Source organism: Sciurus vulgaris (assembly GCF_902686455.1).
Source record: "Sciurus vulgaris genome assembly, chromosome: 9".
Classification (NCBI taxonomy): Eukaryota; Metazoa; Chordata; class Mammalia; order Rodentia; family Sciuridae; genus Sciurus; species Sciurus vulgaris.
This window is the reverse complement of record NC_136469.1, coordinates 104946020-105090198: the sequence shown is the minus strand read 5'-3', so window position 1 is coordinate 105090198 and position 144179 is coordinate 104946020. Positions and strand designations below refer to the sequence as shown.

The 144179-nt window shown below is 39.5% G+C and overlaps 3 protein-coding genes across 4 annotated transcripts; 1 reads left to right on the top strand and 2 right to left on the bottom strand.

Moving 5' to 3' along the window:
- Positions 1 to 28834: 28834 nt before the first annotated feature.
- Positions 28835 to 79175, bottom strand: LRRC66 (leucine rich repeat containing 66). Its single transcript, XM_079154031.1, is given in 8 exon segments — positions 28835 to 29039; positions 29042 to 29122; positions 29125 to 29160; positions 29163 to 30911; positions 32380 to 32569; positions 46340 to 46509; positions 74086 to 74583; positions 77080 to 79175. Coding segments are annotated over 7 exon segments (2799 nt in total). The 5' UTR covers positions 74579 to 74583; positions 77080 to 79175; the 3' UTR covers positions 28835 to 28959.
- Positions 79176 to 79316: 141 nt separating this feature from the next.
- On the bottom strand, positions 79317 to 93700 carry SGCB (sarcoglycan beta). Its single transcript, XM_079154077.1, has 6 exons — positions 93576 to 93700; positions 89159 to 89368; positions 85432 to 85617; positions 84550 to 84741; positions 84115 to 84246; positions 79317 to 80572 (listed from the first exon to the last, which is right to left on the bottom strand). Exons 1-6 carry the CDS (start codon positions 93609 to 93611, stop codon positions 80369 to 80371), a joined length of 960 nt encoding a protein of 319 aa, XP_079010203.1. The 5' UTR covers positions 93612 to 93700; the 3' UTR covers positions 79317 to 80368.
- An 11231-nt stretch (positions 93701 to 104931) lies between these two features.
- On the top strand, positions 104932 to 142839 carry SPATA18 (spermatogenesis associated 18). Of its 2 annotated transcripts, XM_079154072.1 has the most exons (13): positions 104932 to 105291; positions 119826 to 119931; positions 120059 to 120174; positions 121519 to 121625; positions 125684 to 125779; positions 127496 to 127807; positions 129605 to 129953; positions 131522 to 131680; positions 132526 to 132701; positions 135786 to 135909; positions 137830 to 137913; positions 140175 to 140220; positions 140510 to 142839. In XM_079154072.1, the coding sequence occupies exons 1-13, from the start codon at positions 105205 to 105207 to the stop codon at positions 140515 to 140517; spliced, it is 1770 nt and encodes a 589-aa protein (XP_079010198.1). In that variant the 5' UTR covers positions 104932 to 105204; the 3' UTR covers positions 140518 to 142839. The 2 variants fall into 2 exon arrangements, with proteins under 2 accessions (XP_079010198.1, XP_079010199.1); XM_079154073.1 differs by lacking the exon at positions 125684 to 125779.
- The last annotated feature ends 1340 nt before the right edge of the window (positions 142840 to 144179 follow it).

Genomic DNA, 144179 nt, shown 5'->3' with positions numbered 1-144179 from the left:
AAAAAAAAAAAAAAAAGACAACAGATAGATCTCAAATTGACCCAGAACAAACTTGTGCATTATGCACTCCTATATAAACCTTCAACTGCTTCTTCTTCTTCTTTTTTTTAATAATGTCCCAGTTTTACTCACTTTTGGGAGGACTGACACTAATGTTCATGTCTAGTTACATTAAAAGAACCATTGTATTTTCTCTTAAATGTCCATGTAGGACTGTACTTTAGTTACACTTCTCCTGCCAGGTATTTAAGACCAAGCTGGTTAAAATTGACCTTGTTCCTTCCCATCTATTACTAAGAGTCAGCCGAGATTCCTTAGGAGGTCATTCTGGGGAATTTGTGAGAAGCTTCTTAGCTTCTCTACAGCCGTCTGCCAGATCAGGTTAGGGTCTTGCTGACCACATGTGGAAGCATCAGGGACATTTCCCTCTCCAATGACCCTCCTCTTTGCAAAATGTTTGCTGGTTGGTTTCCTATTCTCCAGGGTCCCTTCCATTCCCCTGATTGGGAGGTCATGTGACCCAGAGTTGCAAAGCCCTTAGAGAATTCCTGTTGTTCCCTGGGTCCTAGCTGACTCAAAGGGCAAGAGGCAGATATTGGCTATTTTTTCTTTTAGCCCTTTAATTTCCTTGCCTTTGTCTCAGTTTTAAACATCCAATAGGCCAGTTTCACCAGTCTTAAAGTGGGAGTACTGGGTTTTAACTTTAATGTCTATAACTTTGCAGTTATTTATCCCTTTCATTTAATTGGAGTTAGTATTAGTACTGGAAGTCAGCCTTATATTTCATCTGTCCTGTAGGTGATGGCTTAGTTCAAAATTAACTCAAGTTTCCTGTAAGAGGGAATATTTCTTCAAAACACTAACAGGCAAAAGTTATAAAGTTCTATAAGAAAAATACAAAATGAAGTTAACAAAACCGAACATATTTAGTTTGTATAATAGCTTTGAACCAAGAAACATAATTTCTTCTTTCAAAAAAAAAATCTGTAAATGGACACAATACTTTATTTTACTTATTTATTTTTATGTTGTGCTGAGGATTGAACCCAGTGCCTCACATGTGCTAAGCAAGCACTCTACCACTGAGCTACAACCACAGCCTTGAAACATAGTTTCTATAATAACATTAATATGTCTTTGGCATCTACATTGCCTGCACAAAGACATATAAATTTATCAACTCATCACACATAAGACCCTTTACAAATATTTCTTTTAAGACTCTTATAATTTTATATGTCTATTATAATTTACACAAACCTTTACGTAGTTTTGTATTATATCCCTTGGGATATAATTTGGGGACTGCAGTAATCTTTACAACAAAAACCTATCCTTTGAACAAAACTTTAAATAAGCTTAAGTCTCACCAACTTTGGAGCCATCCTAACATGGAGTAGGGTGAGAGGCAGAGACTTATGTCAGGTAAGGTGGGGGTGGTTCTTGACAACATAATACAAGATTACATCTGAAACATGAATCAAACAAAAACCGAGAGCTCTTAACTTTCTTTTCATGGAAAAGTTTTAAAAGTGGCGAAATGCTTCCATATTCCATATTGTTAATCTTTAAACAAGTTAGGCTCTCCTTATTGCCCTCCAAAAATACATTTAAATTCCTATTTCAGTGTAGAGAGTAACACAAAATTTTATACATATCACTTATTGATGACAGGTAGTTTTAATCAATTACTAAATATTAAATGACATAAATAAATCCCCAATTATATTTGTTATTTATATAGGTCTGAAAGATACTAACACTACAGACAAAATTAGTTTGAGAACACTAGCTTGGTAAAGTGCTCTCCTAAGGAACATGAATACATATAATATACAAAGAAGCCAGTAATAGCATCACAATTCTACTGATGTCCTTCTATTAAGCAAGTATAAACTTTAAAGAAAATTTAGAATCCATAGTGTAGGGAATTAACTTAAAATAACAGTTGTTTGTTTAACCAGAGTTGTACAAACTCTAATTCCTTTACACCTTAGCTCCCCTAAGTAATAAAACCTAACAGACCCAAGAAAATGCTTGATAGATAAAAGCAGATCAATGTTCAGACTTTACTTCCTATCAGTATATTAAAATCCAACTAACTTTAACTGATGATGCTAATTATAGCCAATTTCTTAAATTTATATTTTGAAATGATCCTTATGAATGTTATCTGTGCATTTAATTTACATAATAAATTTCCTCCCAGGAGAGGGATTGGACAATCTGGCATACACATAAACTGTGTACGCAGAGGCTCCTTTTGGGCCTTTTTCTTACACTAGGCATATTGATATTCAATGGAGGAGGCCCTTTTTATCTTCATTTTTTATTTTTTACTTTTTAGGCTTCCTTGAAGGCCCCTTTGCAGAGGCTGCCAACAAAAGACAGGTTGGCCATGGTTTCTATTTTGTTCTTTTCTAGGTATAGTTATTTATCCTGTTAGTCTGCTCATGCATTTGGTTCGACTGGATACTGTCATAGCAGAATTGCTTTCCCCCACTGTTGGCTAGCCCCTAAAAGAGGTGTCCCTCCAGACCAAGTCTCCTGCAGACAGCAGCTTCTATCTACACCCCCCACCATAAGACAGTCTAGCTGATTGTCAGGTGCTCAGGGTAATGGGTCCCAGTCAAGGTTCTTTTCAAATGTAAAGGCCGTCCCTGGAGGCCGAACACTTCAGTCAATTTTCCTATCCTGGTAGTGGAAAATGGAGGTGGGGGTGGACTCAAAAAGAAGCTACAGAAAAGTTTAGATTTAAGGACTAACAGGGCATAGTCAATTAGAAGATGATGGCCAAGTCAATAACTTTGGTGTCTTCCCAATACCTGTGCAACAGAGACTCCCATCATTAGCCCCACACTTTTTTAGTGTTTGTTTACAATGGACTCTGCTCAATGCCTTTATCCAGGAGCTATAAGTCCCCTGACTAATAAATCCAAGTGGAAAAGCCTTCTTTAATTTCCCCCTCCCATCATGAGAGTTCTATCTTTTTTAATTTAAACAAATTTTACTCCTTTAATAGAATGAAATATTTTACAGTAATTTAATAAAAATACAATTGAAATTTTTTGTATGCATAGAGAATTCCACCTGTTAGAATTTCAATTCTTAGTAACCATGCTTTTCAGTTAAGACCCCAGAAATGAGCAATCTTAAGTTTGTCTCTTTTTTATATGTATTTTTTTAGTTGTAGATGAACACAATACCTTTATTTTATTTATTTATTCTCATGAGGTGCTGAAGATTGAACCCAGTGCCTCACATGTGCTAGGCAAGCACTCTATCTCTATAAACTTGTCTTTTTTAATTCACCAATTTATAAAAACACATTTAATAGACCCAAATATGTTATCTTATGGAATTTAAGAAGCCAAGAGTATTTAAACTTATACTTAGTTGACATTTCAGTATTTTAACTTTGCAAATTAATTAATGTCTCCTCTAACAAATACATTTATGAAGATTAATCCCATTTATGTTAAAACTAATAATCCATTTCTGACTTAGGTTATTCATGAAAGCCAGCGTATCAAACAAGTCTAATTAACATTTTAAGTTAGTTATTCCTGCCAAAGAGAAATCCTTAAAAGCAACTTTAAATATTTCATAGAAATTAACATTCTGGGTTTATTTTAAAATTGACACATTTTTTTTTCTTCTTCCTCTTTTTCCCCTCCCCAACCTCGGGCAGGGAATAGGACCACCCCTTTCTCACCCTAGGCTTTGCCCTTGGTCCCTGAGTGCATACCCAAAGAAATGGTTATCTCCCAACTTTAACAAATGAATCACGGTCCCCCTACAGGGAACAACCTGGAATGGAAACCTTGAATAGCTTCTTTAAAAACTTTTGTTTTGGGGCATGGTGGCTCACACATGTAATCCTAGCAGCTTGAGAGGCGTGAGGCAGGAGGATTGCAAGTTCAAATCCAGCCTCAGTATTTTAGCCAGGACCTAAGCAGCTTAGCAAGACTCTGTTTCAAAATAAAAAATAAAAACCTTTTGTTCTCCCTGAACGTAGAATTACAGCCTGAGCCTGGACTCTCCTGTGTTCTCCCTGCCCCACAGCAAAGCAAACAAATCTTTTTCCTTCTTCCCCAAATGGTGTCCCTGCTGTTGTTAATTAGAATTGAGCAAGTCCAAGCTTTAGGGAATTTGACCTAGAAAAACACGTGGGTTAGTCATTTCAAAGGCATCTTTACTCTAACCAATTTAGATGAACCCTTTTGTTAAAGTTTTATTTAAATCATGTGAACTGAAAAATGTTTGGATCCATTCATTAAATTTGTGAGTACTCCTTTATCTATAAGCCAATTTTGGTACCGTGTACATGGTATAGACACAAGCACATATATAGACATACAACATACAATACACAGACTTAAATACAGTATGACCCAGACATGAAGAGGACCTGTGCAGTTGGGAACATTAGGGATAGTGTCTGCCAGTTATGGTGGATGCTGTAATCAAAGGTTCAAGTGGTTATTCGTCCTCCTTTGGGCAGATCTACTCCCACTGTTACTATTGTTTATTTCCCTGCTCAGGAGTCTTTAAAGGAAAAGATTTGTACATGTGGGCTCTTTCCATTGTTCTTCCCAGTCCCTAGCCCTACTTTGGTAGGTTCCTGTTACTAAGTTTCCCCTGGTGCATTTAACCTTTTGCTCCCTCTCCCCCATGTGCTCAGTCCTTATTGGGGATTTTTTTTTAAAAGCAATCAAGAAATCTGTTTATTGCCAAAGGACAGAGATGCAGCGATAGATTTCTACCAAGAGAAGGGGCCCCAGAGCTGGGAATCCCTTATTGGGGATATTTTTACACACTGAGACTCCACAGTGTGTTCAATTCCCTTTATTGGGGAATTCTTGAATCCCCCATCCCGTTTCTGTTCACACTAACATAATCCTGGGATGGCCACCAAAGAAGTACTTCTCCCTCAAGCCTGAGAGTAGATTTTCCTACCTTGGTCTCTGCATAGAATGACTTAATCCCGCCAATACTTGCTTGGACCCTTTTCCCGTCTTGCCGATCTGCTTTCCATCCCCTTCGGATTTGGGGTCCTTTGTCAGCCTAACGGATGGCAGTTTCCTCCCCTGCTCCAAGGTCACCTCAACAAGGCAGCAGGACTCCCCTTCTCTGAGGAAGGGGGTCCACACAACCCCTAAGGCAAGGTATGGATCCTCAGGCCAGGGCCAAAGCCGTTAGGAATGAGGAGGTGCTGCAAGAACACAAACTCCAGCTCGGAAGTCGGGGGCAAGGCCAACCTTTATTTCTGACAGAGGGGCGAGCCACAGAACCTGGCTAGTAAGGGCACCTGAGCGTGCCGGCAGCCTGTCTATATACCTAACGGCAGTGCTGCTCTTCGCCCTGATTGGCGGGCTCAGGGGCACAATCTACGTGATTGGTTAATTTTAGAATTAGGGCGGGCAAAAGGGAAGGGCTACTATAGTTGGATCCAATTGAGGCTGAATACTATATTTTGAAAATGGATCGTCAGACTTTCTATTTTTCACAGTATGTACCCCAAGAATTAAAAGGGATGCAAACAGATATGTTTACATGCACATTCACAGTATAATAGCATTATTCACAATAGAGAAAATGTGGAAGCAATTAAGTGATCATGGACAGACGAACAGATAAGCAAATCAAGGTATACAAATATGATGGAAAATTATTCAACCTTAAAAAGGAAGAGAATTCTTGCATGGATGAATGAACCATGAGAATATTATGCTAAGTCAACTAAACTAGTCACAAGGTGACAAATACTGTGTGATTCCCCTCATATGATGTCCCTGGAATAGTTGGGTTCATAAAGACGGAGTAGAATTGTGGTTGCCAGGGGCTGGGGGAGGGGAGAATGACAAGTGGGCCTACAGTGGGTGCGAAGTTTCAGTTTTGCAAGATGGCAAAAAATTCCACAGATCCGTTACACAACAATGTGGTTATAGTTAACAGTAGTAAACTCTTAACAATGATTATGATGGAAAATTAAGGTAAGATGTTATGTTTATTTCACCACAATTAAAATAATTAAAATAAAATAAACCCTGTATGAGTGTATTTCTTGTATCACTCACATCTTAGCAGACTGGTAAAACCTTCACCAGAGACAGGCACTATCCTCAACAACTGGGAACCACTGGGCCAAGAGACTTTCATGCCCATGTTTTAGGGTAGAAAGAGAAGCTTGCCTGGACCAGCAGGGAAGTTTACCTGTGGCAGGGCGGTTCTGCAGGGAGAACCTGGGTGCCCCTCCCCACCCCCCCCCACCCCCCCCCGCAGTGGAAACACGCAAGTCTATCCATCCTTAACTTCTGTTGGGAGTCAGAATCTGGAACCTGTAATTCTATTTATTCCCAATAATACAAGGTGATATTCAGTTGTTTTATTCAACACGCTTGCTGAATGCTAGGAAAGATGGAGAGTTACTTGCCAATGTACCAGGTGCGCCATTTTTGATGAGAACCCGTCAGGAGGAGGGGAGGCTGAGGAACACCAGTGGTCACAGAAGTGTCTCAATATCTTCACAACTAGTAGTAGTAGTACACTGGTGATCAGGCTAGCTCAATATCAGCTGTGTTTTAGGTTCTTAATTAAGCTCTTTCTGAACATTTCCAAACCCTGCTGCATTGAACCAAGGAGGCAGGAGCTCAGTCTGTACCAGAGCAAGTTAATTAGGGCAAGCAAAGTGGTCCAGGTCAAGTGGAGAGGGTGGGGAAGGAGTTGGGAGAGCCAGCCGGCTGGAAAATCAGGCAAGAGTGGGTAATATGGTAAGCAGGCTGGCAGAGAGAAATTGGAAAGAGTAAGTGGAAAAATACCTCTCCCTTCCCCTTTTCCAAGGGCACATGTACAAAACAGCATAAATAACCCTGGTAGTTTTAAAAGTAAGAACAGTTCATAGTTTCCTCCTCCTCCTACCACTCCGTTGGAGCTTGTACCAAATCACAAGGCAGATTTTCTGAAGTCAGCAAGTCAATAAATAGCTGGTTAGTTTGGGGAGAAGTTAGTGTCTGTACACATTGACAAAAACTGAATGACAGGCACAGCACCTTCCATGACACCTTAAACCTTAGAAATGTCCCTGCATAGGATGGGTGAGCGGGTGCACCATGCACACCTGCCCTCAGGCACATAGGTGCAGCTGCTCATATCTCACTGATGGAGAAGCAGGTACATAGTAAACGTAGTGAATGTCACACTTCCAGGACAACAAAGAATTAGTGAAGAGGCCAGGAAGAAGATCTAGTCCCCTAGGTGGTAAAGTCATTCCTTACTGCTACATTTAGTCTGTTTCTCTTCCTCTCATGCATGGTCCCTCTCCTCTCCTCCCTTGCCCTTGATCACAGAATCTATGATTCAGATTAGAGCTGCAGTATATTTGGGAGTGGGGGAAGTATCATAGTCAGTAGGAAGGTGTAGGAAGATTGACGTAAGGAGATTTCCCAGGAGAATGGCAAAGCCAAATATATGTTTGCTGAATGAATGAATGCTGGGATAGAGTGGAGACAGGTTGGATGTTGGGTTTGTCTGTTGGTGCTGCTGTAACAAAACACCTTAGACTGGATAATTTATAAACAATAGAAATGTATTGCTCATAGTTCTAGAGACTGGAAAGTCCAAGATCAAGGTTCCAGCAGATTCCATGTTGGGTGAGGGCCATGCTCTGCTTCCATGTGTTTTCACAAGGCTGAAGGAACAACTGGATTCCTTTGAACCTTTTTTATAAGAGCACTCATCCCATTCATGATGAAGGGCTCTCATGATCTAATCACCTCCCAAAGGTCCCACCTCCTAATACTATCGCATTGGGGGTTAAATTTCATCATATGAATGGGGGGGGATGCAAACATTCAGACCACAGCAGAGGTGCTAGTCTCATTAAGAGGTGAATAATAATGGCAGGACATGGACCATTCTGTGCCAGATGCTTCCTGGGCATTGCACTTATGTCTTCTCATTTAATTCTCACAACAACCCTGTGGGGTAGGCACTATTGTCATCCCCACTATGTGGATGGTAACTACGGCTTAGAGGAAGTGAAGTGCTGGTAAATATCTAACAACCAATTGGGGGAGGGAAAGGATACTGATTTGTGGTTATGCCAATTTCCATGGTGTAAAGCATCACTATTGTGATTTATTAAGTGAGATTTAAGTTAGGGTAGTTGCAGTCAGGTGCAGCGCAGTGAGTAATAGATATGGAAAATGAAAAAATTCCCCAAGATAATGTGACTTGGAAAAGGGAGAAAAAGAAGGTAAGGAACTATCAGACTTCATCTCCCAAGACAAATGTTTCCCAAGTACAGCTACAGACAGGGAGGAGGTGTTTCATCACCCCTAAAGTAACAGTCTCCTTCAAAGTAAATCCACTCCAGACACTGTCCATAGACCCCTGACCCCCAAAATTTCAAATTCCTAAGTGCCTAAGGAAACTGATATGCTCACTAGGACACCCCTCAAAATAACCTATATAAACCCAGTCCCTTTCTTTGTTCAGTGGCTCATTTTCCACCAGGAAAGTGGGTCTACTGATGCCATTTCATCCCTGCAGTCCCTGTTCCTATGTGAAACTTTGTTCCTGAATAAACAGCTGAGATGATTCGTGAGGTTTGCATCCCGCCCAGTTTTTTTCTGCTAACAGTGAGGGATATTTAGACCAGAATGGTGAAAAGATTAGTCTGTATTACTCCTAGATCCCAGAGTTAGTTGGACAACATGCCTTTCAGGGTCAAATGGGAAGAGGGGGTCACCTGGGACATTTGTCTCCAACCAGTAGATGGAGGAGCAAGAGAGAGAGAGAGAGAGTGAAGGATCCAGGGGACAAAGACTTTACTGGAGTTCAAGTCATTGCAGAGGTGAGTTTCTGGCCATAGGAGTGAATTTGTTATTTTTAAAGGGAGGGAAAGGCTAAACTTGGGAGCTCAGGAGTTGCATTATTGGGTTCACCAGGCTCAAAGCAGAAGGAGGGAGGTCAAGTGGTTCAGGGTATGGCCTTGGCTATCTAGAACATGAGACTAAGAACTGGGTGGGGACTGTCTCAGGCCAGGCAGGTCAAAAGTGACAAGCAAGGGACAGGACAAGAAGATGGATGCTGAGACACATTAATATGCGTGAGATATGACAATCTACACTAGTCTCAAGTTTCCAACCCATGTCACTGAACACAGAGTTGGAAAGAAATGCATAATTTGCTTCCATGTGCTGGTTAGAGCTGGTTCCTCTCTGCCTAGACAAGTTAAGTGACTTCCTGAAAAACTCATCCTTGCCCATTAGTGGCAGAACCAGGGCTCAAACCAAGACCTCACCCCTGCCATTCTTTCATCCAAGGCACTAGAGCACCTGTTTTTGTCAACTGTTTCCTTGCTGTGACCAAAAGACCTGACAAGAACAATTCTAGAGGAGGAAAGTGTATTTGGGGCTCATGGTTTCAGAGGCCTCAGTCCACAGATGGCCAACTCCATTCCTTGAGGCCCAGGTGAGGTAGAAAAGAATGTGGTCCAGGAAAGGGCCTCAGGACATGGCCATCAAGAAGCAGGGAAAGCTCTTCTCAAGAAGGACAAAACATATACCCCAAAGGCATTCCCCCAGGGACCCACCTCTTCCAGCTATACCCTACCTGCCTATAGTTACCACACAGTTACTCCCTATCAGGGGATTAATGCACGGATTGGGTTAAGGCTCTCATAACCCAATAATTTCACCTCTGAACCCTCTTACATTGTTTTACGTATGAACACCTCACATCTAAATCATAATTACTTCTGTGTTAAATCTTCCAGGATGTGAAAAGTATCCCCTTTGGGGCAGAGGCTATGTGACAAAGGAGGAAAGGAATGGATGAGAGACAGTTTTGGGGTTGGCTTGTTTGTTTTACAAGAGTGCCCTGTTCTTTCATTTTTCTCAGTCTGAAAAAAAAAAAAAAAAAGCAGAGTTCAAAGATTAATGACCAATTAACATTCAACGGCCCAAAGAAAACAGTCTCTGGGTTCAGCAGAAGGTGGCAAGTACTCTTCCTGGGCAAGAGCCTTCCTAGGGTAATTGGAGTCCTAACCAAGTTCACAGGGGAAGAGCTGGGAGACTTCCCTGTGTCATTCATAGAATTCCGTGGAAGCTGTGAAGGGTGGAGCCCAGAGAGGGGATGGATGACATTTTTTGACATAATGATTGGAGAATATCATGCTAAGTGAAATAAGCCAAGCCCAAAAAACCAAAGGCCGAATGTTTTACCTGATAAGTGGAGGATGACATATAATGGGGGTGGGGGTGGGGAATTAGAGAATAATGGGGGAACTTTAGAATATGTAGAAGAAAATGAGAGGGAGGAGGATATGAAAAATGGTGGAATGAGACAGACATCATTACTCTACATACATGTATGATTACACAAATGGTATGAATCTGCATCGTGTATGTACAACCATAGAAACAAAATGATGTACCCCATTTGTGTACAATGAATCAAAATGCAGTCTGTAAAAGATTAAAAGCTAAATTTAAAAAAAAAAATAAAATTGTGTTTCCCTAAGTGCTCTAAAGCCCAACCTAGAGGGATCAGTGGTGGTGTTGGAGCTGACTTACAGATCTTTCCATTCGCTTCGGTCTTGCCTTTTCTTCCAAGCCTGATCTTTGCAGTAAAAGCCCTAGCTTTCCCGGGCAAGCTGGCACTTTCCCAGGGTCACCTGGGTACTTGGTCTGATATGCATGTAGTAGAGGATGGTCCTGGATTCTAGCTTGAGCCCTGCCATACTGGACTGCCTGATTTGGGACACAATACTCAGAGCTGGTTTTTGTCATTTGTAACAAAAAACATTGGACTAAATTGATTTTTAAAATCCATTCTGACTCTAAAATGCTATGATAAAAATGACTATTTCCTAGTGGTGTGCTGTTAGTAGAAAATGTGATGAGGTGAAACTAACTTGGAAATAAAATACCAATAACAAGAAATATTTTTATGATGCTTGTTGGTGCCAGACACTGTTTCAAAGTGCTTTATATATGTTGATCTTTACAGCAATCCTTTGAAGTAATTAATATTATTATGTCTATATTACAGATGAAGAAACTGAGGCACAAAGTAGTGAGGTAAGGGCTGTTCTTATCCCTATTACATGGATGAAGAAACTAAGGCTGTGGTCAGTGGTGCGGCTAGCTTGTGGCAGAAAAGGAAAGGGTCTCCTATTATAGGCAGAAGCTCCATGTGTGGGCCCAGAAGCATCTGACCAAAGAAAACTGGAAAGGTAAATAAATTAGGGCCAGGCCACCTCACTTCTGGGTCATTGCAGGATTTTCTGGATCTCAGCCACACCACGGTGGAGAAAGAGCAGCTCAGGACAGCTCATTTCGGACTTTCCACCTCCCTGGTCATGGGCACTGCTGAAGCTCCTCAGCTGGGAAGACCAGGCTGGTCTGAGGAAATTGCTCTCTCAGGGTCCTCACTGCGGCCTCAAGCATTTCCCTGGCTTCTCTAATGCAAGTCCCCACCTCTGTATCCAGGAAAATCATGTCACTCCTCTCCTGCTTCCTTTCTTATCACCTCCCACAAACCCTCAAGGAACAAGAGGCAGGTTCTCAACTTTTCACTCTCAATATTTCACGTCCTCCTGTCCTCAAGAACAAGCCTATGGCCAGGGCACCAGGGTAAGAAAGGGGTCTTCCAAGTCCATGGAAGAGATTCTCTAAGCCAAGTTCTCAGAGACTGACTCTGGACCTTATGGGGAGAGGTAACTGTCATGGGGCACGCTGTAAGTTCTTGCGGGGTGTTCCCAGAAAGCAAAGCTCTCATCCTTATCTCAGGTCACTTCTCAGGGTAGTGTTTGCAGGGAGGAGCCTGAGGGATGAGATGACGTCTTCCCCCAGAGGGCAGGCATGCTGCAGAGGAAGTGGACTCCCTCAGCTCAGGGCTCCTGGGGCATGGCACAAACCACGCCCAACCTCCACATGAATACCTGCTGAGGGTTAGTGAAAAACTCAGACAGGGGCTAACTTGTTGCCACTCTTCCTACCATAGGCAGTTAGGTGGCTAATGTCCCCAGAGACAACCAGCCATTTATTAGTTTCCTGGCTCAGAGAATCTGATTTGTGATTTGATATGTGTTCCAACAGGATTGTGGGAAGAAAGTGAAACTCTTAACTCTCCTCACTTCTAAAGTTTACAAGATTATTTATTCCTTCAGGATTATGCACACTCCCTTCAAAAGATTTCTCAAGATAAATGGTCACACATTAGCGTAAGGAGGCCTTCAGCACCGATTGTACTCCAAGTCCCCATTTTGTAGGCTGAGGCAGTGTACCAAGAGAATGACAGAGACTGCCCCATGCCCTTGAAGAGTGCTCAACTCCACACAGGCTTACTGATGAGGCCACAGAGGATTAAAACAAAGCTTCCATCGATGTACGACTGGGCCCAGAATGTGCTTCGTGCAGAACACAGGGAGGTGTCCATGTGTGGGGGAAAAGCCCAGGCAGGTGCTTTGGTGGAAGCCCAGGAAAGGCAAAGGAAAGCATGCAGACTCCAGGGACCAAAGTGAAGCCAAGGGTGAGTATGGGTGCCATTTCTGGAATCCTTTCCAGAAATCCTTACCCAACTCCTTTCTAAATTACCACTGTAACTGTGCTTCCTTTCTCCAAAGCATGTAGAAGTTGGGGCAAGGAATTTTCTTGCAGTGATGAGAACTGTCAGAGAGGTGGTGCTTCGTGGCCCTTTCTGTTGATATTTTATGAAAATGAAGTAAAGGAAAAGTTAGATTGAGAGTCAGGAATTGCAAACATTCTCCTAATTTTCCAGTTTTCCAGAACATGGGGATGCTTCCAAGAAATCACACAAAGTCATTACAATAGGAGATTGAATGGCATTTTTCTCTAGTCATTTCTGAAATTAATCAGTCTTGGACTTTGTTCTGCAGTGAATAGGAGTGTCCTTTCTAATACAAGTAGTTGAAAATACTGTTACCATTTGGTTTATCTGGAGTCATAATTTCTTTGTCCAATCAATGCATGTTTGTTGAGCACTAACTGAGTGCCAGGCACTGTCCCCAACCCAGGGGATGCTTCACTACTCAAGGCATAAGATTCTTGCCCTTGTTGGGATTATAGACAATTCACAAGGAAATACTTCAATAAATAATTTTGTAGATCATTTTAGGAGGCATGGAGATAAGAAATGTCAAAATGTGATAGACAATCTTTCAGTGGGGTGTGCTCTATCTAAATGAGAAAGATAAGATGGCCCACATGAGGAGGTAAGATCCAAGCTTTTTATTACAATAAGAAACCAGAGTAAGAGCCGGGTGCAATGGTGCCTGTAATCCCAGCAGCTCAGGAGGCTGAGGCAGGAGGATCCCAAGTTCAAGGGCAGTCTCACCAACTGAATGAGGCCGTAAGCAACTTAGCAGATATTTTAGTCAGCTTTTTCGCTGCTGTAGCTAAGTGATTTGACCAGCACAATTATAGAAGAGGAAAGGTTTATTTGAGGGCTCATGGTTTCAGAGGTCTTAGTCCATAGAAGGTCAGCTCTATTCCTTGGGGCTTGAGGTGAGGCAGAACATCATGGCGGAAGAGTGTGGCTGAGGGAAGCAGCTCACATTTTCAGGAAAAAGACTCCACTCTCCAGATACCAAATATATACCCCATAGCCATACCCAAATTCCCACTTCCTCCAGCCACACCCTACCACTTCAATTAATCCCATTAGGGATTAATTCATGGATTGGGTTAAGACTCTTACAACCCAATTGTTTCTCCTTTGAACCTTCCTGCATTGTTTCACATCTGAGCTTTTGGGGTACACCTCACATTCAAACCATAACACCAGACAAATAAAAAGTATTTTAAATAAAGGACTGGGCCTGAGAGGTGGGTGTTGGGGTTGTGGCTCAGTGGTTAAGTGCCCCTCGGTTGAATTCCCAAAATCCCACCTCCCCGCCCTCCTCAAAAAAGAAACATGGCACATTCCAGTGCTGAGGAAACAACAAATAACGAACATAAAGACCAGCGGATGTGTTGCAGGAGCAGAGAGAAGCCAGCACGGCTGACCTGGTGCAACAAGGAGACTAGCTGGTACCAAGCTCAGTGTGGAGACTGATGGAGTAGGCAAGCCAGGGGTGTTGTGGGCAAAGGGGAGCCGAGCGGGAAGGTGTTCTACAGGGCGGCCACGTGATCTGGCTAACTGGTGGGAAGTGTGCTTGTCCCAGCTGTGTTTTAGTGGAGAAAACAAAGAGCAATCTCTGCATCCATTTCTGGGTAAGGATTCACACATTTTTAAAGGAAATATTTCGCATGTTGGTTAATGGTAGTCTTATTCATATACGAATAATGTACATTTGCATTTCCTCCATTGTGCTGTGTTTTGCTCACATGTTGCCATTTATAACATTACCTACCAGAAGATAAAATTTCCATGTGCTTCCATCTGTAGATTTAGATTGTTCTAAGTGGTTGGGGTTTCATAACTAAATGTAAATAGAATCTTGTTCATGAATTTGCAAATTGATTTTTCCTCTACTGACCCATGTATGGCTGTAGCCCATCACATTTTGAATGTAATTTAACAGCTATTATTTAGATATGTGGTCTAAACAATACATTGGCATTCCTTCTGCATAAATCCATAAATCACATTAAAATATGGACCAAAGTCTGGCTTGAATACTTCCCCTCTCCCTCACCTCTCAGTCCTAAGCTTTCCCTTCTCCACCCTTTCCTTCCTAAATATGGACTTGATTTCCCTGGAGAGCAGGGGTTTGTGCTTCTGGTGGAGGAATTTGGCCTTGGTGAGTCTCTCCCACTGGATTCTAAGCTCTGTGATGGCGGGACTGCCTTGGTCCAGCTCCTGCATGCAGCCTCCCTCATCCCGTGATGGGTGCAGCTCTCTGCACGTTGGAGGTGATCAGTGGAATTGAATGGTGAGTACAAGAGCATTTCCCTGCGCGTGCATGCCCAATCTAGCAAACCAAAGCAGTGCTTATGGTCCTTTTAAATGTGCCATAGAGTTGATGGAAGGTCATTCCTCCCAGGCTGGTCAGGCTAAGTCAGAGCTGATGCATTTTTGAAACCGTCGTTTCAAAATGAGGTTGTTGGGGAGGCTGAGGGTGAATGAGGGAGGATTGGAGCCACTTGTTGTAGAATTAACAGAATGAAAGGCTCTGAAAAAGGCTCTTCTTTTTGAAAGTGTGCAAGCTTTTACCTAATACACTCTCCCGACAAATAATTCTGCTTCTGTGCAATAAAACACTTTTTTTTTTGCAAGTGTTTTGTTTTGTTCAATTTTATTTGGTTTTTCCTTGGCAACTGCAGGCAGGACTTGATGTTCTGGAATTTCTTCCCTCTGGATCTGGTGTGAGTGAATTTCCATTTATACCTTTTTGTAAATCATTGCCTTGGCTTTGACAGAGGCACTTTTGCAAGCATGGGTGGTATGTGCTCAATGCCTCATGCAGAACATACCAAATAGCTAATCATTTCTTTACTGCAGCAAATGTCATTCAGCAATATCCTCCTCCCTTGTTGAAACTGCTGAACCTTTCTGTACACTGTGTAGAAGATTTTTAGTTTATTTGAATATTAAAATAGGGTTGCCAAGTAAAATGTAAGTAAGATTACCCAGCTGAATCTGTACTGCAGATAAACAACAAATAATATTTTAAGTATAAATAGGTGCCAAATATTGCATGGGGCATACTTAAATGCTAAGAAAGTATTTGTTGTTTATCTAAAATGCAGGCTTGACTATGCATCCTGTATTTTTATTTGCAGAATCTGGCGGTCCTAATTGAAATCACAGTTGCAGTCAGTTATGCCGGCTGCTTTTCTCCCTCAGGAAACTGGGAGTTATTTGATGGAGCATTTCTCTTTTCTTCAACATCTTCTGCACTGTGCAGTCTTTCCTTGAGGGCAAGGAGGCCTACAGGGTACAGTCTTCAGTGGCATGTTGGAGGAAGTCTGGGTGAGGAGGCAGGGAGGCTGGTCTTAGAGTATAAGGGGCCATGCCAGCTGGGTTGAGGCTGTCTTTTATTTATTTATTTTTTTATCTTCTAGTTTTTTACAGACTGCATTTTGATTCCTTGTAGACAAATGGGGTACATCATTTTGTTTCTATGGTTGTACACGATGTAGATTTCACACCATTCGTGTAATCATACATGTACATAGGGTAATGATGTCTGTCTCTTTCCACCATTTTTCATACCCCCTCCCTCTCATTTCCTCTACATAATCTAAAGTTCCCCCATTCTTCTTTCACTCCCCAGAGGCTGTCTTTAACTGAAACAATTTCAGAACAAATAGTCCAGCTGCTAAAATAGTAGAAGGCAGGTGAGGGTCATTGTCATTGTTACTGCTCTTGTGGCCATAGAGATACCCTGCTGCCTGGTACAGAAGGTGCCCAGGTAGACCTAAGGGAAAGAGGGTACAGTAAAGGTGTGGGGCTCCTGGGATCTGGAGGCAGTGGGAGCCTTGACATTTGAAGCTGGCTCTTAGGGCCCGCTCAGATGACAGGAAGATGAAGGTTCAGGCTGGAACTGTGAAAAGCACAGGACTAAATCCAACTGTGAGACACACCGGCCTCCTCAGCGAGGGAGCGGCAGGGTGCCAGGCATGACATGTGCTGCAACAAGTACCTGATTCTTCTGGGAAGGAGTGAGGCCTCCTCAGAGGAATGCTTCCTAAATCTCCTGTATGCCAGGGCTTCCCTATCAAGCCACCCAACCAGCAGGGAGGCAGAAGGCGGAAGCACTGGGTATAAGGACAGTGTCCTTTTTGAAGGCAGATGTCCTCAGGGAATTCTGCTTGGACACTAGAACGATCTGGGTGACCTGAGCACATAAACTTACTGTGACAGAACAGTTTAGTTTTCACTGTTCACCTGGAAACTGCTCCAAACCAGAATCATATTTCCCTAGCGCCAGTTCAGTTGCCTACATTAGCTATAAGAAAGAACGACAGGTTTGAAAAAAAGAGGGCAGGGCTAGCTAAAGACGTGCTACTCCCCGCATAATTCTCAACATTATTTCTCATCTTCCAACATCAGAATTCCACTCCTCAACTGCTGAAGGGCATGTGGATGGCCTTCAGGGAATGTGGTAAACACTGAGGAACTGATGCTCAGGCAAGACAAAAATGCATCTTGAACGATTTTGATAATGACAGGATGTCCAAAGACTCTGCGAACATCCATAACATTGTTTCAGATGGAAGATATTTGTGCTGACATTATGTACATTCACCTAGACCTCCATATTTTATGGACAGCTTGTATAGCTAGCTGATTATATATATTTATTAATATATATTATATGTAAATTTTAATATATATATAAATTTGATGTTTTTTAAAAATATAAATGTATTTTTCAGAGAGAGAGAGAAAAAGAGAGAGCAAATTTGGCACAAAATGTTAATTAGTGAATCTAAAAATAGTCAATGGTGCTGGGGTGCAGCCCAGTGCCAGAGTGCTTGCTTGGCATGCATGAGGACCTGGGTTTGATCTTCAGCACCACCAAAATGAGAGAGAGAGAAAGGGAGAGAATAAATGTGTATTTCAAGTTTTTCTTCCTATAGGTGTTTTTAGGTTACTACTATTTCAAAAGAAAAAGCATTGCATTTGAATGGAAAATGAACTCTTGCTTTGACATAAGAAATGACTGCAAAATCTGCACTAGTTATTACAAAGTTAGTACAAAGAATGTTTTTTTACATGAAAATAAAGTATTTATGGAAAGTAGTATTAATAAATTGTTCTGCTTCCCCAAAATAGACACTGAGGAGCTTTTTTTTTTTTTTTAACTTTTATTAGATGTTGATTGACCTTTATTTTATTCATTTACTTACATGTGGTGCTGAGAATGCTAGGCAAGCGCTCTACCCTTGAGCCACAACCCCAGACTTGCTGAGGGTTTTTTTTTTAAGTTCTTTTGTTCATTTTGGAACTTTACATCTGATTTAAAAGCATTTCTAATCTCATTTGCACCAGATCCTGGGCAAAAGTCACAGCTACCCTTGAACCCATTCCTTCCAGCTGCGCCTGCATTGAAAGAGTTAGTGTTCAACGGAGGATCCTTTAAGGTTCTGCCAATTCTCCTTGTTTATCGGCTACAATGTACATACTTTTTATTAAAAGGAAAGTCAACTCTATGTTTAGTTTGAGGAAATAATTCACCAAACAAGGATTATATGAATTTGACTTTCCCTTAAATTCTGTTCAATATGCAATATGCAATGTGGTGGATGGGAGGAGGGCAGGTATAAAACCTGACCCTGGCTCTCACTGAACTTAATCTAGATGCTGTAGGACACCAGGTGCATCCAACAGCTTTCCAGTCAGGGACAGAATTGGAAACAGGTTCTTTTTCTCTAAAGGAGTAGATCTTTGTGCAACCCCACAAAGTATAGGTAGAATCCCTTGTGAGTTTGAGTGCCATTTCCAGCCCTTCTGGGTAGAGCACTGAATATTTTCAGAGATGGGCAGAGAAGGAATTGTTCTGACAGTTCGGAGTCTCTAAGTGGTAGTAGCAGGGTATGGTACACATCTTTCCCCTCTGGCTACCCTGCAGAGAAAGTCAGAGGGCCCTGACTATTATGGGGTCTAAGGTGTAGTCCTGACCCAGAGTGAGAGAGGCCAGCGTTCGGGACCTGGACTGCTCTGGCAACTTAAAAGCCCACCAATCCCATAAAAATACATGGTCCAAAGTCAATTCCGCTCTCAAGTTTCAAACATAACATGGAGGCCTAAATTTAAGATGTAATTTAGCAATCAAAATTAATTGGTTAGCTTTCTGTTTCGTTAAGTTTGGAGAACAGCCTGATGATTGAAAAATCAAGTGGAAGTCTTAGAATAGCAGTTTTAGGGAAGGGGCTAGTTCCCTGAAGAGATTATTCTGAGACATCTACCAAGACACAGCTCAGCTAGAAAAAGGACAAAGTGCAAGACTGAATGAAATAAAGGCTAAATAGAAGTGCAAGGAATGTGCTTGGGGAACACAGAGAGAGGGATGAGGAAGTTTGATTCTGGAACAATCAGGAGAGGCTTCATAAAGCCGTGAATAGCTGCTGAGTGGGCCTTGAAGGGTGAGCAGGACATTCAGAGGAAAGTAACAGGGAAACAGTACCTGGGCACAGAACAGCAAGGATGCCAAGTGACAGAGGTACTGAAATGATACCAGGGAGCAATCAGCAAATCCAGAATATGGGTCCCTCTCCAGAACAATCCCCCCTGCTTCTTTAGCTTCTTTCCATTGGCATGGAAATAAAGTGACGATGAAGTGAGGATTAATCTAGGATTAATCTAGATTATTAATCCAGATTTTAAAATACTACTAAACCTCACTGTGTCAGGATTTTCTGTTCGTCTCCCTCTCCATCCCTCCCTCCTTTATTCCTTCATCCATGTAGTTGATACGTATCTACTCAGCAGCCACCATGTGACTGGACTGGTTTTGTAGTCAACGCTGGGGATTCTACCCCTACAATGTCTCTCAAGTGGGTCTTTTCATTCCCAGGCCCCTCCCTATCATAGTGCTTTGATGCACAAGTTCATTAACTGATGCCCAAATCATAGTCACATAACTGTCCATGGTGACTCCATTCCCTCTAATTTATACCTCATCCACAATCTGTAAAACTCCTGTAAAATTGGTCTAGAATCACTAAATCTTATAGTGTTTGAGCAGAGGTAGCCTGGAAAGAGCCAGCTCAGTGTAGACCTACATGATCAAGGGCATGCATGGAGCTAGCAGGGAAGGTAGCTTACAGGCAAGAATGACAAGACATGGCAAGGTCACATGACAAGGAAGTCAAACAGAATACATGCCCGAGAGTACTGGAAGCATCTTTGAGAAAAATGAAAAACAAACAAAAGAATGTAAGTCTCTTTAAGAAAGGAATATATTTTAATCAGAAGAAACTATAAGATAAAATCTCTTGCATCTGAATGTACATTTATTTAATGGGGCTACATAAATGATATGTCTTCATTGAGAAAAGAAGATGCTTTAATTAAGTGTCTAATTATTAAATATAAAGGTTGAGACATGCCTCAGGTAAGAATAAGTGTGACAGTCCTGCCTCTGGTGACAACTCTTTTTGTCTGTGTTTTCCAGCTATCAGAACTCTCTTGTTAATAAATGGTTCTATGATAAAAGCCTCCTTTCATTCATATGAAATATAAACTTTTGTTTGTATGTAAGTCATCATGGAGAAGATTTTGGAGAAGTTTCAAAAGTTACAAAATACAACTACAGTAAGAGGCAGTAATAGATAATGAGTGGTGTTTGTTAATTAGTACAAATGTAAATTCCCTTAAAGCAATTTGTGTTTTTTCTCTTTTCTGCTAAAGGCTGCTTCTAGTCCTACCAATACGTTAGAAAGAATATTTTAATTTCTGGCATTTGAAACAGTAGCTAATCCAAAAAACAACAGGAAGCATTGTTTAGATTTCAACCCTAGTAAATCTAAACAAAGAAATCTGAGAGGCAGTCAGTTAATGGGATGTTTTTACATATGATATCTCATTGTGGTTTTAATTTGCATTTCCCTGATGACTAGAGATATTGAACATTTTTTCATGGATTTGTTGGCCATTCATATCTCTTATTTTAAGGAATGTCTTTAGATTCTTTGTTCATTTTCAACTTAGGTTACTTTCATGCTACTGAGTTGGGATCCTTATATATTTTGCTATTAGCCCCGTATCAGATTATGGTTTGCAATATTCTCTCTCAGTGCTTGGGTTCTCTCTCCACTGTCAGGTGTTTCCTTTCCTGTGCAGCAGTTAGATGCAATCCCATCTGTTTATTTTTGTTTTACTTGCCCGTGCTTTGGGGGGGGGGGGGACAAAACAAAAATCACTGCCCAGAATTGTGTCTTGGAATTTTACTCCTACTTTTTTTTTTTTTTTTTTTTTTTTGCTAGCAGCTTTATTGTTTCAGGTCTTACATTGAAGTCTTTCATGAATTTTGAGTTGATTTTTGTATATGGGTGAGATAAGAATCCAATTTCATTCTTCTACTTTTGAATATCCAGTTTTCCCAACACCCTTTATTGAAGATACTGTCCTTAAATTATAAATGGTTCTATGACTTGGCAAATTAAGAAAGAAAGGAAATTAAAATTAAAGTTTGGAATAGGAATTAAATTTTTAGTATATGTCATAGAGCAAATCTAAGACTAAACTTAATAAGTATTAATGTACGCTCATGAATACAAGACATCTTTTCCAGTTGCACCCCTAAAGTAGCCCAGCAGCAACTACTACAGCCTGACTCTCAAGATAAAGAATCTTAGGCATCCCTGTGCCTAATGTTTACAGAGAGTACATATCTAGTACAGTACATACCTCTAATTTTGGGTTAACTATGTGTAAACAAGTCTTTCTTAAACTTAGCAGCTTAAAACAATTCATTATTAATTTTCACATCTCTGGAGGTTGATGAGTTTGGTCAAAGTGTTCTTGCTTTGGGGCTTATAGGGTGGCAATCAGGCAGGGGCTGTGACTGAAATCATCTTTATTCATCAGGGTAGGGTGTTTGGAACCACTGGGAGCCAGTTGGATGTCTCTCTTTTCATGTGGCTTCTTCACAAGGCTAACATAGACTTCCTTGTAGTATGGTGGCCTTAGGGTAACTGGATTTCTTGCAAAGTGACTGGCTTCATGCAGAGTGAGCATCCCAGGCAGAGGCTACGAAGATTCTGACAGCCTCAGAAGTCCTGTGGCATAACTTCCACTGTTCTGTATTGGGTAAAGCAGGCACAGGTCAGCTCAGGTTCAAGATGGAAGACCAACTTCTACTTCTTGGTGTACCTCACATGCACCAAGAGGGAGGAAACTGATGGTTTCGTGAAGCATGTTTCTATAACATCAATCAGATCTTATCCACTGGAAAATGATGTCAATCTAAATTAGAAGTCAAGTTGGATCATAGCAGATTTCTCCTAGGCAAGGGGAGCTGGACGAGCTAAAGCAGAATAGCACTGTTCAGCAGGAAAGGAAAAATTCCACAACTTGTCTGCCTTTTGGGGAGCAAGGTGCCTTTAGTTGGGTTTTAACCCATTGTGTCCTGATGTTCCATGTATAGGGCACCCATAAAAACAAGTTGAACACGAAGTTTTTATAGGTGGCCTACAAATATTGGGGTACAGTAGGTAAAAATTTAAAACGAACACCTGCACAAGCTGCCTGGGGAGCCCTGTAGCAGGGTGTACCAGCCCGTGCTACATTTGGGGCCTGTGCCTGGGGAGTCTCAGCTCAGAACTCCTTCAGTGTGTGCTGTCCCAGCACCCCACAGCTCTGCCCTAACTATACTGGGGCCAGCATTTCCACTGAGTGGCTTATGTGATTATTTTTGGTTTTGGTACTGGGAATTGAACCGAGGGCCTTGCGCATGCTGGGCAAGTGCTCTATCACTGAGCTGTATCCCCAGCCCATTTTTCATTTTGAGATAGGATCTCAATAAATGGTCCATTCTAGCCTTGAACTTGGGATCCTCCTGTCTCAGCCTCCTGAGTAACTGGGATTACAGGTGTATGCCACTGCACCCAGCTGGTTTATGTGAATTTTAAATCTCTACTATTACATCCTCTAGTCAGGCCTACCTGCTTGCCTGGGTGGATCAAGGTGACTTCCAATACTAGTGACTTTTCCTTAGTACTCTTGTTATGAGATTATCTACCTTCTTGAGGGTCTCCCTGACTTTATTTGCTTCACAAGCTCCTGGGTTTTTGGTGTGGGATTTGTAGAATGAGGTGTGAGGTTTTTTCACATTATTAATATAAATTTGACATCATAGCAAAAAAAACCCTGAACAATTTATATTCCATTAAAAGAGTGCAGGGCTCCTTGAAGACAATCTGATTTCAAATCATGGAATAATACTGTAGACTGTCTTGGAACATTTATTGCCAAAAAACAATGGTAATTTAGAAATTCTGAAAAAATACACAGAAACCAGCTGAAAGGGGATCCCATTGGTTCAGCTGTGATAACATGAGCATTAAGAAACAAAATAAAAAATTATGGCTAATTAAAATTATATTCAAGTGAAAAGCCAGAGTCAGTAATGATATCCAAAGACAAATAATGCAAGTGTGGTTTGTATTTATTCAAATGAGCAAAGATGTTATTTTGTTTAATCCTATGAATAGTTTCAGGAGTATACACACACACACACATACACACACACACACACACACACACACACACAGAGGCAGATGAAATATATGTCAACCAAAGACTGAAAAGATTTCATTTCAAGGTTTGGAATGTCCCTGTCTATTATGGTGACTGAGGTACACTCATTATATGCCAAATTATTAAGAGAGTCTGGAAGGTCTTAAAATTCAGTCACAATTCCATTGCCCATGTCTCCTAGAGCTTAATGAAACATTAAGATGGGAGTTTGAAGAGAGTAAACTGGGCAAGTTTTGTACAGAATCTAGAGTTAGAGGACCACATAGTCTTGTCCTCAATGCTCACAGATATGACATATTTAGGCAGCAAAAAGACCGGCCTCTCTCCCCTTGCATATCAGTGGGCAGGCAGGTGTGGTAAGTCTGCAACTTACCACTTCTATTTATTTGATGGCTTATTATTCTAGTGTAAAGCACTACTCACCTCCATGAAAACTTGGCACTCATAGAAAGAACTGCTTCCATCCCTCCTACCTCCACTCCATCTCCCTTGGATCTGAAAGTACTTCAAACAAAAGTTGTAGCCTTGAGAGAGTGGCTTTTGTATTTCAAATAGACTGTAAACAAGTGGACAGCTGCTTGATTGCATTTATGTGCTTGCTGGATGTTCTAAGAGTTACTCCTGGGCACTCCTGGTTACTCCCTTGATTCTCCCCCTTGCCCTGCAAGGTCCTTGAAAATAACTGGACAAAACCTTCTTCAGGAGAGACAGAAGATGGGGAGGAAAGTTTTGTCCATCTGATCCCAACATGACCTTATTGAACCTGAAGGATTTCAAGGATGCAACATTAAAAAGACAAATTATTATAGCACCTGCTACTCTTCAAAGAAAGGATTAAAGTTTCATGCTTTAGGTTTTCAGTCATTGACCCAGCACTTATTTAATGGCTTTAGAAACACATGAAGGTAAATTATACCAGAGATTTAAAAAATGTTTTTCAGGTTAAAATATCATGATATAGAATTGTTAGGCTGATGAAAATTTAAGTTACTCTGCCAAAGAAATGCAAAAAGGGTTATCAAAATAAAGAGTGTTTTAAAGGTCATTTATGTAATATCAGAACTAGAGACATAGTTAAAATAAGTGAACCTTAAAAAAAGGGGAAAACTGGGGAAAAGGAACTCAATAGGATTTAGGTAGCTTAAAGTTTGAGGCAATTTGGTGGCAGATTCCAAGTGATTTTGGAAATCTGATACTGGACAGACCTCAAATCTCATTCACATCAAGTTAAGCTGAGAGGGACATTTAAAATTTATTTTTATCGAGGGCTGGTGGGGGGACGATGGCACATGCCTGTAATCCCAGCGATTTGGGAAACTGAGGCAGGAGGCTTGTGAGTTCAAAGCCGATCTCAACAACTGAGCAAGGCCCTAAGCAATTCAGGGAGATCCTGTCTCTAAATAAAATTTAAAAAAGGACTGGGGATGTGGCTCAGTGGTAATGCACCCTTCAATCCCTGGTACCAAAAAAATATATATACTTTTTACAGAAAGCAAGGGGCTTGCTTAACTGCAATAAATAGAGCTGCTTAACTGCAAAGCTCGTGATGTTTATGCCACACTACCAGAGCTCTTTTTGGAAGTCTGAACAAAAACAAATACGCTTACAAAAATAGTCAAAGCTGTACATACTTTTCCCCCCCTCTGTGCTGCTGGAACAGAAAGTAATTTTTTTGAACTTTATGAAATACCTGTCAGCTCTGAGATGACCTTTGCCCTCATAGACTGCATGGTGGAACTGGGTCCAACCCAATAGTTGGAAATTTGTCAACAGAAGAGTCTAGTAGGTCTCAATCAAGCCATGTGAAGCCTCATTTCTTCTACAATACAGAACAGGGCAGTGGAGGCCCAAGGGAGCAATGAAGAGCTAGTTTTGTGTGGGTTGGAAGGAAGTGAGAAAGGCTTTGGAGGAGGGGACACTTAAAGAGAGACTTGAATGAAGAATAGATGCTTGCCGGCATGTTGTGGGGAAATCAGATCTGCAACTCAGAGAGAAGGCAGCATCAGGGGCCCAGGCTGAGTGAAGTGACGCAGGCAGGTGATCTGTAACTATAAGCAGGTTGGTACAGTTGGCTTGAATTTTGAATACCAGAAATGGGGCAGGGTACATGAAAGGCAAGCCGGAGGGTAAACAGAACCAGATCGTGAATGTCCTTGTCCTGTACTGAGGGTACTGAAACCCTTACCTATTCAATAAATGCATATATTGAGACCTACTAAATGCCAGACCTTGGGCACACAGACACCTTTGTAATTGTTGTTATTTTCATAGAGTTTTCGGTATAAAATGGGCAGATGTTAAACAAATAATCACACAATTATTTTACTTGTGATAAGCTCTCCTATATGAAGATAATTATGTACAATTGCATCACATACTTAGGAGTATTAGATTTGGTGGGTAGAGGATTAGGAGGAGGGAGATACTGGGTTTCATTTTAGATACACTTAGCTTGAAATGCCTATGGAGATGTCACTGCATGTGAGTATAAAGCTCTGGAAGGATTTCAAAGCTGGAGTTACAGAAACAGAAAATATTAGCAATTAAGTGGTGATTGAAGCCATGAAGACTGATAGTTCTCACAAGGAAAGTGAGGTGAGAAGACAGAATGGTCAAGGTCCAAGTCCTGGAAAACATGCATATGGTAAGAGGTGAGCATAGGAAGAGAAGCTGGAAAAGGAGCTTGAGAAAGAAGGACCAGAGAAGCAGAATCAGGAGCCAGTGTGTGGAGGACAGTCTCCAAACCCTACTTTCTACCCTTCTCCATCCTGCTCTGTGGCTTGGAAGGCTGACCACTGTGGACCACATTAACTGGCTCTCTTGCCCTCTAGCTTCTGGAGGTCAGGCACTGGGAGGCACTGGGAGGAGATTGGAAGATGGAGAGGCTGGGGTGACAGTTCCCTGGCATGTTCCCGCTGGACGGTGGCTCCTTAGTGACTATGTGAGGAATGCAGATCCTGTCGGGCAACCTGGCAACTCCCCTGTCGCTCAGGCCTGAGGTTGGTAAAGCCTTCCCTCTCTCGCGAGCTCTCACATCCTTCACCTTACCTTGCTTTAATCCTGTCTGCATCTTGGCAAATGGTTCTTCGTTAATGTCTTTTGTCATCCCTGTTTCTTGCAATCTGTCCTGGGATCCTCACCTTTACTGACCCAAATCATAAAAGGCACAGAAAAAGTGTTATGGTTTGGATCCTAAATGCCTCTTCCAAAGCTCATGTCATGAAGGCTTGGTCCCCAGTGCAGCAGTGTTCAGAGGTGGGGCCTTTGGGAGGTGATTGTGTCATGAGGGCTCCAATCTCAACAATGGATTAATCCACTTTTGGATTCATAGATCAGTGGGTTTTGTGAGAGGGCTTTGTTTTACAAGTTAGCTCGCTCTCTGATTCCTGATGAGGTGGGCAGCCTTCCCCACCATGTGCTCCCACTGCCCTGATGTTACACCTCACCTCAGGCCCCAGACTAACTGGGCCAACCATGGACTGAAACCTCTGAAACCATGAACCAAAATAAACATTTCCTCCTTTAAGTTGACTTATCTCAGTTATTTTGTCACAGCAGTGTGAAGTTGACTAACACAAAACTTCCAGGTGGGAGTGGCAAAGTGTCAAGCTGCAGTGGTTTTCCTCGATGAACAGTGAAGAGTTCATTGTATGTGTCAGTTGGAAGGTGTTTGTGACCTTTAATGGCACAGGTTAGAAGAAGGATGAAACCTGCCCACAGGATGCTGAAAAGTCAGTGGACAGTCCCTTGGTGTTGCTTTGAGAGGCTTAGCTATGATAGAGAGAAGGTAGTATTTTGAGGGAGCTGCTAGGTGGCGTTTTCTTTAATTTTAATGCTGATAGGGCTTAAAGACTATGGGAAAGACCCAATAGACATGGAGAGCAGGGTGTGCAGGAATGGGAAACATGAAGGATCTACACACAGGACTGAAGCAAAAGCAGACTGGAGGGATTATCCTTGACCAAAGAATATTGATTTCTTCTTAGGTTGAAGAAAAAGAATGAGGGTAAATATGGACATAAACATGTTTACAGATATGGGATAAGAGATAAAGGAATTTTTCTCACAGCCCAAATTTCCAAATTTTCTTAGTGAAAGATGAAGGATAATCAAAGTTTAAAATAGTGATTATGAGAAGTGGGAAAGAAATTAATCAGGAGCCAAGTAAAGGCCTCAGGGGTTTGCTGAGATAAATAATTGTTATACATGATGGAAACCAGAATAGAATGTACAGTGAGGTAATTAGACAGGTGGGATGTGTCCCAATTGTGGAATTTGGCTTTTATATAGATAATGGCATCCATCAGAGGTTTCTGCGCAGTGGAGTGATGAATTGGCTATAAGACTATCTGGAGATGAGCAAGGTAAAGAGAAGTACTAAAGATCACAATAATCCAGGTGATAGACAAGAGATGCACCTTATTTGGGGACTGAGAGAAGACAGAACAAATTTAAGTTATTGAGGAGCTAGATTCTCATAGGATTGTGCCATGAGATAGACTAAGGGATTCTTAGGGTCCTTTCCCAAACTCTATCAATTCCACCTTCTTTGAAAACCCTGATTTAGCACAAATTGCCTAGTCTCCACCCAGACTGCCACACCTGTCTCCCTGTATTATAGACATCCAGGAACTTCCAATGCACTTGGCTTGGAGGCTACTCAGAAATGAAAGAGAATGAGTCAGAACTAAGTCAGAAGTGGTAACTAACTGGATTTACTGGGAAGATAACATGATACTGTTAATGAAAAAAGGCAATATAGGCTGTGATGTTTGTGAAGGAAAATGATGAATTTTAGGTGCTGGATAATTCATATGGATTGAGCAATCAACAGGGTTGAGGATGTAAGTCTGGAGCTCAAGAGGGAGGTTGAGCCTTGTGCAGATCTGGCATCATCTATATCAAGCTGGCTGTTGAAGCAGTAGGTTCCACATTTGCCAGAACATTCCATCAGTCCCTGCAAAACCTGTCTTGGACCTATGAGTAGAGTATTTGTAGTGTTGTTTCTTCACCATTCCCTGGTGCTGGCAAAGGGGTCATAAAGAATGATTGGGGAAGAATCCTGGAGGAATACTGTCTTTAAGAGGGCAAGCAAAGAAGTCAAGAAGGAAAATGAGAAAATGTCAGAGAAGCTGGAAGATAAACAGAACAGCTCATGAGAGAACAAGCTGGAGAGTTATACCAAGAAGGCTCATCAAGGATCATAGTGATGGACATTTTTCTTTTACAGAAAATATCTTGAAAACTGAACTTTAATTAACATTTTGTTCTAGAAAATGGTCTCTCTTCTCTGTAACTTATTAAAAATATTTAAGTTGTTCTAAACTCTTCCAATTTTGCAGTTTCATGATCAATCTCCATAAAGCTGTGCTGGTCTCTGTGGAAAATTCATTAAAATCTCTTTAGCATTTCCATGTAAGTGCTTCAATGTGGACTAAAATGTCACTTGAATGTCCTTGTCTTTGTCACAGTGGAGCTATTCTATTTTCACATACACAGCCAACTCCCATCAGATGGCTCTGGGTCTGCATCCAAGCATGGATGTTTGGAATCACCTTTTTCTATGGATTCTCCTCTGAATGTTTACCCTGGCTTCTATGACTGAAGTGCTTGTGTGCTCTTGGTGAACTGGGTTTATCTGGAAGGTCTTGTAAGGATAGTGCTTGGTTTTCGGACCCATCTTCAAAATATTCTCCCCTTTCACACTCAAGAGCCAGCTCATCACCACAGGATTGTAACAACTGCTTCAGGCCTATGACTTTTCTGGAATCACATTCTCTAGTAGACATAAAACCCCTCATTTGCATCAATGTCCATTTGGTTGGAATCCTGGCCATCCCCTTGGGAATCTTTAAGTCTTCCCCTGTAGAAATCTTGAAAGCAAGATCTTTTTGAGCTGTGTCTACTCCTTGCATGAAAGGCTCATATCTACAAGTGTCTAGTCTTTTTCATGGCAGGATCCCTCCTCAGGATCTAGGGATCTTCAGTAGAAGGTGGAGGTGTTTGAGACAAAATGTCCACATTTGAAAATTCTAGGTCTCTAAGTGAGCAGTGCCATTCTACTGCCTCCTGAGGAACTGTGTCATGATCATAAACGAACATGTCTGGAATCTCATCACTTGAAGGACTGTTGCCCAGGGTTCTGGGCCAGGTTAATGGATCCTCAGATTTATTGATATTAGAGGCACTTTCCAAATGAGTGTTGCACAAACCAGAGTCTGATCCAGAAATGAGAGATTTTCCAAAATTATCTTCCTGAGTTTCACATTGCCCCAGAATCGTTTGGAAGGTCATGTGGTCCTGAAGACTTTCCCCTGTCACGCTGTCCTTGTGTATCCCTGGTTTCTCAACCTGCAGGGGCTCTGTGGCCCCACTGCTCTCTTCGCCACGTGTCTCTTCCTCAGTCATGTTCCTTGTAATCTCTGAACCCTCTGAGCTGAGGGTGAACAAAGACCCTTCGTCAGAATCGTAGTCAGCCTCATACTGAGTGTCAGCGGGAGCATCTTTTGGCACTGGCTTCACATTGACAGGAGTGACACTGAGCTCATGGTCCCATCTTGGTGGGAAGGCTGATGGGTCTGCATCTCTTGGACTGCCTGCGACCGCACTGAAGATGGCTGAATGCTCTTCCTCAGCCTTGGTCCCCTGGCTCCCTGGCTGCTGTGCACTCAGCAAGCTGATGAAACTGTTCACTTGCATTTTCTCAGAAAATTCCATCTGCAAACCTGTTGTTTCCAAAGGTTCAGGGCCCCTTATTTCCTTACTCTCTCCAGTCCTCTGTGCCTTTGCATGTGTTAGCATTTTGGATCCAGAAGCCGTCACCTCTCTGGAGAGTGATGGGCCTAATACATTCAAATAATCATGGGTTGAGCCAGAGGAAGTTCTTAATGTGCCAGCTATGGCAGAGTCACCCATTGAATGCTCACTGGGAGAATATTCCTGGGCCACAGTTTCATAATTTAATTCTCTGATATCATTCCTATAGATGCGGTCCTGTGCTGCTGAAGCTCGCTCATCATTATCAGCATGCGGATGTTTCCAGAGATTCAGATGGGCTGCACTGCTGTTCAGAAACATGTTATCATTCCTACTTCCTGCCCCAGTGTTGTCCCTGCATTGTTTTGAGCTCTGTTGATTGCTAGGCTCCCTTCTGTTGCTTCCCAGAGTTTTGTCAGGCATGACAGTGGCACGTAGACTTGGCTCTGTCACCAAAAAAGAGTGCTGGTTCTCATAGAGGTTTGGATGGTGCGAAACTTGGTGCAGATGTGTCCTTGAGTGCTGTGTGCACCCCGCAGCTTCGGCTTCATCAGAGAAGCCCTCATCTGAATAGGCATTATCTGAACCAGGGCTTTTGTGCCAGCATCTTTGTTGCCACAGTCTGTCAACATAAGGTCTTGTAAAAGCCCCCAGGCAGAAAGCCACAAAGAACGTGATGAACACAGACAGGCAGATGGCCAGGCTGAGGTCCTGGGAAGCATCCTCCTTTCTGCCAGCAGCTTTCACATCCCCAGCATTTCTGCCCACTCTTGGCAGCTGTCCCTGCATCTCCCTGAGATCAGAGCCGGCGTGTGCCTCCTTCCTCAGAGTGGAAAAGTGCAGGGACGTTCCTCCCTGGGGCCTCGCTGCTTTGTTCCTTAGGAAGCTTTTCATGTAGTTCAGATTAGTAGGAGGAAGGTGAATCTCTCTGGAAATTCTGCTTTTGGGGCTCTCCAAATATGCCTTCTCATTCCCTGTAAGTGGGAGACAAAACCACACACTGAGTGGATATGAGAATAAGGTTCCCAGGTTTATTAAAACTGAAGTCTTCCTTAGCTCTTATCTTACTATATTATCAAGGGTTTATTAGTGGTGACAAATAGTCTTCATTCATTCTTTTCTTTAAAATTATTTTTTGATTTTTTTGGTTGTTCAACCTTTATTTTCATTCATTTATATGTGGTTCTGAGGATGGAACCCAGTGCCTCACACATGCTAGGCAAGTGCTCCACCACTGAGCCACAACCACAGCCCATTCATTCATTCTTGACTAATGCCAACAGTATATGCATGGCTCTGTGCACACTTACACAGGGCTATCAGGAGTAGTCAGGAGGCTGCATGTTTCCAGGGATCCTGCCTGTTGCCCATGGGAGGAAGAAGCCAGACTGGAGGGAAAACCACATTGCTTCTCTTCCCTGTATACCTTCAACTACCTCATGTTTGCCAGAATATTCCATTAGCTCCCACAAAACCTGTCTTGGTCCTTCCCAGGTTTGCAGTATTATTTTCTCACCATTCCCCAGTACTAGTAAATAGAAAAAAAAACATTCATTTTTGTCTTCTGGTCCCTGGCCTCTGTCCTTCCCACTCAGATGCCAGTTGAGGCTTGTACAAAGGAATGATGTGTGGTGGACAACATTCTGACCTCCCTGCTCTTTGTGGATGTCTTCTGAACCTGGCAGGTATGGCTCTAGTTCTACTTTATTGACAGTCCTGAATAGAATTGAGCCCAGGGTTCAGTTTTTAGAAAATCCGACTTTTTTCTCAAGGTTCCCCCCCACAAGATGGCTAATAGTGGAATAAAAACCTTCCTAGAATGTTCATTTCCAACTGAGCTTTGGGAGGAGCAAGAAACAAATCAAAGGGAAATATACTTTTGAAATGTGTGTGTTTTTTTGTGTATGTATAGGATCACATTTTCAGAGTGTCGGCAAGCATTTAAAATCATGTTTCAAAATTGAAAAGTTATTTCTTTAATCAATTTTTTTGAGAATTCGGATAAAACTCTGAAGTTTTGAGGCTTCAGGGTAAATTTTTCTTCTAGTGAAACATATTTTTTACTATATAAAATTGATTCTGAGTGACTTGAACTAGGTTTTTTTTTTTAATATTTTTTAGTTGTTAATGGACCTTTATTTTATTTAATTTATTTATATGTGGTGCTGAGAATCGAACCCAGTGCCTCACGCATGCCAGGAAAGTGCTCCACAACTGAGCCACAACCCCAGCCCCTTGAACTAGGTATTTTTGACCATGTGAAGAAAATCATAAACTGAGGATATCGAACGGCACCGATGATTATGCTGTGACAGAGTCCAAGGCTGACTAATGCTGGGGATAAGCAATCTTGCTTTTAGAGGGACTGTCATTGTTTCAATTGACAACTATTTTTCAGTTCAAATGGAACCATTTCAGAGAAAAGAGGTACAACTGACTTACCTACAGACTTCTTGCAAAGTACATGCCACTTTCTCCTCCAGGACTCAGACATGAGACTTTGAAGGACTGTCACTCTGTCATCACACTGCCATTGGTTACCTGTCAAATCAATTTCCAAATGGGGAAATTCTAGAGCAATGGTCATCATTGGTAGGACAGTGGTCAGGGCATTGTGGCTGAGGTCTACAACCTGCTTGAGAAGAAACAAATGTAAGAGTTTTTGAACAAAGATATTTGGAGACAAAATAAATATGTATAGAAAGATACTGTTTACATTTCTATATAAGCAGTATGAGTTTAGTACTCATTTGAAAGTCAGAAATTTGGTTTAAATTTCTGTCGTGCCCCTAAAATCTCTGTAAGTCTAGGTTAATTGTTTACTTTCTGTGAGCCTACCTTCCAAAGGTGTTAGAAGGATTAAATGCATATGGAAGGTTTAGATGGCCAAACATTTTCTCTTTCTTCTTTCCTATAATTTATACTGTTAAATAAAACCTAAATTTTCATGCTGTCAAGGTCTAGAACTGGATGCAGGTTTAGAATTTCTAAAAATACTATGATCTCGAAAGTAGCAGAAGGTGCCAGATGAAGACAAAGAACACAGAAGAACTCTGACCAGAAGTTACAAAGATAGATCTTTTGCATCAAGTATTTTCTCAAGGATAGTAGTGCATTTCTTTGCATCTATGGTCATTTAGAACCTGCAAGATGACTAATTTGCCCAGTCTAATAAGAAATGCAGTGGAGAGACCAGGAAACAAAAAGGACTCAACAGACCTAGAGACCCAGAACAGCCAGACCTGGCAGTGATATGATAAAGCAGGGCAAGACAGACAGGTACAGCTCCAGCAGCTGTTTGCAGAACACTGCTGTATATCCGGCACTGTGCTGGGTTCTTTACCAACATTATCTCTAATTCTCTGGCAATGTCTCGCTTCCCCGCCCCGCCCCCCCCCCCTTTTTTTTTACAGAGGAAGAAACTGGGCCGAACCACACAGTACATCCCACACAGACCTGGTACACTGCAGGTGCTCAGTAAAGAATGAAAAAGAATGAATAAATGAAGTGGCGGAGTTGCAATTTGGTTTGGCTTCACGGCTATGTGCCTTTGAAGAAAACACCCTCTCAGAGCTACCATGCTAGACAGAAAGAGGGACTGGGTGGAGGAGGCCTGGAGCAGGAGACACAGAGTGGGGGGTATGAAGCTTAGGGAGGGGCAGCTGGGAGAAGAAAAAATCATAAACAGAAAATGCAAACCTTGCTTTAAAAAAGAGGCCCATGGAGGAAAACTCCAAAGGCTGAATGTTATCAAGACCAACTGCTTTTATAAACATCAAGGGAAAATCAGTATTTACATCTTGGATTACATAAATTCCCAAGAAGAGCTAATTCAAATAGTCAAATAGTGCTACAAACAAGAACACTATGCATGGAGTCCAAATTCTTGGTGAACTTTTTCTGTGTTGAGAAACTAAGCAATCTTGACTCTCAAAGGAAGGTTGCCAAAAATAGGAAGCAGAAGACTAGGGTTGGGAAGGAAAAAACACTTTGCCTTGGCCTTGTCTTGCCTAGGATCAGTAGCTTTCTTACCTCGTTTTTCTTAGATGCAGTGATTTGCCAAGAAATATTATACAAGTCTCCCTGTCTTTCTGTAATGTGTAGCCCTTTCAAATACATTTTGAAAATAACTCTCTGAAAAAGATAGACAGACTGAGATATTCTTTTCTTTCTTTTTCTTTTAGATAGATGGTTCTTATGTCCCTCTCTTCAACAGCAGAGTGAGATACTATGATGTTTTTCAGACAGTTATTTTCTTTTTAGTGCATTTTGTTTCATCCTGGCATCTTTCTTATGTTACAAATTATGGAACTGAAAGCAAAACTGGAAAGAAAATTAATAAAATGATTCAGAAGCAAAAAATTTCTGAGAAAAGATTAAAACAGAAGAGTCCGACTTGCTTACAGAAACACCCATCCACCAGCATTTGAAGGGGCTATACGTTACAGGGAGACTGGAGAAGCATATAGTGCTTCACAAATCACTGCATCTAAGAAGAATGAGGTAAAATTAAGAAAAGAAATGCTAATTTGAAATGTCAATGGAACTTATTTTATTGCATTTGAACATGGTGATGAAATTATGCTTTGAAAAATCTACCTAGCTTCTGAAAAGATTCCCACATGGGAAAACACACAGAATAGTGCAAGTATTAAATTAATCTCCCAGAAGAAAAACAACATCCATTGTGATATTCAGTTTTTTGGTACCAAATATGTTCATCATGTTCCAGTTTTTATAGTTACTGCCAAGCATGTAGAAGGGTAATAGAGAAGAAGGAATTGTTTGATTCTTGGCAGTTCTGGTGAATTGAGAATTACAGCTTGTCTTTGGCATCTATCACCTGTGAATTGCAGAAGACTCACAAAGTACACTAAAAATGCATAGGAAGTAAAACAGACATAGGGAAAATTACACATACAAATATAATCCATATGTAATGCACTAAATGAGGTTCCCAGGCAATTTGTCAATCAATGTGCACTGCCAAGTGGAGTGGACTGTCTCATCTTCTCTACTAAGTTCCATGGCAGACAGACTGTAAGATGGTCCCCAAAGATCCTGACTCCAGGTATCCAGGTTCTGGAGCAATCTCCTCCCCTCAACTGTGGGTAGGACCTGCTTTGTTTCTAGTCAAGAGCTTATGGCAAAAGCAGTGGATGTCACTTTGGTGATTACATTATATAAAATGGTACCTTCATTATGTAAGATGGTACTGCTCTTCTTTCTAGCAGATTCTCTGGCTTGATGGCTCTGGAGCAAACTGCCATGCCATGAAGTGCCCTGTGGAGAGGCCTTAGGGCAGGAAACTGAGGGCAGGCTTTGACTGCCAGCTGGTGAGGGGCAGAACTCTCAGTTCAACATCTCAAAAAGGAATTGAGTCCTGCCAATAACCAAGAGAGCTGGGTTTTCAGGTGAGTCTTAACCTGTGCTAAGACTTTGGTTGCAGCCTCTTGAGAGACTCTGAAGTAGAGGCCCTAGCTAAGCCATCCATGGATTCCTGACCCACAGAAACTGTGAGATATTAGATGTGTGTGGTTTTAAGCTAAGCGTGTAGTAATTTGTTCTGCAGCAATAGATCCCTAACTATCCATGATCATCATCTATCCACGCATTCCTTTATTTTCTCAACAAATATTTTAAAATGTCCTAGCTAAGCACTGGAAAACAAAACAGACATGTGTATATCCTCAAAGAGATCCTTCATCTGGTAACAGGGTGAGGGAGGCATAGTCCTTATCAATTAACCATAACCCAAACTAAATTATTTCTGTCAGGATAAGTGCAACAGCATTAAACATAGCATGCTATAAAGTGTGTAAAAAAGGGGGTCTGACTTAGTCTTGAGACCTTCTTGAAGAACTGACATTCAACCTAAAGCTGAAAGGATTAATATGAGTCAGCTCTTTCAGGTAAAGGGTCAGCAAGTGGGGAGGGCCTAACGTGAAAATAGGTAGGAGACCAGTGTGCAAGGGGAGAGTGGTTTGAAATGAGGTTAGAGAAGCAGGCAGAGCCAGGACCTAGTTGAGAAATTTGGAAGAATTTTAACCAATGAATGGCACATTCAGATTAATAGAACAGAGTATTGTAGCCACTTTAAAATTTCTATATGTAGTCTATGTTAACAAAGACTTTTACCAAATCCCAAGCACTGTTCTGAGAACTTTGTATGTATTAAAACAATTCCCACAAAACTCTATGAGAAAGAACTAAGTCATCTTTACTTTACAGATGAGAAAACAGGCACAGAGAGATCTGATAACCAAGATGGCATGGCTGGAAAATGGCAAAATCTAGGTTGAACCCCAATGCACCTGGCTCCAGAGTCCCACCTCACTACTGCTTCTCCAGCCTCCTTTCCATGGTGGAGGGCTCAGAGAGCCATTCTGGGAGCTGGAGAGTTTTCTCATGGCTACACTTCAACATCAGTTCCCATCACACTGGGGAAATGTCGGTTGTCTATGTCTATGCAGCCTAATAATGACAACCCTGAGCCTCATGGAGCTATCATGAAATGAACATGTGGTTAGTCCACGATGGGACGTAGAACACACCAGGTGCTGAAGACTTGGTATAAAAAAGGGAATGTAAAATATCTCACTAGGAATTTTTATATGGATTATATGTGTAAAAGATAAGATAGTGGGTTAAATAATACGTATCACTAAAACGAAATTCTCTTGCCTATTTTAACTTCTTAAATGCAGATACTAGGACATTTAAAATAGTATGTGTGGCTCATATATTTCTAGTGAATGACACTGGCCTGTGGAAGGAATGGGGGTTGGTGATAGAGGTTATGCCTGAAGAGTCTCCCATACTATTTCTGTGTGCCACACTGGAGGTCCCTCTTATATTCTAAAGGAGCACTGAGGGGGGATTTCACAATGTCATTCCAAAGGGGAAAGGCATGGAGGAAACTGGTTGGAGGAAAAGGGCCTGAAGCTGCCAAACCTAGAGCTCACCCTCACAGATGTGAGGACTTGGGGACGCTCCAAAATGTGGAACAGGTTCCTCCAATATGTGTCTGATGTTTAGAACAGTATGTGGCCTGTGGTGGTAAGTGTGATACAATATGCACTAGCGTCACCATTTTTATTATCCCATGCTCAATTTTGGAATGGAAGCAAGAGGGTCACTGGCCCTCAGTGGCCCAGAGAGTCTGAGTGTCTGACAACTCAGCATAATCCAGAGTGGTTCACAGGGGTCTCCCCAAGTGTTCCAGTTTGCATCTAAGACCCTGAGGGCTTAATCTTGCGAGTAGCAGATTTAATGTCTTGCCAAATGATAAGTGGAAATCTGGAGTTCAATTTAATTTGATTTAGAAAATAATGTGCCAATTTTTGCTGTTGAGTATTGTTTGGGTAAAGTTCATGTCCATTAATAAGCCCTTTGATTTCTGAAGCAATGAAGAAACTTCAGCTCTTCCAGGGGATTTTTAACATCGACTTATGTTTTGATTAACAGCCAATACAAACGGATATGAGAATACTCTTAAAAGGAAAGTCTTCTAATGTAATTGCCCATATGTCTGAGTATCTAAAATATAAAATGATTTTAGGATTAAGATCCAAGATGGCAAACGAGAGGGAGGCTGCATTCCTTGTCACTATGTGACTCGGGATTCAAGCAGAGGAACTACTGTTTTTCTGTTAGGCAGCTATAGCTGCCCACTGATTCCCTGCTGTTTGCCCCACATTGGTCCATTGTGATCACCTGTCTTTTGAGTGCAGATCACTTGCTGACCACTGCCTATCATCTGCCATTTTCCTGCCCCTTTGTTTGCCCATTGCTTGCCTTTCACCTATCCATTGCCCGCTGCCCAACCTTCACCTGTGGAGCCGTTAGCCTGCAGACCACCCGCAGACTGCGAGCAGATGGCCAGCTGCTGCTGCTGCCTAGAAGTCCATTGTCACAGTATCCGCAGGTTTGGTTACAAGCGGCTGTCACCATCTTGGGACACCAGCCAGGTCTGCAGGTTTGCTGCCACTGTCACCATCTTGGGGTGCAGTTGCCTCAGACTGGGCATAGCGACCGGGGATTAGAGATATATTGGGGTACCTACAGATCTGGTCGCACCTGAGATCTTTGTGCTGGGTATGCTAGTGGCAGTCATCTGGCTGCCTCTTTGCAGGGTTGTTCCTTTGTGTGAGGGTATCCCTGGTAGTCACTCTGCAAGTTGAAAGGGCACTGAGACCTTGGGACTGCAGCAAGGCAGGGCCTGGTGAAGCTGAAGCCCAGATCTGTCAGACTGTAGCTGTGTTTGTGTGGGCCAGTCTGGGCCTGGTAGGCCTGCAGAAACTGGGAGCCTAGGGGCAGTTTCCATGGGGGTGGGGGAAACAAGTTGGAGAAACTGGAGAAAACTGGGCTCTCTCCAGCTCAGGGAGTCCTGAGGTGCACAGGGATGAATGGGTGGGAAGACTGGAAGAGGGTGTGAGGGCATTTTGCTATCAGTTCCTCCACACAACTGGTTTGGTACCCACTGGACTGGAGCTACCTTCAAATGTCAGACTACCCCACCTATCAGCAGAGAAGGGAAGCTGAGAAAATTTCTGAAAGCCAACAGAAGCAATCCTTTATTTTCCATTGAGACTTTCCTTTTCTTTCTTTCTTTCTTTTTTTTTTTTTTTTTTGCCCTCTCACATCCCTATCATCTTTGAATCCAAATATTTTTCACACATCAATTTATTGAGGAATGGGATGTCTAAATAATATATTGCATTTTTGTTGTATAGTCTTATATTTTTACTTTAAAAAAATGTATATATTTTTTTTTCTCTTACCTGTCTCCCTGGATTCTCTTTCTCACTTATCTCATACTAACAGCCAACCTCTATTAATTCCTCCCTTGCTCTTACTATACATTTTTACTTCTATCTTCTCTCCTTCTCCTTCATAAATATCACATCTTACACTACTTCTGTTCCCTTATTGTCTGTCATTTGAAATGGTAAACCTTTAGCAAACTTACTGTTTATACTATACACAATAATTGAACACTGCATTTTTATTTACTGTGACAAAACTGTAGATGTCTTAATCAGAGCTATTTGGTTTGAGGTTGTATGTTGTTTTCATTGGGTGCTGTTAATATTGGTCTCCCCCTTAAAGGTGAGATACTGGAAGTCTTCAGGGACACTATAAGACTACAGGGTAGAAACTGTACTGATTCAGATCTATACCACTAGATGGGAAGACACACAAACATGAAAAATCAAGGTAACAAAGCACTTCAAACAAACTAAGATGTTCCAATAATAGAATCCATAGACAACACAGTAGAAGAAATGTCAGAGAAGGAGTTTAGAAAGTACATAGTTATATCAATCTTCAAAACGAAGGATGATACCAGAGAAAATACAGGAAGTGAAATATGACTTCAAAAAAGAGGCAAATATTATAAAGAGGAATCAAGCAGAAATTCTCAAAATGAAGGAAACAATGACCAAATCAAAAATTCAATGGAAAGTGTCACCAACAGACTAGACCACTTAGAAGACAGAACCTCAGACAATGAAGAAAAAATATATATTTTTGAAAATAAAGTTGACCCTATGGAGAAGATGGTAAGACATCATGAACAGAACTTCCAAGAAATATGAGATATCATGGAAGACCAAATTTAAGATTTAACAGAGTAGATGAAGGTGTGGAGATACAAACCAAAGGAATGCATAATCTTTTCAATGACATAATATCAGAAAATTTCCTAAATCTAAAGAATGAAATGAAAAATCAACTACAAGAGGCTTACAGAATCCCAAATGTACAAAATTACAGCAGACCACACCAAGGCACATTATAATGAGAATGACTAACATATAGAATAAGGATAGAATTTTAAAGGCTGTGAGAGAAAAAATCCAAAATATACATAGGGGAAAACCAATTTGGATTTCAGCTGATTTCTCAACCCAGACCCTCAATGCCAGCAGGTCCTGGAATAACATATATCAAGCTCTGAAAGAAAATGGATGCCAACCAAAAATTTTATGTCCAGCAACATGAAGCTTCAGATTTGAAGATGAAATATAAAAACCTTCCATGATAAAAGTTAAAAGAATTCACAACTAGAGAGCCTGTACTATAGAACATTCTCAGCAAAATATTACATGAGGAGGAAAAAAACCAAAAAAACAAAAAACCGTCAAAGGGAGGAACTACACTAAAGGAAAAGTCAATCAAAGGAGAAACTAAGTCAAGTTAAAAAACAAAAAATAAACCAAAGAGACTAGAAAGTCAAATCAAATTTCAATAATAACCCTGAATATTCATGGCCTAAACACATCAATCAAAAGACACAGACCAGCAGATTGGATTAAAAAAAAAAAAAAAAAAGACCCAACAATATCCTGTCTTCAAGAGATGGATCTCCTGGGAAAAGACATCCACGGACTGAGGGTGAAAGGTTGGGAAAAGATATATCACTCACATGGATTGTGTAAACAAGCAGGGGTTTCCATCCTCATATCAGAAAAAGTGGACTTCAAACCAAAGTTAGTCAGAAGGGATAAAGAAGAACACTTCATACAACAGTTTAAGGGAATCATACACCAACAAGATATAACAATCATAAAAACATATGCACCAAATAACAGGGCATCTACCTACATCAGACAAACCCTTCTCGATTTCAAGAATCAAATAGATGACAACACAATAATACTGGGTGAGTTCAACACACCTCTCTCACCACTGGATAGATCTTCCAAACAAAAACTAAACAAAGAAACTATAGAACTAAATAATATAGGACAAATAGGAAAAGAAGAACTCAAGCTGTCACTATTTGCCAATGACATGATTCTATATTTAGAGGATCCAAAAAACTCCACTAGGAAACTTCTAGAACTAATAAATGGATTAGGCAAAGTAGCAGGATATAAAATCAATACCCATAAATCTAATGCATTTCTAGTCATAAATGATGAATCCTCTGAAAGAGAAATTAGGAAAACCACTCCATTCACAATAGCCTCAAAAAAAAAAAAAATACACTTGGGAATCAATCTAACAAAAGAGGTAAAAGACCTCTACAATGAAAACTACAGAACACTAAAGAAAGAAATTGAAGAAAACCTTAGAAGATGGAAATATCTCCCATATTCTTGAATAAACAGAATTAATATTGTTAAAATGGCCATTCTACCAAAGGTGCTATACAGAGTCAATACGATTCCAATTAAAATCCCAAATGACATTACTCATAGAAATGGAGAAAGCAATCATGAACTTCATCTGGAAGAATAAGAGACCTGGAATAGCCAAAACAATCCTGAGCAGGAAGAGTGAAGTAGGAGGTATCACAATACCAGACCTTAAACTATATGACAGAGCAATAGTAACAAAAACGGCATCGCATTGGCACCAAAATAGACAGGCAGCCCAATGGGACAGAATAAAAGACACAGATGGACCCACATAAATAGTGGGTCTCTCCACAAAGGAGCCAAAAACATACAATGGAGAAAAGGTAGTCTGTTCAACAAATGGTGCTGGGAAAACTGGAAATCCACATGCAGGAAAATGAAATTAAACCTCTATCTCTTACCCTGCACAAAACTCAACTCAAAATGGATCAAGGACTTAGGAATTAGACCAGAGACCCTGCACCAAATAGAAGACAAAGTAGGCCTGAATCTTCATCATGTTGGCTTAGGATCATATTTCCTTAACAAGATCCCCAAAGCACAAGAAATCAAAGCAAGAATCAATAAATGGGATGGACGCAAACTAAAAAGCTTTTTCTCAGCAAAGGATACAATCAATAATGTGCCTACAGAGACTACAGAGTGGGAGAAAATCTTTTCTACACACACTTCAGATAGAGCATTTATCTCCAAAATTTATAAAGAACTTATAAAACTTTACACCAAAAATACAAAGAACCCAATCAATAAATGGGTCTAGGAACTGGACACTTTACAGAAAAAGACACACAGGCAATTAATAAATATATGAAAAAGTGTTCAGCATCTCTAGTAATCAGAGAAATGCAAATTAAAACAACTCTAAGATTTCACCTCACTCCAATTAGAATGGCTATTATCAAGAACACAAATAATAATAGATGTTGGCGTGGATGTGGGGAAAAAGGCACATTTTTACATTGCTGGTGGAGTTGCAAATTGGTGCAGCCACTCTGGAAAGCAGTGTGGAGAATCCTCAGAAAACTTGGAATGGACCCACCTTTTAACTCAGTTATTTCGCTCCTCATTTTATACCCAAAGGACTTAAAATCAGCATACTACAGGAATGCAGCCATATCAATGTTCATAGCAGCTCAATTCACAATAGCTAGATTGTGGAACCAACCTAGATGTCCTTCAACAGATGAATGGATATAGAAGCTGTGGTATATATACACAATGGTATATATACAGCCATAAAGAAGAATAATATTATGGCATTTGCAGAGAAATGGATGGAGTTGGAGAGTATCATGCTAAGTGAAATAAGCCAATCCCAAAAAACCAAAGGCCAAATGTTTTCCCTGATAAGTGGTGCCTCCTGCTGGTCGTGGTGGGGTGGAGAATGAGAGAAAAGTGGGGGAACTTTATATTATTTAGAAGGAAATGAGAGGGAGGGGGGTATGAAAAATGGTTGAATGAGACAAAAATCATTACCCTATATACATGTATGATTACACGAATGGTATGAATTTACATCATGTACAACCATAGAAATGAAATGATGTACCCCATTTGTGTACAATGAATCAAAATGCAGTCTGTAAAAATAAATAAATAATTAATTAATTAGAAAAACTAAATAATGCAATCAATTATTTAGACTTAACAGACACATAAAGAATATTTCATCCATCATCAAGCAAATACACTTTCTTCTCAGTAGCACATGAATCCTTCTCTAAAATAGACTCTATGTTATGCCACAAAGAAACTCTCAGCAAATAAAAAAAAATAGAAATATTACCCTACATTCTACCAGATCATAATGAAATAAAATTAGAAATCAATGATAAGATAAAAAATAGGAGCTACTCCAACACCTGGAGACTAAATAACAAGCCATTTAATGATGAATGGATGGCAAAGGACATCAGGGAGGAAATAAAAAAAATATTTAGAGGTAAATGAGAATACCAAAACAACATATCAAAATCTCTGGGATACTATGAAGGCTGTGCTAAGAGGAAAGAAAGTTCATTATATTGAGCTCATACATTAAAAGAAATGACCTAACATTACATCTCAAAGCCTAGAAAAATAATAAATCAATATCAAAAGCAGAAGAGAGGAAATAATTAAAATCAGAGCTGAAATCAATGAAATTGAATCAAAAGAAACAATTGAAATCATTGGCAAAACAAAAAGTTAGTTCTTTGAAAAAATAAGTAAAATGGATAAACCCTTAGTTACACTAATGAAGAGAGAGAGAAAACTCAAATTACTAAAATCTGTGATGAAAAAAGAAATATCATGACAAACAATACTGAAATACAGAAGATAATTAGAAACTATTTTGAAAATTTATACTCAAATAAAAGAGAAAATCTCAAAGCATCAACAAATTTCTAGAGACATATGATCTACCTAAACTGAAGCAGGAATACATACACAATTTAAACAGATCAATTTCAAGCAATGAAATAGAAGATGCCATCAAAGGCCTACCAACCAAGAAAAGCCCAGTACCAGATGGATTCTCAGATGAGTTCTTCAGAGAATTAACACCAATACTCCTCAAATTATTCCATGAAATAGAAAAGGAGGGAACCCTTCCAAACTCATTCTATGAGGTTAGTATTACCCTGAAATCAAAAACAGACATAGACACATCGAGGAAAGAAAACTTCAGACAAATGTCCCTGATGAACATAGATGCAAAAATTCTCAATAAAATTCTGGCAAATTGCATATGAAAACATATTAAAAAAAGACAGTGCACCATGATCAAGTGGGGTTCATCCCAGGGATGAACAGAAATCAGTAAATTTAATACATCATATCAAGAGACTTAAAGACAAGAATCATATGATTATCTCAATAGACAAAGAAAAAGCATTTGACAAAATACAGTACATCTTCATGTTCAAAACATTAGAAAAACTAGATAGTAGGAACATACCTCAACATTGTAAAAGCTAGCTATGCCTAAGCCCAAGGCCAACATCATTCTAAATGGAGAAAAATTAAAAGCATTCCTTTTAAAAACTGAAAGAAATTGAAGAAGACCTGCAATGAACTTTCTTTCCTCTTAGTACTGCCTTCATAGTGTCCCAGAGATTTTGATATGTTGTATCAGTGTTCTCATTTACCTCTAAGTATTTTTTTATTTCCTCCCTGATGTCTTCACCACTTCTATTCAACATAGTCCTTGAAACTCTAGCCAGAACAATCAGACAGACAAAATAAATTAAAGGGATACAAATAGGGAAGAAGAACTCAAAGTACCACTACTGATGACATAATCATATATTTAGAAGTTCCAAAAAATTCCACCAGAAAACTTCTAGAACTCATAAATGAATTCAGCAAAGCAGCAAAGAAATGCAAATCAAATGCATTTCAATACATAAGTGATGCATCCACTGTAAGAGAAATTAGGAAAACTACCCCATCCACAGTAACCTAAAACAAAATACTTGGGAATCAATCTAACAAAAGAGGTGAAATGAAAACTACATTGAAAACTACAGAACACTAAAGAAAGAAATTGAAGACCTTAGAAGATGGAAAGATCTTCCATGTTCTTAAATAGTCAGAATTAATATTGTCAAAATGGCCACACCATCAAAAGCATTATACAGATTTAATGCAATTCCTATTAAAATCCCAATGATATTCTTCATAGAACTAGAAAAAGCATTCATGAAATTCATTTGGAAAAATAAGAGACCCAGAATAGCCAAAGTAATCCTCAGCAAGAAGAGTAAAGCAGGAGGCATCACAATACCAGAACTTAAACTATACTACAGAGCCATAGTAACAAAAATGGCATGGTATTGGCACCAAAACAGACATGTAGACCAATGGTACAAAATAGAGGACACAGAGACAAACCCACATAAATACAGTTATCTCATACTAGTCAAAGGAGCCAAGAACATACATTGGAGAAAAGATAGGCTCTTCAACAAATGGTGCTAGGAAAACTGGAAATTCATATGTAACAAAATGAAATTAAACTTCTATCTCTCACCTTGCACAAATTCAATTCAAAGTACATCAAAGACTTAGGTACTAGAACAGAGACCCTGAACCCAATAGAAGAAAAAGTAGGGCCAAATCTTCACCATGTCAGCTTAGGATCTGACTTCCTTCACCAGACTTCTAAAGCAAAGGAGGTAAAATTAAGAATCAATAAATGGAATGGACTGAAACTGAAAAGCTTGTTCTCAGCAAAGGAAACAATCAATAATGTGACGAGAGAGCCTACAGAATGGGAAAAAAATCTTTACCACATGCACCTCAGATAGAGCACTAATCTCCAGGATACATAAAGAACTCAAAAAAAGCTATAATACCAAGAAAACAAATAACCCAATCAATAAATGGGCTAAGGAACTGAACAGACACTTCACAGAAGAAATACAATTGATCAACAAACATATGAAAAAATACTTATCATCTCTAGCAATTAGAGAAATGCAAATGAAAATTACTCTAAGATTTCATCTCACTCTAGTCAGAATGGTGATTATCAAGAATACAAGCAATAATAAGTGTTGGTAAGGATGTGGGGAAAAAAGTACACTCATACATTGTTGGTGGGAATGCAAATTGGTGCAACTACTCTGGAAAGCAGTATGGAGAGTCGTCAGAAAACTTGGAATGGAGCCACCATTGACCCAGCTATCCACTCCTCGGTTTATACCCAAAGAACTTAAAATCAGCATACTACAGTGACACAGCCACATCACTGTTTATAGTAGCTCAATTCACAATAGCTAAACTATGGAACCAATCTAGGTACCCTTCAACAAATAAATGGGTAAGGAAAATGTGGTATATATACACAGTGGAATATTAGCCTTAAAGAAGAATGAATTTGTGGTATTTGCTGGTAAATGAATAGAGCTAGAGAATATCATGCTAAGCAAAATAAGCCAATCCCAAAGACTCAAAGGCCAAAATTTTTCTCTGATATGTGGATGCTGATTCACAGTTGGGGGGGTAGGGTAGGGAAGAAAGAAGGAACTTTGGATTATTCAGAGGGGAGTGAGGGCAGGGGTGAGGCAGTATGGATGGGAAGGACGGTTAGAATAAGACAGTATATGTGTATGTATGATTACACTACTGGTGTGACTCAGCATCATTTACAGCCAGAGGAATGAGAAGTTATGCTCCGTTTGTGTATAATGGGTCAAAATGCATTCTACTATCATGTATAACCAATTAGAATAAATTAAAAAATTAACAAAAAATGATTTTAGAACCTGTAATTTTTTGAGGTCCTTGAAAGCTTCTGGGTGAATTTTGTATATTTTGTTGCTCTTTAAATAGAGGTTCTCCAGTTGCAAGCAGTTATGAAAATCAGACAGCCCAATCTTCAATATCCCATTGAACGACAGATCCAAACTCTGCAATGACTTCAGTTTCCATAGTCCTGTTAAAAGTAAAAAATAAATTACAACATTAATGGTTCTCAATTGAGAAGTTGTCAAATATGGTATATTAATACCATCAAATCATAGGTAGTTTTAAAAGAAAATAGGGTAGATACACCTGTGAGTTGACTAAACAGAAAGAAAAAAGTTAAGCTGCAGAATGGTATAGAGTGTAATTCCAATGTTTTTTGGGGAAAAGAGGTATGTGTTTGAGCAGAAAAAAGGCCTAGGAGATGAACTGTACAATGAGAATGTAATTTATTTTTTAAATAAAAGCATCAGTGAAATTGGTTAAAGGAGGTGATAAATATTTGTTTATTCTATTGAACTGCGGGTAAAATGGAATAATCTTGCTATGATAACAGAGGAAATATGTCATTCTGATGCTTTATTACGTGAATAAATACCTCCAGTTTTAAGATTATCTTACTGTATTTTATAGCCATATCCTTTCTTTTTTTTTTTTTATTGTAAACAAATGGGATACATGTTGTTTCTCTGTTTGTACATGGCGTAAAGGCATACCATTTGTGTAATCATAAATTTACATAGCCATATCCTTTCTTATACTTCTTATTGCTGTCATTATGACTATTTTCTAGGTATCCTTGCATTTTCCAAGCTAATAAATTATAGCTACAGTTCGTTTTCCAGCACAATAATCAAATTGAATTTTAGTTTCTGCCTTTGTACTTCACTTGATTCCAGGGAGTAACCAGAAGGTCTGTTTGGCATTGAAAATAAATAAAGGTTGGGAATGAGGTGCCAGTCATAGCAATCTCCCAAATTTGATTTCCCAGATGGGCCTCACAAGGAGCGCCTGCATATTTACATTTTCTTCCGCTCTGCTCTAGCATGTGGGCTGTCTTTAACTAACTACCGCATATCAGAATAAGTTGATTCAATTCCAGAAGGGTTTATTCCTTGCCTATAGTCTGCAAGGTACTTACTGTGGACTGATTGATTATGCAGAGAGATGATGACTTAATTGAAAAGGCTATACCAGGTAGGTTGTCATACAACCATTTTAGTTATATGGATTAAGCAAGAGACCACTAGGGCAGTAAATCAATCAAAACATTATTAACCAGGGACTTGGTGCTGAGCACAAATATTGCTCAGAATTCTTACCCTTAAGAAGCTTAGTCTGGTTGGAAAATAAGGTATAAAGAAGAAAAAATTACTAATTAGGCAAAGTAGTTCATCGTACATATCCTCCAACTATAAAATTATCTATTATTAGACTGTCCACCTGACCATCAGAGGATCAAGTTCCTTCAGGGAAGAATTCATATCTTTGAATTCTTGCACTATCTGGTATATAGTATACATTCAATAGACCAGAGGCCATAGTGTTTGCCCTGTGCAGAGTTTTAGAAATCACTGAGCCAACATTGAAGATTCAATACAAAAATTTGCATTTCTGGCTTCTCTTAAAAGCTGGAAGTTCCAACTGGCATAAGACAACATTTGGCTGGAGCTGAATGAGGCCTGCGTGCTTCAGATGGGGGTTTGAGCTTATACAAGACTATAATTTCTTTGTACTCATATTCTACAAAAATAGGAACACTAGGGATAGGCCAAGAAGACTATATGTTTAAAAAACAATGAGAGAAACCAAAGCTCATATTTAGTTGACACATGAGAGTAAGAAATAGTCCCATATTGGTTTGTAAATAGCCATTGCTGGAGTCCCTGTGTGCTGCCCCATGGCCCTGGGCACTTTGGTCCATTCTCCCCTCCCCCTCCTCAATCCAGCAGGATGCTGCTGCAACCAGGAAGCATCCAACTGAAGAACCTGGGCTGAAGACCAGTTGTTAAATATTTTTAATAAAACCCCTGGAGAAAATATGTTTCTCTGTGCAGAGAGTATTCCTATATGCTTTAATATGCAAATATAAATCCATAAGAAAAAATACAGCATAAGGTAACAATGTGAAAGACTCCATAGGTTCCTTAACATTTTCATGATATCTGCCTGGACTTTGAACTTATGGTTCCTAAAATATCTCAGTGCTTAACTGAACTGAATAAGTAACTTAGGGGTTCAATGAAGCGAGAGTTCACAACTAGCTTTGAAGTGGGGGAAAATTAGTTTTAAACTATTCAGTTGTGTGCTCTTTTTGCTCTAAGCATTTCACAAACATCTCCTTTTAATCTTCACAAAATCCTGGGGCTTATCACCATTTTATGAATGAAATCACCTAGCTCATGCAAGGTGAGAACTTGCTACTGTCATGGTAGATGGAGCTGGGATCAAAACCCAGGTGTCTTAATCATTACCCAGTAACTGTGCCCATCTTTTCAACTTAAAAAAGGGGAGGGGGGCTTGAGTAAGACCCTTAATCAAATTTAAACAAAACAAAACTTGATTGTAGAAACTGGAAAAGGCAGCTGAGGGCAGGATTCTCTAATCAAAAGAAAGGCCTGGGTCATGAAATATGTAATAAAATTGTCAGATGTGTTAAGGGTTGCTTAGTTATCCTGCTTGTGACAGGGAATTAATAGTGACCTGGAGGGGGAATTAAGAGACCAAGTTTCAGTCCATCTTTGTTAGCAACTTTGATGTGAGTTAGGGGACATCACTTAAGGTCTCCATGCCTCAGTTACCTTCCTTGTGACTTGTTTCTCACAACTGAAATTGAGATCTGCCTTGACTACTAAGACCATGCAGCATTCTGAGTCCAATGGAAGCCCTGCGTAATAGTCTAGACAGCAAATATTCACTCTCCTGTGGGCAGAATACACTTTTCCACCCACTGAGATTTTTTTTGCCATGTGACTTGCTTTGGCCAATGGAATGTCAGCAGATGTGGTGCGAGCAAAGATTTCACATGTGTATGTGGTGGCACTTGTTCTCTTGGTTTCTGCCAGTATCTTAAAAAGAACCTGGCCTGGCTGTCCCAATTGAGGGGCATATGGGAGAGATTTGGACTCATCGGTTCACCCTCAAGATAATAGGTATAATCTCTTGGGGAATAACAACCAATTGTGATAGACTAAAATCAAAGCTGCTCTTGACTGCCACAGTATTTTTCTTATTTATGGAATCTAAGTCATTTAGTGAGATCAGCCTCAGGTGACTGTGTGTGAATTATTCTGGATTATTTTGTAAGTGCTGGCAGACTCGTGAATGGGCTGATGAGAGTGAAGAGGGAAGCTGTCAATAGGTTAGCAACAAATATGGTTTATCAATTCTGGTCTGTGGAAAACACAGGGCAGGATATCCAGCTAGTCCTGGGTTGGGCGGGGGGCCATGGGGAAGAGGGCTGGAGCACTCTGCAACCAAGATTTCGGGAGAAGAGTTCCTGACTTGGGTGAGTTCCAGAGATCAATCACAGACAATATTCTGATTCCCATACAACAAAACAAATTCCAGTTGGATTAAAAGCATAATCTTCTGGAAAAAGCTTCTCTGACAATTTTGCTGTCCATGGAATGTAAGGGACATAAAAATAAGCTTGGTGGAGCTGAACTTTGGGGAAGCAATTTTTGAGAATAAAAGCAAAAGAGGAAATTATATGGGAAAACATAAATATATCTAACCACACACAAAAAATGAGTGTATGTTCAGAACATCATAAAGAAGTCCAAGAAAAAAATGAGAGCAGGGTTTTACTAGAAACAAAGCAAATGGAAGATAGTGGAGCAACCTTTAAAAATCACAAAAAATTATTTAAATGTCAGCCTACAATATTTTATTAAGTAAAAATATATTTTAAAGATGAAGGCAAATAAAAACTTCAGATATATAAGACTGGAAAGAACACATTAGCAGTGAACCGATACTAGAAGAAATGTTAAAGGAAGTCTACTTTCAACAAGAAAGATGTGGTGCTGATCACAATCCCAAAAGACACAATCCTGAGCACTATAATCCCAAAAGTTGAAATTCCAAAAATTTCAGACTTAAGTGTTAAAAATCCCGAAATTTGCATTCCCAAAAGACTAAAATTCCAATGTTGAAATCCTAAGAACAGTAAAAGCAGATTTCTAGTCTGAAAGGTGAAACACCCCACAGCACAGTTCCCTTAGGGAGGTAAATATAGAAGAGGGGTAGAAAACCCCATTCACAATAGTCTCAAAAAATATATATATTTGGGAATCAATCTAACAAAAGAGGTGAAAGAGCTCTACAATGAAAACTACAGAACACTAAAGAAAGAAATTGAAGACCTTAGAAGATGGAAAGATCTTCCATGTGTCTTAAACAGTCAGAATTAATATTGTCAAAATGGCCATACCATTAAAAGCATTATACAGATTTAATGCAATTCCTATTAAAATCCCAATGACATTCTTCATAGAACTAGAAAAAGCATTCATGAAATTCATTTGGAAAAATAAGAGACCCAGATTAGCCAAAGTAATCCTTAGCAAGAAGAGTAAAGCAGGAGGCATCACAATACCAGAACTTAAACTCTGTAGTATAACAAAAATGGCATGGTATTGGCACCAAAACAGACATGTAGACCAATGGTACAAAATAGAGGACACAGAGACAAACCCACATAAATACAGTTATCTCATACTAGTCAAAGGAGCCAAGAACATACATTGGAGAAAAGATAAGCCTCTTCAACAAATGGTGCTAGGAAAACTGGAAATTCATATGTAACAAAATGAAATTAAACTTCTATCTCTCACCTTGCACAAATTCAACTCAAAGTACATCAAAGACTTAGGTACTAGAACAGAGACCCTGAACCCAATAGAAGAAAAAGTAGGGCCAAATCTTCACCATGTCAGCTTAGGATCTGACTTCCTTCACCAGACTTCTAAAGCAAAGGAGGTAAAATTAAGAATCAATAAATGGAATAGATTGAAACTGAAAAGCTTGTTCTCAGCAAAGGAAACAATCAGTAATGTGACGAGAGAGCCTACAGAATGGGAAAAAAATCTTTACCACATGCACCTCAGATAGAGCACTAATCTCCAGGATACATAAAGAACTCAAAAAAAGCCATAAGGCATTACGTGTTGCTCCAGAACTCAGGATTCAAGAGAGGAGATATTGAGACGCTTGGGACCAACTCAAAGTAGCCGGGTGACTCTCACCCCCTGGGGGGGCATCCCGGATGGGACGGGGGTCCCGGAACGCAGGAAACTTTGTGAAGTAGAACTGCCGGCGAGACGCCCCTCCCCCCGCTGGAGCGCCATAGAGGAGGCCGGCGGCACAGCGCTGGGACTCGGAGCAGCCACTGGGGCTCCGGCGGCTGCCCGGGGGAAGAGTGGCGGGGAGAACTGTGTGGACTCAGGACACCGGGGCCTGCCCTGAGGAGGAGGAGAGGAGCGTGGCCACTTGGATTCGGAGAGACTGCGCCAGAGCTGCGGGCAGTTGCCAGAGGAGAAGCCGCGCAGCGAGCTGTTTGGAATCAGAACGACGCTTCTGAACCCCGGGGCCTGCCCTGAGGACGAGGAGGAAGAGGAGCGGCCGCTTGGATTCGGGTGACTATACGGGAACTACAGGCGGTTGCCAGAGAAGGGGCTGCGTGGCGAGCTGTTTGGACTCTGACCACTTCTGAACCCCGGGGCCTGCCCGGAGGAGTAGGAGAAGGAGGAGAAGGAGCGCGGCGGGTCCTTTGGACTCGCAGTGACTGCATTAGCGCTCCAGGCGGCTGCTCAGAGGAGAAGGCGAGTGGTGAGTTGTTTGGTCTTAAAGTGACAGCTCCTGAACACAGGGGGGCTGCCTGGAGGAGAAGCGTGGTGGGACGCTTGGTCTTGAGGGACCACACCAGAGCTCCGGGCGGTTGCCCAGAGGACCCGTGCAGCGGGTCACGTGGATTCAGAGCCACTCAGAGGGACTGCTCCTGAACACCCGGGGGGTTATCTGGAGAAGGAGGAGGAACGGGCAGGGTCACTTCAACTCGGAGTGATTGATTGCCCCGGGCTACGGGTGGTTGGTGGGAGGAGGAGGCACGAAGTGAGTTTCTTGGACTCCTAGTGACCGCACTGGCATACTGGGCGGCTGTCTGGAGGAAGAGGCCTGTGGCGGGTCTCTGGGACTCAGAGCGATTGTTCGGGGCCACAGGTGGCTGCTCAGAGGAGGGGCCACGCAGCCAGGCGATTAGGTGCAGAACAGGGTCCCAGGATCTAGGAGGCTTCTGGGTGGAAGAACCGCACAGAGACAGGCTTAGGGCGGAGCGAAGGTTCCAGGCCTATGGGCAAATTCTCTGAGGAGGGGCAGCCTAAGGAGATTCATCTGCGAAGGGTGAGGCTCCCAGGCCCAGGAGGTAGGGCCGGGCCCCTGGAAACTTTGCAGAGGAAGGCAGCCCAGCCCAGGCAGTAGCTGTAAATTGAGGGGAACCTCTAGGAGGAAACTGACCAGCGAGACCTCCCCACCGGGTGAGTCTTCCCTGCTGGGTGAGGTTTCCCACAAGGACGGTAAAACCAGAGACTCAGGCCCAAACAGGCCTTGCCTCAGCCCACAGCCTAGGTCCCCTTTGGATGACCATTGGTCAACAAGTGGAGGCACCTCTGCCCACTAGCAGGGAATATACCCCACCTGAAGGCCACCACTCCTAGAGAGGCAGCTTCCTTGTGGAGCACCGCATTATCAACCTCCTCCAAGACTTCAGCCTACTGAAGGCTAAGAGGGGATATATATAGAAATCTTCAGGGTCATTGTAAATCAACAGAGGAAATCTGCAATATCTCAGCGGTCCACTGATATCTGAACAACATGAGAAAACAAGGAAAGAAAATGCTGCAAACAAATCTACATGTTACATCAATAAAACCCAATGACAGCATGGCAGAAGAAATGACAGAAAAGGAGTTCAGAATGTACATAATTAAAATGATCAGAGAAGCAAACGAGGAGATGAAAGAGCAAATGCAAGCATTGAATGATGAGATGAAAGAGCAAATGCAAGCATTGATTGATCGCACCAATCGACAGTTAAAAGAGCAAATACAGGAAGCAAAAGATCATTTCAATAAAGAGTTAGAGATATTGAAAAAAAACCAAACAGAAATCCTTGACATGAAGGAAACAATAAACCAAATTAAGAACTCCATAGAAAGCATATCCAATAGGATAGAACACCTGGAAGACAGAACCTCAGACATTGAAGACAAAATATTTAACCTTGAAAACAAAGCTGAACAAACAGAGAAGATGGTAAGAAATCATGAACAGAATCTACAAGAACTATGGGATATCATGAAAAGGCCAAATTTAAGAATTATTGGGATTGAGGAAGGCCTAGAGAAACAAGCCAAAGGAATGAACAACCTATTCAATGAAATAATATCAGAAAATTTCCCAAATCTGAAGAATGAAATGGAAAATCAAGTTCAAGAGGCTTACAGGACTCCAAATACACAAAATTACAACAGACCCACACCAAGGCACATTATAATGAAAATACCTAACATACAAAATAAAGACAGAATTTTAAAAGCTGTGAGAGAAAAGAACCAACTTACATTCAGGGGGAAACCAATACGCATATCAGCAGATTTTTCAATCCAGACCCTAAAAGCTAGAAGGTCCTGGAACAACATTTTTCAAGCCCTGAAAGAAAATGGATGCCAACCAAGAATCTTATACCCAGCAAAACTTACCTTCAAATTTGACGATGAAATAAAATCCTTCCATGATAAACAAAAGCTAAAAGAATTTACAAAAAGAAAGCCAGCATTACAGAACATTCTCAACAAAATATTCCATGAGGAAGAGATGAAAAACAAAGAAGCAAATCAGCAAAGGGAGGAATTATCCTAAAGGAATTGTCAAATAAAGGAGGAAACAAGTTGTGTCAAACAAATAAATAAACAAAATTTTAAAAATGAACCAAATGACCGGGAAACCAAATCATTTCTCTATAATAACCCTGAATGTTAATGGCCTGAATTCATCAATCAAAAGACATAGACTGGCAGACTGGATTAAAAAGAAAGATCCAACAATATGTTGCCTGCAAGAGACTCACCTCATAGAAAAAGATACCCATAGATTAAAGGTGAAAGGATGGGGAAAAACATACCATGCACATGGACTCAGCAAAAAAGCTGGAGTATCCATCCTCATTTCCGATAATGTGGACTTCAAGCCAAAGTTAGTCAGAAGGGATAAAGAAGGTCATTTCATACTGCTTAAGGGAAGCATAAATCAGCAAGATATAACAATCATAAACATCTATGCCCCAAACAGTGGCTCATCTATGTATGTCAAACAAATCCTTCTCAATTTCAGAAACCAAATAGACCACAACACAATAATACTAGGTGATTTTAACACGCCGCTCTCACCACTGGACAGATCTTCCAGACAAAAATTGAGCAAAGAAACCATAGATCTCAACAACACAATCAATAATTTAGACTTAACGGACATTTATAGAATATTCCATCCAACCAAGAGTGAATACACTTTCTTCTCAGCAGCACATGGATCCTTCTCTAAAATAGACCATATATTATGCCACAAAGCTAATGTTAGCAAATACAAGAAGATAGAGACACTAGCATGTATTCTATCAGATCATAATGGATTGAAGTTAGAAATAAATGAAAGAGTAAAACACAGAAACTATTCCAACATCTGGAGATTAAACAATATGCTATTATATGATGAATGGATAACAGAAGATATTAGGAAGGAAATTAAAAAATTCTTAGAGGTAAATGAGAACAAAGAAACATCATATCAAAACCTCTGGGACACTATGAAAGCAGTACTTAGAGGGAAATTTATTTCATGGAGCGCATTTAATAAAAGAAGTAAAACTCAACAAATAAACAACCTAACACTACAGCTCAAAGCCTTAGAAAAAGAAGAACAGAACAGCACCAAAAGTAGTAGAAGACAGGAAATTGTTAAACTCAGAGCTGAAATCAATGAAATTGAAACAAAAGAAACAATACAAAAAATTGACAAAATAAATAGTTGGTTCTTCGAAAAAATAAACAAAATTGATAAACCTTTAGCCACACTAACAAAGAGAAGATGAGAGAAAACCCAAATCACTAAAATTCGGAATGAACAAGGAAATATCACAACAGACAGGATGGAAATACAAAACATAATTAGAAGCTATTTTGAAAATCTATACTCCAACAAAATAGAAAATTTCGAAGACATCAACAGGTTTCTAGAGACATATGAATTGCCTAAACTGAATGAGGAGGACATACACAATTTAAATAGACCAATTTCAAGTACTGAAATAGAAGAAGTCATCAAAAGCCTACCAACAAAGAAAAGTCCGGGACCAGATGGGTTCTCAGCCGAGTTCTACAAAACCTTTAAGGAAGAGCTCATTCCAATACTTCTCAAAGTATTCCATAAAATAGAAGAGGAGGGAACCCTCCCAAACTCATTCTATGAAGCCAATATCACACTGATACCTAAACCAGACAGAGACTCATCAAGGAAAGAAAATTTCAGACCAATATCCTTAATGAACATCGACGCAAAAATTCTCAACAAAATTTTAGCAAATCGCATACAAAAACATATTAAAAAGATAGTGCACCATGATCAAGTGGGTTTCATCCCAGGGATGCAAGGTTGGTTCAACATCAGGAAATCAATAAATGTAATTCACCATATTAATAGACTTAAAGTCAAGAATCACATGATTATTTCAATAGATGCAGAAAAAGCATTTGATAAAATACAGCACCCCTTCATGCTCAAAACACTAGAAAAAATAGGGATAGTGGGAACATTCCTTAATATTGTAAAGGCCATTTATGCTAAGCCCATGGCTAATATCATTCTAAATGGTGAAAAACTGAAAGCATTCCCCCTAAAAACTGGAACAAGGCAGGGATGCCCTCTTTCACCACTTCTATTCAACATCGTTCTTGAGACTCTGGCCAGAGCAATTAGACAAACCAAAGAAATTAAAGGGATACGAATTGGAAAAGAAGAACTCAAACTATCCCTGTTCGCTGATGACATGATTATATATTTAGAGGAACCTGGAAATTCCACCAGAAAACTCTTAGAACTCATAAGTGAATTCAGTAAAGTAGCAGGTTACAAGATCAATGCCCATAAATCCAACGCATTTTTATACATAAGTGATGAATCTTCAGAAAGAGAAATTAGGAAAACTACCCCATTCACAATAGCCTCGAAAAAAATAAAATACTTGGGAATCAATCTCACAAAAGAGGTGAAAGACCTCTACAATGAGAACTATACAACACTAAAGAAAGAAATTAAAGAACACCTTAGAAGATGGAAAGATCTTCCATGTTCTTGGATAGGAAGAATTAATATTGTCAAAATGGCCATACTACCTAAAGTGCTATACAAATTCAATGCAATTCCAATTAAAATCCCAATGACGTACCTTACAGAAATAGAGCAGGCAATTATGAAATTCATCTGGAAGAATAAGAAACCCAGAATAGCTAAAGCAATCCTTAGCAGGAAGAGTGAAACAGGGGGTATTGCAATACCAGATCTTCAACTCTACTACAAAGCAATAGTAACAAAAACGGCATGGTATTGGTACCAAAATAGAAAGGTAGATCAATGGTACAGAATAGAGGACACGGACACAAACCCAAATAAATACAATTTTCTCATACTAGACAAAGGGGCCAAAAATATGCAATGGAGAAAAGATAGCCTCTTCAACAAATGGTGCTGGGAGAATTGGAAATCCATATGCAACAGAATGAAACTAAACCCATATCTCTCACCATGCACGAAACTAAACTCAAAATGGATTAAGGACCTCGGAATCAGACCAGAGACCCTGCAGATTATAGAAGAAAAAGTAGGTCCAAATCTTCACCTTGTTGGTCTAGGACCAGACTTCCTTAACAGGACTCCCATAGCACAAGAAATAAAAGCTAGAATCAACCACTGGGATAGATTCAAACTAAAAAGCTTTCTCTCAGCAAAGGAAACTATCAGCAATGCGAAGAAAGAGCCTACAGAGTGGGAGAATATCTTTGCCAATCATACTTCAGATAGAGCACTAATCTCCAGAATCTATAAAGAACTCAAAAAACTCTACTCCAAGAATTCAAACAGTCCAGTCAACAAATGGGCTAAGGAAATGAATAGACACTTCACAGAAGAAGATCTACAAGCAATCAACAAACATATGGAAAAATGTTCAACATCTCTAGTAATAAGAGAAATGCAAATCAAAACCACCCTAAGATTCCATCTCACCCCAATTAGAATGGCGATTATCAAGAATACGAGCAACAACAGGTGTTGGCGAGGATGTGGGGAGAAAGGTACACTCATACACTGCTGGTGGGGCTGCAAATTAGTGCAGCCACTATGGAAAGCAGTGTGGAGATTCCTTAGAAAACTTGGAATGGAACCACCCTTTGACCCAGCTATCCCACTCCTTGGCCTATACCCAAAGGACTTAAAATCTGCATACTACAGAAATACAGCCACATCAATGTTCATAGCTGCTCAATTCACAATAGCCAGACTGTGGAACCAACCTAGATGCCCTTCAATTGATGAGTGGATAAAGAAACTGTGGTATATATATACTATGGAATATTACTCAGCCATAAAGAATGATAAAATTATGACATTTGCAGGCAAATGGATGAAATTGGAGAATATCATGCTAAGTGAGATAAGCCAATCTCAAAAAGCCAAAGGACGAATGATATCGCTAATAAGTGGAGGTTGACACATAATGGGGGGGAGGGAAGGGTTAGAGTTAGGGTTAGGGAGGGGGGCAAGTATGGAGGAAGGAACTACTGTATAGAGGGTAAAGAGGGGTGGGAGGGGTGGGGGGAAGGGAAAAAAATAACAGAATGAATCAAACAACATTGCTCTATGTAAATTTATGATTACACAAATGGTATGCCTTTACGCCATGTACAAACAGAGAAACAACATGTATCCCATTTGTTTACAATAAAAAAAAAAAAAAAAAGCCATAACACCAAGAAAACAAATAACTCAATCAATAAATGGGCTAAGGAACTGAACAGACACTTCACAGAAGAAATACAATTGATCAACAAACATATGAAGAAATGCTCATCATCTCTAGCAATTAGAGAAATGCAAATGAAAATTACTCTAAGATTTCATCTCACTCTAGTCAGAATGGCAATTATCAAGAATACAAGCAACATTAGGTGTTGGCGAGGATGTGGGGGAAAAGGTACACTCATACATTGTTGGTGGAATTGCAGATTGGTGCAACTACTCTGGAAAGCAGTATGGAGAGTCGTCAGAAAACTTGGAAGGGAACCACCATTTGACTCAGCAATCCCACTCCTCAGTTTACACCAAGAGGACTTAAAATCAGCATACTACAGTGAAGTAGCCACATCACTGTTTATAGTAGCTCAATCCACAATAGCTAAACTATGGAACCAACTTAGGTGCCCTTCAACAGATGACTGGATAAGGAAAATGTGGTATATATACACAGTGGAATATTAGCCTTAAAGAAGAACGAATTTGTGGCATTTGCTGGTAAATGAATGGAGCTAGAGAATACCATGCTAAGCAAAATAAGCCAATCCTAAGGAATCAAAGGCTGAATGTTTTCTCTGATATGTGGAGGCTGATTCACAATAAGTGGGGAGTGGGCTAGGGAAGAATAGAGGTACTTTGGATTAGACAGAGGGGAGTAAAGGGAGGGGAGGGGGCATGGGGCTAGGAATGATAGTAGAATGAATTGGACATTTTTATCCTATGTGCATATATGATTATATGACTGGTGTGATTCTGCATTATGTACAAGCAGAAGAATGAGAAGTTATACTCCATTTATGTATGATGTGTCAAAATGCATTCTACTGTCATGTATAACTAATTAGAACAACAACAAAAAAAAGAGGGGTAGAAAGCCAAATTCTAGGGAAGGATCCATGTTTTTGGTTGTACACAGTTGATTGTATTAGGTGGATAAATTACTAGAAACCTGGTGAAGCATTTTTTTTTTTTTTTACTGGGGGTTGAACCTAGGGGCATTCAACCACTGAGCCACATCTCCAGCCCTTTCTATTTTTTATTTTGAAACAGGGTCTTGCTAAGTTCTTAGGGCCTCACTAAGCTGCTGAGGCTGGCTTTGATCCTGTGATCCTCCTGCCTCAGTTTCGCACACCTGGCACATTTTTTGAGTGTGTCTGTGAGAGTGTTTCTGGAGGAGATTAATGTGAGAGTCTGCGTGAGCTAGTTGGGGAAGATATGCTCTCAGTGTGGGCAACCACCATCCAGTTAGCCCCAAGGAGAGTAAACACAGAAGGTGAATTGGTGACTCGCTTGAGAGCTGAGGCTGTTTCTTTCTGCATCTTAGAATATCAGACTCCAGGCTCACTCAACAGCTTGAATGTGGTCAGACTGCCTACACCAGTAGTCTGAAGTGACCTACCCTGGCTTTTGATCAATCTTGTCAAAAGACTTAGTTGTCCATCAGCCATTTCAGATGATTGCAGTTGTAAAGCTGGGTGCACACAATTACCAACCACAATGATACGTGTTTACATGTCTCTTTTTGATCTATTTCCTTATGAATATAGTTCACTACTCAAAACTGTCAAACCCTGTATGACTGCTGTAGTGTACCTGAATATTTATGGTTGCAAAATGTTTATTATTGGTGCGCATTTTATTGTCAAAGTGGCCTATGATATATCGTCGTGTTTTTTGTTAAATATATTTTTTAATTGTAGGTGGACACAATACCTTTATTTTTATGTGGTGCTGAGGATCAAACCCAGGGCCTCATAAGTGCTAGGTGAGCACGCTACCAGTGAGCCACAACCCCAGCCCTATTGTCATGTTTTTATGTTTCTCAAACTCCCCTTTATAAATGTAAATAAATGTCTATGAAAGAACTTTTTTGAAAATTATTTTTATAGAGTTACATTTTTGGGACTTGATCATTTGGGATTTCAGAATTCAGAGATTTTGATCTTTTGGGATATTGATATTTAAGATTATAACTTTTTGGATTTTGTGTTTTGGGATTATGACCAAAGCCCACAAAATTAAACCAAATAGAAGTCTGGATCTATACAAAGGAACAAGGAATTCCAGAAATGTAACTATGTGAATTAATACAAATATTTTTCTTTCTTTCTTTCTTTCTTTTTCTGGGTGTTGGGGATTGAACTCAGGGGTACTCGACCACTGAACCACATCCCCAGCCCTATTTTGTATTTTATTTAGAGACAGGGTCTCACTGAGTTGCTTAGTGCCTCACTTTTGCTGAAGCTGGCTTTGAACTTACAATCCTTTTGTCTCAGCCTCCAAAACACTAGAATTACAGGCATGCACCACTGTGCAAGTTTTTTCTTATGTAAATTTCTTTAAAAGTAATCAACTGTTTAAAGCAAAAATAGTATAAATGTATTGTAAAATTCATAGCATATATGGATTAAAATATATGACAATATTTACACAAAGGCCAGGAGAAGAAAAATGGGAGAATACTCTTATAGTTTTTATATTCTAGGCAAGTAGGATATAACATGATATAAAAACAGACAGTGCTATTAAGATGTATATTAGAAACCCCAAAGCAACCAGTAAACAATGAACAATGAAGTTATGGCTAGTAAGCATACAAAGGAGATAAAGAAGATGATTTTTTTTTTGGGTGCTGGGAAGAAGATAAATTTTTAAAAATATATAACTAATGCAAAAATGACAAACAAGGAGAGGGGAACAGACAGCAGAAAGAATCAGGAGGAAAAAAGACTAAGATGATAGATTTAAGTAATGACCTAAGAACCTTAGTTAAATACGGCAAGGATTCTCAGTTTGGATAAAAAAGCAAGAGCTAACTATATCTAATACCTATGAGGAATCCACTTTTAAATATTAAGTCACAAACAGTATAACCGTAAGAGGTCAGAAAAAGCTTGTTGCTTGTCTTTCAAATAAATGGTGTTAGAACAACTGAACATCCATATGCAAAAAACAAAAACAAAACAAAAAACCCCTTTGGATAGACCTTAACACAACACCTAAAACTATGGTACTTCTAGAAGAAAACAAACTTTTTGAGACCTTGGGCTAGGTGAACAGTTTTTAGATATGACACCAAAACACTCAGTAAAGGAACAAATGGATAAATTAGACTTCATCAAAACTGAAAACCTCTGTTCTTCAAATGACATTGTTATGAAAATGGAAAGACACAGAATAGGAGAAAAGTCTCTGCAAAGAACACAGCTTGTGTCCAGGGTACATTTTTTTTTTTTTAAACTTTCAAAACTCAGTAATAAAAAACCACCAAATTTTTGAATAAACAGAGCACCGAAGATGTTTTCAGCAAAGATGATGTATGGATAGCAAATAATTATATTAAAAGATGCTCAATATCACCAGGTGTTAGGAAAATGTAAATTAAAATCAGGAGATAGCACTGCTCACCTGTTAGATAGCTTAAATTAAAAAGACTAACATACCAAGTGTTACTGAAGATGTAGAGGGACTGCTGATGGGGCTGTAGAATGGTATGATAACTGTGGACAAGTTTGGGAATTTCTTAAGAAGTTAAATGTACCACAAGGTCCAGGCTTTACACTAGTAGGCATTTAACCAAGAGTAAAGAAAACACATTTCCATACAAACACAAATTTCATAGTAGCTTTACTCACAATAGTTGAAAACTGGACACAGTTAAAAGGGCCCCTTAATGGGTGAATGAATAAAGCAAAGCATAACATATCCAGACACTGTAATGATGCTCAGGAACAAAAAAAAACCAAAGTGTTGATACATATGCCAAGCTGAATAAATCCAAAAAATTACGCTGAACGAATGAAGCCAGATGGGAAAGTATACGTATTGTATGATCCCATTTATATAAAACTCTAGAAAAGACACCTTGGTCTATAGTGACAGAGAGCAGATCAGTGATTGCTTCAAGGTGGAGGTGTGGTGAGGGGCAGGAGAGGGAGATTACAAAGGGGCATGAGGGCACTTCTGGGAGTGATAAATGTGCTCACCATTTTGAGTGTGGTGATGGTTTCACATGTACATAGATATGTCAAAATACATTGACCATGAACTTTAGTGTATGTTACTTACTTATGTTTAATTATACCTTAATAAATCTGTTTTCAAAAATTAAATATATGGAGGTTGACAACTGATGTTGATGGGATTATTTTGGAGTGATTAAAAATGTTCTAAAATTAGATATTGGTGATAGTTGCACAACTATATGAATATACTAAAATCTCTTCAGTCATACAGTTTGAAAGGAAGAATTTTAGGTACGCATCATATCTTTTAAAAATGTTGAAAAAAGAAGTAGAAGGATGGAAACAATATACCATGCTGATGATAATCAAAATAAATCTGAAGTGGCTATATTAATGTAAAATAGAGTATTTCAGAGCAAAAGAGCTCTGCCAGCCATAAAAAGGATGATTTTATAATGACAAAGATATTGATTCACCCAGAGGGCAAAATAATCCTAAGCATTTGTTTATCCAAATTCCTGTGAACCCAGGGGTGCTCTACCACTGAGCTACAAGCTTAGCACTTTTTATTTTTTATTGCAAGATAGGGTCTCCCTGGGTTGATCCTCCTGCTTCAGCCTCCTAAGGAAATATGATGTTTTGATTTGAATTAAAATGAAAGCACCACATATCAAAATCTGTGGGATATAGCTAAATAATTTTTAGAGGGAAAATTATTGTGTAAAATGCCAGTGCTAGAAAAAAGAAAGGGCTCAAGTCAATGGCCTCAGCTTCTCCCTTAAAAACTTATAAGAGTAAATGAAACTAAAAGCAGAAGAACATAATAAAGAGTAGAGAAGAAACAGAAGAAATATAACATAGAAAAATAATAGAGAAAATCAACTAAATACAAAGAATAAACAATAAAATTGATAAAAAATAATTTTTTTCCAGGCTGATCAGAAATGATACAAATTATCAGTATCACCAATCATAGTCTATATAAATTAAATGGTAGAGGATGACTAAATTTTATGACTAAATTTAATAGCATAGATGAAATGGTCAAATTACTTGAAAAATACAAATTATCAATATTTTCACTCAAAAAGCTATTATCTGAATATTCCTACATTTAGTAAAGAAATTGAAGTTGTAGTTAAATTCTTTCCATAAAGAAAACTCAAGGTTTAGATGGCTTCCTGGGGAAAGCGACCAAACATTTATGGAAGAAATAAAACCAATTCTAAACAAACTTTCCCATAAAACAGAAGAGGAAATATTTCCCAGCTCATTTTAAAAAAATTTAAAATTTGTTCTAATTGGTTATACATGATAATAGAATGCACTTTGACACACTGTACATAAATGGAGCATAACTTCTCAATTCTCTGGCTGTACGTGGTGATGAGTCACACCAATAGTGTAATCACACATGTATATAGTGTGGTAATGTCTCTCATTCTACCATCCTTCCCATCCCCACCGCTCCACCCCTCCCCTCACTTCCCTCTGTACAATCTAAAGTTCCTTCATTTTTCCTTAACCCCCCTTACCTCACTATGGATCAGCATCCAATTATCAGAGAAAACATTTGGCCTTTGGTTTTTTTCCTCCCAGCTCATTTTATGAGGTTTGTAATACTCTGATACCCAAACCTGAAACTGATATTATAAAAAAAGAAAACAATCCAATTCCCAATGAACATAGATGCAATATTTCTTAGCAAAACTTCATCAAATTGAATCCAACAATATGTAAAAAGAATAATACATCATGACTAAATGGAATTCATCCCAGAAATGCAAATTTGGTTTAATATTGAAAATCTCTATCATTTTCCATATTAACAGATGAAAAATAAAATTCATATGATAAGCACTTGATGAAATCCGATGTCTGTGCCTGATAAAAACTTTCAGCAAACTAGGAACAGGAAAAATCTCATTAGCCTGATACAGAGCATCTATGAAAAATCCATAGAAAACATCAGGCTTAATGATAAAAGACTGAATACTTTTCCTCTAAAATTAGGAACAAGACAGGGATTCCCACCCTTGCTGTTTCTGTTCAACATTGTGCTAGAGATTCTAGTTAGCATAATATTGTAAGGAAAAGGTATCCAGAATGGAAAGAAAAAAATGAACTATTTCTTTTTGCAGATATCATTATTGTCCTTGTAGATAACCCTGTAGAATCTATAAAAAAATGACTAGAACTAAGAAGCGAGTCTGGTAAAGTTGCAGGATAAAAGATAAACATGTAAAGGTCAACAGTATTTTTAATTCATTTGAAACAGCATAAAATATGAAATACATAGAGATAAATCTGACAAACTATGTGCAAAACATATCCACTAAAAAGTATAAGATACTGTTGAGAGAAAATAAAGACCTAAATAAGTGGAGGGAAATCCTGTGTTCATGTATCAGAATACTTCAGTATTGTTAAGAAGTTAATTCTCCCCAAATTGATCTATAGATCCAACATAATTCCAATAAAAATCCCAGCAGGATTTTCTCCAGAAATTGACACTCTGACTCTAAATTTATATAGAGATGAAAACAACCTAGGATAGTCAAAACAACTTTAAAAAAAGAAGAACAAATTTGGAGGACTTACATTATCTGACTTCAAAATTATTACAAATCTATAGAAATCAATACACTGTAGTATTGGGGTCAAGATAGACCAGGTGTGGTGGTGCATGCCTGTAATCCCAGTGGCTCAGGAAGCTGAGGCAGGAGGATCTTGAATTCAAAGTCAGCTTCAGTAAAAGCAAGGTGCTAAGCAACTCAGTAAGACCCTGTCTCTAAATAAAATACAAAATAGGACTGGGGATGTGACACAAGTGGTCAAGTGCCCCTGAGTTCAATCCTCAGTACCAAATTAAAAAAAAAAAAAAAAAAAAAAAGATAGACCAAGACCAAGGGTTATTTGTAAGAAATTCAGAAATAGTTTCACCTATATTAATCTTTGACAAAAGCAAAATCTTTCCAAAAATAATTTTTTCAACAAATGAACCTAGAACAACTGCATGTTCATAAAACTGTTACTGGCATCACATATAACAAACAACTCAAAATGGATCATAAACCTAAATGTAAAACTTGAAAATTATAAAACTTTCATAAGCAAAGAGGAGAAAATCTTTGTGACACTAGGTAAGGTAAAGATTTCTTAGATATGACATTACAATATAATCTATAAAATAACAAATTTATGAATTGGACTTCAAAAAAATTAAAAACTGCTCTTTGACAGACATTGTTAAAGATAATGAATACTCAAGCTATATACTGGGAGAAAATACTTGCAAATCACATTCTCTTAAAGGACTTATATCCAGAATATGTAAGGAACTCTCAAAACTCAGTCATTTAAAAAATTTTAATGAGTCAAAGATCTGCAAACATCATCAAAGATGTACAAATATCAAACACACAGAAAGATGTTCAACATCAGTAATTTAGAGAAGTCCAAATGAAACTGATATAACATTATATACCAATTAGTATGACTATAATTAAAAAGACCTATCATACCTAGTGTGGTAAGGATATAGAACAACTGAAATTCTCACACAATACTAGTTGAAATTTAAAATGGTACAGCCACATGGCAAAAGTAATTTGACAATTTCTTAAAAAGTTAAACATAAATCCAACATATGACCCAGCCATTCAGTCATTCTACCACTAGGTTATTCTAAGAGAAATGATTGCCACAAAATTTTACTATTTAAAAAATGTCCATAGGAATAGTGATGATAATCACTCTTTAATTCTGATATTAGCCTAATTTGTGTCTTCTTTCATTTTATTTGTGGAGGGGTAGTTTGGTCAGAGGACTTCAATTTTATGTATATTTTCAAATAACCAAATTTTGATGTTGCTCATTTTAGTGATTTTTTCCTGTTTTTAATTTCTTTGCTATCATTTTAATTATTTTTCTTCTGCTTGCTTTAGGCTTGCATTGTTCTTTAATTTTCTAAAGTAAAAGTATAGATTACTGATTTTTGACTTCTTTTCTAATATGTACATTTAATTCTTTGAGTTTCCTTCTAGCCACTGTTTTTGCTACATCCCACAAATTTTAATAAGTTAAATTTTCATTATCAACTAGCTCAAAATACTTAAAAATTACTCTTGAGGCTTTTTGATTTATATATTATTTAAAACTGTTTAGTGCTATAGTTTGCATTTTGAATGGAAAGGCCTGTGTGTTGAAGTCTTGGTCCCCAGCCTGTGGTGCTCCTGAGGGTGGTGCAGCCTTGAGGGAGATTAAAGAAATTAGGACATTGGGCACATATCCTTGAAGATGATTCTGGGACCTGGCCTCTCTACTCCCTCTTTGCTTCCTGGCCACTGTGAGGTAAGTAGTTTTGCTCTACCATATGCTCCCTTATCGTGATGTTCTGCCTTGCTACAGGTTCAAAAGGAATGGAGTCAAATGACCATGGACTGAAACTTCGGAAACCATAAGCCAAAATAAACCTTTCCTCCCTGTAAGTTGATGTATCCCAGGTATTTATTACAGTGACAGAAAGCTGTCTAACAGCTTAGTTTTCAGAGACTTTATGGTGTTCCAGTTACCTTTGTTAAAGATTCATGGTTTAATTTCACTGCAATTGAATTACTCAGTTTGTATGAGTTCTGTTTTTCCATGTTTGCTAAGATGCATTTATGGTCCATAGTGTGATATAACTTGGTGAATGGTCCATGTGAGCTTGAGAAGAATGTGTGTTCTGTTGTTGGATGGAGCATTTTTTTTTTTTTTTTTGTTGGGTGGGGATACTGGGGGTTGTACCCAAGGGTTTTACCACTAAGCTATATTCCCAGTACTTTGTATTTTTTTATTTCATGACAAGTTCTCATTAAGTTGCTGGGAATCTTGCTAAGATGCTGAGGCTGACCTCACACTTGCAAACCTCCTGCCTAAGCCTCCTGAGTTGCTGGTATTACAGGCATGGGTCACTGTGTCTGGCTAGATGGAACATTTTATAGATGTCATTTAGGTCTATAATAGCTGATAGTGCTATTCAAGTCAACTAGATCCTTATTGATTACTTGTTTGCTTGATCTCTCAATGACAGGGTGATGTTGAACTATCAGTTTTTTCCCTTATGCATTCTAATGCTCTGTTGTTAAGTGCATTCATGTTTAGGATTATTATGTCTTCTTCAAGAATTGAAGATATCTTCCTTATCCCTGATAATTTTTCATGTTCTGAAGTCTTCTTTGTCTGAAATACTCTTTCTTTTGATTAGTGTTTATCTAATGGTTTATTTGTCCATCCTTTTAGCTAATAGTTTTATTTGTAAAAGTCAAAAGTCATCTATCAAAAGGTAGATGATTATCCACATGAAGGAATTCTACTCAGCAATAAAAGGAATGAAATTTTAATATATATGACATGAATAAATCTCAAGATTATTATGCTGAAAGAAAGAAGCTACAACAAAAGTACATAAACATCAGTAATATGCCTGTAATCCCAGTGGTTTGGAAGGCTGAGGCAGGAGGATCACGAGTTCAAGGCCAGCCTTGGCAACTTAGCAAGGCCCTAAGCAACTCAGTGAGACCCTGTCTCTAAATAAAATACCAAAAAGGGCTGGGGATGTGGCTCAGTGGTTAATTCAATTCCCAGTACCAAAAAAATATATCTATATCTTTATCTATATCTATATATATAGCTAGATAGATACTCTTTGACTTATGAATCTATTTTCCAATAAACCTATCATAAGTTGAAAATACCACAAATCAAAAATGCATTTAATGCACCTAACCTACCAAGCATCATATCTTAGCAATACAGTGCCCTGTAGAGTCAGTTGTTTCCCCATGATCATGTGGCTGGCTGACAGAGTCATGGCTTGCTGCCACTGCTCAGCATCACAACAGAGTATCACTCCCTATTTCACTAGACCAGGAAAAGATCAAAATTCAAAGTTCAGTTGCTATTTGATGTGTTTTGCTTTCACACCAGCATGAAGCCAAGTAATCATTAAGTTGAATCAGCAGGGACCATTTGTATTGTATGACTCCATTCATGTAAAATTACAGAAATGCAAATGAATCTACAGTGATAGAAAAGAGATCAGTGGTCACCGGGATTGGGGAGTGGTGATGAATGGGACAGATGGAATACAAAAGGGCATGAAGAAACTGAAGCTGATGCATAGGTCATTCTCTTGGTAATGGCAATAGTTGCACGGATCAGTATGGCTCAGAGGACAGATCAGAGAGAGCTCAGAAACAGGAGAAGCAGAAGCCTGCAATACTATAGAAACCTGCCCAAGTATGAACAGTAGCAATGAGACAACTGACAAATGCTCAGCTTCATATAAACTCTGGATGTTTACAGACAGGAAATTAGGATCACCTTTAATTATCTGAAATCAAGGAAGTGATCATTGTGGCAAGGACTAGAATGGGAAACAGAATTAGAGGTACAGGACTATCAATCGGCACTAAAGAGGAATTAACTGTTTTTGAGCATCTGCTATTACCAGCACCATGATAGATGTTTTATATATACCATTGCTCCATATGTTATGGTCATTATACACACTATCTCTAATCACAACACCAGTTGAGGGTATATAATCACCCTCAGTTAAAGATAAGGACCAGGAGGATTTTTTTAGGTGAAAGTGATTTGTTTAAGGTCAATAAACAAGTAAAAAGAGTAACAGAAGTATAAGAGTAAATGAGAATGGGACCAGAACATGGCCAATCGTGGAGTGAATGGGTAGCTTTGAATACAGAGAATTATAAGAAAATCAGTTTTATTCAATTCCTCTCATGATATCAAGGTGAGATTCCTCAAGAAGGTAAGCTTCTTCTGGAGATTGGAATTAATACCATTAAGTTCAGTTAAGATTCCCATATGAAACATCTTTTTTCCAATTTAAGAGAATTAAAATTTCTTTATTAAGAGAAACTAGTGTGGTCCTTGAAAATGACATTGAAGGTGGAATTGGGAAATTTGAGTAAATTCTTCTATGATACTTGGCTGCATTTCTAAATGGGAGAAAATTTGTTTTTTAAATGTTTTTCTTGGTGAGTCAATGATGGGTTAAGTGAAAGTGGTGCACTAATGGCTAGGCTTGGACATTTGAGGGTAGATTCCATGTTTTAAGAGATTCCCTTGAAGAGATGCAGGTCTCTTGCTCTCTCTCTCCTTCCATTCCCTGGCTGCCATGAGGGAAGCTGCTTTCTTTGCCACATGCTCCTCACATGATGTACTGCATCAGCAAGGCACATAAGCAATAGGGACGAACTGAGGTAGACTGAAGCTGCCGAAACCAGGAGTCAGAACAAGCCTTTCTTCTCTTGAAGTTGATGTCTCAGGTATTTTGTTACAGCAACAGAAAGCTGAACACACTCATTTCTCAGTTATTAACATTGTACTTCAAAATTAGGGAAGATAGAATCATTAAGGTTAAATTCATGAATGGCTTCTGTTTTGTAGGCTGCATTGGCCAGTAAGTACCTCCTTACCTGGGTGTTTTCCCAGCACAGAGAGTACCGGTTATATCAGCTGACTCTGAACATAGGAGATTATCTGATAATTGTTAGTCAATGTGATAACTTACCCTTACAAAAATGGTCTCATCTGAGTGTTCTATAGTCACCATTTAAACACATACGAGACATGGGTTATAAAGGTATGTACGTATACGCTACAAGGCTAATTGCTTGATTACTGTCTTCTGAAATATCTCTAATTTGTTATTATTGTAGATGAGTGCAAGCACATCTAAATAGACACAAATGGTTCTCCACTCATGAATTATAGTGGGCTATGAATCCCAACCACGGCAACAGTTATTTAACATTTTAAATGATAACTTGAGACTTAGAGAAAAACAAATTAATTATTTGTTTCTAAGTATACTGTTATTCTCAATTTGTGCCAAGAGAGCCATAAAAACTAATATTTGCAAAGTACAAGTGTACAAAATACTTTTCATGTAGTTTAATTGCTACCATTTATTATGCCAGCTACCATGTTAAATTAGGTTCTTGAGTTTTTTTTAAATTTATCTTCACAATTCTATGAATAAATATTATATGGATAGTCTCCAACTTATAAGGGGTCCACTTAAGTTTTTTTTTACTTTATAGTGTGTGAAAGCATGCTCATACAACCACTGTTTTTCACTTTTACTACAATGGTCAATAAATTACATGAGATATTCAACATTTTATTATAAAACAGGCTTTGTGTTACATGATTTTTCCTGACTAATGTAATTAGTAATGTAATTACTAATGTAACTAATTTTTCCTGGCTAATGTAAGTGGTCTGACCGTGTCTAAGAAAGGCTAGGCTATCATGTTTGGTAGATGAGGTGTATTAAATGCATTTTGCCTTACATTGTTTTCAACTTAGGAGGAGATTGCAAAGGTGCAGCCACATCTTAAGTTGAGGAGCATCTGTATTATTTAGATGTTACCTTTAAACAGATTTAGAGGGCTAAGATGTAGCTCAGTGGTAGAGTGCTTGCCTAGTGTGTCGAGGCCGGGAATTTGATCCCCAGCAGTGTAGTAACAAAACATAACAAACAAACAAACGAACAAAACCCCAAACCTCCCAAAACAGATTTATAAAGGAATTGAAAAGGAGAAAATGAAAAGCCAAAAACTGGGTAGTGACCTAGTGTTTTAGTTGGCTTTTTTGTCGCTCTGATCAATATATCCAACAAGAACAGATTAGAGGAAGGAAAGTTAATGTGGGGCTCATGGTTTTGGAGGTCTCAGTCCACAGACCCTCAGCTCCATGGCTCTGGGCCCAAGGTGGGGACGAATATCGTGGGGAAAGGGTGCAGCTGAGGGTAGTTCCTCCCCTCACCAGCAATGTGGGGGTGGGGAAGAGGGAGGGAGAAAGAGAGAGAGGAGAAGGGGCCACAGGAAGAAGCACCCCTCCAGGGCACACCCCCAGTGACCCACTTCTAGCTGTGCCCCGCCTGCCTATGGTTACCACCAGTCAAGCCATTCTAATAGGGTGGACTAGAGGAAATGGGTCAGCTCTTCTAATCATTTTACCTCTGAATATTCATGAATCAACACAGGAGCTTTGCGGGGGCACCTCACATCCAAACTACAACACCCAGGGAACACATTTTTCATGAAATATTTTCTTTCAAAATGGAATTTTAAAGTCAGATACAGGGGATTCAACCTAGGAGAAACTGAAAGCATATGTTGATAACAGAAAAACAATTCAAATCACCAAATGCCAAGGATAAAAGGACTCTGAATTATATCCAATTTGATTTATGACTTACATTGAACTTTCAGTATCTACTTTGTTCATTTCTCTATGGTTTCATCTGCCAGAATTCTAATGGAATTTCAGATATACAAGATTTGCTCATTTTATTTCTTGTTGACTTTCACAGGTTTAACATATTTTGGAAGTATGGTATTCTCCAAAGTGTCTTTTTTTTCTTCCCCCAATCCCAGGACACTAGGGATTCGAACTCTGACACTTGAGCATGCTAGGCAAGCACCCAACAAGATGAGCTATATTGTCAGCATGGTTTAACATATTTTGGGAGGCAGAAGTTTAACTTGAAAAAGGAAGATGAGTCTGTACCTGTATTTATAGGGATATCGGTCCTGAAGTGGAACTGTATTAGCCCTAAACACTAATTAAACTGGGGTCTTCATCTGTCCTAAGGAGAGAGGCTCAGCATTTCTTTATTTACTCTGTGGCAGAATAATATTTTGACATATTTATCTTTATCCTGCCTAGAGTTTCCTCTTTCCCCTTCTCTCCATTCAAGCAGAAAACAGGCTCTATACTCACCAACCCAGAGAAGGCACATGATAAGACAGAAGGCAGAGCAGGCTGTAAGTCCTAACCCTTTAGAGGAAAGGACTTTTCTGCACACACAGTGTGTGGAGGAAACATAAAGGGGGAAGGAATTTTCTCCAAACTGAACGGATTAAGAAGAAATATCCTCTGGGTAGCAGCGGCTAGGAATTCCCATGTCTAGCCAGGATGTAAGATTCTACAGCTACAGTACACATCTGGGAAAAGGCAGAGAAAAGGCAAAGAAAGACGGATGTTATGTACACCTACAACCACCCCCTTGGGCTTCAGAATCAGAAATTATGATACAGCCTGTAAAATACTGTATCTCTAGGACACTTGAATTTGTGAAATGAGATTTTTATCTACCACAGTAGTTTAAAATTATTATTTCAAATATCCAGATACATGTAGCTACCATACTCATGCAAATATATCAAAATGGAAATAATCTAAAAGTTGTTTGCTTAATCCAATTATGACACATATATGAAAACTATTCAGCTATTTCAAATATTATTTGTGAGATTGATTAATTATATAAATATGTCCAAAAGGTCCTGATAGGGAAACACAAATTATGAAATACTATGTACAGTGTCATCTAATTTTAGAAGAAAAAAATGTATATTTAGATGTAACTTAAAGAATATATATTACATAATTGAGTTTAAATTTTACCTTTTAATGTTTCTTAAATACCTGAAAATTCTACAAATAACAGGTATTCCTTTTGTAATAAGAGCAATACAATAAGAATTATAAAATGGAATCTAATTCATTTGCGCTTTGCACTGAAAATATTACACATTGTTTTCATGGAGATGGTCAAAGAGAAAAAAAAAACGACACCTTCTCACACAGTTCTGCTGATATGGTGATGGTGATTCAAATAAACATGACTTTACCTGTGAGACTATTATTGCCAAATGACGCTTAAAAGAAGGTCTGAAGCTGGGGAAAGGGAAAACGAACAAACAACCCCCCCCATAACTATCCATCTATCTGAAACAAAAGAACTGAAAAATGAGAAAAACTAAATGTGCATAATTTGGAATGAAGAAAGCAGACAGAAATCCTTATCCTTTTTTTAAGCATAAGTATTTTGTGTGAAGTGGGTGCTTTGAAATGGTGAATATGACTAAAAACAAACAACAACAACGACAATAAACCAAGGAAATTTCCCAGCACTCCAGAATATAAAAAGGGCAAAAAAAGTTTTGCCTTATGAATCTGATGTATTTTCTAAATAAAACAGTACATGGTGAAGGAACTCTTAACATGTAGACTACTGAATGTCACATGAGAATTTATTATATGAAGATAAGTAGAGTGTCCTGTGTTATAAATACCATAAGGAATTCTGATTTTGATTTGATAATAAGAAAGCTTACATACTTAAATGTAATATCATCACATTTCTGGCCTACATTTGAAGGACAATTAGATCAGAAGAGGCAAAATGTATTCTATGAATAAAAACTTACAAACATGGCAACATAATTTGAATTACATTATATATTAAAACTATCGGAACTATTTCTCAATACTTTTCCATATTAGCAAATACATGATAAATAGCTTAAAATCATACATTATTAATCACTTCAATATTTCCTGGTGTCTCTCGACAAACCCCCAACATTAAGGTTATATTAATGAGAGATTAAATTGTACCGACTATAAATTTCACATGACTTCCAATGCCACTGTGAAACTCCTTTTACTGAATTTGCTCTAATTAAATTGTTTTATTGTCAGTTGGTCCCTTGAAACTGAAAACAAATACGGAATTCTTATTGACATAAAACATTAATTCTCCACATACTCATAGTTTCTCCGTCTAGTTCACCTTTTCAAGTTGTACTTACCCTTCGGAGTGTCAGTGAGTTTATTTCTTTGAAGGATTAGCACCTTTAGAAAGAGAAGTTCATTTTGGAATCTGCTTTTGTGGTGTTTTACCGGTGAGGAGTGAGAACTGAATAGATCCAATGAGATGGAGTGGATGGCACTGTTGCTCAGGTTGAGTATTTCCAAAGCACGTAAATGTGTGAGAGGGCTCAGGGTAATTTTCCATATAGGAGTATCACTGAGGTCCAGGTGTTTTATTTTCCATTCTTCTTTTTTCGTGTGAGACCCTAAGAGAACTTTAAAGAAACTGAAGCTTACATTCACTGTGGCTGCTGTCTGTGATGTATTCATGGGTAGTTCGTGCTTTCTAGTAGAACAATTTGTCAGGAGATAGTCATTACTTTGGTACTCAGAATTGAAAAAAACACTGCTTTTTCTGGATGGATTTTCTCTTGTTCCAGTAAAAAAAAGACCTATAACTATGGTAATAACTCTGAAATAGAAGTTTTTCATAATGCCTGGAAAAAGGAAAAAAATTGACTTTTCAAAATAACTTACATAAGAATTAATAGCAAATAAGAAGCAAGATATTTAATTTTCTCCTTTTAAGATTCAGGAAAGTTATCTTGATTGTCAATTTAAGTGACTGATTTCTTAGAAGTCAGGGCATTAAAATGTAACTACTGAAATTGTATAAGTAGCATAACATTTTATTTATAACTTTAAATAAAGGACTTGCCTGCATTTTCAGAAAATATACATTCACTGAGTCCTCACCTTGGCATCTGCTTTATCAGTATCATTCACTGTGCAGTTTGTTTTGGAGGGAGTGAAACTTACCAAGAATAAGACTTCTCTATTTTTTTTGCTGGTCTTAGCAGGGAGCAAAGTCTGCTATGCTTATCTAGAATACTGTAAGCCACGTGGTTTATTACATGAATGATATCTAGTTATACTAAACTGTGAACCTCCCATAACCCTGTAAGTAGAAAGTTCAACTCGCCAGAAATACCTTATTCCCCCATGACTAGAAGAACTAAAAGCTTTGTCTTTGTGGGTTTTGTGATTTTCAAATCATTTTAATATATCCAACATAAATGAGTTATGAAAAGGATGCTCTGCCTCGGAGCCACATAGATACAGTGAAACGATAGAAAACTCAGGTATCTTTTTCACCAAAAATTCTTGAGAAGCAACTGAAAGTTTTAGAAGTATAAATACAAGTTACAAAGGCTGAACACATACACAAAAATAATTTTAAAAAGAAAAGTAAATGGGGGTTGGGGCTGTGGCTCAGTGGTAGAATTGTCTAGCATGTGTGAGACACTGGGTTCCATCCTCAGTACTGTGTATAAATAAATAAATCAAACAAGGGCCATCAACAACTAAAAAATATATTTAAAAAGAAAGGTAAAAAGGGCTTTTGTGACTGTTTTAAACTACAATCCACTTAAAAATCAGTGTATAAAGAGCCACATTATTCAATATGCAAGTTACAGCAAATACCCCTTTCCTTTCTGATTTAATGGCACACTTTCCAGTTTTCATTGCTCCAGTCTAAAATATTAAAATGTTCTAACCGATCTTCCTGCCCCTAACTCTTGACTCTTCTTCTCCTTGATCCATTCTAGTGATTTTAAAGGGTCATTTTCCCATAATACTGTTTCTCTCATGTAATCCCTCATCAATCAGGTGATCAGAATCCTCGAAGGCTCCTCAATTGCCTATGGTCCAAATCTCTCAGAGTGGTATTTAAAGATTTGAGTTTCTAGCTAACCTCATGAACTAGTCTGATAAATACATGTGGAGTGACCACAAGATATGGTTTAGGCAAAGAACTATGCATACACTTCATGTCAACATTAGGTTTTCATCTACTCCCAATTCCAAGCTCAATGCCTTTTCCTCTCCTCATTCTAAATCCTACATATCCTTCCAGACTCATCTCAAATCCTATGCTGTAGCCTCTATTTGTCTTTAAGCCTTCAAAAATATTTCAGTAAATATTTATTGAATGAATACTATCCTGAAATTTTAGTGTTTTGCTTTTTGTCTGTTTTGAACTTCCCCAAAGGTAAGGACCATTACACACACACACACACACACACACACACACACAATTTCCATGTTTTATATTAATAATAGTCTGTAGTCTATCACTGGGCTATGGTTTGTTTGCATGAATGAATTTGTGGATTAAATCAAATTTACAATGTTAAGTTTTAAACTTTTTTTTTTCACACAAGGTTAGTTCTCCCATATTTTGAATGACATCTAAATTCATACACATGACCACGAACTGTAAAGGTGCCCTATAGCGAGAGTGATTTATAATGTCCCTATGCACAGAAATGGAATGAATTTGTCCAGTCAGAAAGATATTTCCTTCTACATTCAAGCTGTAATCATTATACTTAGAATTGTACACTCAGCTAATGCTATAACACTAGCAACAACAAAATCATTTGGAGAAGCACATCGCTTTGCAGTACTGAAGAGAAAGATGAAAATGCTTTTTCTTAAAAAAGTTTTTTAAAAAATGATTTTCATTGCCTTCCTTATTTTTAAGTTGAAGAGACTGATATATTAATAGATTTAAGTTCAAAATAGATAAGAATAATCCTATTATCTTAAAGCAAAAGTTATTAATTTATAAAAGAAAGATTATTTTTATTACATAGAAATTTATATATACAGGGTAAGACAGCACTAAGAACTCCAGAAAAAGTTCGTGATGAAACTGAAAACAATAGGTAAAATTTAAGTCTTTAAATAGACATTTTCAAGCTGAGGGATGAAGAAGCAGTTAGAAATACTGGGTGTGGGTGTGTGTGTGCATATGTATCAGAGAGAGAGGAGGAAGAAGGCGGTAGAGAAAAAAAATGAAGTAGAAACGAGATGAATTCATTCTGAGATAAAGAGAAGTTGGAAAAAGAAAGAAAAAAAGCAAGAGAGGCTACTTTGGGTGATGAGAAGATGTGGAAAAAATATGATAGACTGCTGCTGGGGCATACCTTAAGATCCTGAGGTAGTTTCAAGTGGGTCTACAGCTGGATCAGCCAGGTGGGGATTTCAGACTTGAGCCTTGGAGGCTCCTCCCATCCTGTCATCATGCCAGCTATGTGGCAAGGCCTCACCCTTTCATCTCCCGCACTGGCCTCTTGCCATGGTAACAGTGTGCACAGTTAGTTCCCTGGGACACTGAGGAGAGGCCTTCTGCAATGCAAATGGGGTAGGACTATCCAAACACGCAACTTTCTAACTCTGATTCCAGAGAGATTACATAAGTACAGATGGTGTCCCATTCGCAAGCCATATTTACATTTATAATGTCTGCATGATCAAGTGGAAATCCATTAACATATAACAACTAAAAAACTAACAGCAAACAGTTTACAGAATTTTTATTGTAAACAGAGGTCATTAATAGTTATTACAAATTGAATGAACTGAAATGCAAGTTAGAAATCTGAAACAAATTTTTATCTACTTCATTTTTTTGGTGGTGGCATGATTTCTAATCTCTGCCCCTGTCAACACTTAAGATTAGTAAAACTGTCAGCATTTCAATGGTCTCTTCTTTGTCAAGTTTAGCACCATAACACTTTACTTCCTTCAGAAAATACTCATTCAAAACTAGACAGAATTTCTATCTTTCATCATCAAAACTATCATACAAATTAATTTTTTTCACAATGCCAAAAAATACAAATAAGTATATTTTTAAATATCACAGACTATGTATAGGCAGTCCCTGCTTTGTGTTGTTTTGCATTTTTTCCTGTCTGCCTATTAGACAGTCTCTAAAAAATCATGCATTTATTTATTTACCTTTGTTCCCTAGGTCATAGTAATCCACCTCTAGAATACTATCGTTATTTAAACAAGCACGCATCTATACTCTTCCCAGGGTCCTCTATCATCCACCTTCCCCAAGGCTGCTGCTTACCCTATCAGTGCTTAATGGAAGCAAATGAACATACAGCAGGAAGAGGCAAATTCATCCCTTTACAGAAAAACACCATCTGGAGGTGCTATTGAGTTGCTGAAATTTTACTGTGAATCAAAATAGGTCACAGGTAAAATGGGTGGTTTGTTCTTGTTTCGCTTCCCAAAGAATTTTCCAGGTCTACATTTCAGTGGAAAAGCAAAGACTACCTACAAAGTATCCTAAAATGCTATACCTAATAACAGTCAGTTCTATAAAAACACCAAAATATCTTCTCATGTCAAAAGTATGTAATGGAGATGTATCAAAAACACAAGTATTTCTCAAAGAGAAGTAAAAATAGACTATTTCATGAATTAGGTTCAATAAATAATACTTTGTAATATAGTGTCCTGTGATTTTAGTAAAAATATTTATTTAAAGAAACTTTCAAAACAAATCTAAGACAAGTAATGAGTGTACAATTTAAAAATATACTGAGCATCTAAATGAAAATTCCAATGATTTTTTTTTCTGAGAATAATTCATATATTAAAAGATATCCAAATAGGTTCAAATATAACTATAACTAATAACACTCAGAGGTCATAAATCTCTTACTTTCTTTTCATATAAAAATTGCTCTCAGTATTAGGTAGTAAATCAATCCTATTTTAGTATAATTTATTGACTTCATAATCTCTAAGGTATATGATTTTTCTGTCACAGAGAATCATGAAAACAATTTTTTGTGCATTGATTTTCTTATCTACACGATTCAAAGTGACCATGACAGAACACAGTTATACTTCAGTACAGGTGGAACCTATGATATGTCCCTACTGCCTATTCTATGGCAATCTACTTTGGAGTCCCTGACCCTGATTCTGTGTGTGTCTTAATAGTACCAGAGAGTTCCTTTCACATCAAATACAAAATTTGTTACAAAAAAACTGTTTTGAGGGTTTATAAATAATTATAATGAGATAATGATATTAGAAGATACATTCTTATACTTAAAAATTTTGTGTATTATCTCCTGCGTTAGCATCCTTTAGTTAAGTATCCTGACACATTACAAAAGTGACATTAGTGTGGCACACTGGAGTAAAACCGGCAGGACTTGGCTGGGTCTACGGCCTCCCATTGCACTACAAGGGCTGAGGGTAAGAATGTCCCAGTACCTCTCTGTAACCTATTCAGGTAATCCAGTGTGCCAAGAACCATCAGTTGGAAAACTGGTAACTCATAGGTAGGTCAATTTCACCTCTATATAGTGTTTTAGAATTTGCTTAAGATAGTTGAAAATCTAACAGTGATTAGTTATTTTTTTTGACTGACATGAGATTTATTTCTTTCGATTAGAGTAGCATAACTGTTTTGTTTGCTTTTCTTACTTTAGGGAAGTTTGAATTAGTCCTTTTTCATCTTTCTCTATAGTTTTAAATAATTGAGAATTCAGTGCTGATAGTAAAAAGAGCACAGTCTTTGGAATCAGTTACATCTGGGTTTGATCAGACCTGCATTCCTCCCAACTGTGCTATTTACTATATCATCTTAGGCAAGTTTCTTAACTTATCTGATCCTCAGTTCCCAGTGGGGAAAACTGGGATGATAACACCTACTCAGAGAGCCTTAGTGAGAACTAGAGACATCAAACACATATTGCTGGGAAATCCAAGACACTCAACAAATGACAGCTATCATCACTTGAAAGTTAAAGCTGAGCATATGTTTACTTTCTACCACACTGTGGACTCTCAATAATTATCATTATTTCAAATAAACATTCTATCACAGAGTGTTTTCTTCTCAGTGCAAAACTAAGGAACCACAATTTACACTCTCACGTATGTCAAGTTCTTTAATGACTTTACTTGCATGTGAGAATATGGCTCAAGGTTAATGCACTAAAAATCCACATCTTTTCTTTTAGAAACCAAAAGATAGAACATGAAACACTGATGGTATGCCTTTTAAACATCCTAATGGGTCTATCCCCATTAGAAGTACCAAAAACTTATTATAGTGAATCTGAATAGTTGCTTCAGCCCTTTGTCATTTAGTCAAGGATAGCAGAATTTTAAAAAACACTTCTTTAAAGATAAATTTTGATTTTATTGACTTCTTGTAATTATTTTAGAGGACTGTCTCTTGAAAACTCAGTGCAACTTAAAAAATGTGTTAGAATTTAGGCTTTCAAGAATATTTTAAATATGGAGACTACATAATAGATACAGTAGCACTCTCCAGTTAAAATAATTAAAAATTATCACAAACTCTGTAAAAACATGATTTGCATGCATACTCAAAAAAAAAAAAAAAAAAAAAAGGTCAAGTCAAGATATAAACATACTGATGACCTCTGGGCTCTTCTAATGTGTGTTCCCACAAGGGTTGTCTGAGATTTGGCAGCCCATGTTTTGGCCGGTTACTTGTACTTTGAAGAGAGTCCCATCCGCACACATGCAGAGCTTGTAGCGCACCCAGTCGCCACTACCCAGCTGGTCTCCACTGGAGGAACTGGGTAATCGCGTAGTGCTGACCATCACAGTTCCATTTAGGATGATGCTGTTTTCCTACAAAAGGGATAATAATGCGATTTTTTTACTTCCACATGTGAGTATAGAACAAAGTTACTAAACAAAACTTGCCAGAGTATTAACATGAAAAGAAGGCAGTAAGAGAGTAAAATCATGACCAAAACAATAATGGCAACATCAAAAACCAAAACAACCATCAAGATACAACTGTTGACATCTTACTTTATTCAGTTCATACTGTATGTCAATAAATCCACAGTATAACTCTCAATTATTAGTTAAAATTACATCAAAATTCCTAAGTGTTTAATAAAACTAATGTTGATTTATGTCTCATTTTCACTTGTTAATTCCTAAGAGAATTTTAACGAAGTTACTGACTGATAAGTATTTGATGATGAGAAGAAAAAGATATTTTCTCTTATAGGGAAAATAAGTTGGAGTTAATGAAGATTGAATTAACTAAGATTAAAACCATATAATTTAGAAAACCATGTACTCAAAGGAAACTGTGTGGAGGTTCTTCCTCTTCAAGTCCACTGCTCCAGAAACACTCTTATAAAAAAGGCCCTTAGAACCCCTTTTTTAGGGATCACTAAGCATATCTCCCTTCCTTCCTTTCTTCTTTATTTCTTTCATTTATTCAACAAATAATTATTAAGTGTCCACTATGAGCCAGACACTATCCTGGGTACTGGTGATACAGATAAATGAAATAGGCAAAGTTCAAGTTCTCATTAGGCTGCCATTTCAGGGAGTGGGGCAGACAATAAACAAATGAAGAGGCAAGACCTATAGGACATCAGATAGGATACATTCTGAGGGAAAGTGAAGCAGGGTAAGCAGGGAAGTAGAGAGAGTGAGCAGATGGGGATCCTATTTGACACAAGAATCAGGGAAGGCCTCTCTGATAAGTTCACATTCCAACAGAAACTGGAAGACGTGAAGAAGTAAATCAGGTAGGTAATGGGGAAGGGAATCCAAGCAGAGAAAATGGTAAATGCAAAGGTAAAGATGTGCCTGATGTTCTAGGGACAGTAAGGTGGCCAGTGAATGGAGCACAGAGGGTGAGGAGATGAGATAGAGAAATGACCAGGGACCAGACATGAAAGTCCAAGGAATGAACTCTGGATTTTATTTGAAATTAGATGGAAGCCATGTACAGGTTCTGAATAGGGAAGTGATATGACTGTTTTAAAAATCACTCTGGCTGAAGGGCAAAAATTCGACTTGGTGTGAAGCAAAGTCATGAAAGGACCAGTCAGGAGGCTGTTCCAACAATCCGGGTGGGGAAATGATGACGTTCATACCATAGTAGTGATGGTGGAGGTGGTGAGAAGCAGCCAGCCTCTGTACATCTTCTGAGAGTACAGACGGAGGCTTTGCTGATAGGTTCTCATTTTACAGGACAGAATACGGAAAGAAATGTATGTCTGGTGAGGAAGCAGGATGTCAAGATTTTACACCTGCTGGATTTTGGATGCTATTAGACATGTTAGTGGAGAAGGTAAGAAGGCATTTATGTATCTGAACCCTAGTTCAGAGGAAAGGTTAAGGCATAAGGTAGGAGTTCCAGATATGGAGTCATCATATTACAGAGGCTATTTAAAGCAACGACAGAAAGATGGTTAAAAAGCAATAGAAATGGATAATGTATTAGTGGTGTTATAGGCTGACTAGCCCTTATCTGAAATGGTTGGAACAGAAGTGTTTCAGATTTCACAGTTTTTTGGATTTTGAAGTATTTTACTGGTAGGGTATTCCTAATCCAAATTTTTGGAATAGGGATGCTCAAGCTATATATGGAATAAATATTAACCTTAATTTATTAGTTTTCAAATTTTATTCCAATGCTGCCATCTTGTGGTCATTTAATTTTACTTTCTTTAAATTGTTTCTTAGGCAGTTTTTATTAAATTCACAGTAGGGTGAATACAGTTAACATTATGTTGTATACTTAAAAATAGCCAGAAGAGAGAATTTTTAAATGTTCTTACTACAAAGAAACAATAAATTTTTGAAGTGATGAATATGCTAATTACTCTAATTTGATCATTACACATCGTATTTATCTACCAAAACATCACACTGTACTTCATAAACATGTACACTATGTGTCAATTAAAAATGAAAAATAAGGGCTGAGAATATAGCTCAGTGGTAGAATGTTTGCTGAGCATGTGTGTGGGGCTCTGGGTTTGATTCCCAGCACCACAAAAAAGAAAAATTTAAAAAAAAAAAAAAAAAAGAGAAAGAGAAAAAAAAAGATTTGAAAAGGTAGTTTGATAAAATTCAAATAAGTAGCTTATATTCTTTAAAACTAATCATTGATATTGACTGAATTATATAGCTAATTATCTTTTCAATATGCTTTTTTAACTGTGAAGAAACTGTTATGTATATATATTTTGAAGTATTTTAACATTTTTCATGTAATAAGATAGAATAGGACAAGAATTTTCCAGTGGGGAAAAAATAAAAGGTTTAAGTAATTTGTGTGTGGTCTCTGTAAGTGGTTCAGACCTCCTGCTTTTCCCTTCAGCTTTCTCATGCAGAAAACAACAGCCTGGCTGGTGCTCAACTTGCTCTCTTCGAGAAAGGGCTTCTTAGCACAACTACTCAATACTGTTAGGGTGTTTCTGGCAAGAATTACACTTAACGCTCATCTTTACTATTTAGAGATGGAATTATGAGCTTCAGGGGAAAAAGTTGTTTATGAAAGTGAAACAACTACCTCATTTTCTACAGTTCATTATTCCTAAAAAATGTGCAACTGAATTTTTAAAAAAGGGAATAAATAAGTCTTTAGATTTGAAGTCACTTTTATCATATAATGCTTGGTAAGACACATTTAATTAGTTTTAGTTAAGCAGTATATAGTAAGGGCCCCGAGGATTTTGAATAAGTACTTTTTGACCAGAATTATGAGTTGGCAAAAGTTTTTAAACTTTTGGCTCCCTTATATAAGGTATAATATCTGCTAAAGTTGAGATATAATCTGTGAAGCACAAAGAAAATTTAATTTTCAGAAGCTGCAATAAAGGCAAAAATCTTTTTCCTATATAATTAATAATAGATGTTTAAATAAAATACACTTGATACATTTGTTAATTTTTTTTTCACAACACGATTAAAAACAGGAAAGGCTATGAAGACTCTTTAGTTAACGACAACTTTTGGGCATGCATACTTTGACCTTTCAGAATTCTCTTTAAGAAGTTTGCGATTTTTCTCTTTTTGCCTTTTAAACAAATACCAACAAAATTTAGAAAATACAAACTAACAGAAATAAACACAAATTTTAATCGTCTTTATCCTGCTACTCATAACTAAATATTTCTGATATTTTGATATACTTATATGTTTTTATAAATTTATATGTTCTAAAAAATAAAAATAAAATAGGTCACAAATTGTTTTGTAACATTCTTTTACTTCACAATCCTTTTTGAAAATCTTTTCATGACAAAGAAATATACAACTATATCACCATTTTTAGTAATTGTATACTATTCTACACATGGATTTATGTATCTAAGAAACTAATAACTCTCTTACACTCTTAAGAAAATACTCACAGCCTTTAACTCCATATTACCACCCATGTGAAATTCAATGGTTTTGCCCATAATGAATACTCCTTCATTTCCACGCACAATAGCACGCCCATCAACTTTTATATTCAAATCACTGGTAGCATTGCTTGTAATCTAAAAATTAAAAAAAAAGTATTGAAAAGAGTTTCTAAATTAATATGGGACTAATTATCACAGATAAATGGGAGTTTCAAACATGAGAAATTACAGGAAATTTTATAGATCTGGAAACTGATATAAAGAGAAGACTTGAGATTGGTCACACAAACTAGATAATGAAAGATTTAGAAATAATCCTTTTCCATGTTCTGGAATACAGTCTTTCATATCACTGTAAGGAAGTGAAACTCTCCTCCCACTTTATAACTTTAGACAATAATTGTCTCCCATTAGTAAAGTGAAGAAAATAAATCCTACCCTTTCAGTAGATGCTTTTTGAACATTCAGACTTTTCACTCCACTTGGCAAATGAAACTCATGGGTTTCATAGTCTGTGCTGAATAAGATATGTTGAGTCCTCGGGTCAAAAAACTGCATACCAATGTCACTTGTAATAGAAGTTTTGTTCTTTTCTACACTGAGCTTTGTTGTCCCTTGCTGAAAAACAATCTTAAAAAAAACACTCTATTGTGAATATATTTCAAAGAATATTGCAACCAAAATTCATAAAGAACATCATTTAAAAAAAAATACAAAACACTATTAAAAAAAAAAACTATAATAATAGATTAACTTCAAATGCGTTTAATTGCATGTGTCCTGTCTCCACTTCCTTGGGAGAAGAATTCTTCAAAATGAAAACTTAAAATGCACAGGTCATAGGGAACATGCTCAAGGTCTAAGATGGCTGGGGCGAAAGTAAGAATACTTCTTGAGGTTTCACCCAGTTAAAAGCCTATGTTAGAGCAGCCACGTGGCATGCCTGCTGCTGAGCAGAGTGACACATTATCTCCCAGATTCTCAGAAAATACAGGGTATTCTACCCCAGGAAGAAGCTTTCTTAATTAGCTTCCTCATGTGGAGAAGAGTAACCTACCTATTTCTACACTAATTATATCTGTCAATGCTACCACTGAACAAAATCTAGAATATTAAGAAAGCATCTAACTTTAAAAGATCATAAAATCAACACTATTGAATACTAAGCATTTCTAAACACTGATGAATATAAAACTAATAAATTAATTTTCTCTAAAGGAAGAGAGCTCTTCCTGTAATCAACTCTAGGTTTTTGCAAAGAATTGTTCTCAAATCCCCCTTTTCCATTCACACCACGTTTCAGTTAATGTGGTAACTTACAGGCTGGTTGTTGCCAGTGATGACCAAATTTTCATTTCGTCTTCCTCCAACTGTGCTCTTATAAAGAGGATGTATAACTCCCATGTCAGACACTTGTTTGAATCGAAGCAGACCACTTTCATGAAACTCCATGCTGTCACAGCCGTTTGGTCCAATGCGAATCACAGCCCAGATAACAAGGGTTATCTGAAAAAGAGCACAAGCCCATTGTCAACAGGCAGCATACACGTGACACACTTGGGAAAATGAAAAGAAAAGAATCATTGCCAAAAAATCAAAGACTTCCTAAAATGTTTAAATCAGTAAGATGAATATATTAATTGATTTTCCACTGATAAACAAAACCAATTTATTTTTATTACAGCATTACACGCAAAAGACAAGTCAAAATACTCAGAAAGGTCTATAATTCTTCTACCTTTCCAGGTCTCATTCCGCAGGGCAATCACTTTCAACGATTTTAGCTGTAAGCTTTATCTCCTTGTTTCTAAACAATATGTGAACTAATACATGTATACTGTTATTTCTACATTTATCAATTTTAGGTTTTATCTAGTAATTTTCTGTTTTAGCAGATGAGAATTTTAGCTTATTTCTACCTCTTTTTTTCTTCCAATTCCAACCTCAGGTTTCAGTTGAATCTATGTTCAGTATTTTCAGTATTATGACCATATAAACACTGTTCACTGCTAAAGCAAATACTGTATTATGATGGGAGTTCTTTTCTTCTACGTTGTATAATACATCTTTCTTTAATTTGCTTAGCTTCTCTGAAAATCTAACTAAGTCTCAAACCCTCAAACATTTCTATAAACCTCTCCGTGAAATGTTCTGTCTAAACTCCTCAGATAATATATTTGTTTTATTTTTCTCTCTCAGAAAATCCTTCTGCAACCCGTCTTCCTGCTCCAATCTGGACTTCCTGCTCCAATCTCTGGCCTCCCGTACAGCTGTCTAACTGTAAACTTTTCCTTTTCTTTCATGCTGGAATTTCCTTTTGTCTTTCTCCTGTGCAAGAAAGATACCCAGTTTCCTTATCTTCATCTTTCTTCAGTGCTTTCTTTTGGTAAAGCAGTGGTTTTCTCATAAACAGTAGAAGTAAAATTTTTTGAAGAATGTGCATGGCAAGAATGTTGCATCTGACTGACACTCTGGCTTAAGCAGCCATTTTTAGATTTGAAATGTTCTTTCTGAACTTTGAAAGTCACTGCCTTATTGCCTTCCAGTTTCCATTGCTACCTTTAAAAAATATTTTTGGTGGTACTGGAACACTCTGTAACTGAGCTTCATTCCCAGTCCTTTTATTTTGAGACAGGGTCTTGATAAATGGCCCAGGCTGGTCTTGAACTTGCAATCCTCCTGTGTCAGCCTCCTTCCTGAGTCACTGGGATTACAGGAGTATACCACCATGCCTGTCCCACTTCTGCTTTTGAGAAGTCCAATGCCACTCTGACTTATTCTTTATATAAACCTGTTTTTTTTTTTTTCCTGGAAAATTTTTAGGAAGATTTTAAGGTCTTTATTTCTAATTTTTTTACATTTCATAGTAATAGTATGGATTTCTTTTTTTTTTTTAATGCATTATTCCAGAGCTAGAATGGTAGTTTTCAATCTGTTCTAGAAATTTTTCTTTATTGGACAACTTTCCAATGTTTTCTGGTTTTGCTTTCTGAATTTCCTATTAATAGAAAGCTCCTAGATGGATTCTTCATTTTGTTGAACATTTGTTTTCCAAAATCTCTCCATCTGTGTGTATATCTTTATGAGTTCTTCCTATTCTTCAATTGCTCCTTTTATTTTTTATTTTTATTTATTTATTTATTTGTTTGTTTGTTTTTGGCGGTGCTGGGGATTTGAACCCAGGGCCTTGTGCTTGCGAGGCAAGCACTCTACCAACTGAGCTATATCCCCAGCTCAATTGCTCCTTTTAAATGGTATGTCATTCTTGTCTCATGGATTCAATATCCTTAATATTTTCTGTCAATCGTTGCATTTTCTCTATCTCCCTAAGTTTGAGTTTCTACTTCCCCAGGACTTGGGTATTTTGTTCTATCATTTTTCAATTCCTGAAGCCTTCCTCAAAAATCTATGGATCCCTGACTCAGTGTTCATATTTCACAGTGATTTTGAGAAAATGTCCATAGAAAATTATGTGGTTTGTGACTTACAGGCTTCATGATAGGGAGAGTAGATGGTTTTTTCACTGTGACCTACCAAAAGTCACTGTTGTCACATCTTTTTCTTTAGGTCTTCAGTTCTCTATGGGGGCTCCTCTGTCTCTTGCCTGCTGCCAGGGAGCTGGAGGAGGAGGAGGAGGGGAGAGGGGTGCACGAAAGGCAGCCTCAGTGCTTCGCTTTCAGACTATACTTTCAGCTTGGAAACCCACCTTCGCACAACAGCCTCAGCAGAAGGATCCCTGTCTGGTCCAGGGTGTCTAGACACATGCTAGTTTTGGGTGGTGTTCAGAGGGGCAGCTGCCTAACTGCTGGTTGCGGGAGAGGGAGGCCCAGGCATCTGACTACTACAGATTTTTCACGAGTTCTATTTCGGGTCATGTCTTGCTTCTGCTTTTCAAGGTGCTTGTACTTCCAGCTCCTGAGGCTTTGCAGGGTTCAGCAAGGCACTTCACTAATACACCCTGCAGTCCCTCCCAACACACAGGCAAGTCTCTTCTCACTGACAAGTATTTGCCCTTCCTTCTCCTACTTTCTGTCTTCATATATTGTGGTTTGGGATTTCAGTTGTCTTTTACTCTCTTCAAAGATACTTCTGTTTCTTGCCATTGTCACTTTGGGATGAGTGTTTTAGAGCACAGGATAGAAATGTCTTCGTTCTGCCATCTTAACCAGGAGTCTCCATAAGAAAGATAAAAAATAAATTCTGTTTTCCTAGTAAAGTTATTTATGGTACCAACTATAAAATGTATAGTACTAGCTCTTGCTGACTTTAGTGAAGAATTAGACACAAATGTTTTGAATGTACATAAATTACAAAGGCTGGCTTGAGAACATTAGAAGTAAAAATAGAGTCACTTTTGAAGACCTGCAGATCACGTTCATAAGCAGTCTTAGGTATACCATTAATCACTCTCTGAACATAAAAATATCAATCTAAATATATTCCAGAGGGTTTCAAAATTAACCTTCAGAGTTGTGAACTCAGATTAAAAAGACCCCTTCTGTAAAAAATTAAATATCTTTGGAAAAGGTAAGATGCAGGTCCTCAGCACCATAGTGTGAATCAACCTACCAGATCCTTTCATTCTTCTTCTTTTTTTTTTTGGTACCAGGGATTGAACCCAAGAGTGCTTAACCACTGAGCAACAGGATCTTACTAAGTTGCTTAGGGCCTCACTAAGTTGCTGAGGCTGTTCTCCTCTACTGAGTTGACTCTACCCTTATTAAGAGTTAAGTCCTTTAAAGGGAAGAATCTGTCAACATTTTTCCTAAAAGGAGAACTTCGCCATGATTTTATTGCCTTTGTCTCTCTTAAAAAATAGATTCCTGTCTTTTCATTCAACTTTTCCTGTAATTAGTGTTGCCTCCTCAGCCTAGGCTTTTTATACATATTCACTAAAGCCCATAGGAGATAAAACATGTACAGCAAAGCAGAAAATAAGACGGTCCCCCAACAAGTTATAGGAACTAAGTTCATATATTATTTTAAAAAAAAGATGAAAACTTCCCCACTGTAATTAAAAAGAGAATATTCTGCACCATATACTTACAATTAAATTGATGACAGCCAGGATAAACAAGAGGATAATCACACAAATGGCTAAATTGCCCTTTCTCCCTCTCAATCCTGTTTTATGGAGCCGATCTTCATCAATCGGAATATATCCTGCTTTAAAGTTACTATTGTGCTCTTTATTAACATTCCTTCTTTCCACAGCCTTCTCACGCATGGACTTCTTTACAGGACCATTGGAACTTTGCTAAAAACAAAATACAGCACAATGGAACAGCCGTAACACACTTTTTTGATACATTTATTAAGGGCAAATTCATAACTAAAGAAAGCTAAACTGGTTACTGACATATTTTCCACTAAAACCCCACAAGTCATGGGCCTACAGTCTCCAAATAAGAACATTACTACAGTGGGAGGCACTGCATAGCAAAAACTTCAGTGTGACTACTTGATAACATTTTTTCCCTATTTGCTTTCAACAGTCCTATTGTCAATAAGGTGAACACATCATTTCTTGTTGGAATTGACAAACATATCCTATGGTGGACAATTTATTTTTATTAATATGCTTAATTTTTTCATACACATATTTTAAAAAGAATTTGGAATAGTTGATAACAGTTTGCTCCTTATAACTCCATTGACTAAAGCTAACATTATCCTAGATCGGCAGACTGGGCAGTCCTCCGAGAGAGAGAAAGAGAGAGAGAGAGAGAGAGAGAGAGAGAGAGAGAGAGAGAGAGAGAGAGAGAGAAAGAGAGAGAGAGAGAGAGAGAGAGAGAGAGAGGGAGAGAGAGAGAGAGTGTGTGTGTGTGTGTGTGTGTGTGTATGTTGGCTGTGGTGGGGTCAAGTGAACCCCTTCAGGGTCTTTAATGCCAGATACAATTTCAAAATAACATTAAGATCATTTCCTTTTTTCCTTTAATAGAGTACATGATCATGTGACAACATTATCACTCTTAAAGCTAATGCAATGTTTGTTTGTTCTTATGTTTTCAAATTTTTTCAGTTTTGATTTCTAATCAATGCCAATGAAGTAACCTACATAAACAAAAGCTCTTTGGGATCTCAGTAGTTTTTAAGAGTGTAAAGAGAACCTAAGACCAAAAAACTTGAGAACCATTAAACTAGACTATGGTTGAATGACATATTAGGCAGTAATAATCCTACTTAACAAAAGTATGAAAGGAATGGCAGAAGTGGATACTGCCCAACTTATATAATTTTGAGAGCTCTGAGAAAACTCATTTCTTGAATAGGTATCTATTCATAGATCATCTTAGGCTTAAACATTATACCCTATATAAGCCAAACAAGACATATACAAGACATATAGGACAGCATTCTTATTTTCTATGTATTACAGTACTATGTCTGAAACAGTTAACAGTGCAACAAAGCACTCTGTATATTCAAGTGCCAACCAACTGCATAGCAATACATGCTGCAGAGTTCAAATGGGAGAGAATCAGGATGAGCTAGAGTTGTTGGGAAGGGGGAAGAGTAGGTGGGTCAGATACAGTACTCAAATACTTCCTCTTTTTTCCATTTTTTCATAAGCCTTTGATCAGCCTGTTACCCCTGTCACCACAATAATATTCCAGTTGTCCTTTCCACTCTTCCTTGACAGATGACCTTAACTTTTTCATTCCCTGAAACGTAAGTCATTCATGATCAAAACCCACTGATGACCTCCACCTCAACAGAACATAAAGATTAGAGTCTGTACTCTGCTATCCAAGAACTTCCTCAGCCTGGCCCTACTTTTCCAAAACTTTTATACTCCCAGCTTTGCTAGACCTGACAGATCAGGAATGATAAGAAAGGCTCTGTAGAAGGTAACATAATCTACTCAAAAGATTTTATAACAAAGCAGACATGAATACAGTTGTGTAGGTTGGGTACTGCATGAGGCTGCAACATCTAAGAGGGTGCAAGACTTGCAGACATTTTAGAGTTGGATATGCATTTAGATTGTTTTTTAGTTGCAGGAGTTGCCATAAGTAAAAGTGCTTTCTTCTATTTTGCACAGACACAGTACAGACTTGTGACAGTCTTAATAGGTGAGTGACTTAAAGGTCTTAGGCAGAGTTTGAATATAGGCCCACAGATAAGAGAGAAAGAGGGCAAAATTCATCCCTTTTGGGATGCACTTTTTGCAAATTCATCTCCATTATTATCTTCAATTTGATGTATTTAACAATTACTGAATATTTACCATGTAGTGTCAGGTACTCCAAACTGGTTAAACAATATATCATTCAAAGAGCTTACTTACAGGACAGTAGGGTAGACAGACAAAATCATGAACAACTGCAGTATAACATGGTAAGTGCCATACTATAGCAGTGAAAGCAATACCAAATGGGTACAGAAGAGCAACTCCACTTAAGGGGTGGGGGCTACACTGAAGATTTCTAAGAAAAGTTGAGGTTTAAGTTGAATTCTGAAGGATAGTCAGTATTAAGTCCAGCACAAAAGCAGAGAAGGGCATTCTATGCAAAGGGAACAGCTTTGAGATTTAGAGTACAAGTCACCTCTGAGGCAATGAACTTTGGTAACTTTAAATGGATGGAGAGAACAGGTATAGGAATGAAGCTAAAGATGAGGGGAGGGATGTGGCTGGGGACCAATAAATGACAATAAGTACCAATGCAAGAAGAATGGAGTTTCTTCAAAAGGCAGTGAACTACTGAAGATTTTAAAAAGATGAGTGATACAAGTCAGATTTCCATCAAAACAAATGCATGACAAAAAAGAGGTGAACTGAATAGAACAACAGCAGGTTCCTCTCTCAGTCCAAGTGAGAGCCTGACTGAACCATGGCTTTGGAGATGAAGAAAAGACTGAGGAGAAGATTTAAGAGGTAGAACTGTCAGGACCAGGTGACTTCTTGGATGTGCATGTGACACAGACATATTTAAGATGGCTTGCAAGTAAGATTGGCTACACAGTTTGTGAGGTTCACAGTCAAAAGGAAAGAAAAGTGGGGTTTCTTGTATAAATATCAAGTTTGGGACAGCAGATCACTAACTACACCTTCCTTAAACCAACCCTGTTCCTAAGTTTTTGGCCAGGTTAACCATGTGCATGGATGGTTGTAGCCTTTAATAGTAAGTGTGCTACCATCCAATTTTGAGCAATTTTTATTTGAGATCTTTACAGAAAATTCAGTTAAGTTCAAGGCTGGACACATAAATGCATAAATCTGAAGTGGATACTGAGGGAGGGATCACATTATTCAGCTAATGTGTAAAGGAAGAACAGAACATCAAGAATCTCAAGAGCACCAATAGTTATGACATAAATAGCAAAAGAATCATCTAACACAGAAGCTGTTTAATCAGGAGGGAACTCATGAGAACCAAAGAAGAGCTTTACTCTTGACAGTTTCAAACTTTACTCCTTTAAATTTCACTCATTCCTTTACATTAATTGTCACTAATCTGCAGCTTAACTATTGTCTTTAGCTGTTTTTCTGCATTCATTTGGCAGTTTGATTTAGGCTCCTTGAAGGCAGACTTCACATCTTCCTATTTTTTTCTGTTCCTTAGAATGAGACTTCCAGGAACATATAGCTAATAGATCTCTAAAAAGTTAATCACCTGAGAAAATCTTTCCAAAGGTCAAAAAGAATGCTTGCAACTTGGTTCACTGATTTTCTCAACAATGTTGAAGAATGACACTTTCTTAAAAGAAACTATCATTATCAGTTATTTTAAAAGGGAAACAACAGTTAACCCTAGCAACTATATGTATGTGTATGTATGTACACATATTCACACACATATGCATGTACATGTATGAGTATAGGCTGATGGAGGGACTCTGAAACTTCTAAGTTACAAGTTTACAATGCAGATCAGGAAATACTTGATAATGCATTCTTAAAAGTGATTTAAAACCCACTGGACAGCACAGTTTTATACTGGCGACTAAATCTTCAAAAACCAAAGCGAGAGGGGAGATCTGGCACGTCTGCCTATCAGGGTTGGCAGAAACAAGACGTGGCCACACTCTGACAGGAGGCAACAGCTGACCACTTCTTGGCTGGTGTCTGGGGAGCCTCCCGGCTGGGACTGAGGTTATTTTTATCCGCATCTTTGCTGGCGGCCAAGCAGGGCACCTCCCGGAGTAGGCTCTGGGCTGGCACGGTAGCCTCCGATCCCTGAGGACAGTGTCCCCTTCTCATTGCCGCCGAAGGATAGCCAAGTCAAGCTAGGCCGAGGGCCGCGGCAGGCTCCCCACTTCCCGGAGAGGGAGCTCCTGCTCGGGTCGCACCGCGCCTTTGCCAGCATCCCGGTGGCGGACAGCTCCTCCCGCCCCGCCCCGCCCCGCGGAGCCCGGCCCCACTGGCCCTCGCGCCCCGCCGGCCGGCCCGACCGCCGGCCCACCAGCAGCACCCGGCCTCGCCCGCTCCTCCAACCCCAATCGCAGCGGGGCTCACAGACCTGCTCCGCCCCCGCCGCCGCAGCCGCTGCCGCCATCTTCCCGCGCCCGCCGCTGCAGCTGCCGCCGCTCCCGCCGCCGCCGCCGCCGCGCTCCGTGCCCCGCCGTGCCCGCCACGCCCGCTCCCGCGCCTGCGCACTGGAGGGGGCGCCGCTCACACCCCCCGCCCCGCCCCGCCCGGTGCCGCCCAGCCTGGAAGCGAGGTTCCCAGGATCTCCAGCTGGGGCTGCGGCGAGGTTTTTCGCGCTGCGTCAGGAAAGGGTCTGACAGGGAGGGACTCTAAGCGACCCACTACCGCCCCCAGATTCCCGCCCGAAAAGGAACCCTCAAAATACATCTTGCCTCTATCCATTCCCCACCGTGAAGGGCTACTGACATCGGAGGTGTGACGTCCTCCTTGCCAGCGTCTCCCTGGCGAGGGTGGGAAGGGGCGACATCCGCGTACTCATGGGCGAGGATAGGATGAGACAATGTGGACAGAAATTAAGTTACCAGTAGGTGGTTAGAATCTTGGCATTGTCCCCAGTGTGAGGACACTGAAAGGCTTCAGGGCTGCTTCTAAACTTTGGAGGGCCTATGAAGACTGAAGCTTTTATCCTGCGGTATGGGGGGTGGCTTTTCCTCATAGTATTGGAAATAGTGTTGAAGATTTATGTCCTTGACGAACCTAATTTAACAGACATTTATTGCACACCAGGAAGCCACCCACAGGTACAAGTAACTTGAGTACATATTCATTGTTACTTGTTATCAGTATTACCCAACACGCCTTTCATCGAAAAATGAAAAACGTAATGGAGTGCAGCAACCAAGGTGTAAGAGCTGTTTCTCAAACCGGCAGTCACTTTTAGAAAGCATCCTGGGACTCAGGGCTGACTCTTAGCAGAAAGCTTCCTTTCTCCAGGAACTAGGTCAGTTTTGCTTTTTGATGACTGGAATGGTTATTTCGCTGCTCTAATTTATGTTAGAGGATTGTTGTGGAGTTTAAATTAGATAATGTCATATAGTAAATGCTTCCTAATCTTTTCTCCTCTTCTCTGATTTTATGTATGGTCTGCATCTAACTGGTCATCAATCTCTGCATATCTTCTTTCCCAATGCTAGCAATTATCTGACTCACAGCTGAAGGCTTGCTCCTGCCTCAGCCTCTAGGACAAACCTGCTGTTATAGGGAGGAAGACTAAAACATATGGCCGAAGGCTTTGGGAGGCAGTACCAAGTCTCTATGTTAATAGCCTGGCTCTGTTTTCATTCATCAGTTTGGATAACTGGGCTTTTGATTGATCCCGAGTTCCTGTTTCCAAATCTGTAAAGGTCGCCCTGAATTCCTATGCTTTGCTTTTTTTCCCCACTGTTTTTAAAGTCCTTCTCTATTTCTCTGGCAGACATACTCTTATTTATCCTTAAGGATCATCCAAATGGCTTGTTCTCTTCAAAGTCTTCTAAGGCTCTCAAGGGTAGTTTTAGGAGTTCTGTTCCTTAACTCTGCTCCTACCCTTGTGCAGTACTTAGATTGCATCATATGTCTATGTCTCACTCTTTGTTTTATCTCCAATGCCTGGTACAGTATGACACTTATTAAATATCTTCAAAATATTCCTAATATACCACTTTTAAGACTAGAAAGCTCTGCCTTGATTTTGCCAACCTTTTTCCCACTTGAGTGCTGATAATAGATACTTTTCTGACAGCAGATTTTCCTGAAGCCAAATGCTCCTTTGGCTATCTGAAGGTCACCCTCTCTTGGATTCTTCATTGTTGATCTGTTTCTGACAGGTCATCCCACTATTCTTGATGCCAATTTCTGTCCTTTATGAAAAGTTGCAATTCATTTATACAATCACAACTTTAATGTAAGGCACTATCAAGTCTTATCGTCAAGCTTTTTTTCTTTGACATAATGGTATTTAGAAGCCACTGTGTGCCTGTTAATGTCTCTTTAATTCTCACAACAGTCTTATGAAATAGGTCCCTATGTTCCAAATGAAGAAATCAAGACTCATAGAAGTTAAATGACTGACCAAGTTTTCAACTAAAGAGCTAAGATTGAACCCATGTTCACCTGACTCAAATCTTTACTGTTTGTCATACAACATAGCCTTTCCTTTGACATTTCCTTTCACCTATTGTATATTGTTAAATTTGGAAGCACAAAGCAGAGCTCCCCAGCCCATACTCCCCAGTATGAGGCAGATTATGAAGATATTTATCCCCTCATTCACTTTGTAGTAGGTTGCATAATGTCCCTTTAAAAATAATATCCAAGACATAACCCTCAGTATTTTTGTGATCTTTGTGGAAATAGGGTTTTTGCTATAGACTGAATATTTGTGTGTTTCTGCCCCTAATCAAATTCATATGTTGAAATCTTAAACCCCAGTATGATAGCACTGGGAAGTAGAAATTTGGGAAGTGACTGGGCCTTTGGGAGTTATCTTGCTCCATTTCATGCTGCTATAACAGAATACCTGGGATTTACTTCTTATGTTTCTGAATATTGGAAAGTCCAAGGTTAAGAGGCCTGTGTATGATGAAGACCTTTTTGCTGCATCATTCCATATCCACCATGGGATAGTAAAAGGTGAGAGAGGGCAAGGGGGCAAGAGAAGATGGGGGCCATCCTTATCCTTTTGCCAGGAGCGTACTCCTGAGAAAACTTACACTCACAAGATAATGACCTTAATCCTTTATGAGGACAAACTCTCATGGTCTACTCATCTTCAGGTCCTTGGAGTCTTGGAGATTGGTTCCAATTTGTGAAATTTGGGGGACCAATTCAAACCTTGGCATGAGGAGATCAGGCTATTAGCTCTGCCCTCATGAATGAGATTAGTGCCCTTATAAATTAAGCCCAAGATTGTTCTTCTGTCTCTTCCACTATGTGAGGATACAGTGACAAGTTTCCATCTATGAATTAAGAAATGTGCTGTCACCAGACTCCAAATCTGTCAGCTCCTTAATCTTAGACTGCCCAAACTCCAGAACTGGGAAAAATAAATTTCTCTTGTTTAATAAGCCACCCAGCCTTATGGTGTTCTATCATAATACCTTGAATGGCTTGAGACAGATTAATTAAATTAAGGATCTCTATTAAGATGACCCAAGCTAGGATTGTAGCTCAGTGCTTGCCTAGTATGCACAAAGCCCTGTGTTCAATCCCTGGTACTGCAGGGGTTAAAAAAAAAATGACCCCAGAAGACTCTGGATTTAGACTTGCAGACTTAAGGGAAGGTATCCTTGGGAGGACAGGGTGTACACAAGGGAGATAATGGAAAGACACAGACAGCAATCTGGAGCAATCTGATTACTGGGCAAGGAATTCTGAGAACTATCATCAGCCACCAGGAGCTAAGAGAAAGGAATGAAATTGTTCCTCTCTCAGAGCCTCTAGCAGCAATTGACATTGATGATTTCTGCTTTTTAGCTTCCGGAACAGAAAAATAATTTCTGTTTGAAGTCACCAAGATTGTAGTAACTTTTATAGTAGCCATAGGCAACTAATACATACTTCAAGCTCAACACATCCAAAGTTGAAACTCAAAAATCTTTCCCCCTAATCTGCTTCTCCTAAGTTCTCGTAGTGAATGATGCCAGTCCAGTCATATACCTCAAAGTCATTCCATACTATTTCTAGAGTGGTCTTCCTAAAATACAAATTGAATTGTGTCTCTCCTCCTGAATCTTAATCACACCGCAGTACCTTCCATAATAACATTTCTACTCTTTGGGTCAGCACATTAGGGTTATTACCTGCTGAATCCTGTCTACCTCTTTTAGCCTCATTTCCTGCCTCTCTCACAAATTCATCCTTCGCTCTAGTCATGTAATATTTGTAGTCCTGCACATTTGCCTAAACATATTGAGTCCCTAATGTCCTGTGCCTATCCCTCTATGGATATTTCTCTTTTTCATTGAGCTGTTTTACTTGTCCACTGAAACCCAGCTGAAGGAATTCCTCTCTAGCAAACCTTTTGTAATCCTTCTCCCATTCACAAACTTGATATCTGTGCTCCTGCCTGTGATCCTCAAGCACATCTCTGTTATGAATCACACTACACTGAAGTTTATTTACTTACCCATCCATCTTACTTAGCTGTGAATTTGTACCTCTTCAAATTCTTTATCAGTTCCACCTCTTCCTGACAATTACAGCTATTCCTTGTTGCTTTCTCCTTTTAACTTCTGTTGTACTGATTCACTGTGATACCCATTTGGTACTTAATATACTAACCTGTTATTTTTCTTTTCATGCCCATACAATTTGGTCTTGATTAGACTGTGAGTTACTTATAAAACAGGAGTAATGTGTTATTACTTCCATGTTGCTCTGAATCTCGAATACATTAGGAACCTATATCTGATACATACGAATTAACTTTGATGAATGAATACTTGGTTAATCTTTTATTGGGTAACAAATATTACTGGCATGTGTCCATTCTAATACTCACCATACATTACCCCAGAGGAGGACCTTATCATCCCTCATCTCTCTGTTTCTAAGTGTTCTTCCTGGGTACAGTCCCACCTCTTCCAAACTTAACCTCTAGGACCTCCATTGTGATAGATCTAATCATGTAAGTTATTTTTGTTGTTGTTTATAACCCTTGACTGCCTCCCCACTGCCTATGAACTAAAGATGATTTTTTTAAAAGTCTAATATACAAGAGTCATCATAGCTTAGCCCAGGACTATTCTAGTCTTGTCTCTTGTTCTTCATTTGTCTGAGTCGCACTGGGATGACAATTCCTCATTCCCTGACTCTCCATTCAATCGCACATCTCTTGGCTCCTATTCTTCCTGTTTCCACTTTCTCTGCTCTTCATAGTGAACTCCTCTCAATCCTTTCAGAACTGGCCCTAAATGTCACCTTCTTCTATTAATTTTCCTGATTCTTTCTTCAAGAGGACAGGAAAGAAGGTAAGGGGAGTCATTGTTTCCATAGAATTTTATAACTTTTCACAGTAAACTGTGGTTGTGGTAGTTTTCTTTTGAATGAACTGTGGCATCCTGGGGAGCAGGAACTCAGTTTAATTTTGCCTCAGGCTTAAGTCAAGTAGTTGTATCACAGTAGAAATCCTGTAAATGTTCATTAAATTTGCAAAAAGTTTCTATTCCAACATCACTCATCCTAGCAACGGCCCTCATGCTGTCCCATGTCACTCTCCTGAGGTGCTTAGTGGTATCTAACTGGAGGGGTCATAACCTCTGCTCCTCTGCCATAACTTAATGTATCCTGAGCTCATACTTAAATGGCCATTTCATGAAACTTTATGTTTGTCACTGAAATCAAGAACTGTGCAGCCCTTTTTGGAAACCTAGGTTGAGATAGGAGAGGTATCTTAGTAAATATCACACTACATCTACCTTCTTTTTAATTTTTCTTCTTTTACTCTGTATTTTCTGTAAATGTTCTGTAGTTTATTTAGGTGCTAAGGTGAGACCATGTGATACATTAAATTTTTCTTCTTGTTTATGTATTTTAGGCAATAGCAGGCATGATATAATTGTGCAGGAAAATTCTGATGCTCTGCTTTGAGCAGAAAATGCTTGCTGGTATTGGGATCACACAGGACACAGCATCTTTGCTTCTGCCCAGTGGGAGAAGCTGCCTTCAGCTCAGATTCTCATCAATTAGTTCTTCCTCCAATGAGTGGGACATTTCCCCACTTCACTAAAGCAGAGAAACAAAAAGGACAAAAATGAAGCTCCTGAAATGAGAATACAAAGCACTCAGGCTAGAGAATGCTAAGTAAACAAAGCAGTGTTTTCTGCCTATAAGAACATGGTACTTCTGAGTGCAAGGTGCCTTAGCGTACCACCAATAAACACTGTATTTAAAAACAATTTCATGCAACTGGGTCAGCAAAAGCCAGAAGGTTTTGTTTAACTAGCAATACAGAACCTTATCCAAAGAAACAAGATCCAATTCAGACAGCAGTAGAACAAAAATAGACCAGCATATATAGAAGAGGTTCAGGGCCTTGAGTTTCAGGACCAGAACACAGGCTATTTTTATGGCCACGCTGACTAAGGGTGGGCCACTCTCCTTATTATGGAAGAATCCAGATGAGGATCCCACTGAATACCCTTGTGGTTTATTGCATATATTTATGTTCAGTGTTATGTGAACTATGTATGCTGAGCTCTCATTCCCTTGAGTGGATTCAGTTAATCTTTTGTTGGCTTCTTAACATCTCAAATGAAAAATCTGTCCCGTTGATTGATGCAAGTAAAATTCAGAGTGGACAAAATTAAGGACTTTCAGAAAGTCTTTGCCAGGTTGATGTTTGACACCTTATAGCTCTCTGGAATAAATGACTCCTGGATGTGAGGTAGAATTATGACAGCCTAAGAATGAACAGCTGTCTGGCAAACTTGCCTTTTTCTACCTCAGTGGGATTATGACATCAGATATAATTCAGCCAATCATTTCCTTCCTCCTCCCCTCCCTTCTTCCCTCCCTCCTTCCTTCCCTTTTATTCCCCACCCCTTTTTCTCTTTTCACTTTTTTTTTCATAAACCAGTTGCTGTGCTGAATAAGTTTTTGTCTTTTCCTTCAAGAAACACACAGGCTTATAGAGGAGGCAGACAAATAAGTATCATGCAATGTGACAATGTCTAAAAGTTAGAGAAGGTGATGTGCTCTAGGGGTTGGGTGGGGGTTAGAAGATGTGTTAGTGGAACTCGACCTACTACATTTATTAAAAGTGCAACCATAGAGAAATTCCTTGTTTACTAGAGGTTAGGAAAGCTATTCCAGCAAGCTTGTAGAATACTTGTACTCAAAAAAGATGCTTAATTTTTGGTGATGGCAAAAACTCTCAGAATCAAAGCGTGGTCCAAACTAAATTGCAAACCAAAAATGGAAACAAGGGGCAAGATGTGTTTGATCCTGAGTCTACAAAAATGTTAAAATAGCATTAAAGAATGTCAGGACTACAAGAGATCTTAGAACTCATCTAGTCCATGCTTTTCATATTATAGATGAAAGAAATGTGACTCAAGAGTGATTAATAACATACAAAGTCATTAATTCACAAATAGAGTGTGAAACAAAGCAACAGTGTCCATGTTCTATGTTTGTTTCTGTTAGTCAACTTTGGGTCGCTGTTACCAAAATACCTGATGAAAACAAAAGAGAGGAAGAAAAGTTTATTTTGAGCTCAAGGTTTCAGAGGTCATGGTCAGCCAACTCCATCGCTCTGATCCAGAGGTGAGGTAGAATATCGTGGTGGAAGGGTGTGGGAAAGGAAAGCTGCTCAGCTTATGGCATCAGGGAAGCAGAGAGAGAAGAGGAGCCATGGGAAGATATAGCCCATGCTATACCCCAAGTGACTTACCTCTTCCAGTCATGCCCTAGCTGCCTAAAGTTGCCATCCAGTAATCCATTCAAATGATTAATCCATCAAATGGATAATCCAATGAAGTTATGGCTTTCATAATCTAATCATTTCATTCTGAATATTCTTTTATTGCCTAATACCTGAGCTTTTGGGGGGACATCTAAGATGCAAACCACAACATTCCACCACTGGCCCTCCAAACTCACGTCCATCTCACAGTGCAAAATGTATTCAGTACATCTCCAAAACTTCCCATAGACGGAACAGTTCCTGTTGCTCAAAAGTCCAAGTTCAAAGTCTCCTCCAAGACTCAAGGCAAACTCGTGGCTGTGAGCCCCCGTAAAAATCAAAATCAAGTGACATGCATCCAATATCCAATGGCACAGAGTAAGTGTTCCCATTCCAGAAAGGAGGAATTGGAGCATAGAAAGAAGGGATGAGAACAAAGCAAGACTGAAACCTAGCCGGGCAAACATCAGGCACTATGGCTCTATGTCCAGCATGTGAGGCAGTGGTGGTGAGATGTGATTTCCAAAGGGCTTGAGCACTGTTCTTACAATTTCTTTTTTAAAAATTGCCTACTTGATAATATCCTAAAATAATCAAATTGAGACAAAATTTAGAGCATCAAAATATTCTCCAAATAGAATCTTTACTTATCTGATGTTTTCAATCATTAAGGGCACTTAGAAAGATATCCACTATGGGTATGGAAGTTCTATGCTTGTGTCAAGTAACACCATCTGAGAGCTAAAAAATTGGGCATCAACTGCTTGACTTGCTTTTGATGGCAAGTGTTCTAGGGTTATCCTCTTAGCATTGATCACAGGCAGCTGGCTTCAAGAAACAATCATATCAAGATTGTTTATATAAATATTATATAGTACTATATAAATAGATAGTACCAGTGGTGCTAAACTACTAAGTCACAATCCCAGCCCTTTTTATTTTTAATTTAGAGATAGGGGCTCACTAAGTTACCCAAGGCCTCACTAAGTCACTAATGCTGGCTTTGAACTTGTAATCCTCCTGCCTCAGTCTCACAAGTTGCTGGGATTGCAGGCCTGCACCACTATGGCTGACTCGGCTCTATAGTTTCTTAAAAATGATTATTAAAGACACCTTTCAACTATATTGTTCTATAATCGTTTTAAAAAGATAAACGTATTTTAGAATTGGTACTAGGAAAATGTTTCCATTCAAAGAAGACGCATGTACTTTTAGAATCAAATAATCATAATCATAAAATTATTTTTCTTTCTGCCTGGGCTTACACAAAACCCAGAATTGAATGTGAAATGAGGTTCATTTGGCCCCAAATTAAGAAATCTGTCCTTCCTCCATTCCTTTCCTTCTTCCTTGCTCCCACATTTTAGGAAGGAGATGTCTAACAAGTAGTTTTTTTTTCTTTTTACTTAAGTAATTTTTCTACTGTGATAAACCTACATGTTGGACTCTTATAAATCCTGATTTTGTGGTGTACAAATTTAGGGTATATTTGCTTTTTCCTTTACAAAACTTCAAACAGGGGCTGTGGTTGTGGCTCAGTGATAGAGTGTTCGCCTGTACGTGTGAAGCACTAGGTTTGATCCTCAGCGTCACATAAAAAAATAAACAAATAAAATAAGGGTATTGTGTTTATCTATAACTAAAAATATTTTTTTTAAAAAACTTCTAACTGTGATATTTTCTATAAGTCTTTCACTGTAAGCCATCTCAGATTCTTTTTTGGAAGTAGAGTGGATGAATAGCAAGTTAGTGGAACATTCCCCTAATATTTTGAGTCTTTGAATGGAAGGCTTGTTTCTGTTATCAATAAACACAAAGGTCCTGCTATGTACAAAGCATGCTCCTGAGTTTCAGGGAAACCCAGATGTAGGAAAGGCTGGAGGTTTTAACTGTCTTGAGGATCTTGAGTAGTTGTGGGACTAGAGCATATGAGGAGATACATAACATCAGGTAACACATTCTAGGGAGATTTCAAAATATGGTTCTATCCTAAGACACTGTAAGTTTAATTATTAAGTTAGTAACATGGACATTTGGTCAAAGCATATTCTGTTTTAAATCAGCAGCTTACCCATTCATATTTTGGCTAATGTTTTTCCAAGAGTGGCACAGTTTTTTGGTAACTGTTTTTGCTAACTTTTTTCAGATAAATATTCATAGTAGCAATTCAAGTTCATGGTAGAACTTTGGAAAATTAGAAAATTATATAAGAGCTAACTAAAATCATCTAATAATCACATCTTGGATTTGTATAACATAATTTAACACAATATATAATGTCCTGCTTTTTTTCACTTAATATTATATAGTGAGAATTTCTAGATATTAGCTATTCTTCAATAAAAAGATAGTTTTGTAAAATGTTTCATTGTCTGATTTACTCAACCATCATCCTGTTATTGGAAATTTAGATTATTTCAATCTAGTTTTATTTAATATAATACTATGATCAAAATTCTTAATAATACCAATCATAGCATTTTTTTGAGCACTTACAATAGCAAATGCCAAACTATGCTGTGCACTTTACATGAATTATCTTATTTGGTCTCATAATAATTCTATGAAGTAAGAACTATTGCCTTTTTACAAATGATGAAACAAGGACTACAGGCTAATTAAGGTGCTCACAGCAAGGGAAAGGATCTAACCTCTAATTTGTCATAAACAACTGTTGCGGTTCATTTTTATGATTAAATAAACTGACTCCTATTACTTATTGGAATATTCATTTAGTCCAAATTAAGGGATCGGTCTTTCCTCCATTCCTTCCCTTCTTCCTTGCTCCCACATTTTAGGAAGGAGATGTCTAATGAATAGATTTTTTTTCTTTTTACTTTAGTAATTTTTCTACTGTAATACACCTACATGTTGGACTCTCATAAATCCTGATTTTGTGGTGTATGAAAAATAGCAGGAAAGCAAGCTCCAGAAAGGAATCTTTCTTTTTCATTTCTGGAATTAAGAGAAATGAAAACAAGAGGTGGTGCAAATTCTGAATTTTATGGTAATTCGATATAAACAATGTTCACATTCTTTCAAGTACCAAAAGAAAGGAAACTGATTTTAAAGTTAGCTTCACCTCCATGATTTCATGAACAGATGATGTGCAACCTGCACATCATTTGATGACATATAAAGCAAGTGGTTGCTTCTAAAATGCGTAGTAATGGTTGAAATGACTTCATTCAAGTAGTTCAAACCATAACTCACTGTGGCTGAATGCATTCCTTTGAAATGGTGACAGATGGGGTGGGAACTTTTACAAAGTCTCATTTAAAGAATTCAGAATTAAATGAAGCTTTATAGTGTTCAATATCACATACACACATATGCTAGCACATTCTACCAAATCCTATCCAAACCTGAGGGATTAGTTCTAATTTGTGAACCTCCTGGAGTTAAAATCTGTCGGACACCCCCCCCCCCCCGTGGGCTAAGAAACAAAGCAAAAGATAAAAGTAAGAAAAATTGAAATCTGAGTTCCAGCAAAATTCATACAGGCAAATCCTAGGCGGCATGAGAGGTTTAAAAGGTGAAAAAATAAAGGAAGGGTCAAAGAGGTGATTTCCTCTGAGAGCCTAATAAAAAACATCTATGGAGGGTTAACTTTTGCTTTCTAGGCACGTGTTGTCACCTAGAGCCCCGCGTGCGGAGGGTTCTAGGCCTCCCGCTGCCTGCAGCCCCTGTCCGCAGGTGCGTCTGGGCCCATCAAGGGGTCGCACCGCCGCCGCCCGGGTCTCGGCGCCTTCCACTTCCCTGTCCCATCCGAATCCGGGTGGCTTTGGCGCCTCTAGCCTTCACCCCGCTGCACCGGAAGCAGCAACACAAGCAGGAGCAGGAGGAAAAGCGGCACCGGAGCAGCAGCGTGGTGCGCAGTGGGTGAGTCCCAGCGGCCGGGCGCTGGAGGGTGGGGCGGGGTGGTACGAGCGTTGCCCCGACGCGGCGTCCCTGGCAGCCGCCCGCCCACGTCAAGGTTTGTTTAATAATCGCCAGGGTATATATGGCCGGGGCTGGCCGGCGGCCGCGGGGGAACCAGGAGGGCGCGCCGGGCAGCGGATGAGGCGCGACCGCTGCGGCCCAGGGCACCCCCCCTGGCATCCCGAACCCTGCCCGGTCCGACCCGAGGGGGAGGATGGAAACACCAGCCGCTATCTGAGCCCCCCTGGAAGATATCATCCCTCCCGCTACACCACGCTGCGGTCCTGCGGAGGCCACTGCTTCGGCCCCTCCACGTCTTGGTCTCCCAGAGCGGAGCCCCGCAGAAAGGCGAGCGATGGCGGAAAACCTGAGGAGGCTGGTCTCGAACGAAACTTTACGACGGTTGCAGGACAGGGTAGACTCCTGGGCCAAAGAGTACAACGTGAGTCAGGGCGGGGTCCCCGGGGCTCGCCCGGGGGTAGTTCCCTGCACAGTCCTCGCTCGCCGGGCTTTCCTGGGACAGGTGTCGGTGAGGCCGCTTTGCAAAGCCCGGGTGTTTGTGATTCCTAACGGGAACCTGGGCCTTGGACTGGGTTGGCGGGAAGGAAGGGCACGTGTCGTCCGGTGCCTTTTGGCGCTGGAGTGGCGCTTCCTGCGGAGCGTGGGACTCCGCGGCCACCGGGATGTTAGCAGAGCGCCTTACCTAACGCGGTAACCAAGGACGCCGGCGACCTTAGCAACGGGAAAAGCTGTGCCTAGTCCAGCCTGCCTCTCTCCCTTCCGCCCCCAGCGGGTGGAATCCTCGTTGCCCACCCCACCACCGATTTATGTTTTTCTACACCTCTCCTCCTGCGTTTCCCCAAGTCTCCCACTCTGAGATATCCAGACGCATCAGAATGAATTTTTATAAACTTACACCCAGGAGTTATTGCCCAGAAGTTGGTGAAAAGGACACCAGTTAACATTTCCTTGCTGGTTAGTGTGGCAATTAAAGAGAGTTTCCACACCAAAGCAGAGTTCAGGAGGGCTTTTGTGAGAAGCCAATATTCTATCTCTATCATCCAACCCATGCACTGTTCAGATCTCATTAATCCCTACTTCCACTCGGGCTTCCTGTAATCACCCCTGCCGCTCGCCCCCAGAAAATAAAATTGAGTTTTGGATCTGCCTTACATTCGGGGTCTGTCTGCTCTACTTAGGAGATTCCCACTCTTAGATAGCAGGTAGAGCCATCGGGCAGAAAAAAAGATGCTAACGGGGATTTAACACCTCTCCTGGTCCCCTGACCCTGTCCTGGGTTCCAGGCCGGCTCTCAGTAAAGCTAGCTGAATAACCCACAGGCAATTTACTTAACCTCTCTGGGTCACAGTGCCTGATCTGTTCAATGGAAAGGGTTGGACTAGATGGTATGTAAAGCTCCATTCCTCATCTCATAATTTTTTGCATTTAGATCAGCTCATTTTCTGAGCTCTGGCTTCTCAGGAGTCCTTTGGGGTCCTGGTTCACCCTTTAATCAGGGCTTCTGAAGTGGAGGGTGGCTCAGAAAACAGCTAGAGCTTTTTCCTTCGCTTTCCCGTCTAGTGTCTAGTAGTTTCTCTCTTTGCTCTTTATTAAAGAACCAGCACTGTCCATTCCTTTTCCACCTAGAATTCAGAAAAAATAAAAATTATCACAAAGGATTTGGGTTCTCTCCACCACTTCTTAAAGTACCTATTTGCTACCTAATCTCAGAAAGTTGAGAGTAAGAAATCCTAGTGTGGCTTGAGCTCTGAATTTTAAAAAGCACTTTTTTTTCCCACAGTGTTTAACACAAATGGCATTGGCATTTGGTGGAACAAATTAAATGATTGTTTTAGAAATTCTCTGCAAGTTCTGAGAAATGCCATTGATTATTCCATTTTTCTATTTTTGGTAGCAACCTGTTTCTCTGTTGGCATTAAAACCATTTCAATGTAGCTTCCCCCTCACACTCTAAAGACTGCACTCACAGGGACCAGCAGGTTTCCAAACCCTTCTCCCTCCACTCCTATTTCATCTCTTACTTGTGCTGATGAATCTCATATCTATATTCAGGACTCGTTCTCATCTGAGCTGCCACTTCTTTGATTGCCTATGGACATTTTAAATAGTGAGTGCTATTGTCATGTCAAAAATCAAATTAGCCTAAAATTGAATTTAGCCTCTCTACGCCCCCAACATAGATCTCCTTCCTAACTTAATTGTCTTCATCATGACATACTCCACACCTCTTTCACCAGCAGAATATGTTGGTTCCACTCTCAGAATTCATACAGACTCTGAACACTTTTCACCACCTCTACTGCTACCACCCTGGACTATTGCAAAAACAATAACCCAAAGTGATTCTAATGAATGTTAAGTCGATTAAGTTACTCTTTTTTTTTTTTTTTTGTCAAAACTCTTCAAATTTCCTGTTTCACTAGGAATAAAAACCAAAGTTTCTTCAATGGCCTTTGACCTCTCTGACCTCATTTATTACTATTCACCTTGCTCAATTCACTCAAACAATACTGTCAATACTCATTATCCCATGGAACTTTCTATGATGATGGACAGGTTCTATATCTACACTGCCCAATAGGGGGCTAATGGGTCATTGAAATGTGGCAATTATACACAGAAGAACTGAATTTTTAATTTCACTTATTTCAATTTAATTTTAAATTGTTACATATGGCTAATGGCTACTGGCATGGGCAGCATAATTTCTGCTTTGGGGTATTTTGCACTTGCCTAGAAAACTTTTCACTTGTTGATATTTTTGAGTGAAATGTCAAAATCCTCAAGTTCTGACTTCCTTCAAGTCTTTGCTTAAATGTCACCTTCTCAGAGAGGCCACTTGGACATCCTGTTCACAAATGTCATCTCCTTCCCTCACCACTGGCATTTGCTATTTCCCTTCTCTATTTCTTTCATAATACTTACATCTTCTAATTTTTGCCTACTTATTTATTTTATTAGCAGTTTTCCGTCTGCCTTCACTATAATGTAAGTTCCAGAGGGCAGTGTATTCTGCTTTGCTCGCATTGCTGTATTCCCAGCATTTAGAACAATGCTTAGCACCTAATAGTTGCTCAACAAATTCTTAACAACTGAATGTATGCCAGCCAGCCAGTTTCTCTGACTCACTTTTCTTCTTAAAACCTCATATCCAATATAGAATTAAAAATGATCCCCAAATATCTTTAATTCAGCCTTTGTTGAAATTAAATTGAAACCAGAAGCCACAAATTTCAATTAAGAGCACAAGTGAGAAGATACACATGTTTTTTGCAAGCAGTCTTTGGGTACATAAAGAGAGAGGGCGAGAAAGTCATCTACATACTACCTAGCATAAAATTTTTAAGTCCCATCTAAAATTATTTTGTGTCTCGTCATCTAAAGTTTGGGTTTTGACCAATTGCTAAATATGTTCCTGCAATACTGCAAGCCTGTTTTATTAGTACCAGGGACTTTTGACTTAAACCTTAAGATGAATAATATTCATTGTAGCAAACTCCCTTTGTTAAAATATGTTGTAGAGAAGTGTGTTTATTAAAAGCTATAAATTATACCTGCTATGGAAGGTTGATTTTGCTGACTATGACCACTTTGGCTCAGTTCTAATTAACTTGAGCAAAATAAAAGCCCATGTATACTCCTTAAGAATTAGGAATATAATTAAAATTGTTCCCCCCAGAGAGCAATTATTCTCAGATATGTCTTTTCAAGGAAAACAAATAAATGACAGATTAATTCTAAAACATAACACACAATTTGGATTTTCTTCCAACTAGCTATTATTTGGATTAACAGATCCCATTTAGATTTTCCTTTAAATTTCCCTGCTATTTTCTTCTTATCTTCTCTCACCACCCCCACCTGAAGGAGCATCACTAGCATTTCACAATGATCTGTTTCATACAATGACCTGTTTCATTTTATCCTACAAAACAGTCTCTCCTTAGCCATGGTTCCACTTTCCTCAGTTTCAGTTACCTGCAGTTAACTATAGTCTGAAAATATTAAACAAAAGTTCCAGAAATAAACACTTCATAAATTTTAAATTGTGTGCCATTCTCAGTAGTATGATGAAATCTCTTACTGTTTAGCAATTCAGTCTCACCTGGGACACGAATCATCCCTTTGTCCAGAGTGTTCATGCTGTATATGCTACCTGCTTGTTAGTAGCTTAGTGACTCAATTTCTAGACTGACTCTTGCTGTATTACAGTGCATGAGTTCAAGTAATATTTTCTTAATTATTATTAATCTTCAAAGAACAAAAGTAGTCAAACAAAGAAGACATTGGGATAAAACACAGAGGGACAGGTTAGCTCTTGCACTGTTATAATACTGCAGGACATATACAATTTAAAAACACTGAGTATGAAACAGTATGTATAGGATTTGGTATCATCTGTTATTTCAGGCATCCACAGGGGTCTTGAATATATCCTCCATGGATGAGGGGGTACTACTGTATATGTTATTAGACAATAAATTCTTTAAAAATATAATTTTCTGCTTCACAGTTACACACACACACACACACACACACACACACACACACACACACACTTAACGACTTGTTTTTAATTTTACAACATCTAGCAGTTTTCTGGGTCCAAGGAAAAACTACTTGCTTATTTAAAAAAATTTTTCAGAAAAGGGGTATTTTTCAACCACCTTAAGAGAAGCAGATACTAAAAACAGCAGCAAACATTGTGGACTCATTTTCTTTTAGTCATTGTGGTGATATTGCCTTAGAGTAAGCCCCATTCCAAATGTTTGAGGGTTATGCCTTTAAAACTTGACTTCCTCTGAAGTTCAGGAGCTTGGTTTGCACGTGTGACTTTTGGAAGTTATTTTCCTCTTTTGTGGTTAAGAGAGCCTTTATGGTGAGAGAGTCATAGAGAATTCCTTCTTGTTCAACCAAGAACTACACCAATTATTGAAAGCCTACTAATGCAGTCAACAAATGGTGATTTACAAATGGTTACTCAGTGGGTTATGTACTATTTACAAGTTTTTCAGAGCTTGCTTATTAGCAATGTGAGCTACATCTTTTTTAAATGGACACAATATATTTTATTTGTTTAGTTTTTAATGGGGTGCTGAGGATTAAACCCAGTGCCTTGCATGTGCTAGGCAAGTGCTCTACCACTGAACCACAACTCCAGCCCAGTGAGCTGCATCTTAATGATGAACCTCCAATGACAAAAAGGAGGAAGGATAGAGGAAAGAGCATGTACAAAGGCAGGGAAAACTGAAGAAGCTGACATGGGGTGTGTGTGCTGTGATTGGTTCAGAGCAGGGGGCGGAAGTGAGATAAGTCTGAGTAGGAGTGAAATGGTGAGGAGCTCTGGGGAGTGTAATGCAAGTGTAATGTAAGTGTAATGCAAGAAGAGAGAGGTTTGGATCATATCTTGGAAATGTTGTTCTCATTGTCCCATGATGGAGAAATTCGAAACTCTAGGGAGAGCGGATGAGGCTGGGTAATACTTTAGGCAAGAAATTGTATGAATCAATCTCTCATAAACTTGCTTAGTCAACAAGATGATTCCTAGAATGGTTCTTAGGGATCCTGCAAGAGTATAGTGCCTGAATACCTGCAATTTATCTTGCAACATCTGTATCTTTGACAAACTGCAAAAATCTCAAATCGCCTTCTATGTGGAACTGAATTCTGAATACCTAATTCCTTCATGGAAGTTTTAGCATGAGAAGAGAAATTCCCCTTACCAAATTATCAGCTCTGGGGTAAGTCAACTCTGGCCTGAATCCCTCCTCCATCTGAGATGCTTTTATTTCCCTTCAGAGCCCTGTGGATTAGGGAGTTAAGCTGCGTTAGATGCTCTGAGATTTGTTATTTCAAAAAATTTTCTCTGTTTAGTTATAGTAGCAAATGTAAATACTTTACTGTACCTTTGATAATCCCAGCTCCAAAGTAGGATTGATGAAATATCTTAAAGTAAAATAATAGACACCAAGACAGCACAGTCTAGAAATCTTGCATTATTTAATGTGTGAGTGGGGCTATTGGGAAGTACTGGAAATGCAAGATTTCCACGCACATTAGTCTTCATTTGTGTTATAGATGTCTACACGAATAGGGGGAAACAGCATTGTTAAATACCAACACATAAAAAGAAGATATTATTTGAGATATGTCTTCTGTTTGGTTTAGGATAAGCTTTGTGGTTGAAATAAGAATCTATGCCAAAATACGCCTTATTCTTAGTACAAAAGGTTGTTGTAGTTGCTATGGTACGTACAAACAGGCTCCCTGCCTGCCTTCACCCTCCTCTTTGGGAGACATATTTCCACATTCTTGAGGATTCAATCCAATTGGTAAATTTCTGGAGAAAATTTTTCTTCCATTTAAGACCTTTATTTCCTTACTGACCAGACCAAACTGTAGTGATGAAGAGCTCCCCATATCTCAGTGTCCAAATAGAAGAGATATTTTTCCTTGACGTAGTCTGTCTGCTGGTGGTTCTCCTCCATCACTTTGGGCTTATGTCTTTAAAACTTGACTTCCCCTGGAGTTCAGAGACAGCTCCGTCCCTGGCTTACCTGCAGCACCCTCCATCTAGTGGTGCCACCATTCCATCATGTGACCTCAAGTGGCTGCAGGGAAGAGCAGTGTAAACTTGCACTGCTCTTGAGTGACGCCTACCACCCCCACTCGTCATCCCTTAGCCAGAAGTGCCAGCCAGTCATCATTTGATGGTACAGATATGTCCTAAGAAATGCATGACGAAGTGATTTTTGTGTTGTGCAAACACAATAGAGTGTGCTTACACAAACTAAGCTGCTTGGTCACTAGGCTGTTTAATCCCGGACCACCATCTTGTAAGTGGCCTGAGGTCGATTGAAACAGCACATTATGCCACACATGATTCCAGTCACATTATGCAGCATGTGACTGTAGTTATGTGGCCCCTAATCCTATGGGAAGGCATGCAGAATATTGAATTGGTGCTGCCCTTACTGTCATAATTTCTAATGATCAACTTATTGCAAAACAAATTGGTGAGTGACTAAGGTAGAACATTTTATTTTTTAACAGAGGCTATCAACTTTTTCGATTTGACTTTTCTTGTTTTCTTCTTGGACAAACTTTTTAATGTAAGCATTTCAAGTTTAATATTTAAGGAGAATAAACAATAATTCCAATAGGAATATCCTCTGCCTCTGGCTGGGTGATGGTGTCATAATCCCCTGGGTGGCCCAAGTCAGAAACCTGGGACCCTCTTTCTCCTCTCCACTTCACAAGTGGGTTCATTTAAGCCCTGAGGATTCTTCCTGGTAAAGAACTCGCAAGTACCTTCCACTTTTCCCTTCAGCTGCTGCTCTTATTTTTCTTTCTTTCTTTTTTTTTGATATCAGGAATTGAACCCAGAGGCGTTTAACCACTGAGCCACACTCCCAACCCTTATTTTAAACTTTTTTATTTTTAAACAGGGTCTTACTAAGTTGCTTAGGACCTTAAGTTGCTGAAGCTGGCTTTGAATTTGCAGCCCTCCTGCCTCAGCCTCCCATGCCAAGCTGCTCTTATTTTAAGCTCCCATTGTTTCTTACATATGTGGGAAAACCAGTTTCTAGGATGTGTACATGATAGATCTCAAGAGAACTTTGTTGCAAAACAAACAACAAACAAACAAACAAAAACCTCCCAGGCATCATAGCTTCATGCAATACAAAGAATTCTGCCCTAACAAAACTGAATGTTTTTACAGCCATCATGTTAACAAAAGGAGACAAAAAGCCTATAACTATTTTACAGAGTATTTAAAAAAACACATTTTCTTTATGTTAATAAGGCTGGGGTTACATTTCTGAATATTCTACTCCTTTTTATTTCCTGTCACTATCTTATCTACACAAAGCCACTAGAATTTGTTTGGTCTATTTGTTGAAGTTCAATCCTATAACGTGACATATTCTTATTGATCTCCCTGCCTTTATGCATGCCCACTTCCAATCCAACTTTGATACAGGTCTCCAAGGAATCATTTTTGTGACTTTCATTGCCCACACCAGGAGTTCTCAACACAGGCAAGACTCCATCTTCTAGGGCCATGTTTTAAAAACTAACCCACAGGAGTCAGTGCATTTTATTTCACCACACAGCACATATAAACTCTTGTATTTATACAGTCAAAAGCTACATAACTACATTAGACTACAGGTACAACTGGTGGTCCCCTACTACTTAATGGAGCTGAAGAATCTTACCACCCAGTGACATCATGGCCCATTGACCTGGTAAGCACATCATATTACTCATGTGTTTGTGGAGATGCTGGTTAAGCAAACCTATTGCCCTGTTGGTTGAATGGAAGTATAGTGAAACCAGAGTTTGAGATGAAACTCGATTCTCTGTTCCTGTTGGCAGGTGGGGTTTGCTTAAGTTGCAGCACTCTGCAGCCAAGAAAGCCCATTTCAGTGTTAGCTGCTAATCATAGTAGGGGATGCCTGTTGGCATCAGCTCTCCGAGAGTTGCAGTGGGCAAAGCTGGATTCTTCTCTGCTACTGTTGAGTGGTGTGTTGTGGCTCTTAATGGCAGACTATGACCTTCAGTGTCAGAGCAAATACCAGCAGCTCACCACCAATTTCTTTCTGGGTCCTTGTCTTGCAAATTCGATGAATAAAATCCATGGATGCTAATGGAAGGCAAGAATGAAAGGAGTAGGATTTATTCAAGTGAGAAGAAAGGAGATAGAACTCCTGTGGTATGCTAGGGGGCCTGATAGGATTGCCACTTAAATGTACTTATCTAGGGGCTTATATAGATACTGTAGGGGCATTGATAAATATCTATGCTAATCAAGTATGGGAAAAGAACCAACTCTATTGGACAAAATCTATGCCAACCAGATACTGGAAAAGTACCAACTCCATTGGTTTGGTTCATGACCTTCTAATTGGCTATGTCCTCTTAGACCTTGAGTTTGAACTTTCCTGTAACCTCCATTAGGGTCTGTCCCCACTTCTGTTTTTACTGCTGCTCTGGGACAAAGTTTTGGCTGGAGTATTTGGAAAATTTTTACCAGTTTACCTCATGGAATAGCCTTTACATTAAAATAAATTTAATTGGGACTCATTAACTATCTGTATTATTCTATAGCACACACAGTTGGGCATGGTGGCACATACCTGTAATCCCAGTGACTTGGGAGGGTCATGCGTTCAAAGCCAGCCTCAGAAAAAACAAGGTGCTAAACCACTCAGTGAGACCCTTTCTCTAAATGAAAGACAAAGTAGGACTGGGGATGTGGCTCACTGGTCGAGTGCCCCTGAGTTCAATCCTGATACTGAAAAAAAAAAAAATAGCACACACAATTATATACAGAATACACTTGAAAGAAATAATAAATTACTGTACTTTTTAACATTGGAGTGTAGTCCTACTTATAAAAGCAGTTTACCATAAAACAGTTTGCTGTGATACTCCAACAGCAGCCTCAGACATCCTGCTTACCATGACTCTAGATTGCATCAAGAGGCCATATTAAATGATGGACATGGCTGTCTAGGTTTGTGTAAGTGTACTCTAAGATTATCCCACAATGATAAAGCTGCCTAACGACACAGGTCTCAGAACATATCACCATTGTTAAATGACTGGAAACAAAAGTTACACAAATAATTCTTATCTTTATTCATTATGATGTATTTTATTTTTCTACTTTATAATTCGTAGTTGTCACCTGAGGCTCACTAGTGCTGATTTCACTACCCACTGATTTTGTGATACTCAATCTTGGTTGAACATAGGAATCATCTGGCAAGTTTTTAAAATGTCCCAGGCCCAGGTCCCACACTAGAGCCATTAAAGCAGAATTTCTAGTGTGATGGCTTCTCCCCAGGCTCCTCAGATAAAGACCTTCCTGTATCTTGTTGGTTCTTACTACTTCTTTTGAGTCTGAACTCTGAAATCTGGAACTAGTTTTATTACAGTAGATGGCACATGGCTTTGCATTTATTTATGCTTATCGTAGACTATGCATTCCTTGAGGGTGAGAGACTGCTTCACTCAACCAGTGTGTCCCTAGCATCTAGCACTAGTAAGCCCCTCCATAAAGATTAGTGGAGAAATAAGTACCTGAGTGAAGCAGAGAGTAAACTTATGTATGTCTTCTACTTCTGGAAGCCACTTTCTTCCATGGCTCCCTAGTTCTTTTTCATTTTTCTTGCTGATTGTCAGCTACTTCCTGTTTTTGTTTTATTTTTCATTCACTGGTCCTTCTTCTTCAACCCACTTCTGATATAGCAAGATGTTCCTGTACTCTGCCCTCAGCCCTCTTCCCACCACACACCTCCCTGGTAACCACAGTGCTTGTGGCTTCCACTTCCATCGGCAGAGCGTTTCCAAGGCCACATCTCCAACTCCCACCTCTCCGATGAGTTCCAGACCTGTCTTGCATCTGTCTTTGGTAAAGCATCCGGGGGAGAGCTAGGTTCTAGTGCTGGAGGCTGCAGGAATGGGTTTAGAGCCCTGTTCAACCACTGTCTTTTCAAATTACTTTGTTTTGTTTTCCTGCATTGGTGAACTCTGGTTGATGATGACATTCACTTTGTAAGGTTGTTTTGAGGATTTGATGAAACAACAGTGTATATAAAGCTTCTTGTGCAGTGGCTGGCTGGCATACAGTGAGTGCTCAATAATTGTTAGATACTATTACTAGACATTTCCACCTGAGGGTCTTTTGGGCCTCCTAAACTATCCAAACCCAAACTTAGTCTCAGCCTTCTCCTACCTCTGTTTCTAAATCTTCTGACCTCCTCCAAGGTAATACAGGAATCAGTTAACCTTGAGTTTCCCAGGTGTAATTTGGGACTGGGAAAGACCTTTAGGGACCTTTGCTATGTCCACAGCCTTCAGCGTCTCTTGGCTGGATAGTTATATCTGCCTACCTCCCCACCAGGCTCGCTCTCTAACACAAACTCTGTGTGGTCTGCTCCTGCAAAGGTATTTCTACAAAATGCCAAGCAAATCTGGCCTTGCCCCTCCACCCTTCCATACTTTCCTCAGAGATCTTCCAATGATAGGACAAAACCCAGAACCCGTCATATGGCAAGTCAACGCTTCAAATTTGGTCTTTGGACCCTGAACTCACTTTTCCCTAGTGTTCCTGCTGCTTGTCCTTGTACCTGTTGTTTCTCCTTTTGAAATGCCCTTCCCTCCTCCCCGCAACCCCTCACTAGAGCTTGTTCTGTCTGAAGTTCAGGATCTACACAAAGCCCTAACCTGCTCTCCTGGTCATTTACTCCCTGTATGCTTCCTGTTCTCCATCCCCCTTCCACACCTGGTGAACTCATTGATGATAGGCAACTTCTTCTTCTTTTTTTTTTTTTAATGTAACTTTCTCATTGGAGCTGTCAGTCCTGGGACTTACATGTAATAGGAACTCAATGATTTATGAAGGAATGAATCTGGTGAGGCTATGCTTTGGCAACAGAGTTCCAAAGAGTTCATGTCTTTGTTCTTTTTATCCTGTGTGGAAATGTACTTAGTAGAAAAATGTGACCTTACTATTGGCTTGAATATCATGTGCAGTGCTTTGTGTGAGGAACTGTGGCATGTTGTGACAGGTCTTGGGGACAGAATTGTGACATAGTATATTGTATCCCATGATTTAAGTTGTGTATGCAAACTCATTTGACAAACATTCCTTTCAGTGTGCATAATGCCCAGGCACTGGGCAAGACATCAGGAGCAGATCTTAATGACACTGTAATCCTGCTTCTGATTTAACTGTGTTTCTCCTTTATGCTAGACTCCATGCCTGAGTTAGCTGGAGAGATCAACCACCTCCTAAATGTCAGGCAATGGAGTCTTCTATCTAAATAGCTTTTCTCAAAGAATTCAGCTAGTGCAAGGAATCCAGATTTGAACCAAGCCCTGCCCTGTCCCTAAGTTCCTGGCTCCCTGCCTTGCTGCAAACTACCTCATGGTTTCTGATTGTTAAATGCCCCGTCTTTGAGGTGCTAGGCGTGTGTCACTTCCATTTAGTTCTCCTAATGCTCTTATTGTCCCTATGTATAAGAGATGAAATGGGCTCAGAGAAGTTACAGAGCTTGTGTAGGATCACAGAGAACTGTGGCAGGTGGTGGAGCTGAGATTCTCACTGGGGTCTCCTTGACTCCTCAACTTATTCTCTGTCCTTTTTGCAAATGGCATGATCTAGCCAGAGAGCAACAGTCTTGTAAGCAGGCGACTGAAGTTCGGTGTAATTGTGAGGCACACGATGACCTAGCCAAGAAGCGGCTGGTGCAGCGGGGATGGAACAGACATAGCTGCTCAGGGTGTGGGTTGCTGTGTTCTTTGGTCAGGTCAATACTGTGTTGTTCAGCCACTCATTCAGCAGTGTTTGACCCTTCAGTTTCCGCATACTAGTAACAACAGGTGCAGACACAGGAAAGAAAGGCAAACACATTTGTAGAACTCAGTCTGTTTGGAAGGAGAGGATGGAAGGACAAAATGAAGGGAGGGAGGAAGCAGGGTTGCAACAGAGCTAGTTGCAGGGCACAGAGAATAACCCAGCAGCCCCTCAGTTACCAGCCCAGCCTATCTGCCTTCCTCACCAGTCCCACGAGGCCCTCCGGGGTCTGCCCTGCCAACCTCTCCGACCTATGTTTCTGCCAGCCTCACCTGCTTGTTGTCCTCCAGGTTGTCTGATGTGTTCCTGCCTCAGGGCCTTTGACTTGCTGTGCCCACTGCCTGGCAGGCTCTTTCCCTTTTGTTTCACATCCCTGAATCAGCCAGGTTTTAGCTCACATGTCCCCTCCTCACAGAGCCCTTCCTGATGGCCCTTCCCATTCACTCTTTGTCCCACCAGCCATTCCTCACAAACACTAACCACAATCAAAATGTCAGTGTAAGTCACTTATCAAGAGCATGGGCTCTGGAACCAGGGTTCCACTCTCAGCTCTGACAGCTCATTAGCTGGATAGCCGTGGGCAAGCTTCTTAACCTCTCTGTGCCTCAGTGTTCTCATCTGAAAATGGAATGATAATAATAGCACTTTTCTCTCATTAGGTAACCATTTCAGGGATTAACCGGGATTCTGTGGGTGAAGCACATTAGTGCCTGACCCATGGAGGTGTGCATTCAAATAAAGACTGAGTCATCTCATTTCATTCGTCCATCCAACGCCTGCCAGAGTTTGAATGATAGACAGGACAGAACGCAGGGCTGAGCATGCAGGAACAGGACAAGCACAGTCTCTGCCCTAGAGGAGGCTTCAGCCTGTCCAAGCCACTTCCCTTGTTGGCACAGACAATGAATTTTACTTGTAAACTTTTGCCCAGAGCAACTGTTGCTCTCCATCTTGGTTACTATCCTCCTTGTGCTTTGCTTCCTGTTCTGAGATTTGTGGTGCCTGGGGGACACTGATGGCCAATGCTTGATTGTAACCTGAGTGACACATAAATCTACACAGGTTTACACCCACGTGATTTATTTCTTGCTTAGAGTTTTAATCTTTATTTTAGAATTATATTCAATTAGAAGTTTGGCTAATGGTGAAATGGTAAAATCTCATCACAGAATGACCAAAGCAAAATGATAACTAAAGGCACCCTTCCCGACCTCCTTGTCTTCTGCGTTCATCACCTCGAAGTTTCCATAGATACTGGATCTACCTCTTCCCCAAGTCTGCCGAATATCTTCTTGGGCTGATTTTCACTTCCTGTCAGAAGCCTTCCCTGATTTTCTGAGAAAATGGACTCAGAAAAACCTTGCACTCACTGCGTAAGAAGACTTTTTGTTCCCCTGCAGGGGAGCTATCTACTTGCCACCAGTCAGCCCCTGCATCTTTTTCTCTTATTCTCCAATGTATCTTTAAAGCAGACTTTTTTTTTTTTTTTTGCTGTTAAGAATTGATCTTCTCACTGTTTGACCCAGTTATCCCACTCCTCAGTTTATATCCAAAGGACTTAAAATCAGCAGCCACATCAATGTTTATAGCAGCTCAATTCACAATAGCTAAGCTATGGAACCCACCTAGATATCCTTCAACAGATGAATGGATGAAGAAACTGTGGTATATGTACACAATGGTGTATTACTCAGCCATAAAGAAGAATGAAATTATGACATTTGCCAGTAAAAGGATGGATATGGAGATTATCATGCTAAGTAAAATAAGTCAATCCCCAAAGAACCAAAGACTGAATGTTCTCTCTAATGCTCATATATGAATACACAAGCGTAACTCCACATCATGTACCACCACCTGAATGGGAAGTTATACTCCATGGGTGTTTAATGTGCCAAAATACACTCTGCTGTCATGTGTATCTAAAAAGAACAAATAAAAAGAAAGGTTAATTATATAAAAAAATTAGTGTTCTCTTTGCATGTATAATAAAAATTGAATTTATGCAGAGGACAAGAGCCACTAAAGCAATTAGTAAATTAGCAATTAGGTAAATTAGCAATTTGTACTGTGCTACAGAAGGCATGCTCATTTTATGAGAGGACGTTTTGCAGACTCCACTGGGTAAGAATATAGCCATAAAAGCAACCCCAACTCTTAGTGGTTTAACACAGACAAACCAACTTTCTCAATCATGTACTAGTTCAGCACAAGTGCTCAGTCAGAAGCCTTACAAATCTTGTGGCTCCACCATCCCTGATGTCCCTGGGTCCTCTGATGGCCCCTTCTGCATTTGACTGGCCAATAGGAATGAGAGATCACTCAGGAGGTTTTCTTCTTGGCCACTTCCCAGACCACTAACTGAACACAGTTTCAGGGCCACGCACGATCCTGGGACTCTGGGGCAAATGGCCCAACGTGTGTCCAGGGGAAAAGGGGAACAGGTTTTGGTGCCTGCCCAGCAGAGTCTTCCACAGCCAGCATTTCAGAGCCAGGCAGCCCCTGGATCAAGAAGACCCTTGTCTATCTGCAGCAGGTCCCAGAGTAAAGGAATCGCACTGATTACTGGTGTTTTGACTTTACAGACAAACACGTGTGATCAAAATCTAAATTACTGCCTTGAACTCATTGAACAAGTTGCCAAGGTGCAGGGACAGCTCTTTGGGATCCTCACTATTGCAGCCCAAGAAGGTGAGAAAGGCGCATAATTTCCTGTCCCACTCCCCGCTACTTGTCTCTTTCCTTTGTTTCTGTGTTTGCTGACTGCGTTGGTGTGCAGTTTGCTTTCTCTCTCTAACCTCTGTGTGTGCTCTTGTAGGAGGACATAATGATGGTGTGGAAACAATCAAGTCCCGTCTTTTGCCTTGGCTAGAGGCTTCTTTTACTGCTGCTTCCATGGGAAAACCTGTTGACAGCAAGGTTCCTTCTCTGCAGGTAGGAATGCCGAAGAACAACCCTTGATTTCCTGAAGCAGTGCAATAAAACTGAGATTAGAAGAAAACTTAGCAAAAAGTGTCATAATTTGGGATTGCTGGTTTCCATTGGACGGTGTCAATTCCAACAGCTGGAAACTAGACTAGAAAAGAACATGGACGTTGCTTAAGGCATCAATATCATTATGTCTGGGTAAATAAAACATCATTATATTAGTTTGTTTTCCAGAATCACAACAAAATACTTGAAGTTGGAATAAAATATAAAGAAGGTTAATTTAGTTCATAGTTCTGAAGGCTGAAAGTCCAAATAGCAGAGTGCTGGTTCTAGGGGAACTTCTTAGGGGATGTCACTGTGGCGGGAACGTATGTGGGAGATAATAGAGATCAAATAAAGGCAGGAATCCAGTATGTGAGGAGGGCCAGGATTGCTTTTTATAACAACCCTTTCTGAGAACTACATCTGTTCCTTCTGAGGACAGTGCCCTCAATGACCTAAAAAGTCATTTAAGGTTCCACATCACCTCTCACCTTGCCACTTTGGGATCCAAGCTTCCAACACATGAACCCTCATAGGGCACACTTGAACCATATCCAAACCACAGTGATCACCAGCTTTTTTTTTTAGATGGATGTACATAAATCCCTTTCTAGAGCCCACTATTTTAATAAAGAGGTCTTAAGAAGACAGTGGTTGAAGGATTCTTGCTTAGAGATTCCAGGGCAGAAAATCTGTCCTGGTCCCATGGCTCTTGGTAGGGTCTAACCATTTAAGTCTGACTGAATTAGGACGATGATTTTACCTACCTAATAATGGGGTCATTGTGAGTATGAAGTGCAATAAACATGAAGAACACTTGCAGAAGTTCTGGCATATGGTAAAGACTCTATGGGTGTCAGTTGTCACTAAGCAAGTTTTCTCCCTGAGGATTTTTGAATGCTTCTCAAATTTTCACTCCCTTGGGTATTAGTCTGGGTGTAGAGATGAAGGATGATGCTTTAAAAGTGTTGTTTTTTTTTTCTTTTGTAAATCAAAGTGTAATTTACATACAGTGAAACCCTAGGTCAGTGAGTTTTGACAAATGCATGTAGGGGTGCACCTCACACCCTTATTGAGAAATGAAGCATTTCTGTCACTCCAGAGTGTTCTTTGTGCCACTTCAGGGCAAACTCTCTTCTGGTTTTTATCATTCTGGATCAGTTTTGCCTGCTCTAGAACATCATGCAAATGGAAGCACACATGATGTGCTCTTCTGTGTCTGACTTCTTTTGCTCTGCGCTGTGTTTTGCAGTCCATGTCATTTCACATGTTCAGACTAACTTTTGATTTGTGTTATCTTTTCAGGACACATTTGATAGGGAGAGACTTAAAGGGAGTAGTCCTCGGGACCTACAACTACTAGACTCTGACTTGAACACAACCCGTAATCAACTCAACCAGGTTAAAGACGAGTAAGAGGAATGCAAGTTATCTTTTTTCAAAAAGAATTGTTCTCAATTTAACTTTGGTTTAAATTTGAAAGAGAATAATGGCTTGTATGAAATGTGGGTGTTTTCAAATAAGTAACATGATTTGTGTGTGTGTGTGTTTGTGCACGTGCATGCACACTTGTGCACATTTGTGTAAGTTGAGAGTCAGTGTCTGAGTTTGGGGACAAGACACCAATATAGTCTGTGATCCCTGGTCCCTCACCTCCATCTGCAGAGCTCTTCCTTCTCTGTAGACCATCATCAGATCACAACTGTAAATAAGTAAAGACTGTAGATGAAAATCTATGCTTGGGAGGAAAGATCTTTTTAAAAAAGATGCAGAAGGGGAAGAGTTAAAGAGGATCAAAGATCAGCTAAAGAGGAAAAGAAAGAGAATAAAAGATAAAGCAACTGTACTATTGTTCTTTCAGGGGCCTATTGATGCCTGATGGAAAGAATTAGAGTTAAAAAAATAAGATTTTGGAATAACTATTAGGTATAATAATGTATTTTTAAAAATTAATGGCAGGCAACAGCAGATGTCAAACGAGGCTTTGGGTAGTCAGGGTAGCAAGCACAGGGAATCACTGCAAAGAGAATTGCAGGTTTGGATTTGTTCTTGAGGAAGATAGACAAATATGCATGAAATTGCCTTTGATACAACTTAACAAAAGTCTATTAATAAGGTCTTTCCACTCCCACAGTATTGTTCTGTTGCTTCAGGGGGTGGGACAGCAAGGAAGTCTGTTTTAACTAATTAAGACTGTGATGGAATAGTGTGTAGCTCTCTGCCTTGTTCTCATGAGATGACCTGTCTTTTCCCCCAAATAAAAATATCCCTATTGATTTAGTTTTGCTTGATTATAAAAGCAGTACAAATTTCCTCATCAAATATATACAACTCTTAAAAATGTAAGAATGAAAATAACTGTTACCTCACCCCTGTCAACATTTTGGTATATTTGGCTCCAGACATTTTTCTATGTACTTATGCCTTTACATGCATCCATGCACTTTCCCACTTGAAATCAGGCAGTGAGCAGTTGTACATCTGCAGAAGTCAAAATGTATAACCGTAATGTGCAAGAACATGATTTCTATGAATCTCTTTATTCAACCCATGTCAACTGATCCTTATATTTGCCTCTTCTATGTCTTTTCTGGTTTATTATAGTCACTTTTGTGTAAAATATGCAGTTAATAGTGCAAACTTCTATTCCGAGCTGTTTTTGCCCTGGCACGGAGTTTCCTTTCCCCTTATACTTCTTTAGATTGGCATCTAGGGAAGGAATGCTTGAATAGTGTCCCGGTGCTACAGGTAAGATCCTTTGGTCTACTGTCCTCTCAGCCTTAGTGGCCTTGGCACTAGTGTCTTGTGCGGAGGGGTCCTGAGTTGTGCTTTGTCTGCTTAGGTTTCCTGGGACATTAGCTGACAACTGCTTCAGGGAATAAGAGCCTCTCCAGATGCTTCTATTTGTGAAGCAGGGATTCAATACTTTGATAGTTTTTTTTTTTTTTTTTTTTTTTTTGGTATGGGGATTGAATCTAGGTGTGCTTAAATACTGAGCCACATCCCCTACCCTTTTAATATTTTATTTAGAGATAGGGTCTCACTGAGTTGCGAGTTGCTTAGGGTCTCACTAAGTTGCTGAGGCTGGCTTTGAACTCGTGATCCTCCTGCCTCAGCCTCCTGAGCCACTGAGATTACAGACATGTGCCACTATGCTCAGCCTCCATGCAGTTCTTATTCTATGTTTTTATTTAAGTTATCTCAATTGAGAGTCTGGTCCCAAGATTCTATTATATACACTCCCTCTTCCCTCTCTCATTCTGGCTTCCTTTTCTCCAGTTCCCCAGATGGCCCTTTGTAAGTAGTGTGTCCCAAAACTCTCTTCTCAAACAAAAGTCCTGACTGGGTAGGGTCTTACTAACTCCTGAGATGCCCTCCTATTGTCCTGATGCATACTTGGTGGCTTCTGCTGCCACTGCTTCTTCTACTTCTTCTTTTGAGATGGGGGTCTCTCTGTATTGCCCAGGATGGCCTCACTTATGATTCTTCTGCCTCGGTGTCCCAAGTAGCTGAGTTTACAGGGATGGGCAACTATATCCAGATTCAGCTTCTTTTTAAATGGCATTAATCTCTTTAGCAGCTATACTCTCCTTGGATGTAACTTAAAATGTGCTTTATTTTGGGCCAAATTCCAAGTTCTTCATTTCTTTCCATACTGATTTTTACTTTTGATTCTCACTGTAAATCTGGCTAAATGCAGCCAGCAATACCCCTCTTACTGCCTGTATGCTGTGTTGCCTTGAAATTTTCTCAAACACATCATCCATCACCTCTAAACTCAACTTCCTATAAGTCTCAGGGCATGAGCAAAATGCGGACAAATTCTTTGCCAGAATGTGGAGTACCCCAGAGTCCTCATTTCCATCTGGAACCACGTGAGCACAGTCTTTACTGTTCACATCCCTATCGGCATTCCGGTTTTTTGAGCTCCCACCAGAATCACTCATTAAGTTCTCTGTATGACATTCTGAGCTTTTTCCAGTCTGCTGCTTCAAATTGATCCAAACTCCTCCTGCAAACCAATTCCAAAAGCTTCTGAACCACATGGTCAGGTATGATGCTAGCAACCACCACACTTTTCAGTAGCAATTTTCTGTTTTAGTCAGATTTCCATCTCTCTGACAAAATATCCAATGTAAACAACTTAAAAGAGGAAAGATTTATTTTGGTTCATGGTTTCAGAGGTTTCAATCCTTGGTCACTTTGCCCCTGTCCCTTTGGACTTGTGGTGAGGCTGAGTACTATGGCCAGGAACATGTGGTGAAGCAAAGCTGCTCACGTCATGGTAGTCACAATGCAAAAAGAGAGGAAGGGAGAAAGGGGGTGAGGTCCCAATATACTCTTTCAAAAATTTTTTTTTAAAGTTGTCGATGGACCTTTATTTTATTTCTTTAATATGTGGTGCTGAGAATTGAACCCTGGTGTCTCACACATACTAGGCAAATGCTCTACCATTAAGCTAGAACCCCAGCCCTCCAATATTCTCTTTAAGGACGCTGCTCCAATGACCTGTTTCCTCCAAAACGAGGCACCCCTTCTTAATGTTTCCCCAATTTCTCAATAGTGCCATCAGCTGGAGACCAAGATTTTAACACGTGAGCTTTGGGGAGACATTTAAGATCCAAACCACAGCAGAATTCTGGGTCTCATTTTCCACTCTTCTTCTACCTGTGTTTTCTTAATCTCAGGATTACTGTGATGAAAGAATTTACCTGATCCAGGGAGTCAAGGACCCAAGAACCCATGATATCTCATTGTTCTAGGGTAACTTCACTTAGAACCACCGATCTTCATCCACTGTCACCCATCTCACTCCCACTTATTTTTAAATTTAGATAGGCCTAAGAAAAGAGAGTATATTACTATGATTTTTATTTTACAATGAAGAGAGTCCTTGAAACTAACAATAAAAACTCAAGAAAATTGGGCAGATGTCAGAAGCAGGAGGAAGATATGAAATACTTGTAGTCTGGTGTGATTGTGGAGGACTTTTGTAGGTGGGCAATAAACTTTTTATATTATGAAGTCTGGGAAATATAAGGCAAATGCAGGGCCACAGTGCATAGTAACAGGAATAGGTATTGGTATATTGCAGAAGAATGGAGATTTTATAGAGAGGCAACCTGGGATTGGGTATAAGTAGAGTAGATGAATTAGGAATACGAGAAGGAGGAACTGAATGAGTTTCTTCATCTTTTACATTTTAACATTAGTAGTTATCACACAGTCTTTAAAGTAGCTCTGTCCTTTGTGTTTGACCTTGAGCTAAGGGTGCTGGCATGTTTTTTTCTATGCATGTCCACCATAATATCTGCATTATTATCTGATTGAGTGCAGATGTCTTATAATTTGGTTTTGTTTATATTGAATTTATATCATATGACAAAGGTCCCCAAGAGAACCTAGGCCTAGATTTGGAAAGTCTGCTGATTTTGGAAAATCTGTCTTTAGTTACTGATTTCTCTTACAGTCTGGCTGAAACTGGAAAGGCTCTCGAAGAAACCAAGAACAGATCTGCCATATCCCTTTTGGCTGCAGAGGAGGAAATAAATCAGCTAAAAAAGCAGTAAGAAAAATGATAGGATTATTGCAGCCTGCTGATTAATCATTGACTAGTTTTTTTGATGTTCTGTTACAATATGAAAGAATTTTGTTCATAATTAGAGAGAAAAGGCAGCAACATTTCTATTAATGTTTTATATATCTTTCTTACCTCAAAAGTGTTACCTAAGGCTTGGGATGTAGCTCAGTGGTAGAGTGTTCGCTTAGGATGCCTGAGGTCCTGGGTTCAGTCCCAGTACCACAAAAAAAAACACAAAAAACTATTACTTCTGTGATACAGACAGTCTCTAAAGTACAACATGATATGAATACATATAAAAACCCTCTCATAATTCAGTAACTGTTACCATTTAATGTTCCTTCTAATTAATATGATATAGTCTAGAACACAGAATAAAGTATATGATTTTTTGATCCCTCTATCTTTTATCGTTTTCCTCTATCACCATGAAAAAATGATTACAGAACTTAGTTTCAAGTAGGTTCATCATTTCCCATCATTTGGGTATTTCCTTCATGTTGAGTATTGACTTAGATGCTGATTTTCAGTACTGGAAACAACGTCGTGATAGTTTTGTGGAAAAATCTTAGATTAAATTTCAGATTATTTCCTGAAGATCAATTTCTAGAAGGGAACAATAGACATGTAGCTCCTTCAGGGTTATGCCTTTCTTGGTATTAATTTTGACTTCCCCCCAGGAAGTGTACTTTACTCACCTACACCTACACACACGCCCTCACTCTCACTCACACGTCCCGATGGGTGCCACACGCCCCAGTTGCTCTCCTGTCCTCGGGAGCACACATTCCTCTTAGCTTGGAAGCTGTTCTGTTTCCCACGCCTGGCTTCTCCTCATCAGCATTTTAATCTCTTGCTTCCTATTTGGTACTCCACCTCAGATTCATGGATCGTTGGTGTCTCCTAGTTCTGAGTCTGTTCTGTCCTGTTTCTGGTGCCAGCTTTTAACCCTATGACATTTTTTTTTCTTCAGGTCATCCTTCTGAATCTTACTCCTTACTTTTTCATCTTGCACTGTTGTCATTATTGCCACAGCATGTCCTCCTGTGGCTTTTGCTTGTTTTATGGAGGCCATGTCTCTTTGGATCTTAGTGAGGATGCCCATTTTATTTCTAAAGATTTTTGTTCATTTCTGTACTACATTCTTTTCATAGGTTCGTACTCCTAGGTAGTCTTGTGAATATCATTCAATTTCCAATGAAGTCCTCCCCACTTTTTTTGAGGGACTGGGGTGTGAACCCAGAGCCTCACGTTTGCTAGGCAAGTGCTCCACCACTGAGCAACACCTTCAGCCCTGGACTAGGATTTGAAGGTCAAATGTTTTCAGAATTTCACAGAATGGAGGCCAGTGTGGAACAGTGTGAGTTTAGGTCCACTCTACATTCCTTAGAGGCCCTGTCATGAGCATTCTTTCCTTAGGGACCTTTCCCCATGCAAGCTGCAGATGTGGACTAGCACTCAGACACTGGCAATTCAGCTCTTTGCTTATATGTGTTTGTTCATGTGTATTTCCAGCTGACCTTTCCAATGCAAAGAATGGCAGGCTGATTAGCCTCTGATGTTAGGTATACCAGTTGTTGCTTATTGCCATCCCCCCCCCCCCATACTCTCACTCCTTCCTTCTCTTCATTTCCTTTTCCCTTCCCTTCCTTTCCTTTGTTTAATCTTTTCCCTTTCCTCCCTGCCCCCTCTTCTCTTCAGGCTTAAATCTCTTCAAGCCCAGGAGGATGCTCGTCACAGGAACTTAGACCCTAGGCGTACAGACCTGAGCAAACCTGATCGCCGGAGTACGGTCAGGAGGAGTGCAGAGCAGCGGAGCTCAGACCACAGGAGCTCAGAGCGGAGCTCAGAGCAGCGGAGCACAGACCAGAGGAGCTCAGAGCAGTGGTGCTCAGAGCAGCGGAGCGCAGAGCAGCGGAACGCGGAGGTGATATCCGACTATGAGAAGCAACTCCGAAACCTGAAGGATGAGATCGCCGTCCTGAACGCTGAAAAAGCTGGTCTTCAAGGAAGGTCTGACAGACCTTTTCATTGTGCTTTTTTTTCTGAATTAGTGGTAAAAGCCTGGATGGTGGAGTTGGGGACTAAAATGACAGTGTAAACCCCAAACCTCAACAATTTGGGAAGCTTCGCTTATGAAGAGATTATTTTCTTTGTACTTTTCCAGAGAGAGGAAACAGCTCCTGGATTGCCCCTACTTGGCAGTAATCTATGTTGGGTGGAGAGATATGAGGGCGGGTCTCTGACTTGAAACCAGGCTTGCTGTGCACTGGTAAGGTGAGAGAAGGTGCCCACATTGAAAGAGCGTTCACAATATAAGGGTCCTTTTCTCGGAGGCCTAGGAGTCTTCCCTCCAGGGCCAACTGTCTGTTTCACTGAATGGTATTTCTTTTTTCTTTAAAAATCTTCGAAATTTATAATTTTTAAATACACATGTATTTTGACACATTATACATACATGGAGTATGACTTATCCTAATTAGGATCCCATTCTTGTGGTTGTACATGATGGAGTTTCACTGGTTGTATATTCATATATGAACAAAGGAAAGTGGTGTCTGCTTCATTCCACTGTCTTTCCTATTCCCATCCCCCTCCGTTCCCTCCATTCCCCTTTGTCTAATCCAAGTAACTTCTATTCTTCTCTCCCCCGCCCCTTATTGTGTGTTAGCATCCACATATCAGAGAGGACATTCTGCTTTTGGTTTTTTGGGACTGGCTTATTTCTCTTAGCACGATAGTCCCCAGTTCCATCCATTTGCCAACAAATGCCGTAATTTCATTCTTCTTTATGGTTGAGTAATATTCCACGTATATGCACCATTTTCTTTATCCAGTTATCTGTTGAAGGGTATGGTATTTCTTTTTTCTCTTTCACGTTATGGCTGGTATGTATAGGTTAAGTGTTCTTATGAAGTCCTTTTCCACTAACGGGCAGGTGTGTTGAGGTGGGTCATTTAGACAGTGTGAGGTAAAGACACAGCAGCATGTTCGTCTGGGGAGTCTCTTTATCTCCTTTATTCTTTCCACCCAGCCTGTCCCAGGCTCCCAGCAGGCCCTAATTCAGGCTATTGAAACATCATTCCTGCCTGTACCCATTTCCCTAAATGTCAGGTTTGGAACTCCCTCCATGCTGCTCTGGTGCTGATGTGTACTTGCTCCCAAGAACCTGTGCCTTTCTGCCATGGTTGGAAATTGGCAAGCAGACAATGCCCTCTCCACCCCTTCCGATAGCCTGTCAGTCAGCACTGACAGCACTGTACAGCTTCTTGTGTAAAACTTCCCTTTTCCAGGGCCTTTTCCTCTGGACTAGCTGGTTGATTACTTCACTTCCTACGGGGTAGCAATCCAGTTTGTACCATGAGGTTCGTGTGATGTGCTCCTAGTGTGTTAGTATGCCAAGGTCAGGGTCAGAATACCAACATCTCACTTCTGCTCTTGAACTCTCTGGCTTTCACTAGCTGTGTTCCTTGAGGATGGGCCTTTAGTTTTTCAGAGCTTCGAGTTGCTTCTCTGTAAAATGGCCAAGAGGCAGGGCTGGCCTCACAGGGTTGTTTAAAGGATAAATGGAGGTGCCACACGAAGCGCATTACTTTATAAATTCTAACCCGTATGCAGATATGGAATATTTCTTCCACTAATTTCATGCTTGTGATGACCTTTGAGACCCAGGGGGAAGATCATCCCAGACAGGCACTTTACCTCCCGGGGCGTGTCATTTGCGGTTGGTGTGGGGAGAAGAACCAAATGAAAGGAGCAGCAGAGGGCAGGGACTCAGAGTGTCCCCAGCTGATTCCCGCTCATCCACAGGGCAGCCAGGAGCCGGTCTCCTAGCCCCGGCCAGCGCAGCCGCAGCCACAGCCGCAGCCACAGCCGCAGCCAAAGCCGAAGCCACAGCCACAGCCGCAGCCACAGCCGCAGCCACAGCCCCAGCCACAGCCCCAGCAGGAGCAGGTCCACTAGCCCCTCCAACAAAATCGCCAAAATCAGAAGCACGTCCCCAAATGGTTCCAAAATGTCCAGTGTGGCGCGCAAGGCTGCCCTCCTGTCCCGGTTCAGCGACGCTTATTCCCAGGCCCGCCTGGATGCACAGTGCTTGCTGCGGCGCTGCATCGACAAAGCGGAGACCGTGCAGCGGATCATCTACATTGCCACTGTGGTATGTGACATTTCTGTGGCCTGACTTGAACTTGAGCTGTCTTGGGTGCAGTGGGGAGATGACACTTGGGTAAAGTGAATGATACAACTTTAAGGGACTTGTGCATCTCGAGGTCACTGAATGGGGACATTCCAGTCTCCCCATCTGTCCCCTCCCTCTCCTCTTCACTCCTTCTTTCCTTTCTTCCTTTTCCTTTTAATACAAATATTTGGGGGTGAATTGCTTTTCACAAGCAGTAACTGTTCATACACATTAATCGTGACAATTTGTTGAAGAAGTATCCGTAAATGTAGCTTACTGTTTTCCATGGGTATATACTAAGTCGATTTGCACTGTACCTTTGACTAATATGAGCACATACACTATATATGTATTGCTGCAAATGACTGTTGCTTGATTTGTTTCCTGTGGGTCTTAGAAACATCAGAGGTTGTGATTGTGTTAGGTCTTATGTTTATTTAATGAGAGCAGTTACTGAAACTGCTAATATGTCAGCTACTTGACTATGGCAAATTAAAAGCATACACAAGCACAGTCCTTAGCTTCCAAAGCAAATTCATTTGTTTAATGGGTGGATGTCATACCAGGATACTAAGGGATATTATGAGAATAATTAAATATAAAAATAAGATGTTACTAAGGCAGCAGAATTGTCAGGAATCCTGTTCTATTCATTGATAGCAGAGATCAGCAAACTATGGTCCTGTGGATCAATACCTGGACCTCGCTTGTATTTCTATGAGAAATACTGCCCCAAAGCTAAGAATGGAAGAATGAGTTTACATTTTTAAAGAACTGTAAGAAAAAAAAAATGTGAGAGAGACTGTAGGCAGTTTGTAAAACGTAAAATATTTGACTCCTCAAACAAAATATTTTTGCCAACCCTGGTTTTTATAACTATGAATCACTTACTGAGTTGGTTAGAGCTGTGCAAACATAGAAGCCAGATCTTTCTTTCATAACTGAGTTTTCCCAAGGCCTACTATATAAAAGGTATTTAGAAAGAGTTATTGAATTGATATGTACCAGGAAATATGCCTGCTTCTTGATAATATGCTTATGTATCACTCTACACTGATGATTTTCTGTCATTCCTTGGCCAGTAATATGATGTCGCAGGGGGCTCCCGCAGAGGACCTCAGTCCTTGAATCTCTACTGGCCTGCTTCCCTGCACTCAGAATGACCAGAACAGTGGCCAGTGGTCTTGCAGTTGGTGAACATGGGCTGCTATGTATATACTGGCATGCTTTTCAAAATTGAGAGATGTTATTTTCTATCAAATTTAAAACATTTGCAGAGGCTGGTGTTGTAGCCCAGTGGTAGGGCGCTTGCCTCACATGTGTGAAGCACTGGGTTTGATCCTCAGAACCACCTAAAAATAAATAAGTAAAGATATTGTGTCCATCTACAACTAATATATATATGTATATTTTTTTCCGGACCAGCTGCGTTTAGTTATCTGAAGACTAACGTGATGTGGGATATGTTATTCTTTTGAATTCATGTCTTTGAACTTCTTCACCCTCCTGCTCTCATCAGATAAATGTAACTGTGGTTTTACATGTAGGAGGCATTCCACGTTGCTAAGATGGCATTCAGACACTTCAAGATCCGGGTGAGGAAGACATTAACACCATCTTATGGAGGGTCGAATGACTTTGAGAATGCTGTCTCCGAATATATCATTTGCCATCTTGATCTGTATGATTCCGTAAGCAGTGTTAATGTAAGTGTCGGGTCTCTTGTTAGAACTGGCTTGTGATGGATGACATTTACATTGGCTATTTACAGTTCAGGAATCCATTAGTATTGCTTCTATGTAACAGAAGAGTAGAAGGAACAGCATTCAGTCAGTCATGTAGCACTAGTTATTACTGTCTATTTCTTTCTTAGAAATTTTATGGAGGAAATGTTCTGAGCGTTAGAGTTCTGTTCTTCAAATGGGGCCCTTGAGTTTGGGAGAGAGACTATCATAGTTCTTAAGAGGAAGGGCCTTGGGAAGTATGTGTAGATTTGCATACCGACCTTGCCACTTGACTGCTGTGTGATGTTACATGTTTACATAACCTTTCTGGGCTTAGATTTTCCAGTCTTTAAATGGAAACAACAATGATCATTATCCTACAGTCATTGAGAGGGTTTAATGAAAGAAAGCAGGTCATTGGCTTAGCCCCAGTCTTTGCCCATAGTAAACCCTCAATATAAGCAAGCTATTTTAATTATTCTTACGGTTTAGAAACATGTCAGAGTTCTATGTTGGCATTATATACACTTATGTAGAAAAGAAAAATAAGAAAATAATTTCAAAAGCCGTGGACTACTTACCCCCTTAGTTTCTGGTCTTTAGCGTGTTTTTTATGCTCTTTGTATCTTCCCTCCTTCCCCATCAATGCGTGACAACATCCTTCTCTTTGTAGCACCTGTGCTGTTTTTCTGGTTTATTTTCACTGACACTCTCTTTTCCTATCTCCCGTTGGTCATAGCTGATGTCAGAGTCCTCAGGGTGTCAGAGTGTCTTGTCACAGGCTGGCCACCAGATAATGCCATTTTTTTTTTCTTTTTGTATTTCAGGATGTGATCCGCGCTATGAATGTCAACCCCAAGATCTCGTTCCCCCCTGAGGTTGACTTTTGCCTCCTCAGCGACTTTATCCAGGAGATTTGCTGCATCGCCTTTGCCATGCAGTCCTTAGAACCACCCCTTGACATTGCCTTTGGGGCAGATGGAGAAGTTTTTAATGACTCCAAGTAAGAGACACAGGAATAGAAGCTAAGGGATTCCTCCTTAGGAAACTGTCTTGCTTTTGCTCCTGGAAACAATACAGGGGAGGGTAGGGGAGATCAGTAGACAATCTGCTGTCCAGGGCCTGCTGTAGACTTCTCTGTACTTCTGAGCTGGGCCCTCCTGGGCTCATTCTCCACTGAACAGATTGACCTTTGGGAAGAACTCATGCTACCTGGAACCTGTCTGGAACATTTTCAAAGAAAGGTGCTCTATAAATGCAAATGTGTATTACTTTTTATTGGCTTTTAATGAATTATTTAGGCTGGGTTCCTCAAAGTACGGTGCACAGTTCACTGGCATCAGAATCACTCAAGGTGCTTGTGAAAAATGTGCATTCTGCACCACATTCCATGAGGTGCTATTTCATACCATCAGTCTGTGGTGGAGCTTAGGAAGCTGCAGCTTAAAAAGTCCCCACTGTGCTTTGTGCACACTGAATTTTGAGAGGCTGCACTGCATTCTTATCTAGGACCATTCGATTTTACTGCTTTACAGATATTCTTTTTATAAAGGAAAAGACATTAAATTAATTTCAAAAACTGAAATTTGATGAAATCTTAGCTATAACTGGAGATTATCTGGGAAGAAGCCAGTAACTCTGACTCTGTCTCAGGCTTCCTGGGTTCAAATCTCAGCTCCACCTCCTATTAGCTGGGTAATCCTGGACGTGTTACTTCATTTTTCTGTTCCTTAATTTCCTCTCTGTCATGGGAGAAATCATAATGCCTGCTCCTTAGGAACACAGAAGGTTAGCTGAGGTAACTGCTGGCATGTAGTGAATGCTCAGGAAATACCAGCTCTGGGTGTTGGTTGAAGCCATGGAGTCATGCGGAGGGGACTATCCAGGACTCTTGACAACATGTTGTTGAGGGGGATCACATACCTTTCTTTTGCTTAGGCAAATCACATCAGTGATTGGACTTTCTGGTTGCCTTACAGTGCAACTTTAATTTGTTTCTAGTTTCTTTTAGGTCACTAATCCCAGCATGCATCCACTCATGGAAGGTATTAGAACATTACATCACAGGTGGAGCTTTTTGATTCTTTTATAGAGCATATATCATCGTCATCATCCACCTTCCTTTTCGTCTCTCTTTTGGAGGACCGATAGTACTACTCACACCTTCACCCATTTTAGTTTGTAGAATTTGCTCATTTCCCAGACTGTCTGCCCAGCTACAGGCCTTTAATCAGAGGCCACTACTGCCTTTCTTGCCTGGATGGCCTTCCAGTTAAAATCGGGGTTCTGAACAAGGACTGTCTTTGTTTTTATCTTCAGCCCTCTGCATCCACAGGGTGTCCATCTGCAGATTTAACCAACCAGGGACCAAAAATATTCATGAAAAAATATTGCATCTGCACTGAACACATACAAATAATTTTTCCTTGCTGTTATTCTCTAATACAGTGTAACCACTTTTCATACAATGTTTACGTTGTGTCAGGTATTATATATAATCTAGAGATGATTTAAAGTATCCAGGAGGGCTAGGGTTGTGGCTCAGTGGTAGAATGCTTGCCTAACACATTTGAAGCACTGGGTTCAATCCTCAGCACCACATAAAAACAAATAAATAAAAATGAAGTTATAAAAACAAAAGGCTGGGGATGTAGCTCAGAGGCAAAGCACCCATGGGTTCAATCTTCAGCCTTACCTTTACTTAAAAAAAATAAAATAAAATAAAAAATAAAGTATCTGGGAGGATGTGTTTAGGTTGTCTGAAAATATTATATTATTTTAATAAGGGACTTGAGAATCTGTGGAGTTCATTCTCCAATGCCCTGTAGATGCCAAGGGACCATGCACTTCTAAGATTTCTTTGAACTAGTTAAATCTTTTTTTCACACAAAATTGAAGATATTAACTCAAACTCTCCTTCTCTTGGCCTTGTGGCTTCAGGATTTTTTTTTTAATATGAAGTGGGTTGGAGACTTTTAAAAATATATACATATATATTTTTTAGTTGCAGGTGGGCACATTAACTTTATTTTACTTTTTATGTGGTGCTAAGCATGGAACCCAGGGTCTCATGCATGCAAGGTGAGCATGTTACTACTGAGCCACAACCCCAGGCTGGATTGGAGACTTTTTTTTGACAAATAGATCTCTTTTCCTGCTCTGTGCTCTACTGAGTATTCCTTTTAGCGAAAGTGTCTGCAATTAAATATAGGCGAGTTTGAACTACCAACCGAGAGGGGTCTCTTTATTCTTATTCCCTATCTATTAAGTCAGATAACTTGCAGTCTTTTTTTTTTTTCCTTACTCATTTTTAGCCTTAAAACACTGTTGACATTTTTTGAGTGCAAAAACCTGCTAACTAAAACCTGCTTCTTTATTTCCTTTCATGCTGTGACTAACCATGCTTCCTTTATTTGTTCAGTTTTAACAAAGCTCTTTAGACTCAATTGCAGGACCTCATATACATTAATCTTGAATTTATCATAAAATTCAACTTACTGTTCTAGCCTGTTGAGCTATTTTTTGGATATCATCATCTGTTTTTTATTTCCTATCCTCCCCACCTCTGAGTGTGTTTCTGTGTTTGGTACAAGTCACTGGTAAATGTGTTGACATACAGGATTGAAAGAGAACCTTCGGCATCTTCAGTCAGGTTTGAGTTGATCCATTCATTACTCTTTAGATAGGATCATGAAACCAGTTTCCAGGTCACCTGCAGAAGTTAGCCATCCACCTGTATTTCTTTTACTTTGTCCACAGAAGGCAGCATGGGGAATCTTATAAGAAGTCTTATGGGACTTCAGATAGTCTACTCTGCTAACATTTCCCTGTCTTGCAAATCTTATAATCCTGAGCAGAAAAGGGGTAAGATTAGTGGCCAGGACTTGGTCTTAGTGATTTCATGGCAGGCCCTAGTTATCATTGGTTTTTGTTTTAAGAGCCTGCAGCCATCTCTTTAACAACAGAATTGGGATCCATATTTACCTAGATCTAAGCATAATCCAAAAAGAAACTTCACACTGAGGTTTCTCCCAGTTATGCTGCATAATTGCTTAAGTTCTCTTCTGTTCTTTTGTGTTTACCGTAGGTATCGCCGCAGCTATGACTCGGATTTCACCGCTCCCTTGGTCTATTATCACGTGTGGCCTGCTCTCATGGAGAATGACTGTGTCATTATGAAGGGAGAAGCTGTCACCAGAAGAGGGGCTTTTGTACGGTGGCCTTGCATAATGACACTTCATCCCCAGTGTTTGATGCACAAGTTCGAGAACCTTTATAAACCCAAAGATTTTATAAAAGAAGTTGACGAAGGGTTATTTGATAAGATTTCATACAAAGGAGAAGGAGATGGTCTTGGAAAAACAGATTGTATTTATTGATTCTTCCATCATTCTGCTTTATTCCCTGGCAGTAATTTCTTTATTGCTCTATTTATAAGGCAGAACTAGTCAAATTTACCTCTTCGATCTTTGAGAGATTATGCTATTGTAAGGGAAAACCCTTTGAAATCATCTTGTTGGAGGCTTTCTATCATCCTAAGCATTTGAAAGTGACAAATGAACTTTCAGGAAACAATTTGCCAATTTTTTACTGCTAAGTCTTCGTTTTGGGAAACTATGAATGTGCCATTCTTCTCTCCTTGGTATGACAGGTAGAGAGGGGAGGGATGGAGCAAAAGTCAGCAGAGGAGTTAGGGAGAGAGGAGCAGATCAGTTTTGGAAGATGACCTCCAATATTCAGGGCTATAGAAGTGTTAAACATATTAAATAATTGAGCAGACTCCATAAGGGAGTCCTGGGCACCTAGTCGTGTGAGCGTGTGTATGCTGTAGGAGGACTGGGCCCTGCGACTGGTGGCCACAGGTGCTTGTGCATAGTTCGTGGGATGCAGCGTTAACCTGGCCTTACCTAGAAAGGGTGAATTCTAAAGGGAAACCCTTTGGTCCAGAGCAAAGTCATCATCTGGGTGATCTCTGATTCTATTCTTTTTTTTTTTTTGCGGTGCTGGGGATTGAATCCAGGGCCCTGTGCTTGCAAGTCAAGCACTTTACAACTGAGTATCTCCCCAGCCCTGATTCTGTTCTTTTTGAGCTAGACAATAGGGGAAATGCCTTATGGCAGCATATAGTGGAGAAGGGGTGTATTTTGTTTTCAAAGAACTTAGGAAAATGGTTTTCATAGCTTAAAGATCCCATTGTGGTGAATAGTATCTCAATCAAATGTTTTGTGATCTGATAGTGGAGCCCATCAAACTTGGGTTTTGTTGATCCGACAACTGCACATGCTCCATAGTGATCTCACAAGGTGTGCCTCCTGCCCTCCAACGTCCCTGTCTCCTAAACAGTTCACTGCAGTGCAGTTTGGAAGGGAAAGAGAGGAAACAGCCACTGTTCTCATGAGCTCTATCAGTTTCCTTTCTCCCATCAAGTATATCACCAACCTTTGCCCAAGTTTAAAATCCAAAATCAAACGATAATACCCCAAAAGGAAGAACTTGGAAAGGAAAAGGGTTGAGTGGAAGGAGAAATCTCCAGAAGGGATTTTACTTGTAAGATCTCATCTGAGTGAATAGAAATTTTCTAGACAGTTTTGTTCTATTATTATTGAAACAATAAAAACAACACGTGTGTAATATATGCAATCAGATGAATCTGACGTACAGGTCTCGTCTTTGTCCATTTAGTTATGGAGCAGATGTGCAGCAGTGGTGTTTCCTTCAATGATATTTATTCAGTAGTTATCTAAGACCTGAGCACTGCAACTAAACGCTAGGGGGTTCAGCAATGACTAAAATAGATACAAGTTCCTGCCCACTTGGAACTTACATTCTCCAACACTTGCAAACTCAAGTGTGATTTCTAACAGTTTACTCTAAAATTTTTTTTTAAATTCAACAAGTACCAAGAATCTTAATAACCCCAAGTTCATCATAGTGTGCTTTTACTTGAAAAATTTTTGCCAAATATTGGGCAGTCATAGGAAATAAGAAGAATGTAGCCCATACTGGTGACCAGGCATGGGCAAATATACTCCTGTAAACCTCTCATTTCATGGGATGTGCATGTTGCTTTAAGCCATGTCAGCTTTTGTACACTCTTAACTATTTCCCTCTCTCATTTTCTTTTTTTTTAGTGGAATTCAGTGAGAACTGTGAGTCGATGTCGAAGCAGGAGTTTAAGTCCCATTTGCCCCCGTAACCGCATTGGTTTAAGCACGGTACTTATCTGTCTAATCATTTTTACACAAAATGTCCATGGTCCACAGTTTCTTTACTTCAACAGTCTCTTTGGTGATTGTAAGTCTATTATAGGTATAAAGAGAACTTGTGGCAATAACACTGACCCTAAAGTGATTTTTATACTACTGTGGGCTAAGGAGTTTTACCATTCTAGAATGAAGGAAGAGGGAGGGTGGGGGGGGGGTTGTATTTTTAATTAGTTCAAGCAATGATAGACTTTACTTACTTAGTAGTATTATTGGCCATTAGAGATCAGATAGGTTTTTGAAGAGAGAAGATGCCTTAGTCAACTGATTGGGCACAGGTCTCTAGTTCCTCTAGCAATTACTGTATGTATGAGTTTGGGGAAATTGCTCAAATGATCTGGATCTTATTACTTTATTAAAGATATTTATTTATCCCCAACTTTCAAAGTAGGAAAAATTAGTTTCTTTGTGTATTAGTTCTTGGAAGAATTACTCACACTTTCATCAAGTTAAAAAAATTACAGAAAAACATCTGAAAACTTTGAAGATAGCATCCCTAGAAACATTACAACTTGCCACAGTCCATTTATTCAACAAATAATATTTTGTCAAGACTTTGAACACAGGGCTGGACATATACACAGGGCATATATATGTCAGAGAGGCTAACAATTGTCTGTTCCTTCAAATAAAATTTGTTTACATATGCATTCAGCCTTGTTTTAGAAGAGAGAGCAGAGGAGGAGAACCACACTTGGTAATGTTAGAAGCCTCTGAAATTGTCTCTAACATTGCAGCTGCAGCCCCAAAGGGGCAAGATCTCCAAACTAAAAAAAAAAAAAAACCAACCTACAGTGAATGAGACCCACCTTTCTGAATGAGTTTAGCAAGCATCTGGTTTCTGCAGCTGGCTCCTTCTCAGATATTTCTTCTGTAACTGATAGATTCAGATTTTGGAGGGACACAAAAACAACTAAGCATGCTTAGTTTTTTTTTCCTGAATGGACCTCCATATAACAAGATCATTATAATTTAAGCAAATTAACATTATGTAATCCAGTCTATATGAATTGATACATCTGTAAAACAAAGGCCTTGAACCATGGTCGTTAAAAAAAAAAAAATCTCTTTGGGGAGCTGGTTTTTGATTTGGTCTTTTAGAATGGATAGAATTTCAATGGACTGAGAACTTGGGGAAAATATTCAGGGGAGGAAAATAGCCTAAGAATGGTGAGGAGGTGGAAGAGGCATGCATCTGGTAGTCATTTTGCTCTTGAGGATTTTAATGTAACTTGATTATCTGTATTTCTGATTAAGTATTGACAACAGGTAAAAGCAAAAGGACATGCATGTAGTGGACTGATAAACAAAAGGGACATCTCTGGAACATTGTACCGGGAGAATCGTAGTCCTCCCATTCCAAGAGGAAACAGCACATCAGAGGAAATAAAATGTTAGACACCTCTTGTGTGACAGCCGGGGCAGGCTGTCACTCTGAACTCTGATTAGACATTTCATCCATGGGCAGTGTCCTCTGTGATGAGCCCTTAGACACGTCTGAACCTCCTCTCTATTTCTCATTTTGTGCTCAGGGAGAACAAAGTAATTTGAATTTTAGACAAGGAAGTAGAATGTATTCTCAAAGGTGAAAGTTCTGCCAACGTTGCTTCTCTTTCCATCAGCCTCTCCCTACAACAAAACTGGGTACACCTGCAAAATAAAATGTGAATGCTTTTGGTTAGTCTGGCTTTTTGACTCACTTGAGGTCATCCAAAACAGACTTCATCTTTGTTAGCATCTATTTATCTAAAGTGTTGGTTGCTCAAAGCAGGAGTGATACAAGCTGATAGTTTCAGTTGCAGCTTCTGCTGTTTGAAAGTAAAAGTGAGATTTGAGAAATTATTTTCTTCTGACTGCTTAATAGGGCAGGATATTGGAGACATGCGATAACTTATTAAGTCTGTGTTATAAACAATGATATCATTATTTTAGATTTCATTAATGTAATTATTATTTTCTGAAAAGCATTGAGTTCATTATGGCCATTGAACCCAGTTTGTAATTAATATTATTTAAACCAAATTGAGTGCCCATTTACTTCAAAAAGCATGAAAGGACTCATAGTGGTCAGCCTCAGGGGAGAAATCGTAGCTCTGAAGGACCTCAGAACAACTAATTAGATAGTTTTAGGGGGAAGTAAACATGTCCAAAGGATTCATCCTTTGAGCTCTGTCTACTGTGCGGTTCGCGTTACATTTTGTCTTATTTTCCAGATATCTCGAAGTCGGAGTCCTTCTCCAATAAGATGTACATTGCCAAGTAAGTGAATAGTTAAGACAGATCAAGTTTTCTGCTTTTTACTACTCTTCCTAGAACCCAGCATTGTGCAGCACGATGGGTGTGTGGCTCCCTAGAGAACACCCCTTCCCTCCATAGCATCCATTTCTGGGTCCTCTCACTGATGGGACCTACGAGGGTCCTCTGAGTTAGCCAGGAGGAGCCTCACTTGCTATAAACCTAGATTAATCACCCCTTTTTCATTTAGACACTTTCAAAAGAAAACTCTAAGGAAGTGGCCATAGTGATGACTGTTTGTTTTTTTCCCTAGGGTTTTAAGACCACCCACAGGTGGCGCCAGGCTGCAGCACATCCCATCATGCAGCCTCCGTCCCCTGGACCTCCGGCTGCCTGCCTTGGCTGCCTCCGACTTCACTTAGCATGATGTGAACGGGCATTCTGTGTATCCCTCTACACACAGAGTTAAATGTTTTGGCTTAGCGCATCTGTAACTTTAGATATATTGCATTTTATTTTATTTTATAGATACAAATTCCATTAATTTCATAAAAAAAACGATTACATAGGCATTTAGGATTATATTCATTTGAAGCAAAGTCCATTACAAAGATTCAGGATTTCCATCTTGAAATACTAGGGGCTCTTTTATAGCAACTATATGACCAACAGTACAAAGTCTTTACCATGCTGAGTCCAAAAGAAAGCGTGAGGCATTTTAGCTTACAGGTTGATCATAAATGTTATAATTGTTAGTATCAGCTTTTAACCTGAAAAAATTGGGTGCTTTAATTGCATTTTAAAGTTTGGAAGAAAACGCCAATCATAGCAGCGATGTCAGACTGTGTAAACTGTAATGATTTAAAAGAATGTAACTCATTGGCTTACATTTTGCTTTGAGAGTTAACCAGTTTGGTTTTGTGGAGTACCGAATGTAGAAGCTTCTTAGTTGAGAGAATTTTCTTGCTTCATAAACACAGAGCAGTGATTTGATTAGAAGCAGCTTTGAGATAAATGTTGATCACCTTGCATTATCTCCTAGAAGTGTCTTGAACTGTTTAAATGCATGTGTTAAATATACAAGTCATCTGTGGGATGTGTTCTTTACCTGTTCTCTTCCTCCTGTAAGCTCCAACTGACTAAAAATACCTGAACTCAAGAAGTAAAATGAGGTGCATCGTTTATTGATTTTAAATCAAGGTTTTCTCGCTTGACTTCTTCACAGTGAAGTACTCTTGAAAGTTCACATTCAAGATAATAAGGGACTGTGATTTCTCTAGATGCATGAAGTTCTTTTTGCTTCCTGCCACCCCTCTCAAGCCACCCTTAATTCCTGTGCTTCACCATCGACTGCTGCTTCCATACACCTTTTAGAGAGAAATCTTGAATTGGCCACAGCATAGTTTGTTTAAGTTCGGCACCCAAACCAGCACCTGATGCTCTTCAGTGGACAGAACAAAAACCAAAATACAACTTCTTTAGAGCATTTTGCTCCTGTACTGGGGGTGGGCGGACTTCCTTAGTCCCTGTTCCTTGAGTCCAGTGGTCACTGGCTCACTCTGAAGTGTGGCTTTTATTTTCTCTCTCTTTGTGCATTTTTGTCATCACCTCTTAGAGACCTTGCGGGGTGTTGGAAAGAGCATAGGTACCCTAGGTAGCTCCGAAAGTCCCTCTGATCATTAGCTTGCTTTGTGGACTTGAGCATGTTTTGTCACCTCTCTGAATCTGTTTCATTGTAGAGTGAGAATGTTGGATGAAATTAGTGGTTCTTTTAACCCTGCCTGGATTAATACTTTTTGTAGCAAATATTTTATTCTGGATGTCCTGAGATGAAAGCCAAAGTTAATATAATTTATATCACATAGAATTTTAAAAATGAATATAGTATCCTAAATTGTAAAATAAAACAGAGGGAAAGGAAAGAAAATTTAATAAAATATATTTTTTAAAAAAGAATGGGTATAATTACCCTGGAAGATAAGGTGTTGGATGCTTAATTTTATGCAGTACTTGCCTGTGAAATCATTGGCTACAGCTGCAGATCAATGTGTGTTGTGTTGGCAACAGAAGATGATAGTGTTGTCATTGGATGTGACTTTCTGAAGTGGGAAGAGTGTTATTAAAAGGGTACAATTAGATGGCTTGCTTGGTAATGCTTTGAACAACAACAACAACAACGAAACAGTCTTGCTTGACTTACTCAGCACATTGCATTCCTGGATGATTTATTGTATATTAAAACCATGCAGTGGTTACTTTGTGTTATGTGTTGAAAGGTCTTTTCTAAAGTCTAAGCAATGAGAATGCCTATGTGCCATAATTTCTTTGCCGGAGACAAATGTATAATCTAATTTGGAAAATGGTCCCACAGCTCAGTTATTTGCTCCTAGCCCAATCTGGCCACTTGACATTTGTCAAGTTTCTGATTTGAACTCCAACTACAGAGGGAAAGCAGAATATTCTAGAATCATTTTTGGAAAGAATCCATGAAATCAAAGGAAGCTGGTCTGGACTCATTTCATCTGAGCATGTGCCTTAACTTAAAAACTTTGAAAAATGAAAAAAATCTTGTTTTGTATTCTGGGTAAATGTTAGTTTCTGTATTATTGACTTAACATGTAATAATAAAATCAAGAAAAGGTGTTTTTTGTAAATGTCAGTTCTTTGCAATGAAGCGCTCTCCTCCCAGGTTCCTGATTAGTGATATCCTTCACCTATCTCTAATCTGTGAGGCTTTGTTTTAATCAGCTTTTTTGCTGCTTTGATTAAAAGACCCAACCAGACAATTGTAGAGGAGGAAAAGTTTATTTGGGGGCTCACAGTTTCAAAGGTCTTAGTCCATAGACAGCAGGCTCCATTCCTTGGGGTTGGAAGTGAAGCAGAACATCATGGTGGAAGAGTGTGGCAGAGGGAGAAGGAGCTCAGGTGATGATCAAGAAGTAGAGAGACAGACTCCACTCAAAAGATATAGAATATATACCCCAAAGGCACGCCCCCTATGACCCACCTCCTCTAGCCACACCCTACCAGCCTTCAGTTTCCACTCAGTTAATTCCATCAGGGGATTAATTCCCTGATTGGGTTAAGGCGCTCATAACCCAAGCATTTCACCTCTGAATGTTCTTGTACTGTCTCACACATGAGCTTTTGGGGGACACCTCACATCCAAACCATAACAGCCCTGAACCATGACCAGATTCATTCAAAAAAATAATTGCACCCTGCTCTGTGATTGACCCTGGGATTGCTGCAATTCCATACTATAACTTAATTCTAATTTACTATTCTTCATCGTTCCTCCTCCTATTCCAGACTCTTCCATGTTTAGGAGTTTTCACTTACATTGCTTCAGTTGCTCCCCGCAAGAACGAGGTGTGGCTTCAACCTCACAGAGACAGAACCTGTTCATCCAACACACTGCATTCTTGTTTCAAAGTCTTTTATTTCAGAATAAGATTCAATCTGTTCTCTTTTGTTCCTCTATGTCATCTGGCAATCTTAATTTGGTTCGTTCATCTACTTATTCACATGCTTACTGAATACCTCCTATATGCTAGGGATGTAGGAGGGGACAAGGTGCTGGTTTTTATGGAGTTTAATGTCATGGCCAGTTGCATGCCATGATGATTTTCTTGTCATACAGAGCAAGTATGAGGGGGAAAAATGGAGTCAAGAGTCCAGCAAATGTAAATGGGAAAATATTAGATATCAATTCAAGGATTCAAAAACATTAATTTATCAGGCAAATATCTCAACATAAAAAGCAACTAAAATGAAGAGTGTAAAAATAGTTTGATGAACTCAAGAGAATGTAACTCAATTATGTCATCCGCAGGTGAATTACTCAGACTTTTAACAAATATCTGTTGAGCTTATACTCCTGGCATCATTAATAATAATAAAATGAGTAGGTGGAGGGAGGAGAGGCAGGATCAATTCCAGCACCTCCCATCACCACAGCTGTGTGCTCCATCTGCTGTATT

Excerpts from the sequence above, each read along its gene's own strand:
- SGCB (XM_079154077.1), bottom strand. The coding sequence starts at position 93,611 with ATGGCGGCAGCGGCTGCGGCGGCGGGGGCGGAGCAG. Across the intron at positions 89,369-93,575 it reads CGGCGGCGGGGGCGGAGCAG|CAAAGTTCCAATGGTCCTGT; the intron begins GTCTGTGAGCCC and ends TTTTGTTTTTAG. Across the intron at positions 85,618-89,158 it reads TGGCTGTCATCAATTTAATT|ATAACCCTTGTTATCTGGGC; the intron begins GTAAGTATATGG and ends GCTCTTTTTCAG.
- SPATA18 (XM_079154072.1), top strand. The coding sequence starts at position 105,205 with ATGGCGGAAAACCTGAGGAGGCTGGTCTCGAACGAAACTTTACGACGG. Across the intron at positions 129,954-131,521 it reads TCATCTACATTGCCACTGTG|GAGGCATTCCACGTTGCTAA; the intron begins GTATGTGACATT and ends TTTTACATGTAG. Across the intron at positions 135,910-137,829 it reads TCACCAGAAGAGGGGCTTTT|TGGAATTCAGTGAGAACTGT; the intron begins GTACGGTGGCCT and ends CTTTTTTTTTAG.